General features: G+C 45.4%; 1 protein-coding gene across 2 annotated transcripts; it reads right to left on the bottom strand.

The window, feature by feature from the left end:
- Positions 1 to 5,967: 5,967 nt before the first annotated feature.
- On the bottom strand, positions 5,968 to 80,536 carry MED14 (mediator complex subunit 14). 2 transcript variants are annotated; one of them, XM_044286619.1, is made up of 31 exons: positions 80,202 to 80,536; positions 71,787 to 71,813; positions 68,571 to 68,676; positions 58,085 to 58,258; positions 57,730 to 57,859; positions 57,423 to 57,551; positions 53,305 to 53,412; positions 50,180 to 50,312; positions 46,944 to 47,094; positions 46,745 to 46,856; positions 44,612 to 44,737; positions 43,249 to 43,327; positions 41,577 to 41,736; positions 41,192 to 41,386; positions 39,848 to 39,982; positions 38,124 to 38,200; positions 36,923 to 37,083; positions 36,696 to 36,842; positions 35,301 to 35,392; positions 35,052 to 35,204; positions 32,009 to 32,278; positions 31,575 to 31,712; positions 31,205 to 31,313; positions 28,629 to 28,754; positions 25,533 to 25,715; positions 24,532 to 24,767; positions 23,585 to 23,764; positions 22,275 to 22,382; positions 19,811 to 19,936; positions 10,231 to 10,420; positions 5,968 to 6,615 (listed from the first exon to the last, which is right to left on the bottom strand). In XM_044286619.1, the coding sequence occupies exons 1-31, from the start codon at positions 80,384 to 80,386 to the stop codon at positions 6,542 to 6,544; spliced, it is 4,320 nt and encodes a 1,439-aa protein (XP_044142554.1). In that variant the 5' UTR covers positions 80,387 to 80,536; the 3' UTR covers positions 5,968 to 6,541. The 2 variants fall into 2 exon arrangements, with proteins under 2 accessions (XP_044142554.1, XP_044142555.1); XM_044286620.1 differs by lacking the exon at positions 25,533 to 25,715.
- Positions 80,537 to 126,935: the final 46,399 nt, after the last annotated feature.

Raw genomic sequence — 126,935 nt, 5'->3', positions numbered from 1 at the left:
TCAAGTCGAGGTTGACTGAAGGGCAGAAACATCCGGCCTGCAGTGTCCAGCAAAAGATGTCAGAAGATGCCCAGTAAGGGGCTGCACAGATTGCTGTTTCAGAACATGGCTGTCAGGGCATAATGGGAGTTGTACTAGTTTCACCACAGCTGAACAGTCACAGGTTGTAGTCCTGTGGTGGTCCAAGTGAATGGGGACAAGGTGGCGATACTGAAAACCTCCACTCTAAGGGTTAATGCACACATTCGGGATTTATGTGCGGGAAAACTGCGGTGTCCTCAAGGAAATCCGTGCGGTCAATCTGCATCAATTGGTGCAGATTTTACTCTGCCCATTGAAGTGAATGGAGAAAATCTGGTCAGGAAAAATGAAGTAAATGGACACCGCAGGTCAGAATCCGCACGGGGAAAAAAAAAAAATCTGCATCGTGTAAAATGAGAATTTCAAATTCTCATAGAATACAATGTACATAACTAGGGATGAGCGAATCGACTTTGGATGAAACTTCCGAAGTCGATTCGCATAAAACTTTGCTCTAATACTGTACGGAGCAGGAGCTCCGTACAGTATTAGAATGTATTGGCTCTGATGAGCCGAAGTTATTGCTTTGCGAAGTCTCGCGAGACTTTGCGCAATAACTTTGTAAATTAATTTGTACTGTAAAAAAAAACATTTCCCAAACTCTGATTCGGTTCCAAGGTACCACTTGGAAACGAACCTGAGTTCGGGAAATGTTTTTTTTACAGTACAAATTAATTTATTAAATTATTGCACGAATTCTCGCGAGACTTCGCAAAGCAATAACTTCAGCTCATTGGAGCCAATACATTCTAATACTGTACGGAGCTCCTGCTCCGTACAGTATTAGAGCGAAGGTTTATGCGAATTGACTTCGGATGTTTCATTCAAAGTCGATTCACTCATCCCTATACATAACCTACGGTACAGATTTTCTGCACGCAAATACGTGTGCATTTAGCCTAAAATGTAGTACAAATCAGCCTGCAACCCGAGGAATACATTAAGAGGCTGCAATGCTTGTATGAGTGCTACGGCCCCTGCTAAAAGGTGATCAGAAGGGGCTCAGATAGGGACCCCTACCAATCCAATTACTCACAGCCTTCCTAATGTTATATTACATTTTACAAAGGTGGATAACCCCTTTAGAGAGGACCTGTCACCTCTCCTGCCATGTCCGTTTTAGGCTAGGTCTACACAACGACATTTGTCGCGCGACAATTTTTTATAATGATAGTCTATGGTGTTGCACTGCAACATGCGACATAACAAAAAAATTTAGATGGATTTTTCTGCGACTGTTGCGTCGCAGTCACATGTTGCAGCGCGACACCATAGACTATCATTATAAAAATTGTACAAGTACAGCGAGGCACAGGTAAGCCCTTACCTGTGTCTGTGCCGGGAGCCGGTCTGAAAACAAATGCGGTCAGCGGGAGCAGGCAGTTCCAAGAACAGCTGCCGGGGGCCTTCATCGGGCTGTTCTCGGAACTGCCTGCTCCCGCTGACCGCATTTTTTTTCAGACCAGCTCGCGCACAGGTAATGGCTTACCTGTGCCTCGCTGGACTTGTGAGAAAAGATGGCAGCTCGCATGTGTTTGCGGGCGAACAATGCGAACTGGCCATCACTGATTACCAGCTGGGGTTGTGTCTCCATGCAGTCTGACACTGGAAGCCCTAATAGAATAATGTTAAATTGTGCAGGGACACCCCACCCAACTGGTAACACTCATCTGGACCTTCATTGCAAACTGCTAGTAGTAATTCATTGATGACGTTCAGCAGAAATAAAGAGAAATAGCACATAATAGATGCTCCAGAATTATTACATGGTTAATGCAAGTAGCTAGTAAAACTAGGAGAGGGGACAGTTAGCAACCAGTGAATATGAAATAAAGTTCTGCATATTATTCCCTTGCTCACGTTGCACCTCTCACTCTTGCTGTAAGGATCGCCCGTGCTGCCGATCGCCAATAGTGGTCTACATTGCAAAGGCACTGGCCGCGTGCCCGCTATTTGCAGATGGTGAGCCATTCACTTGGATGAGCCCACGATCTGCAAGATTCAGTCCGCACTGAAAAAAAATAGAACATGTTTTTTTTGCGGCACGGACTGAAATTCCATGGAAGCGCCCCATAGTGCGTCCACTCTGTAACTTGTGGATTGCAGACCCATTCAAGTGATATGGAGCGCACATTGCCGTTGCCCGTATATTGTGGACCCGCTATTTGCAGGCCGCAACACGGGCCGTACACATGTGCACGAGCCCTAATATAATGCATTGACTAACAGGAGTAATAAAATGCATCTCTCTCTAGTGTTTACAGGCTTTTTGAACATGGCGTCTTCCACAATTGCACAGAAACAAACTCATTACTACCAGATAAGGCCTCATGCTCAAGGCCGTTGCAGTTCGCAAAATACGGATACTGGCCGCATGCATCCTGCACTTTCCTTAAACCCTATTAGAGAAATGCCTATTCTTGTCCACAAAATGGATAGGACATGTGCTGTAAGCTGCAGAACAGTTGCATGGATGCAGACGTTCACAGATGACAATAGTGTGCTGTCCGTATGTTTCATAGCCCCATAGAAATAAATGGGTCCATGTGCAATCCGCCAATAATGTGGATCAGACGCAGACCCAAAATATGGGCGTGTGCATGAGACCAAAAGCAAATGAAGAAAAAGCAACAGGGGCACCTTCACACGAGCATGGACAACACTGATAACCACCCTCAAACACAGGACGTGCATGCTCTCGAGTCTGTTACACACGCTCCTTAAGTGTTCTTGTATGGCAGGACCACTTACTGTTATCTCACATATATAGTCTTATTATTATAGCCAAATTTACCACCCTAACGCCTCCCACAGTTTTTACACTACATAGACAGTAATATTCCAAAACGTGTGGACTGTTCAAGATTGGTGTGCTATTACTTTGTGGAACGTTTCTCCGAATGGTTCACGAAATATCTGCATTTTTGAGGCGAAATTGGCGGAATGTTCAAAACTAGAGTGGGAGCTGACAAAAGCTAGAGTGGGAGCTGAAAAATCACGACATGATTTCTAAACTGCCACCACTCCCTCATTTTCAAGCCCACCTACACAAATCTTACATCAAAATGTTCAGCTATCCCTGCTGCCACTAAAAATGTCCACGGCTAGGGCTACTTTCACACTCTCGTTTGGTGCGGATCTGTTTGGCTCCGCATATTCAGACGGTCACAAAAACACTGCAAGCTGTGTTTTAGTGACCGTCTAAAAAACGCAACGGAGACCAAACGCAGGCAAATTATCCTTATCCATTCAGAATGCATTGGGGCTGAACGGATCCGTTTTGGGCTGCTTGTGAGAGCCCTGAAACGGATCTCACAAGCGGACCCATAAACGCCAGTGTGAAAGTAGCCCAAGTCAGAGTCCTGATAGTTTTCACAATATGACCATTTGTTTGAAACTCCACTTTAGCAACCTCAAATTTGAAGGGAAATTTGTAAACTGCGACTGTGCCTTAATGTTGGTCTGCGTCTTGTGATTCTCACAATATAAAGCTCTTCACAGTAGGATTATAATTTTTAAACTACAACCGTTTGAAGATGGCAACTGCCAGTGAAGTGAGCAAGTTGGAGCAGTTTGTTTTTAACTGCTCTTCTCTGCCTTTGCTGTAGAGTGAGTTGCCATAGGAAACCGGGTGTGTGAGCAGCCAGTAGTGACAAAAGCCAGAGTGTGAGCTGAAAAATCAGGACATTCTAAACTGCCACCACTCCCTCATTTCCAAGCCCACCTACTCAAATTGGCTGCTAATGTTTTTATAAATGTATGTTTTAATGTAACTGTGAAGCACTTTGGGCAACAATTAAATGTGCTATATAAATAAAGTATGCATTTCTCACTCTTATCAAGCTTGCCATGTGCACTTTTTAAATTTGATCAATTGGTTAGTGTAATGTTTACTATCTTTACTCACTCCAAACACTCCACACAGTAAGGCTCCATTCACACGTCCTCAATTTCGTTCCGCATTTTGCCATTCATTTCTATGGGGCAGCGCGATAAGCTGTCCGGACACGGAATTGCGGATCCGCACTTCCGTTCCGCCAAAAAATAGAACATGTCCTATTCTTGTCCACAATTGCAGACAAGAACAGGCATATTCTATTAGTGCTGGCAATGTGCGGTCCGCAAAATATGGAACGCACATTGCCGCTGTCCGTGTTTTGCGGATGCGCAAAACACGTTGCGGATGTGTGAATGGAACTACTCTGCCCACTCCAACCTTTCCATAGGTACTCCAGCCACATGACAGTTTCTCTGCCAACTCCAGTTGTAGACTACTGGTAGAGGCAAGAAAACTTCACACAATTTCCCCAGAAATTGTAGCTTTTCTAGTTACTGTAGTGATTCTATCCTACATAAATCTACTCAACTGCATGGATCAGTCCTGCAGGTAGGTGGCAGGAGTACACTTATTTCTGATGACAAGGATTATCAGGTCCATATATGCCCCTTCATGCCAAATGAGAGGGTAACAAGGACTTACCCCTTTCAAGTATAACTCCTCTTATTTGTTACATTTGATACTTAAAAGTTATAAAAATTTCATATTCGTTTTTCCATTTACAAAGATATTTGACATTTTATATAAATTTGTACTTAAAGGAATTGTGTCAAGAAACAGTCTCCATTTTTCAAACCAGCACCTGGACCTGCTTACTTTTGCAGCACAGCCAGTGAGCTATTCAACGAAATCTATCTGTATAGCACCACCTGCTGTTTGTTCTTTACCTTATTTTATTGTCCATCTCACTGAGCTAATTGAACGCGCTCAGTTCAAATCTATGACTGCCACCAGCCATATATTCTGTGGCACTTACAGGGAGAGAGCTGCAGCAGAAAGAACACACCCGTGAGCTGCCGGCCTGGATCTAATCTATCAGAGATAGAATGTGAAGACCTCTGGATCCATGTGAGGTACAGGACTGGTTCTAGCTTTGTTAGAAAGGTCTTGTCATGTATTATGTGAGGTCTGATTTTAATTTCACCAATCATGGCATAACCCCTTCAAAAGGGTTTTCTAGTCCTTTTATATTGATGGCCAATATCTGGTTGTCAAGGGTCAGACATCCCACAACCCTGCTGATCAGCTGTTTCAGGGTAGCTCTGTTACTGCAGCACTATTTCCATTGACTTCAATGGGAGCAGCACTGGACTTAAGTGGCTCTGTCCACTACACGATGCAAGAAGCCGGAGCCAAACAGCTGATCGGCGAAGTGCAGGGTGTTGGACAGCGTGCGGTTGCACTATCAATAATAGTTGGAAAACCCCTTTATGTCCTGAGGAGTGAAGCTGCAATGGTCTGACCCCAAAACTAATTTTAGAGAAGAGCTGGGAATGTGTTTGATAGAGAAGAAAATGCACTCACCTATTCAACACCATCCCATTCCAGCAATTCTATGACGGAGTGCCTTTAGAGGCATTTCGTTATTCAGTCCGTCATAACCGAACTCTATGGCCTGCATAACGGATCCGTCCGGTTTATGTTATTCAGTAGAGGACTCCAGCATAACGTAAACCGGACGGATCCATTATACAGGCCATAGACTTCTATTATAACGGAATGAATAACGGAATGCCTCCAAAGGCATTCCGTTATGAATTCCATCATAGAATTGCGTTATGGTCCGTGGTAACGAAATCCATAACGCAATTCACCTTTTACCACCAAACGAAGCGTAAACGAATTTCTAAATATGAAATTCGCTCATCTCTACATATCGCTATTAGGAGTAGTAAAGTCACATCAATCTCCCAAGCTACCTTGCACTTTTGTTTTCCCCATAGGGAAATATGCATCAGGGCACTAGTTGCGGTCGCTATTTTACATCAACTTGATGATGGTGGTTTTTTTATTTAAGAATATGGGTCACAATATATTCAGACTTTTCTTTCTCCTAGTTTATTAAATATTGCTTTTTTGAGGACATGTTCTTAACACGTCCAGATGCTTCTGTATTAGGATATTAAGCAGTCATATTAAAATACGGTTTCATTATAAAGTCTGTCACAGTTTTACAGTATTCAAAATGACAAATCATTCTTTAAAAAAAAAATCTGTTACACCAAAAAAAAAAAAAAAAAAAAAAACATTTACAGAGAAAAAAAAAAAAAGTTTGGCATTTTCATTTTTCTTTCGGTATAAAACAGAATATTAAACGTGTTCCTGGAAGGTGGAAATTCAGCTTTCATCATAACTTGCAATGAGTTATAGTAAAACACTATACAACAGCAATATACAAAAAAGTTACTATTTTTGATCAATTATATATAATTTCTGGTCAAGTGCATCTTTGAAAAATATCTGCCAGCTTTTGTGTCAATGTTCATACAGACAAAAATATCAAATGGTAAATTGTCCCTTGTCCAATCCATATTTTCATCTCAACAAAAAAAAAAAAAAAAAAATGAAAAAAAAATATATATAAAAAAAATAATATTAATCCATGCGACTTGTAAATAGTGTTCAAGGTCGTCCACCAGGTGGCAGTGTAAGGTTAGCCATAAGATCACGCACTGCAGCAAATATCGTACATTCCCCTGTGGGCAGAGAAGGGCAGAGTATTAACAAGTTGCATGATGACATTATCCAAGTACTTCGTATTTTTACACAGAGGTGGCGGAGGAGCCCAGAACACTACTTAAGGGAGCCAAAACAGAGCGGATGAGTACGATTTTTTTAAAGGTACAACCTGCTGCTACAGACAGTTAGAAATGTCCCAAAGATGGACAACCCCTTTAACATACCCATATACAGTCTAAAGATGATCATAACAGATGATGTAAACCAAAACTATTGGTCCTCAGGTGAAAATTAACAGCAAATCATAGTTAGCCTACAGTTGATAGACCATCATCATTTGGAAAGAAGTCGGCTATGTTTTTGTCCAATAGTCCTTCCTGAATTAACATTCCCACAACATATCCAGAAAAACTGAAGATCCATTTCTCCAGTATGATTAACCCCTTCCCACACCCTGAGGGAACCGTGTAAATGTGTACCGTTTCTTAAGGGACATCAACGCAGTTACACGATGTCGCTTCTAACTGCCAATGTCACCGCAGACAGAGTTTTATTAGATAAGCTGTGTCTGAAAGGGGAGACTGCCCAGCAACCAGCACCCGACCAGTCATAGGGGTTTCCTGATCAGCGAGTCTGCATGGACTTACCAATTACTCAGAAAACCCAGCTAAAAAGCAGTTTTGTTTCTGATCTTTTGAGATCTGGTCAGTAAGGCCTCGTTCACATCTCCATTTGTGGATCCTCTAGGTCAGTGATAGTGAACCTTTTAGTGACCGAGTGCCCAAACTGCAACTTAAAGCCAACTTATGTATCGCAAAGTGCCAACACGGCAATTTAACCTTAATACTACAGTCCAATATAGTATATGTTCCATGTACTTTATCATTTAGCTAAAATAGCCTGCCTGCATTCAGTGCGCTGCCTGTGCCGTTCATAGTGCGCCCTGCGCTGATGAATTGCAGGCAAAGTCTAAGGCATATTGGCACACCATAGACTTTTTCCAAGAAGCGGGTGCCCACAGAGAGGGCTCTGAGTGCCGCCTCTGGCACCCGTGCCATAGGTTCGCCACCACTGCTCTAGGTCAATGTTAGACCCCCATTAACTGCAATGGGGTCCGGTGGTGATCCGGCATTAATACCGGGTTTTGGCCAAAAATAAGCTGCTACATGCAATGGTTTTATTTTGGCCTAAACTCAGCATTTTTGCCGGAAATCATCCGGACCCCATCGCTGTCAATGTGGATCTGGCAGTGAAGTAGAGGATCAGCAACATCTGTGTCGGATCCACAAACACAGATGTGAACGAGCCCTGAAGTGGATAGATCAGAGCCTGTACTATTGTGCTGCTGCCGCAGTCCCTTGATTGGGGGTGTTCACCCCATTTCCCACTTCCATTGTATAAGGGAGTTTATTTTTATTAAATCATTTAACACTATGAAAAAACTGATTAGATCGGTGTCTGCAGGAGGGGTATAGCTGAGAGGAGGAGCCAACACTTTTTTGCTTAGTGTCACCTCCTAGTGGCAGCAGCTATACCCATGGTCTTCTGTGTCCCCCAATGATACGAGCAAGAAACATAAGAAAAAACATAAAAGTGTTGTATTACTCTAATCGTACTGACCCGTAGAATGAAGTTAATACGTAACTTTTACCACATAGGGACAACCACAATTTTAATTTTTTTCTCAGAACAACCCCACTTTATTTCCAAGTTACCGCTACATTGCATGCAATATTAAATGGTGCAGAAAAGAAAGTACAGCTTGTTATTGGTGGTTTTATATTCTAAAGTACAGCTTGTCTTGCAAAAAGACAAGCCCTCCTATGGCTATGAGAATGGAAACAAAATGGCTCCTGGACGTCAGTGAGTAAAAACAAATGACAAAACGGAAAAACGAGATTTTTGTATAACTTACCAGTAAAATCTCTTTCTCGCTCTTTCCTTGGGGGACACAGAAGACCTTGGTATAGCTCATCTCCATAGGAGGCGTGACACTAAGTGAAGACTGTTAAGCCCCTCCTCCACAGCTATACCCTCAGCCTGGAGAGAGAGGCTGCCAGTTGCGTGTCCAAGCAGTGAGAAAAGGCAAAGTCCAACAAGGAACCAACAAGCCAACTACCCAACGGGTAACAAAAACTCGGAAACCGTACAGAGAAAAAAAAAACAATGAATGGGTGGGTGCTGTGTCCCCCAAGGAAAGAGCGAGAAAGAGATTTTACTGGTAAGTTATACAAAAATCTCGTTTTCTCGCCCAGTTTCCTTGGGGGACACAGAAGACCTTGGGACGTTCAAAAGCAGTCCAAAAGGGGGAGGGACCACAGCACCAAGGTGAAGCACCCGAAAGGCATCAATGAACCGCCGCCTGCAAACCCAGGCGGGGCAGGCAACATCTGCCAAAGTCAGAGTATGCACACTGTAGAACTCGTCAAGGCGTGCAAGGTAGACCTGTGGCCGCCTTGCCCAAATGCATGGCCGAAGCCCAATGCCTCCGGCCCAGGAGGCACCGACCGCTCTGGTGAAATGAACGGTGACACCAAGACAGAATCCTGCCCTTGGTGCGGAAACCTCAGCAATAGCCAACCTGAGCAAGCGGAGGAAAACCACCCTGGAGTCCGTCAACCCTATGCACAGACCTCCTGGAAACCCAAGAGGCCGAACGTCTACGAGTCGGAGATCTCCAAGTTAAAAAAAAAAAAAAAAAAAAAAAAAAAAGGAGAAAACAGCCCTGCAGTAGCAGGGAGTGTCTTGCCTCCTTGGACACTAAGCAAAAACTGGCAGTCTCTCTCTCCAGGCTGAGGGTATAGCTGTGGAGGAGGGGCTTAACAGTCTTCACTTAGTGTCACGCCTCCTATGGAGATGAGCTATACCCAAGGTCTTCTGTGTCCCCCAAGGAAACTGGGCGAGAAATTGCTGTGTCAGGAAAGGGTTAAAAGGTTTCCCAGGAGGCTAGGGCTAGGCCATCAATTGTAATCCATGGGGATCCCACAACGGTGAGTGCTACACCATCCCCACAACATACAAAGCACTGTGCAGTACATTGCATAGTGGCTGTGCTTGATATTGCAGCCCAATTAAATGGGACTAGGCTGCAAATAAGCCATATGACCATATGTGATGTCAGTGGCCGAGGGAGAGGGTATAGTGCTCATAGAACCACTGCAGTCTCTTCAAACAGCTGATCGTCTAAAGTGCCAGAAGTTGAACCCCCCACCGATCAGATAACCATGACCCATCTTAAGAATCCTCAGATTGGCGGGGGTTCGACACCTCAGCTGATTTTGGAGTTCAAGTGAATGGGAGCAGAGATGCCGTACATTGGGACAGCCACTGCACAGTGGATGGTGTCTTCTACAACCTAGCTTGGTGCTGAAGTTTTAAAATGGCTTAGTCCAAAAGGGTATGATTAGTCAGCTTGAACAACTGTCATGGCCATCATGGATAACATTTACAAGGCATAACTAGATAAATATCTTCCCAAATGAATGTTCCCGTCAACTATCAATCTAATTCTATGGCCACCTTTAGGCTTTTGATCCATTGGGGAAATGCCGATTTAGAAAACTATTCATAATCTAAAGAACAACCAAAATCATAAATCCTTAATTATAAAAATGCATTAACATATGACCAACCTGGACGTGGTTGATTCATCTCCGCAAACCTCTTCAGAATGTTGCTGACCATCAGAGGAGCTGTCACTGAGGAGTTCTGCTGACGAGGGATGTCAGCTTGCTGAGTTGTTCCTGATGCCATGTCATAGATGATTGGAACAATAATACTAACTGGATCTGGTGGAACAGGCGTCTTTTGAGTTAACTGAAGCTGCAAACAAGAAAAACGATAGAGATTGTCACAATACAAAAATCAGTATCTTTTGCAAAGCATGCATTACCATTAGAAAATTTGCTAATAGACAATTAAAGGAAATTAAGAAACAGAAACGTTGAAAATATAGTGCAATGAAACAAGCAAATATGGGCAGCCCCTGTTAGGGTCCATTCACACGTCTGCAAATGGGTCCGCATCCGTTCCGCAATATCGGGAACGGGTGCGGACCCATTCATTCTCTATGGGGCCAGAAGAGATGCGGAGCGCACACTATGTGCTCTCCGCATCCGCATAACCGGAGCGCGTCTCGGCCACTTCCAGGCCACCTCTCCCCAAAAAAAAAAAAATAATAGAACATGTCCTATTCTTGTCCGCAATTGTGGACAAGAATAAGCAGTTTGATGGGGGGTGCCGGCCGGGTGTATTGCGAATCTGCAATACACTACGGACGTGTGAATGGACCCTTAATGTTCTAAAACAGGGATGTCAAACTCGTGGCCCTCCAGCTGTTGCAAAACTACAACTCCCATCATGCCTGGGCATACTACAGCTATCAGGGAATGATGGGAGTTGTAGTTTTGCAACATCTGGAGGGCCATGAGTTTGACATCCATGTTCTAAAATAACAAAAAGAAGAGATACAATGTGGAGAGTAGAAAGAAGGCGGCACACATCAATGCTGGTAAAAAAAAAAAATCCTTTATTCGTCCGATTAAAACATCAGGGCATGAGCATACAGTAGCGGTGTACACAGGAAGGATTTTAATCTGACGAATAAAGGATTTTTTTTTTTTTTACCAGCATTGGTGAGTGCCGCCTTCTCTCTACTCTCCACGTTGTATTGTCATTGGCATCTATTTTTGGGCTGTGCACCACGTATATTTGCTTGGAAAAGGGGACAGGGATTAGAGGACCCAGTGCATTCATTTGACACACGGCAATGCCGCCCTCTCTTGCTTTTTTACACTACTATAGCCGACAAAAGAAGAAATAATCTCCCCTTTTCTTCCAGCAATCAGCTCCAGTCCTCCCCACCACTGGCTTCATCTTCCTGGCGGGTGCAGTGGTGACATTCTTTGGGCACTGGTCACCATGCAGCCAACGACTGACGTACTGCTGAGGCCAGTGATTGGCTGCATGGTGAACAGTCACCACTGCAGCTATGAAGATATTAGCAGTGGGGAGGACCAGAGCTAAGCGTTGGAATAAGCAGTGGAGAAAGAGAGATGCAGTAAGAGGGAGACTGGGTGACCGGCAAGGTACTGAAGTACTCGCCTACAGGCAGTGCTACTAAAGTGGAAACCCACAATGAAGACCCGTCTACCGAAGGATAAAATCTGCAATGCGAGAAAAAGAAAAATTAAAAAGAAAAAGCATCAATAGAGCAGGTCATGTCTGCCTCTGATGGACGCTAGACTAGTGGAGAGAGTATAGCCCACTTGGGCAGACCCAACAATTCTTTTGTTCTAGAGGCAGCTGGGCATATACCCATGGTGCTGTGTCCTCCAATACACAGTCATTAATGATCTTTGACATCCCCTTTAAAGCAAAAATTATATAAAAAAGTCAATCCAGTTCCATACACTGAACATTTTGTTTGTAATCTGGGTGTAAAGTTTGGCTCTGTTCACACGTGTGTTACTTATATATTGTTGCTCTTTTAAGGCCAAAATAGCATACAATGCTGCACTACCATAAAAGTAAAGTAACAATGAAACTTTATGAACACGTTAGGGGGAAAAAAAAAAAAAATGGCTGAATTTGCCATGAATCCTGTAAAACTAGAAGTCATTACATTAGAATGATCAGAGTTTCTGCACACTAATATTGCACTTCCAAGATTACATTTTAGTATATTTTTCTTTTACAGGAAACTTGTCACGTTGGACATGGTGTCTAAGCTCTGGGTATTAAAGGGAACCTGTCACCATGAAAATGCACATTAATCTGCAGGCATCCTGTTGTAGAACAGGAGGGGGATGAGCAAATAAGGAGATTTTTGTATAACTTACCAGTTAAATCTCTTTCTCGCTCTTCCTTGGGGGACACAGACCTTGGGTATAGCTCAGCTCCCTAGGAGGCGTGACACTAAGTAAAACTGTTAAGCCCCTCCTCCATCAGCTATACCCTCAGCCTGGAGATAGAGGCTACCAGTTGCGTGTCCAAGTAGTGAAAGGAAAACAACCAATAACAGGAACAACCAGCCAGCAACCCAACGGGGCGCCAAACCATAACCCTGTAACCAAACACAGAAGGGCGGGTGCTGTGTCCCCCAAGGAAGAGCGAGAAAGAGATTTAACTGGTAAGTTATACAAAAATCTCCTTTTCTCGCCCATTTTCCTTGGGGGACACAGACCTTGGGACGTTCAAGAGCAGTCCAGGAAGGGAGGGACCACAACCCAAGGCGGAACACCACCAGAGCATCAGGAAACCGCTGCCTGCAAAACCAGGCGGCCCAAAGCAGCATCTGCTGATGCATGCGTATGCACTCTATAGAACTTTGTGAAAGTGTGCAGAGAGGACCAAGTGGCTGCCTTGCACAACTGTTCAGCCGAGGCCCGATGCCTCTGCACCCAGGAAGCACCGACTGCTCTGGTGGAATGAGCAGTGATGCCGAAAGGCGGAGCTCTGCCCTTGGCTCGATAAGCCTCAGACACCGCCAGTTTAATGAAACGGGCAATAGCCACCTTGGAGACCGCCAAACCCTTGCGCGAACCCTCCGGAACCAAAAACAGGGAGTCCGTGCGCCGAAAGGATCCGGTGACCTCCAAGTAAATCCTCAACGCCCTGACCACATCCAGACGGTGCAGTTCCCGTTCTCTGGGGTGGGAAGGAGAGGGACAGAGCGACGGAAGGACGATGTCCTCATTGATGTGAAAGGCGGAAACCACCTTTGGCAGGAAGGTCGGGACAGGCCGAAGCACAACCTTATCCTGGTGGAAGACCAGGAAAGGGTCGGAGCAAGAAAGAGCCGCTAACTCCGACACCCGTCGGAGAGACGTGATGGCCACAAGAAAGATGACCTTGCAGGACAGAAGACGAAGGGAGACTTCCCGTAAAGGCTCGAAGGGGGCGGATTGGAGCGCCGAGAGCACCACATTCAGGTCCCAGGAAGGAACTGGAGGGCGGTACGGCGGAACAGAGTGAGCCACCCCTTGTAAGAAGGTCTTAATGGGCCCTAGAGGGGCCAGGGGACGCTGGAGAAGAATAGACAGCGCCGAAATCTGTCCCTTCAGAGAACTGAGGCCCAGCCCCAGGTCCAGACCCGACTGGAGGAAGGACAGGAGTGTGGGAAGGGAGAATCGGAGAGGAGGGATGCTCCGGGACTCACAGAACCCCAGATAGGACCTCCAAACCCGATAGTAGATCCTAGAGGATACGGGCTTACGAGCACGGATCATGGTGCGGATTACGTCCGCGGAGAAACCCCGTCGCGTTAAGACGGCGGTCTCAATAGCCACGCCGTCAAACGTAGCGAGCCTAAATGCTCGTGGAAGATCGGTCCCTGAGAGAGAAGGTCTTCCCTGGAGGGCAGTGGCCACGGTGCGTCTGCCAACAGCAACATTAGGTCGGCGTACCAAGACCGGCGGGGCCAATCCGGGGCGATTAAAATCGCGGGAACGCCTTCTGCCGCGATCCTCCGAAGAACCCGTGGCAGGAGGGGAAAAGGAGGAAAGACGTACAGAAGGGAGAATTCGCGCCACGGAAGGACGAGCGCGTCGGCGCCGTAAGCCTTCGGGTCCCGTGCCCTGGCCAGGTATAGGGGGACCTTGTGGTTGAATTTGGAAGCCATGAGGTCCACGTCGGGGCGATCCCAGCAAAGACAAAGGGCTTCGAACACCTCTGGGTGCAGGGACCATTCTCCCGGGTCGATGGTGGACCGGCTGATGAAATCCGCCGCCCAGTTGTCCACCCCCGGAATGTAAATCGCGGATAAGGCCGGCACGTGCGTCTCCGCCCAGAGGAGAATGAGGGTCACCTCTTGCATCGCTGCAAGTGCCTCCCTGATGGTTTATGTATGCCACAGCCGTGGCATTGTCCGATTGGATCCGAACAGGGTGGCCCTTCAGTAGATGGGTCCAGTGTCTGAGGGACAGAAGAATCGCCCTCAGTTCCAGAATATTGATTGGAAGTCTGGACTCCGATAGAGACCAAACGCCCTGGACGGACCGGGGAGGGAAACCCCCCCCCCCCCACCCCCGTAAGCTGGCATCGGTGGTAATCACCAGCCAGTTCAGTGGGAGGAAGGACTTCCCCCTTAGAGGGATATGCAACCACCAGCTGAGGGAAGCCCGAGCCAGGGGAGGCAGAAGAAAGGTCCTGTCCAGACTCCCCGGTGATTTGTCCCAGGCCGACAGAATTGCCCTCTGAAAGGTGCGGGATCGGAATTGTGCGAACGGCACCACTTCGAAACAGGCAACCATCTTTCCCAACAACCGCATGCTGGCTCTGAGGGAAGGGCGGTGATGACGGAGGAGACTGTGAACCGACTCGCGAGGGGCCAGACGCTTGTCCGACGGGAGGCGGACCTCCGCCAACTCTGTATCCAGGAGCATCCCCAGGAAGATCAGCCGTCTGGAGGGGATAAGGGAAGACTTGGGGTGGTTGATAACCCAACCGAACCGCGTCAGGGTCTCCAGGGTGAGTTACACACTGCCAGATGCCTGAGAAAAGGAGGGTGCCTTGACCAGGATGTCGTCCAAGTACGGGAGAAGAAAAACACTTCTTGAACGTAGAAGGGCCAAGACAGGGGCCAGGACGTTGGTGAACACCCGAGGAGCCGTCGCCAGACCAAAGGGAAGGGCGACGAATTGGAAGTGATCGTCCCCCACCGCGAAGCGCAGGAAGCGGTGATGACACGGAGCAACCGGAACGTGGAGGTATGCATCCTGAATATCGATCGAAACCATGAAATCCCCTCTTTCCAGGGAGGCCACTGCGGACCTGAGAGACTCCATCCGGAATCTCTGCAGTCGGAGAAAACGGTTCAGGCGTTTTAGGTCCAAGATCGGTCGCACTGAGCCTTCCTTCTTGGGAACCACAAAGAGGTTCGAGTAGAACCCCCTGAACCTTTCCGTCGGAGGCACGGGGGCGACGACACCCTTGTCCATTAGAGAGCGAATGGCCGCGAAGAAGGCGGCCGCTCGTACGGGATCCCGCGGAGGACGGGATCGGAAGAAACGGTCTGGCGGAATGGACGCAAATTCGATCTTGTATCCGCAAGATACAATCTCGAGCGCCCATGCGTCTGAGATGTGGGCCCGCCATACGTTCCTGAACAGGAGAAGGCGGCCCCCCACCCGGGTGGGTGGGGGCGCACCTTCAGGCAGAGGGCTGCTGGCATGTGGGAGCCCGTGCAGGCTGGGACTTGCGCCAGGTAGGTTGCGTCCGAAAAAACGGCTTCTTGCGTCTCTCCAGGGCTGGGCCAGAGGAAGAAGAACTGGCCGCGGGTCTAGACCCGGTGGTCTTGCGAAAGGACCGAAACCGGGACGAACCAGCGCGACCACGGGGGGCGCCCTTTGGCCTGGACTGGGGGAGGTGAGTACTCTTCCCACCCGTGGCCTCTGATATAAGTTCGTCCAGACGGGTCCCGAACAGGCGGGAACCCGTAAATGGTAGGCCGGCCAAAGAGCGTTTGGAAGCGGCGTCCGCCGCCCAAACCTTCAGCCAGAGTTCCCTCCTGACAGAAACTGCCAGGGCAGAGGAACGGGCAATGAGGGCACCCGCATCAAGGGAGGCCTCACAGATGAATTTTCCGGCCTGAACAATTAGTTGGGCTAAGGAACGGAGGTCCTGAACAGGGACGTCCGACCCTAACTCCCGTTCCAGTTGCAAACCCCATTCAGAGACCGCTTTACCAACCCAGGCGGAGGCAAAGACCGGTCTAAGGGCCGAACCAGAGGCAGTAAATATGGCCTTGGAGAGGGATTCCGTACGACGGTCCTCAACAGACTGGAGGGAAGATCCGTCCTGTACCGGAATAGTAGTGCTTTTGGACAGGCGAGCCACGGGAGGATCAACCTTAGGCGGGGATGTCCACATGGTCACAGAATCCGCTGGAAAGGGATAGCAAATGTCCAGCTTTTTGGGTGTAATAAAGCGGACGTTAGGCCGGGTCCAAGCCTTGGATACCACAGAAGAAAAATCAGCGTGTATGGGAAAAACCTTGGAGGCCTGTCTGGGGCGGAGAAAGGACACGCCGGCCTGTTCGGAGCTGGGGGGGTCATCGTGTATCTGAAAGGTATCACGGATGCTAGCGATAAGATGCCCCACCGCGGACGCCAATTTGGACGGAAGCTCTGAATCCATGTCCACTTCCGAATCCGCCAGTTCACCCTCAGAAAGCGTATCCCTTTGAGAGGATAGACTTGACTGAGCTCGTACGCATGGCGGAGAGAGCGAAGCATCTGGAGAAGATGTGCGCTCAACCCTTGAACGTTTGAGTATGCCGGGCCCTGGAAGATTCGCTGGGAGGCAGGGAACCAGTGGGGGCGGCAGAAACGGTAGTCCCAGCGGGTGCGACAGGGATTGTGGCAGCCTGCGGGAGAGGCGGTCTATCCACGAGACGGCCCACTACGTGTGTAAGGATTTCCACTGCCTGAGACAGAGACCTAGCCCAGTCAGGGGGTTCAGAGGCACCGGGGGTCGCAGCGGGAAGCGGGCCCTGCACCGGGGCCTGACATGCAAGGCAATGCGGCTCAGATTGCCCACGCGGAAAAAGTTCCTTACAGGCGGTACAGGCATGGTACCATGGTTTGGGGGCACCCGTGGGATCTGACATGCTGAAAGGTGGTTGTACTCTAATATAGAGACCACAAAGGGTTATAGCAGCTATGACCAGGAGGGTTAGGAGAGGGTTAACTGTCCTACCAGTGCCACAGAAGAACGTCAGGAGTAGAGATGGAGCAGATCAGCAGCAGCAGAGAGCAGCAACAGCAGTGAGCCAGCAGATAGCGCCCACAGAAGCCGAGCGATGTACACAGGAGTTTAGAGTCCCCCACCGTGTCTCAGCTTCCTGTCAGGAGTGAGGAAGCGCGGGAAATCTCAGCAGAATCGCGGGGAAACAAGCTCCGCCCCCTCCAGCGCTTGCTCCGCCCCCAACATGGCGCGCGCGTAAGCCACGCCCCCTGCTGCCGAAAATGCTCTCAGGGCTAAGAAGAAGCCAGATGCCAGAAAATAAAGGGCCCGCAGGCCCCTAGAGTGCGGCGATTTGCCCAGGTGGGTGACCTTCTGCCACCAAGTCCCCTGCTCCGCCGAGAAACGAGCTCCGCCGCGATCTGCCCATGTCGGGCATAAGCCCCGCCCCCCGATCGGAACGGAGCGGGCGGCGGCGGGAAGGGAGAGAGGGAGAGAGAATGCCGGGCTGAAGAAAGCAGCGTGGGGGGAACGGCGTGGAGGAAGGCGGCCCCCCTGCTGAGGATAACCTGAGGGGAGCTGGCGCTGCAAATAGGGACGGGGTATGGGCTGGAATAGCCATCTCACCGAACGACGTCTTCACCCTCAGTTCCTTCCAGCAGGGTCGCCCCTTCAGCCACTGGCACCGCAGTGGCAGGAAGCTGGGAGAGGGGCTTTGCGTGCGGGCGACCCCCTAGCTGGCGGGATGTAGGGGAGCCATTGCTGCCCAGATCCTCCTATTGCTTCTGTGGGGGAGGCAGCAGTGCAGATAAGTTGGCACTGGCGCAGCTCAACCCCGGGAGAGCAGAGAGGTCCATGCGTCTCTGGTATCCCTAGGAAAAAGTAAATATCAAAAGTAGAAAAATAAAATATCAAGGGGAAAACAGCCCTGCAGTAGCAGGGAGTGTCTTGCCTCCTTGGACACTAAGCTAAAACTGGTAGCCTCTATCTCCAGGCTGAGGGTATAGCTGATGGAGGAGGGGCTTAACAGTTTTACTTAGTGTCACGCCTCCTAGGGAGCTGAGCTATACCAAGGTCTGTGTCCCCCAAGGAAAATGGGCGAGAAAGATAGTTTTGTGGGAATGGATTCTATATATTCTGGGCTTTGAAGTCAGGGAGGCGTTACCTCTATGGTTGTGTATACAGTGGTAGCTGTCAATCACTGATAGGACCGCCTCCATGACTTCAAAGCCCAGAATGAATATATAGAATCCATTCCCACAAAACTATATATCTGCTCATCTCCTCCTGTTCTATAACATGATGCCTGCAGATTAATGCACATTTTCATGGTGATAGGTTCCCTTTAATAGCCAGAGGTTATAGCAGCCTTTCAATGACATGGTAAAATCTAGGGATCGACCGATATAGATTTTTTTAGAGCAGATACCGATAATCTGAACTTTCAGGCTGATAGCCGATAATTTATACCGATATTCTGTGAATTTTTATTCACAAAAAATAAAATAAAATACTACACAAATGCTGCTGAAAATGAATATGTTAATTGTTAACGTGTAGTTTTTTTTGTAAATCTTTCTTTTTCATTTATACTTAATATTTATGTGTTTGTTTTGTTTTCTTTTACTATTAGCCCCCTTAGGGACTAAAACCCTTGTCCTATTTACCCTGATAGGTCTATCAGGGTGAATAGGACCTCACACTGTCCCTGCTGCTCTGTGCTTCGTGCACACAGCAGCAAGGGAGCCGACTATGGCAGCCAGGGCATTAGCTGCCATGGTAACCGATCGGAGCCCCAGGCTTACACTGCTGGGGCTCTGATCACAACTGCCACTGAGGAGGAGGAGAGGAGATCCTGTGGCCACTGCCACCAATGATTAATACTGGGGGGCTTGGGTGGGGGGGCGCACTGCGCCACCAATGTATTCAATACTGGGGTTGGGGGGGGGGGGGGGGGGGGCGCACTGCGCCACCAATGAAGATAACTCTCTCATTCATTCATATACAGGAGGCGGGAGGTGGCTGCAGAATCACATAGCCGGCTCCCGACCTCTATGCGCAGTAGCTGCGATCCGCTGCAGTTACCAACTACTTGTCATAGAGGTCAGGAGCCGGCTATGTGATTCTGCAGCCAGCTCCCGCCTCCTGTATATGAATAAATGAGTGTTCTCTTCATTGGTGGCGCAGTGGCCATAGCCCCGGCCCCTCCCCTTGACCCCTGTCCTTTCAATGGCGGCAGCAGCACAGGGGGGAGGGGAGACACTGCTTCCTTCTCCCCTATGCTGCTGTGGGAACACAGAGAGCGCTGTCACCAGCGCGATCCTTGTTCCCCATACGTTATCTGTATATAGGCAAAATAGATGCCGATACCGATAACGGTCAAAATCCTGAATATTTGCCGATAATATCTGTAAAACCGATAATCTGTCGATCCCTAGTAAAATCGTTGGGCATCAGGCCTGATAGGAATTTTATTTTTTCTCCACATGTAGACACTGATATTCACCTTTACAATTTAGCAATACTTACAAAGAAGAGCATTTTAGATTTCAGGACAACTGCCGGAGTCCCTGGAGGAGCAATTGGTGGAGCACTTGGAGGGATGGTCAAACAGAACTGCACATTCCACTTCAGTTGTGTGGCTTGATCTGGAAACTTTTGGTTTGAGAGGCAGGTGTTAGTGTCCAAAGAACCAATTATCAAAATAATAGACTAAAAACACTAATCTCTTATATTATAAAAATGAGTTTCTGTCTGTCTGTTTTTTATGCGCGACCAAACGACTGGACAGATCTTCACCAAATTTGGCACACAGGTACATCACGTGTCCAGGAAGGTTTTAGACTGGGTCTCAGCTCTCTAGGACGTACCGTTCCTGAGATCTTCCCAAAAAATGACCTGCATTAGCCAATAGAAGCCAGCAAGCCTTTTTCACTGAAATTAGAACTGCCGTACACATGGTCACATGTCCCTTATTAGGTCCTACTCCAGGTTGCCATAACAACTGATGACAGGTTTTAGCAGTTCGCAGTTCCTTAAATATTCAGTCATATGACGTCACACCTACACTGCTACATGTATGGGGGGCAGGGGCCACTATTAGACAGGCACTGTGGAGAACACTGTTAAGGGGGTGGTCAATGATAAAGGGGCAGGTACTGAGGAGGTCACTGTTAAAGGGGTGGCCACTATGAAGATCACTGTTAAAGGGGTGGTCAATGATAAAGGGGCGGGAACTGTGGAGGTCACTGTTAAAGGGGCAGGTACTGTAGGGGTTACTGTTAAAGGGGGATACTGTTGATATCTTTTTACGACAAATGGAAACATGAAATGAAATATACCCAGGCGAAGCCGGGTCCTTCTGCTAGTATATTAAATAAAATTTAAAATATATATATATATATATATATATATATATATATATATTTATTTTTTAAACGGTCGTACAATGGTTAAAGGGTCACAGAGTTTCGTTAAAACTTTTGATATGTCAAAGACATATCAAAAGTTTTGATCATGGGGGTCTGAGTGCCAAGACCCTGTACTGATCGCTAGAATGAAGAGAGAAGTGTGTACATATCGAGCCGTCTCCTCGCTGCAGAGACAGCCTCCTGCAGCAAGTGCCTGATATGCGAGCATTTCTCTCTCCTCAGTCTAGTGATCAATAGGTGCCCTCAGTGCTCAGACCACCCAATCAAAATTTTTGAAATGTCTCTACGATATAGAATTTTTACTCACCAACCCTATCATTTTGGCCCAAAATTCTTTTTGCCAACTAATATGTGGTAGAAAGTTAACATGATGAACCAGACTCATCATCCAGCACCAGTCACTGTGATAAGTATGCGGCATCTTTAGACTGTACCCATTAGCATTAATAAATCTGACTCAATGTATTTTAGTTATTTCTAAAAGGGGTTCACTGCACATAAGGTATCCAATTACAAAATCTCTTCACTTAAAGAGAGGGGTTGGGAACTTCAGAAGAACATTTCTGAAATGGCAGAATGAACCCAAAATCTAATTTTTATGTCACCTGAACTCAGTTATGAGGTCCCCTGACTGCCCATCTGTGGTGCCCTCACATAACGCTGCGCTAGCACTGGACAGCAAATAATCTAGAAAAGGATGCAGTGGCTTTGTACTGCAAAGTAAGCGGTAAACATACTGCTTACCAGAGATGCGGTGGCCGTGGTGCTGCAATGTTTATGTAGGCCACGGATGTGCAGTCAGGAGACTTTCTAGCATGAGTTCACGTGACAAAAGCATGCTGTGCATTTATTCTGCCACAGGATGCACTGTATGGCCATTTCAGAAAACCCGTTTAGATAGAAAATTATCTACCTAAGATTTGCTCATGAAAAAAACTTATGGCCAGAAATAAAAACACTGACTTATAGTTAGTACTTGAAATTTAGGGCTAAAAAGTGTTATGTATAAAAATGAATTAAATTGGTAGTTTTAAGGGGAACTTGTCACCACAATTCTGGACTATTTTCTGGAGTAACACATAAGTAGTACTGCAGATAAGGAATCCAGATTGACATCTTCCTACTGCTCCCCATTCCCCACTATCAGCTGCGATGAAAAACAGTCTGGACTGCTGAGGTGTGCCAACATAATGGAGAGTCCTCCTGTGCGCACGCACAGCAGTCCTAACAATGTATTTTACTGCAGCTTTAAACTATGACCGTAGGGAATAGAGGACAGTAGGAAAATAAATGTACAGCACTAATGTATTATTGCAGATAATAGATTGTAGAGACAGATAAAAGATGATCATGGCCACCTCACACCCGCCAAGTCTCTCAATGAGATGTCAGGTAACACTGTCCAACTCAGTTGCAATACAGCCCATGGACTAGAGGGGCACTGTTTCTAAAAACCCTTTTAGAGAACAGTCTACTATGAAGGCATGTGGAAAAAAATCCCAAACCAGTCAAAAAATATTTTTTGCTTGTCCATGGAACACAGGATAATATTAGATTCTTACCAGCTCAAGCTTCATTATGTGTACACAGTCTCTGAGTATGTGTGCTGGCGCTCCTAATAACTTTGTAAAAGCAATTAGCGTGTTTGCTTTAAATGGTGGACCCGCAACCTAAAGTAGGTAAAACAGAGCTTCAGATTATGCATTTTAAGGTTTAACTTAAACACCACACAGGGATACAAATAAAGTGGAGAAAAAGTTGTGGAACCATTTTCAGGCATTAGTATGCGGTGGGAAGCCCAGTGTACACTAGAAAACCTAAGATAACCTCATAGCTTTGTACTGTTTACCTTATGTCTAGCCATTTGGGGATTAATATTGGACCCAAAAGTGGGTCCACAGATTTGGAGTCTCAGTAGCTATAGATATTAAGGCAGCAGAATCCCTGGTATCTCTGCACGTGCCAGGCGCGTCCCATTGCTGTGCAGAATTAAAGGCACCCAGGTAGCATTGTGCAACCTATGGACGTGGAGGATGACAGGTGAGTAGGTTTACTCCACTGATACCACGGCAGCCAGGGACCTTCATTAAGACAGTTGGGGACAGTATATGTTTGTGTGCAGAATACATGACAGTATATGGCATTTTGAGAAATGCCATGGGAAATTAGCCAACCACTTTAAAGTCAAAGCTGCCACGCCAAACTATGTGGGGAAAAAAGGTTAGCGGAGAAATTCAAAGATTGTCAAACATCCCATGATGAAAATAAATTGATGTAAGTACCCATAACAGGAAAAGGTGACACAGCGATGGGACCCAGGCATACAAGGGAAAGCCTAAAGATCCAAGGTGGTGCCAGTCTTTCATAGGCCCAAGTGGTAATCAGATCGCTGGCAGAGATGCGGCCTTCAGCTGTAGGTAATTTAGGTTAAACTGATAGAAAGCTATAGTTTAATTAGCCATAAAAAGAATCCATCAAAATGATGTGTAGAGCAGATTTGACGGCAAAGTTCAACTAGAGATTCCTTATATCATGCAGACATATAATGCCGCTGATTAGGTAATTTGTTAAAGGAGACTGGGTATAAAATTCTTCAGTCACCAATCACAGCCACCTTTGCCAATTTTAACTTGAAATTTTCAATCCAGTAGAAGGCTTGGATTATGTGCATTTGCTCCCTAGATTATTAGCATCCGACAGTCACCGAACAAAATACGGCTTGTATTGGGAGGAGCAGGATTTTCTAAGAAAATCCCATAGTTTTATCTCATGACTCAGGCCTTATACTATACACATATCAGCCACGTCAGATTTTTGTGTATGTGTATCTGGTGCTAAGATCATCACTTTGGAAAGTACCATACACACGTACCCTGGTCTCAAAGAATTTTTCAAGGACCTGCAGTTCTTCTGACTTCCACTGCACAGCATTTTCAGGTGTCACTTTCAGCTGCAAAGTCTGGTTCGTGGTGGGGTTAAGAGCCACTCGACACTTCAGAACATCTGTCTTGAACATAATGACTCCGGGCTCATTGGAGTTTATGAGTTGCAACTGGAAGGAATAAAATACTTACAGCAAGAACACAGTAAGACGACACATAACACACAAGACATAACATCTCATATTCCTTGATCATGTGAAGGCCTTGTTTACTCAAAGACAAATATATGTTTATGCTTTACATTATAAAAAATTATATATATATATATATATATATATATATATATATATATATATATATACACACGTTTTTTTTTACTTGATTCTGCAGGATACTAGAACATGGTGCGCTGCATTTTTGGATCTTCATTTTTTCTGACATATACGTCATATGAACACAACACATGATGTGAACCCACCTTTATATATAGTTGATAGTATGATGAGAACTTTTTTTTTTTTTAAATAAAGGTTCTCATACTATCAACTATATCTAAGGGTGGGTTCACATCATGTTTTATGCGTTCATATAACGTATATGTCAGAAAAAATAAAGATACAAAAACGCAGCGCACCATGTTCTAGTATCCAGCAGAGTTCGGTAAGAAAAACGTATACTTTTTTTACAATGGTATAAAAATGTAAAAGTGTGTCTGTGTGTGTTATATATATATATATATATATATATATATATATATTTATATTTATATTTTTTTACAATGGAACTCTATGGTGAAAGGATGCCACTGTATGGCATCAGACCAAGGCCTCCGTTTAATGTATCCTTTTTTTCATACGTTAAACGGATGGGAAAAACGTGATGCGAACCCAGCCTAACAAGTAATAACTGGACCAGATATGTATGACTGAATACTTACAGTCTCCTGCTGGATTATCCTTTGAAGATGCCGCCTCATGTTTACAGAGCCGAGAAACCTCTCAAGAGGAGAACACAGGTAGCTTCCCGTCAGCGCTGATGATAACCCCGGGGTCGGAGATGGTAGTAGAAGTACGTGCAAGGCACTGTGAGTGAGGATTGTAGGTATGGATGCAGCCCAAGGACGCTGAGGTAGCTTACGAGGTGGAGGCATATTGGTTGGCAGAGACTGCGAGCCTAAAAAAAAAAAAATTTGTTTTTTTATTTAGCAGCTTTTTGTTTAAGGTGCTGGCAAAATGTGGCATTAATTAGATTTTTTTTGATTCGATGAAAGAAAGCATGAGTAAAGATAAGATTACCTGTCCCAGTGTCATGTGCTGAAACCAGGTTATATGTCAAATACTGAAGAGAAAAAACTAAGCTCACTCAATGATATACATTTTAAAGGAACACTCTGGACACCATTATATGCCTAGTGCAATTAACTAAGGGGCAGAACATGATGCAAGGACTGGCCTATGTCCTTTAAATCCCCGTTTCAGACATTGCCCCCTCAAGACTCGTCAGTAAGCATTTTTAGAGAAAACGATGCCCAGGATGCTTCTTTAAAGGTCTGTTGCCTGGTGGCATTCAGCATGTTAGCATATGCATGACACCAGTCAACTAAATAGGTACTACACAATGTGGTGATATGGTGGACACAGGTCAACACAGCAAACCACACCGCAGCTTGATGTCACAGGCAAGACGAACTGGAGAAATTCTTTTTGCATGACAGGATGGGCTGAAATGATTTCAGTCATTGTCGAATTTCCATTTCATCTGTGATTTTACCCGACATTTTATGGTGTAATGTAATACATAACTGGTCAGCTGTTAATGTCCTAACATCTGCTGAAAAATCAAAATGCAAAGTAAAGGTGTACAGCGGTGCGGAAGAAAAATCTCTAGAGCGATGAACTAGAATCACTAAATGAGAGCATGATTGGAACCACAACGTACTTGTTCCAGCTCGAGGGGAGTGAGACACATCAGGGACAGGAGAGTGCAGAGATGGATTTGCTGGTGACATTCCAGGCATGCGAGCTGCTGGAGAAGGACCAGGCACTTGAGGAGACCCTGGCCAATTCCCTGCACGCTGGCTGGGTGACATCATGGTGTACGGAGAACTAGGGTCTAATGTACCTGTGCAGGTTGCAAAAGGAGATTTTGTCACATTGCCTCCTCTTCCACTACAGATTTGAAGGGATATTATATGCTGATAAAACTGGAATCTTGGAAACAATATAGGTCTTCAGATTTATTTTATATCAATATAACAAAGTTACAACTCAGGGTTGCGTTCACGTTGCGTTTTGCAGTGCACATCTGATTGCAGGGAATTCCCGACATATACCTGTGTATGCCCAAAGGCTCACGTTATGAAGGGAAGAAAAAAAAAAAATATATATATATATTGTATAACAGAATAAACTGAAAGGCATGAATGTTGGGTAAGTGTGTGTGTGTGGGGGGGGGGGGGGGGTGTCTATGGATATGACGTTTATGGCGATTCATACACCAAATACACACTGCTAACCCAATGTGAACGCACCCTAAGACTACAGAGGTTTCCTTTATAAGTAAAAGCTTCCACAGAATGAGGCTAAAGACGAAAAAAAGGATTAAAAAGGGAACGTGGTAATTGTAGACAATTTCTGCCACGGATTTGCATTTTGCACTGCAGCGGATCTGCACACTGGGGCTAAACCTTGGGTGGCTACCTGCTACAGTGTCCATGTGGAAACAGTCTCAATCCCATTGAAACTAATAGGAAGCAGAATACATATGGTTTAGGTCGCCGAATAGGCCCTAAAACCGGTACTGGAGAGTGTGTTTTGGTGCTGTGAGAATATTTCTGTTTGACGAAATAAAGTCAGATTAGAGGTTAAGTATTGTAACAAAGCATAAAGTATAGACTATGAACACGGTGTCATTATATGAAGTCTGCTAATATCATATAATCTAAAATTAAAGTTGTGGACACAGAACAGAATATACAGTTTAAGACTCACTCTGCACTGAAAGCACAGAGCAAGCAAAGACATCAGACAAAATAATAACCAACCTATGGTCTACCATGTTCTTTCTCTACAAGACACAGTAAAGAACGGGACACAATTAGTGTTGAGCGAACTTGTGTTTTAAGTTCGGCATCTAAAGTTCGGGTTATAGAAGAATTGCATTATGGATTCCGCTACCACAGACCATAACGGAATTTAGAATCCATAACGCGATTCTTAGATAACCCGAACTTTAGACGCCGAACTTAAAACACAAGTTCGCTCAACACTAGACACAATAAATGGCCATTGAAATAGCCTAAAATACAGAATAGGAAAGAAAGAAGGCTGGAAAGTGAGGTGGGAATACCCCTTTAAATATGACAATGCACAGACCCTGTACAACAGAGCGCACACTTACAGACCCATCCGTGTGCGCCGTATAAGACCATATTTTCCCCACTAGAAGAACTGCTTCTGGGGGGGGAATACCCCTGTAATACAATATGTGATGCTGCAGACTATACACATTTTCACATATTTCTATCAAATGTGAGGGAAAAAAAACTTTGTATAAAATCAGGCATGCAAAGATGTATAGTAAACAGCTCACACTTTGTGGATTATGTGCAGTTTTTCATGCAGAAAAAACACAGCATATTACGGTACCAGCAAGGCGAATGAGAGTTGCCACATCTCGTGTACACTTTGCACATTTTTTTTACGTGCGCAAATTGACCTAACGTGCGGTTTTTAAATCCGTAGCATGTAAATTGTTTCTGTGGATTTTTTGTGCGGATTTCACTCATTGCAATGCAATGGGTGAGATCTGGAACGAATCTGCAAGGGACACATAAGGATTTGGTTCAGAAATCCATAGAAATCTGCACAAAAATCCAAGCAGAAAATCTGTTTGTAAACCTGCACAGTCACCGGAAAGAAAATATCCAGTGGCCAACAAGTTCCCTAGATTCGGGCGAGTGCTATACAGGGGACATGGGAAACTGCAGTCACTGAAATCTTTCATCTCTGCAAGAATATTGCAGCCAAATAATTCTAATAATTTTCCAACACATTTGGGTGTAGTTTCATTGTAAAGGGATGGTGCAATAAGACTCTCTTGCTAGCTATAAATGGTCCTTTACATCCCCTTTAAAATAGTCTAAAGAAAACGAAAAGCCAACATGAATTTGGCTTACAATATTTACATATCCTACCATTCACATAGCTACAAATAGGTAAGGTAACTGGCTCTGACCACTGCCTAATATAATTAAAGGGGTTCTCCAGTTGTTTTTTAAGTGATGACTTTTGCTCGGGATACACCATCACTAGCTGATCGGCAGGGGTCCGACACCCTGCACCCCACCGACCAGCCGGTCTGTGTAGCTCCGTTGGGGGAAATTACAATTGGAATAAAACAGCACCATCATCAATGAAGCAGCGGGAGATTGCTGCTAGAGCACTGCTCTCATTGAAGTCAATGGGAGCAGCGATGTAGTAGCGAGCACCCACCACTACAATGTCGATCTTGCTGTGGAGCTCTGGCGGTAACTTTTGTTAACAGAGCGACAGAGACCAGATAATAGTCAATGGGTGTCAGATCCCTGACAATCAGCTAGTGATGGTCTACCCTGAGGATAGTCCATGACTGGAAAAAAAAAACCTGGTCAACCCCTTGAAATAATTGCTGGATCTCAATAGTTCCTATTGCTTTAGCAATAATCTTCGCACTTTAGCTAATTATGTATGACAGTTTTTAGTGGTCAATGGAGCATTAGCAGAAAAATATGGTGATATAATTTAAGGTGAACATACACATTAGACTAATCATGGACACCTGCTGATTTTGGTGGGAACGGCTAGCTACGTGTGAAATACACGACTATCATCCCAGGGAAGAAAAGATTGGCCAAGCAGAATTTAACAGTGTCTGGCGTGGCCTACTACCCTTTCACCATTGAATACACATCTACATCCAGCCTAACCAAGTGTGAAGGTGTATGGGGAATTCAAGAAAGTTCTCCAAAATAGAAGTTCCATAAAACATACTCACCATGAGGACTTGCAAAATTAGGTGTTGGAACCATTGTAATTCCAAGGGAGGAAGGAGACTGTGTGGGACCAAACGATGCAGGAGAAGGTGCTCTAAGTGCTCCACTAGGAGAACTTTGCAGGTTTCCTAATGAGGAAAGATAGGGGGGGGAGGGGGGATTGAATGCTGAAAGTAAGCATTTAGCACAAACTCTCAAAACCTTCCTGGGTTGAGAAAAGGTTCTCAAGGACAAAGTAGTAATAAATTCATTCAGATGAGCACACATTTAGCAGCACTTGAAACTCTGCAGACATATCCTCACTATATGTATGGCTTCCCCATTCAGTAAATGCCTGTAGGTGTTATTAGCAGGTGAAATGCATTCGGAAAGTCTTCAGACCATTTCACATTTTGTTATCTTGTGGCCTTGTAATATAATAAAATAAAAACTCAAGATTTCCTTTATCAATCTGCACTGTCCCTATACTGAGAAAATTCAAACAGAATTTTAGAAATGTTTGCTCATTTATTTAAAAAAGTATTCAGACCCTTTGCTATGGCACGCAGTTTAGCTCTGGGGGCTCCCATTTCTCATCACCTTTGGGATTTTTCTACACCTTGACTGGAGTCCACCTATGGTATATTGAGTTGATTGAGCATGATTTGGAAAGACTCACCCCTGTCTATATAAGGACCCATAGCTGACAAAGCATATCAGAGCAAAAACCAAGCCATGAGTAGGAAAGACCTGCCTGTAGAGCTCAGATACAGGAACGTATGGAGGCACAGATATGGGAAAGGGGACTGAAAGTTCCCAACAGCAAAGTGGCCTCCATAAGGCTGGGTTCACACCTGAGCGTTTTACAGCGCGTTCCTACGCGCTGTAAAACGCTCAACAAGGAGAAACCAATGATTCCCTATGGGAATGGTTCACACTTGGGCGTTTTACAGCGCGTACGATCGCGCTGTAAAACGCCCGACGCTCCAAAAAGTACATGAGCGACTTTTGGGGCGTTTGTGGCCATAGGACACTGTAGTGAATCACACAAACGCGCGTCAAACGCGCGTTTACTATTACAAAAACGCGCATAAAAATGCGCGTCAAAAACGCGCGTAAAACGCGCGTTTGCGCAACGCTCAAGTGTGAACCCAGCCTAATTGTTAAACTGAAAAACTTTGGAACAACCAGGACCCTTCCTAGATCTGGCTTCCCCACCAAATTAGAAACATAGAATATGTTTACCTGCTCCACTGCAGATAAGAACCATTTAGCCCATCTAGTATGCCCAATATACTGAATACTATGAATAGCCCTTGGCCCTATCTTATATGAAGGATGGCCTCATGCCTATCCCATGCATGCTTAAACTCCTTCAGTGTATTTGCAGCTACCACTTCTGCAGGAAGGCTATTCCATGCAATAGAAACCTAATCGGGGAAGAAGGGCCTTGTTAAGAGGGGTGATCAATAATCCTATGGGAGAAACTTCCATTAGATCAACTCTTACTGTGCACCCCACCAATCTGGGCTTTATGGCAGATATAAAGCACTCAGACTGTGAGAAACAAGATTCTCTGGTCTTAAAGGGAGTCTGTCAGCACATTTACCCCTTTTTAACAGTTCCCATAGCGCTGTAGCCGCCAACACAGATGATTAAAACGGTACCTTTATATGCTTTTGTGGACTTGTAAAACTGCCAAAAACGAACTTTGATGCATATGTAAATGAGGGCTCGCAAGTGCCCAGGGTGGCGTCCACCGCGTTGGTGCCCAGGCAGCTCTGCCTCTTCGGCTCTTATCCCCGCCCAGCCTCTTCCTCTGTCTGACCATCTGTTTTCTCTCCCCCTCAGCGAGATCCCGCGCCTGCGCGATGACTTCCTTGGCCGGGGCATGCACACTGCGATGCCCATTGCTGGCACGGCATCGCAGTAGCTTATGCGCATGCGCCGGCTAACAGCGCGAAAACTGCAGAAAGGAGGCTGTTAGCCGGCGCATGCGCATAAGCTACTGCGATGCCGTGCCAGCAATGGGCATCGCAGTGCGCATGCCCCGGCCAAGGAAGTCATCGTGCCGGCGCGGGATCTCGCTGAGGGGGAGAGAAAACAGATAAGCGGACAGAGGAAGAGGCTGGGCGGGGATAAGAGCCGAAGAGGCAGAGCTGCCTGGGCACCAACGCGGTGGACGCCGCCCTGGGCACTTGCGAGCCCTCATTTACATATGCAAAGTTTGTTTTTGGCAGTTTTACAAGTCCACAAAAGCATATAAAGGTACCGTTTTAATCATCTGTGTTGCGGCTACAGCGCTATGGGAACTGTTAAAAAGGGGTAAATGTGCTGACAGACTCCCTTTAAGAAATGAAGATTAAATTTTTTGTCCTCAATTCTAAGTGTCATGTTTGGAGGAAACCAGGCATTGTCCAATACCATGGTGATGGCCTCATCATACTGTGTTTTTCAGAGGCTGGGACAGGGAGACTGGTCAGAGTTGAGGGAAAGCTGAATGGAGCAAAGTACAGCATTAATCTTTATGAAAACCTGCTACATGTGCCTGAGAGGCTGTAAAGAATTTACTTACTTACAGAAATGAATGGAAGCTCACCTGGTGACTGAGAATGCATCATTACTGGGGAAGGAGTAACAGTGTTATGGTATGAAGACGGTGGAGAAGTGAGAGGATAAGCGCCTGATGTCCCAGACTGCTTCGCAAACTGCCAAATTGAAATACAGAAAGCGGATTTAAAAATTCTCTCCTTTATCATCTGTATACAGAGAACTGTTTATGGCCATGTTCACATGTATTTGTTGCACAAGTAAGGAAGCGAAATTTGCTACAGAATTCTGCAACGAGCAGTACAAGCGAATGTGGTTTAAACAAACTCCTGTTAGAAATCCATTGTGGCTGGAGAATTTGACGAGATGCAACATACTTGCGCACCAGTGTTTTTTTTATTTTTATTTAAGGACATTACCTGCTGTGCCTGAGGCTGAAACTGGGATAATAAAGAGTCCATCATATCACCCCCAATAGGTGATGGCGGATTGTCATCTTCATTGACCGATCGCCGCCTTGCATCCTGATTGCTGTCCACAAACATATTTAAGAAAGTCTGAATGGTAAAAAAGGGGGAATCTTATTACTTTTACATGACAATAAATATACTCAAAAATAAAAAAAAAGGCTAAAAAGGATTATTGAAGTTTTGAGGGTTTTGTTTTCCATTTGGAAATAAGTTATTTGCAGGGATAATACAAGAGCAAAGCAAACAGGAATATGCTGCATCTCTTTCTTATGTACAGGCACTCCTTCAGATTACAATGCCTCTCTTGGAAAAACAAGCACATAACAGCTAGATAACTGCAGAACAGAAAAAGAGTCACCCAATAAAATACAGATTGCACACACCTTCAGTCCTGGTGCAGGATAAAAACCTTCAACAATTTTGCTGTTGTCAAAGAGACTGTAGGCTCCGTCACGTATTGCCACTACTCCCCTGCTTCTGCAGTAGATGTCTATACAATACATGTTTCTGAAGGCCAACCGAATGTGGGTAGGAGATTGGGGAAGTATAGAAAAGCACTGGTATGCAGTATTTATCCGCTGGGTGAGTCCCAGCATTGGCACTGTTGGAAGCTTGTTGATGGCATTTAAAGGAGCTTGAGTATCAAATAATACCTTACGAGGAAAACAAAGGAAATGGGTCAAACTGCTGATATCCCGTATGAGAAGAACATAAATCGCAATACTGCCCCAAAATCAGCCCCACCAGGATAATTTCATGCTACAAACTTTAACACTTGGGGAAAATATACACCCATATTTAAAAACAGGGCTATTACACGGCTACATCGTCCAGTAATTTTGGACTTAAAGGGGTTATCCAAGAGTAAGTCTCTCCTGCCCCCCACCACAATGCCCAGACTAATGATACTGAGAATGCTTACAAAGTATGCTCAGTATCGTGGGTCCAGGCATTGGGGGAGAGGAGGATATTCAGTCTTGGATAACCCTTTAATGAACTGTGCATACAACTCCATTGGGGACAGCAAGCAATGATGATGTCTATAAAGTGCTGTGGAGTATGTCAGTGCTATATTAATAACATACAGGCTATTTTATCTTATCTCCTTTTGGAAGCTGTTAGTTCCCCTTCCTGCCTTCAGGTCTGCTGTAAATCGTTAAAAAACCTCCTCAGTCACAAAAAAAAAAATATGAACCTTGTGTAAAAGTTTTCAAATGAAGGGTGGGATCTGTGGCAAATTTGCATCAAATCCGCACCAAAAACTGCAATTTGAAATTCAGGTCTCTGGTCCAGTTTGGCTGCAGAAACGCACACAGAAATTCATGCGGCTCTTCTGCACGTACACCCTACCCATGAGCAGGTAACCCTTAAGGTCCTTTTACATAGATTGATATATCAGGTCATTATTGGGAACGAACTGGGAACAAACAAAACATTCCCAATAATTGCATGATCGTCAGTGGAGGTGAGATTTGCATTTACATGCAGCAATCGCCGCCGCTGAATGGGGACAAGTGATCAATACAGCAATTGCTTGTCCCCATACGGAATCATTATTGCTGGGCAGTGAATGGCTGTTTAGACAGCAGGATCTGCTGCATAGAAACAATGACTCTCAGTGACAGCAGAACGACAGGTGCTTGCTTGTTCATTGGATGATCGCTGGCACCTTTTACACAGGACAAGTATCGGGCAAAAGTGTTTCTACAAATGATCATACATGATAACTGGCCCGATTATCGGTCCATGTAAAAGTACCTTTAGGAGTGGATTTGTTATGGATATGTAGGCAGCTTGCCCTAAACTCTGCACAATTTTTCCACCACAAGCAAATGTAATAGGGTTTTGCTCATTCATCAGGTGAAAGCATCGTTGATGCAGCCCAGAAGAAATAAGTCTCAGGACTCTCTCATACCCATAACAGAGGAAATGATTGCAGCATGTAAATGCAGCCCTCATTGCCTCATTGGATCTTTTAGGGGCCTTAAAGAGGACCTTTCACCAGATATTAATTGAGATAAGTACCTGTACTTGTGGGGTACCTCCCGCTGATGCTGCCACCTTGCCTGTTTTGTTAAAATAGCGCTTCTACGCCACGCTGTGCCCCCGGTATTTTCCCCGTTCAGGTGCAATGGGGAGGAGACGCAGTCTCTCTCTGTGGGCGTCTCCTTCTCCCCTAGCTGTAGCACTGTCCAATCACAAAGCGTCAAAGCCAGGAAGAAAAAAACCTCCCTGGCTGTGACGCTCTTCACTGCGATTGGACAGCGCTACAGCTAGGGGAGAAGGAGACGCCCACGGAGAAAGACTGCGTCTCATCCCCATTGCTCCGATGATCAGTATTTGCATACTGAGCGGGGAAAATACCGGGGGCACAGCGCGGCGTAGGAGCCATTTAAAAAAAAAAAAACACAGGCAAAGAGGCAGCATCAGCGGGAGGTACCCCGCAAGTACAGGAACTTATCTCAATTAATACAATCCGGTAAACGGTCCTCTTTAAAGAGGTTATCAATTAATACCAATGACCTATCCTCGGATAGATAAATATCAGATCGGCGGGGTCCGACACCCGGGATTCCCACCGGTCAGCCATTGATAGAGGCCGGGAGCCCGTGACCGCCGTGGCCTCTTCCCAGGCCATGTGACCGATGCTGACCCCCATTCAAGTCAATGGGCTGTGCTGCAATACCAAGCACAGCCGCTATACAATGTAAGGTGCTGTGCTTGGTAATGGCCCAGGAGGCCACCGCACTCACTGGAGCTCTGGTCCAAGTCCCAGCACCCCCTACGATGTGCTATTTATGACCTATCCTGTGGATAGGTCATAAATATAATTTCCTTTAAGTATGGCCTCAGGCACACGACCATTTTTCAGGTCTGCATCTGAGCCGCAGTTTTGGAGGCTCGGATGCAGACCCATTTACTTCAATGGGGCCGCAAAAGATGCGGACAGCACTCAGTGTGCTGTCCGCATCCGTTGCACCATTCCGCGGCCTCGCAAAAATATAGCATGTCCTAATATTGTCAGTTTTGCGGACAAGAATAGGCATTTCTATAATGGGCTGCCCGTTTTGTTAATTGCGGAAGGCACACGAGCGGCTTCTGTTTTTTGCGGACCTCAAAAAACGGAACGGCCATGTGCATGAGGCCTATGCGTGTTTATTTTGTAGGAGCAAAGTGGAAGAGAGTGTGTGTGTGGGGGGGGGGGGGGGGGGGGAATGGAGACATCGGCTTACATCAGAGCAGAAAGAACAGCTCTTACATTACACACTAAGAATAAGCCCCGGGGTGTGAGGGTGCCATAGGATTACACCCCTCTCTAGTCCAAAGACCTTTAGCTTTTTGCTTTTCTAATTGCCCACTGGTTTCAAACAACTTTTCTTGAATCTAATAAACCACCAGAAAGAATATAAAATAACACTTATATACCTGTAACAACTGCACCACATTTGGTACTTTGTTGAACATTTCCTGCAGCTGGTGAAGGATGATATTATGACAGTTACTGCAACCTGAATTAGGTCCAGTCGTCCCAAGTGATATATGAAATTTATGGTGAACAGAATTCCACTGAATACTTATCTGCAATGTGGATGAAAACAAATTATAGCTCAAAAAATGTAAACGAAGCATTAGGCATGTAAAATGTGATTTGTAATTAAGTGCTTTTTCACATACCGAGCTTCCCTTTGTTTGCCCGTAACACAAGATAAGTTTGCGATAATTGTATAATCTGACTTCACAGAAATGATTTAAGTGGGGTGGTATGTCTTTAAGAGGAAAAAAAGAAAGAAAAAAAATTACGTTTACAGTAAGGTTAGGTATTAATAAAAGACGATAGCCTATCCTTAGGATAGTACATCCACATCCAACAATCCTTATGCACAGCGGAGTTCCATTACCCCGCACACGTGCAGTAAATCACTGTGTATGATCAGTTACTTTTATTCAGATCCAACTTCAATAATTACTTAATGCATGATTTCATAAAGAAAATGTTTAACCCCCAGAGTCCATACGATCTGTCATAAATATCTTGATAGAGGAATCGCCTGTGTTATCATGCATTTCCAAACTGCTAAGCTGTTGGACGTCAGCCAAGTGCACATTTGGAAATACATGATAACGGAGGCGGTTCCTCAATTAAGATAATTATGACATAGTGTAGACTCAGGTTTCAACATTTTCTATATGAAATGATGGATTAAAGGGAGTTTGTCACCTACTCTGAGCGTTGTGGACCGCTCAGATAGCGTTATAGAACGTTTGCAACCCCCATTAAAATAGTACTTCTCGTGTCTGTCCCACATGGAGAGCCTGAAATAAGGAGTTTATAAAGTTATGCAAATTAGCTGTCACAAGTGCCCAGAGGTGGAGTTAAGGTTGTAAGTGCCCAGGCCCCTCAGCTATATGCCCAGATAATCGCTCCCCTTGCAGTCTTTTGGCTGGCCCCCCTGCCCGCAAGCGCACTGACCACTATGGCAGAGGCACTGATCTTAACAGCACTTGAACGACATCTCCAGGACGGAGGACGAAGCAGGAGAGGAGAGCGGTCTGACATGGGAGCGGTTTTCTGGGCACATAGCTGAGGGGCCTGGGCACTTACAACCGTAACTCCACCTCTGGGCACCTGTGACAGCTAATTTGCACAATTTTATAAACTCCTTATTTCAGGATCTTTATGTGGGACAGACACAAGATAGGTACTATTTTAATGGGGGGGGGGGGGGGAACATTCTATAAAGTGGTCTAGAACGCTCAGAGTAGGTGACAGACTCCCTTTTAGTAATATTTTAGTTGGATCTGAATAAAAATAACTGAATAGTTACTTAGTGTGTCCTGATCATACACAGTGATATTCTGTGTGATAGGTCAATAATATTAGTTCAGTGGGGCAATGTCTCCCTGCACCATCCCCAATTGGCTGTTTAAAAAGGCCCCTTTAAACAGCTGATCGGTGGGGGTGCTGAGAGTTAAACCCCCATTAATCGAATACTCATGCCAATCAATTTTTAAAACTTAGATAACCCCCATTAAGGATTGTTAAAAACAGTATTAAGAAGCAGAGATTACCTTGTAAACACCGTGAAAATTCTAATACACACTCATATAATTTTGCAATGCTATTCCAGTCATTTAGGAACATTTCTACCACTTTGCGTCCGCCTACTGGTTCAGAAAGCGGATTTTCATACGTCAGGTACACGTGTCGTGTTGGACCTACAAGTGAAAATGTCGGTTTATGATTTCTGAATTTTGACTCTGTAACTATCTACAAATACTGCAAAGATTACACCTACCTTGCTCCCTAGAAGAAGCATTGGTCAGAGGGCAGCTTGCAAATACCAGCTCTGCTACCCATGTGCGATTATTCCTGCCTTGCAAACGGAAAGTGCAATCAAGAAGTGACTGTTCTAGTGCCTTCTGTGTTTCCTCACAAATTCCTTTACAAGGAGGAATTCTTAAATTAAAAGGAGAAAATGCACAATGAATCAGCCCTACAGGGTTAAATAATTGCAAAGAAAACACTATTTAAAAAGAACTTGGACAAGCTCGAATATGATTTTGGGTTGAGGAGTCCACATTTGAGATTTTTAGTTTCAATATTCATTAGCCCCTGAAAGGATCTGCATATATGATCCTTTCTGGATGCGCAGGGCTCCAGATGGCGATCAAAATGGTTGCCAATGCGACTTTGTAGGCTTGTCGCCATTTGCGCCTAGACCCTCCGCTGCTCTGCTGCTTTCACACACGAGACAGACATAGCACACGCTGCTGTCAGCGCGTGCCATGTTCTCCTCAGCAGCACAGGGGAGAAGGAGGCAGTCCCTCCCCCCTGTACCGCTGCTGCCACCAATGGACTGATAGGAGGGGAGGGGCTGTGGCCACTGCACCACCAATGAATATCGTTTATGCCTGAATACAAACGCAGGCTGCTGGTGCCGGCCATATCCCATACCCGGCCTCTATGACTACGCGCTGCGATCCGCCGCTATTAACCCATTAATTGCGGCGGATCGCAGCGCGCAGTCATAGAGGCTGGGTGCCGGGTATGGGATATAGGCCGGCACCCGCCGCCTGAGTTTGTATTCAGGCATAAACAATATTAATTGGTGGCGCAGTGCACTGCCGCTTGTTCAGATCATATACCCTTAATACTGAAATGAATAGCCTAGCTATTTGTCGTTATTGTCACAATTTGTTTAGGTACTGTTCACATAATGTTAATGTATATTAAACAGATTCCTCTGATGGAGGTCATACAGTGTCATTGGTCACCCATGGGATTCTATTGTAAAAAGAGCTTTCTCAGTGTACATGCCAAATGTATACATTAGATACATGATGTGAACATAGCCTTACATGTACCTATAACAATTACCCACTTCAGGTATATTTATTATATATCACAGGCAATTGATTTTGTTCTTAATTCCATACATTCAGATTAGATCTTCTTTAACACATAAAACAAGTATTGCAGAAAAATACTGCATTTACCTTAGTATTCTAATAGCATGGCTGAAACCATCCCCTTCTATCTGGACACCCTGATGGGGAATGTCCATGTTGGACAACTAAAAAAAAACACATGGAAAATAAAAATTACGATCAGACAAAAATAAAAATAGTGTTCCGATACAAAAACCTTGAACCACCTTAGCATTGCATATAGTCATAGACTGTCACTAGGCTATGCTAACAGGCATTTCTAGGAGTGAGGGAGGGGTCCCGCAGCAAACGAATTTACTGATTGGGCAGAGAACTCATGAAGGGCTCATTGAAAAGAGAAAAGAACTCATTCAAAGAGAAAAATGTGCAACTGCGATCAAAGACTCAGTCCTTAGCTGTATGACTAGTGCAGGAAGGGGAGGCTAAACACAATCAGCACATCACATACAGTATTCTGTCAGAGGTAGGAGAGAATGCTGAAGACCTGGGAGTTGTGAAACCCAATGGACCCCAGGTATTAAAGGGGTTATCTAGTTTTATAACATTTTCCTGCCCCTGTCGGCATGTTCTTTTTTCAGTTTTCAGCATTATTTCACCTGAGCAGAATATTTAAAAGCAGAACTTCCTGTTTTCATCAGCCTCCTGCTGGGTATTCAATCCAAAACAAGCATGCTTTGCTCTGTAATGTTTCTCCAGGCTTGCTGCACTTGCCACACTGTGCTCTCTGCAGTAGTCTTGACCCCTACACCTCCCCTCTCAATGTTAACATTACAGAGAAATGCATGCTTGGGGTTTGGCTGGGAAAACCCAGCAGGAAACTGATGACAACAGTGGGTTGTGCATGTAAACATCCTGCCAAGATGCAGTGATGGTCAGTTCGCATTGTTCGCCTGCGAACATATGCGGGCTGCCATTTTTTTTCACAACTCAAGCCCTTACCTGTGCGCGAGACGGTCTGAAAACAAGTGCGGCCAGCGGGAGCAGGCAGTTCCGAGAACAGCCCGATGAAGGCCCCCGGTGGCTGTTCTCGGAACTGCCTGGTCCCACTGACCGGCTCGCGCACAGGCAAGGGCTTACCTGTGCCTCGCCATGCCTGGTCCCACTGACCGCACTTGTTTTCAGACCGGCTCGCGCACAGGCAAGGGCTTACCTGTGCCTCGCCAGACTTGTGAAAAAAAGATGGCAGCCCGCATATGTTCACGGGCGAACAATGCGAACTGGCCATCACTGATGGTGAGCACATGGAAAAGAAAGTGCTGATGTAAAAAAAAACGGTATATGGAGCAAAACTTTGATGTGTTTGGTGTCCTGTGGGCAAAAAAAAAACATGCAAAGTGAAACCAGACCACAGTGGATTGGCCAGCGATAGAGAAGTAATCATTACTTTCCTGGCAGATCCAGTGCTGCAGTCACTTACGCGACATGATCGCTGCTGCCAGGTAAACAGATTCTAAATAGGAGCGGCATCTGCTAGGTAAGTAATGATCAACTCTTTATTCTTGATTCTCTGTTATCTGGTTACTTTCTGAAACCAGACAACCCCTTTAATCCCTCCACTAGACAAAATCATCAGGGAAGCAAATACTGATCTTTCGCTACCTTAGACTACTGTGGAAGTAAGAAATATTCCCTCGACTACCTTGGGAAGCAGGCACTATACTCATATGTCCCAACATTTCCAGGCCAAATCACAGGACACCCCCAAAGAGCACATAAAGGTCCCTCTTAATGAAATGTATACAATGCATCAACAAAGGATTATTAACACTCACTTCTGTTCGAAGTCCAATAAACGGCATGTTCGAGTCACACATGGCGACAAAGTGAGAAAGCACTTTATTAAAGGCACATATTTCTCCTGTCCGCTTTGGCTTCTTTAATTCTGGGGAACCCTGATCACCAGAGAGCTGGAAGAAATTAATTTCATTTAGTGATTAAATAGATAAAATAACTAACATAACTGGTGAAGTGGTTTACATGCAAGTGAATTGTACGGCTTGAATGCTATCATTATCTTTCTATAAGACTCTTGCCATGTTGGTCACAACCGCCCCAAAAATTTAGAGAGTGCTCGGAAACCGTGTAAAGTAAAGGAAAAAGGGCACTTTTCAAAGCAGCTCCACTACACGCCAGACTGAAAGAGATGACATCCTGTTGGCAGTCACATTGAATGAGGACGCTAACACTTCTAGTCCTTCGTGGATAGAAACCTCTGTGCTGGAACGGAGGAGCTTTGAAAAGGTGATTTTTTTTTTCCCCTGCTGTTTTACACAGTTTTTTAGAAGCTCACTTTTTTTCTTTTCTGGGAGGTGGATGATCAGTCTACCCCTTTAAGGGTCAGTTTGTCAGCAGTTCTTACCCCTCAAAACTGCTGACAGCACTTGATCTGTTTTAACTAGTTGACATGTCAACTAACTATGCAGATTGTCATACTAGTCGAACAAGTGTCTGCTAGGTGTTCCCCGTGTGTCCTGCGCTCTCTGCAGTAAATTGCTCCCGCAATCCCTCCCTCCCTCTGGTTTTCAGTGATAGCTGTAGTGGTCTCCTGGATGGATGCTACCATTTATGTGCAGAGGAACGGGTGGACTGCAGGAAGCACTAGACATTTTGAATCCTCTAGGTGTTTGTTCCAAGGGCACAAGATGGATTAAAGCTTTTTCTGTTCTATGCAACTGGCATGACAATCAACATAAATATGTTTTAATATGATCACACATCATCTACATAGCAATGTCAGCAGTTTTAGGCCTCATGCACACGGCCGTTGTTTGGTTCGCATCCGAGCTGCAGTTTTTGCGGCTCGGATGCGGTCCCATTCACTTCAATGGGGCCGGAAAAGATGTGGACAGCACTCCATGTGCTGTCCGCATCCGTTGCACCGTTTCGGGGCCCCACCAAAAAAAACATATAAACTGTCCTATTCTTGTCCGTTTTGCGGACAAAAATAGTCAGTTATATCAATTGTGCTCCGTGCCGTTCCGCAAATTGTGGAATGCACATGGACGACATCCGTGTTTTGCGTATCCGCAATTTGCGGACCGCAAAATACACAACGGTCGTGTGCATGTAGCCTTAAGGGGTCAAAAAAGACGGAAGACTTCCTTGAAAATACTTACTTTGCGTTTGCAGCCAGCTTTCCCATGCTTTCGCCATGTTCCATCAAAAGACAGCACGTCAACATTTGTCTTGAATCGCTGTAGCAAAAGAGCAGTTGGGGGGTTATCTTCCCCTTCTGTGTGACTGACCGACAAGAAGTGGTAGCTGTACTCCAGCTCTGTTGGGTTGCTAGGAACCTCAAGCATCTCCACTACCTAAAACACACACAGAGAAAAGATCAGAGACAAAAGATTTTTTTATAAAATAAAAAAAAAAGCATTTTCTGTTTTATCATCCAATGTATGGGGTTGTACCATGCATGATAACCTAATTTAGGTATTTCCCTATTGAAGTGTGACGTGAACTAAAATAAAAAAAAGAATAAAGATGGAGAACAATACTTACTATGTAGTACTGTGGAAGACGTGTAAGCTTGATGAAGAGCTTGTGTTTGGAAAGATTGCTAATAGGATGGTTGGCATAGTTTGTCAAATGCAAAGACTCGCTGCACAGAGTGGGTAGATGCTTTACCGAATGCCTACAACGCTGCTGTCCGAGCCAGAATCTGTAGAGAACATATCACCATGTAAACAATTACTGCATATAAGAATGTCAGGAGCTGAGCTTCTATAATAAAAGCGGGTGTAAGAACCACTGGAATCGACAAAGGTTAATTAGAGAAAATTGCATTGAAGGGTTTGTTCACATCTGTGTTGGAATCGCCACCAAAAATTCCGGACAAAAAAGACTTAGGCCTCTTTCACACTACAGTATGTTGCATTCAGTGTTTTGCGTTCCGTTTTTCACGGATCCGTTGTTCCGTTTTTTGCTTCCGTTGTGGTTCCGTTTCCGTTCCGTTGTTCCGTTCCGTTTTTCCGTATGGCAAATACAGTATACAGTAATTTCATATTAAAAATTGGGCTGGGCATAACATTTTCAATTGATGGTTCCGCAAAAAACGGAACGGATACGGAAGACATACGGATGCATTTCCGTATGTGTTCCGTTTTTTTTGCGGCCCCATTGACTTGAATGGAGCCACGGACTGTGATTCTCGGCCAAATATAGGACATGTTCTATCTTTTCAACGGAACGGAAAAACGGAAATACGGAAACGGAATGCATACGGAACACATTCCGTTTTTTTGCGGAACCATTGAAATGAATGGTTCCGTATACGGACCGTATACGGAACGCAAAAAACGGACCGTATACGGAACGCAAAAAACTGTAGTGTGAAAGAGGCCTTATCCTGAAAGGAAACTGAACAGACTCTTGTAGTCAATGGAGTCAATGGCTCAGCTCGGATCAGTTATGTGCTGAATCTGTTAAGTGTTCTTGCATAGCAAGACCACTTAATGTTATCTCACATATATATATAGTCTTATTATTATAGCCAAATTTGCCACCCTAATTCCTCCCACAGTTTTTACACTACATAGACAAAAAATTACCAAAACGTGCAGATTGTTCCCGATCGGATTGCTATTACTTTGTGGAACGTTTCGCCTTATGGTTCACGGAATATTGTGGTCCTTGTGGCGAAAGTTGTCCCATAGGAATGAATGGCAACGCTAGAGTGGGAGCTGGCAAAAGCTGAAAAATCAGGACATGATTTCTAAACTGCCACCACTCCCTCATTTTCAGGCCCACCTACACAAATCTTATATCAAAACGTTCAGCTATCCCTGCTGCCACTAAAAATGTCCATGGCTAAGCAATCCAAGTTTTTCCCATTGACTTTGACAGGGAAAATTTTCAAATTGCTCCCAGTCGCACAGATTTGAAACTAGTCACCAAACGTGGGTCACTTAGTCATGGGGTCCGACCCTTAGGTGCACCCACCCCGACCCTTAGGTGCAACCTTTCCACAGTTACTCTAGCCAATTCAACCACACAACAGTTACTCAAGCCACTCCACCCAGTTACTCCGCTCACTCCAGTTGTAAGCTACTGGTGGAGGCAAGAACACTTCACACAATTTCCCCAGAAATTGTAGCTTTTCTAGTTTACGTTGTTTTGCTCTTATAAGTGATAAATTATAGATCTAGTTCTCTTAAATATCAATTACACTTACTTTAGCTGCTGAAGCCAAGGGATTATTTTTTTCATGTCATCATTGATGGCTTTCTCAATATCATCTAATGCGGTTTGATCTAAAATTAAAATTCACTTATTAATATAACTGATGAAAACAACCACTAAACATGAACATAGGCACATACATGAAGGATACAGGGACACGTTAGAGCTCAGATCACAGGACATGGCGACAGAACCAGCCATTAAAGAAATCCCAGTCGTTAAAACAATGCATTATTTAACTAGTTCTGATGCACTATTCCAGAGTTTGTTGGTATGCAAATGAACCTATCTGTGCATATGCAAAGAGGGGTGGCACTAAGTCCCTGGAGCACTAGATCTTCACCACCCTAAGGGTCCATTCACACGTCTGCAATACGTCAATCCGGCACCCCCATAGAACTGCCTATTCTAGTCCGCAATTGCGGACAAAAATAGAATAAGTTTATTTTTTTCCGGAACCACGGACCGGAAGATCGGGTGTGCGCTCCGGAAATGCAGATGCGGACAGCACACTGCGTGCTGTCCGCATTCATTCCATAGAGAATTAATGGGTCCGCACCCGTTCTGCAATTTGCGGACCGGATGCGGACCCATTCTACGGACGTGTGAATGGACCCTAAAACTTCGGCCACTCCCACCTTACCGTTGACTGGCATAGCCTTGGTTGGCCCTGTTAACTCAGAACTGTGTCGTAGTGTCCTATATCGGCACGTACGCACATCAGCTGAGTAATGAACAAGTGCCGATACAGGAAAGCACAGAGCAGGCATAGGGTTACAGGAGAAATGCCTGGCTCTGTCAAATAATGGGAGGGTGGGAGTGGCTGTGGGTTCAAGGCAGTGAAGATCTGGTGCTCAGAGCCCCCTCCTAAGCTAATTTGCATACTTGCAGAATTAGTTATAACTGTGGAATGGCACAATAGAAAGATTAATAAAACATCATTTTAACGAGCAGGATCAACCCTACCAGTCATTATGTCAGATTTCAAATGGGCTTTAAATACTGCAGCGTGTCCAACATGCCCAAGGAAACTAGAACTCTTATTCTCTGGCATCCTTGCCATTTATTAAACAGTTGCCATCTCAAATGAATTGTTACTATGCAGCCAGTACAAGGGAATATTGTGACCATCAGCAACTTACCACCTTTTTCAGCTAATTGTTACAGTTTGCAAAAGTGGATGGCCATGAAGTTCCTTTTTTTTAGGGGTTGCCCTGTTGTGACAATCCCTTTAATAGGTTGATTTTACAGATGGGTAAAAGTGGTAGGTACATTACTTCAGATATTCATATGTGTTTTATGTCCTTTCAGACTCTATACATGTATTACACAAAAAAAGCCCACACAATTCTTACCAAATCCATAAAGCATGAGCTGAAACATTCCTGAATGAAGATCTACGAACACATGAAGACACTCTGACCGCCCACAGGGCTCTAGAATGGGGACAACCAGGGTTGGAAGGGCCGTTTCCACAAATGCTGTAATGAAAGAAGAAATCTTAAATCATCAAGTATGAAATGAAAATATATCATGTACAAATACGACTTCAATTCCCAAAAAGTTGGGGCGCTGTGTAAAATGTAAATGAAAGAAGAATGCAATGATTTGCAAATCTAATAGAGCCATATTTTATTCACAATAGATCATAAAAAACACAGAGATAATAGTATATTTTATGGGATACGTTTTATATAAGTAGTAGTTTCTATAATAATTTAACCTTTAATAACTCTGGGCCTATTACGTCTAGTTAAAGGGTTTGTAAAGTGCTAGAATATAAACAACCTGTCCTCAGGATAGGACATCTATATCAGATCAGTAGTCTGAAGACGGCGTGACACTTGAGAGCGCTGCATCCTGTTCACTGTTTAACGGCATACTGTCCAGCTTGTAGCTGCAGTGCAACTACAACTGCTTATCCCGTTAAGGCCTCTTTCCCACGGGCGTGTGCTGCCTGTTGCCGTATTGCGGACCGCATTCTCGGATCCGCAATACAGGGGTGCCGTTCCGTGGGCATTCCGCATCACGGATGCGGACCCATTCACTTAAATGCGAATGGTGCAGAACGGAATGGTGCAGAACGGAACCCTACGGAGTGCTTCCGTAGGGTTTCGTCCCGTACTTCCGTTCCGCAAAAATATAGAACATGTCCTATGTTTCTGTGGAACAGCCGGATCGCGGACCCATTCTAGTGATTGGGTCTGCGATCCGCTGCAGCTGCCCCTCGGACTGTGCTCGTGCATTGCGGCCCGCATTTTGCGGGCCGCAGCATGACCACGGGGCACACACGCCCGTGTGAAAGAGGCCTAACTTGAATGGGACGAACAGTTGTAGTTAACACTGTGACGCCTCTACAAGTTAGACAGCGTGCAGTTAAACAGTGAAGAGGACACAGAGCTCGCATGAACCCAAGAACCTCTTGAAACAGCTGATAAAACTTGGACCCGTCCGATACATTGATGACCTATCCTGAGGTTAGGTCATCAATATACTAGCACTGCACAACCCCCTTTAAAGGAGTAGTGTGATAAAACATTCTACATGCAACTGGATCTGAATACTTTTGTAGTTGCTTGTAATTAAAAATTTAGTATAGCCAGTGAGCTATTCAATAAAATGTTTATGTATAGCGCCACCTGCTGTTCTTTTCATTATTTTTTTGTCCGTCAAACTGAGCTGGTTGCATGTGCTCAGTTTAAATCTTCAACTGCCACCAGCCATATGTTCTGTAAGAAGCTGTGACAGTTACAGGGAGAGAGCTGCAGCAGAAAGGACACACCCCCTAAACTGCCAGGCTGAAGAAAATCTAGCAGAGCAACTGGAGCAATCAATGTAGCGCTCTTCTGGACCCATGTGAGGTACAGAGCTGGTTCTAGCTTTGTTAGAAACGTATTGTCATGTGCTATATAATGTCTGATTTTCATTTTGTACATCAATCTTGGCATAACCCCTTTAAGTTTGTATTAGGGTACATTCACATGACCGTGTGTAATCGTTTTGCGGTCCGCAAATAACGGAACTGTGTGTCCGTAATTTGTTTCCGCATCAGTTCTGTGTGTCTACATTGAGCAATAGTATCAGAATATTTTGCACCAAGGTCAGGGACTTCAATTACATGGAAACAGATTCGCTAAAAACTTATGACATACGGAATGTTTTCCGTACGTCTTCCGCAATTTGCAGATCCATTGACTTAAATGGGGCTGCGGACCGATCTGTGCGTACAATAGTAGTACAAGCTTCATATTTTTGCAGACGAGAAATGCGTAAACACGGATGCGGACAACATACTGAATGTTGTCCATACATTTTATTCACCCATACGAATGAATGGATCTGCATCTATTCCACAAAATGCGGATCGGACGCGGATAAAATTATACGGTCATGTGAATGCACCCTTAAACAGATATTATTCAGAAAAAGAAAAAAAAAAAAAGCAGTAAAAACAAACATCGAATGCAAAAAATAAAATAAAAAATTACAGTTGTCCTTTGGGTTGAAATTCTTTAAAACCGCTTTTAACTCCTGTAACTTCTGATGTGACCGAGCATGTACACTGTCGATTAGCAGTTTTTCTATTGACAAATGGTCAATCTGAAAAACATGAAAATTTAGATATACACATACACACACACATGGAAAAAAAACTATAAGGAAATGTGTTCCTGAGAACCAACTTACTCGCATAGCTCTTTCTATTAATTTAGAGTCACAGGTCGGAAGAGGAGGCTCGTGGGAAATTTGCAATGGTTTTGAGCCATCGGTCTCGTCTATCTTTATGGTGACCTTGTGAACAGAAGCTGTACCTGTTTTTCTCCCCAGTACCTGTTGGCTGTAACAAAAAAATAAAAAGATACGCAAAAAAAGCTAATTTGAAATAAGTTACTGACATGTAAAGAATACATTTGTTAGGCTACTTTCACACTAGCGTTCGTCGGTCCGCTCGTGAGCTCCGTTTGAAGGAGCTCACGAGCGGACCCGAACGCCTCCATCCAGCCCTGATGCAGTCTGAATGGAGCGGATCCGCTCAGACTGCATCAGTCTGGCGGCGTTCAGCCTCCGCTCCGCTCGCCTCCGCACGGACAGGCGGACAGCTGAACGCTGCTTGCAGCGTTCGGGTGTCCGCCTGGCCGTGCGGAGGCGTGCGGATCCGTTCAGACTTACAATGTAAGTCAATGGGAACGGATCCGCTTGAAGATGTCACCATATGGCTCAATCTTCAAGCGGATCCGTCCCCCATTGACTTTACATTGAAAGTCTGAACGGATCCGCGCAGGCTACTTGCGCACTTGCGAAATTTTTTAAAGTTATTAATGCAGACGGATCCGTACTGAACGGAGCCTCCGTCTGCATTAATATGATCGGATCCGTTCAGAACGGATCCGATCAAGCGCAAGTGTGAAAGTAGCCTTAATATGCCTTATATAGTAATACACGAGCGTGAAAGGGTTGAACTGGACAGAACAGTAGTGGGGACAGGAGATTAAACCAGTGCTGCTAGATGGGGTCTTTTAGAGCAATGAATATACTTCAAGAGCACATCCATATAACGTGCGAGGATACGGCAGATGTTCGCTTGTATATAGTGATAGGTTGGTATTTTAATTGTTGTTTACTACATTAACATGGTTGTCCAAGATTAGAAGGATGTCCAATTTTTTAATCCAGAGGTGGTGCCACTCTGTGCTATGATTTATTTAGGTATTGTAAAAGGCTTCTCTCGCCAGTTTCATAGCATTAGCACATGCTGACCGTAGACCTGGGCACTGGTCAGCAGAATTGATCTATCTTGGTCACCTCCCATTCTAGGGTCGTTTCCATTACTCCTAGAGGCTCCGTTCCCCCTACACTTTGACAGGGCGAGGCCACACCATCGTGCCTGGCCCTGACTTCTCTTAAAGTGTCACACTGCTCTCTGCGCTTCAGTAACCAACACAGGCGTAGTACAGGGACGAGGTGCGCCGGCGGTCCTCATCTACACTGCCCTTGCGTCAGTTACTGAACCTCAGGGAGAGGTGCAATGAAGTTCACAGTGCCTGGGCCCTGTCAATCAAAGTGCAGGTGGTATGACAGCAGCAGGAAGAATGTAGCCCCTAGGAGTAACAGCTATGCCCCAGTTGCTCATTTTCATATTTTACAGCCTTTTTTTTACCCAAATGCAGCCACATATTGGGATGGGACCAAGACAGATCAATTCTGCTGACCAGCGCACAGATTAAGGTCAGCCTGTTCTAATGCTATGAAGCTGCTGACAGAAGCCCTTTAAGCATCTATGGACAAAAAGTAATTTCAAACCCATGGATAGACAGACATTGGACCTTTCCTGGATAAACGTATCTATTCCTGTGAGTGCTGTGTCTGCTTCATCTACGCCAAAGAGCACTACTGCCCCTTTTATGTGTAGGTTAGGCAAGTCTCAGAGAATCTGGTTTTCACGTGACATGTAAGTGAATGAGGTCAACAGCAGTAACCTGCATAACCGGGTGGCTGGGAGCAATGCTGTGCAGGGAAAATTAATAAGGGGACTCTGCGCTTCCTTTCCATCATTCTCAGGATCTGTGGGGTTCCCAAGAGTTTAAAGAGGCAGGGCTTGACAAATTTCCTTGGAATCTAGGAGCCAGCTAAAAAAGTTAGGAGCCAGGCGGAGCCGCGTCATAAAGGCCCTAGTAGGTGCCCCCATAGTGCTCTCCCCCCCCCCCCCACTTTTCCATAGAGCCCCCCAATAATGCTGTATACCATGTTACATATACCGCCGCTCCGTCCCCGGACCCTATTGACTATAATGGGGGCGGGGGTGAAGCTCCGGCGCAGCACGGCAGTTCGCGGTGAGAGGCCGCCGGACTAAAAAGTTGGACATGCAGTACTTTTAGTCTGGCGGCCTTTCGCCATGCACTGCCGTGCTGCGCCGGAGCTCCGCCCCCGTCCCTATTATAGTCAATGGGGACAGAGCTCTGCCCCGGCGAAACAGCGGAAGGACGGATCCGACAGGGTGAACAGCCGGCTGGATCCGTCCTGCCGCAAGTGTGAAAGTAGCCTTAGTTATATAGCTACTGAATGAGAGAGAAGAAGGGATGCCTTTAACATATACATCTCCTTGAGAAGCCAATTTTATCCTAAAGGGTTAATTCAAACTAATCTAAACTCTGTCCTGTCACTTCTCTTATCTCTCTGCTCCTGTCCCTTATTCTTATCACTGCTGCAACAAAAGCATCAGCATCAGTGTAAACTGTTCTAGAGTGGGACTGACTGTTCTTTTAACTCAAAGAATCAAATGAGTCTCTAACTAAGTCGGATCTTTAGATTCTTTTAACCTGAGACTCATTTGATTCTTTCTCAGACTCCCTGCACTTGTGTCAGTGACTCAGAGCTGCTAGTGCTTGCCTTGCCTCAGCTCTGATTGGTTGGTGGGAGGGGAGGGGAGGGGCTGGCAGAAGCAGCTTCCACTCTAGGATCAGATTACACTCCTCCCGAGTCCCTCCCCTCCCTGCTGCCAGAATCTCACTCTCTATGTGTGCTGTGATGGAGCTGTTTCAAGCGGTGCTGCGCATCCAATCAGAGTGCTCCGCTCTTAGCCAGGAAGAAGGAGCTCAAGTTCTCACAAGAGATTTACGGAGCCAGGGAGAAGATAACCGCGCCCAGGAGAACTTCAAGTCCACGCCTAGTATAACAAAGTCGCCTCAATAGCATATGAGGCGCCAAAAGACAAAATTGCCAAGACATCACTGGGGGACGCACTATAAGGTAGTATTAGATTCTAGATATCCAGGTGAAAGGTCCTCTTTAAAGTCACCAATCATACACTGATGGAAAATTCTTCCAATAAATCATGAGTTTATAAAATGGGAAACACTCTTTAATGACTGATAAGGAATCTGCAATGAATGTAAATGATAAGAAATCCTGCCGTAAATACGTACTTCCAGACAGCCAGAATGAGGCATTTCCCTGCCATGTATCTTTCAATCTGAACGAGATCTCCCCAGCGTTCCCTTATTAGCATTTGCGCTTGTGAATGGAGGACTTCCAGCTGGAGTGATAAGCAGAAAGAATCTACAAAGCAGGTATAAGGAAGCATAACATACGCAATGCACATACCATACACTGCAGGTACTGAAACCTTGTACATATTATACCATCGATGATATAAGTAAAAACTGTAGAACAGATCAAGCAATGGAAGAGTGTTCCAAAATAGATCAGGACAATAGAGTCGGACATGATGGCATCCTCTGGATAAGGCATCGATATCAGATCCGAGGGGGTCCGACTCCCGGGAATCCGGCTGATCAGCTGTTAGAAGAGGCTGGGCGCTTCGTGAGCATGGGACATCACCGTACATCGGGCATATGGTCTAGTACAGCTCAGCACCATCCAAGCAAGCACAGCCGCTATATAATGTATGGCACTGTGCTTAGAAAGCTGCCAGGCCGCCGCAGTGCTCACCAGAGTTCCGATGCGGGCAGTGGCTCCCTGAAACAGCTGATCGGCAAGGGTGCCGGTACTCCCGTCGATGTGATAATGATGGCCGATACTGAGGATAAGTCTTCATTATCTTCAACTGGATAAATCCTTTAACTTTTTTTTTTTTTGCAACCATGTTAACATCTATATTTAAAAAGCAATCAAAAAATCCTTCAGTTTTCTCACTGACCACTGGACCTAAAATTTGTTAAGACTTCCTGTATTTTGAAAGCAGCTACATGGGCCTTAGATCCAATAGACAGGAGGGGACATCACTGACTTATATGGGAGAGTTTTCTAGTCATGCTCTGTGACCTGTGCAGAGGTCAGGAGGGAGTAGATAAGCTGTGATATCACTTATTGTGAATAGTGGATCCTGTGTTATCGATGCAGATTGTAATTCTGTCTGTGACCATAATAATAGCAACTGAAAGGTTACCTGTAAAGAACAGGAAATCACAACCTAATAGGCCTGGTGGCCAGTTCGAAAGATGTAGGATTATATACAGTAACATGGAAAAAAAACACAAAAAATAAAAATTTCTTAAAAAATATGTTAACCCAAAAACATTTACTGAAGATACATTCCCTTTGAAAGTTTTCCAGTTTTATAAAGGGCTTAATCTTGGAGTAACACACTTTATGTGTCAATTTTTCACTATTTTAAGATCTGCTTGTGATCAGTTAACGAGAATACTCTCATTTACATTCATAGGCTGATAATCTGTACAGATCTAGAACTTTTCACGGCCACGATTACTATTTACTAGTGTGATGTGATCCAATCATAGAAATACAACCAAATCTATCATCTATCCAGGGGAAAGAAAATAATAAAAAAATAAAAATCTGAAGTTTTTTTTTTTTTTTACATTGCTTCAATAACTCACATACAAATTTCTGACTAAAGGTGCATTTACACGGACCAAGAATCAGCAGACTGTCGGGAAGGAAGCGTCGTTAAGTGGAGAAGAACACTGCATTTGCATGCAGCAAACTCCTGCAGACTATGGGAAGGAATGCGATCACTTGTCCTCATACAGATGCATTGTCTCTAGGCAGCAGACCGCCTTTTGGACATCACAATCTGCTGCCCAGAAACGATCATTTACATGCCTACACGAACAAACATTTCGCTCATTCATTGGGTGATCGGAGGCATATTTAGACGGGCAGATTGTCAGGAAGATTCGTTACCAATAATCTGCCTGTTTAAATACAATTTAAGGGTCCATCAAAGCTCACTAAACGAAGGGTCCTTTTACACAGGCAGATTTTTTCCCCCCAAAAAAAGGCGTGCTGATCAACAGTATAGCATGTCAACTGGGACCTGGTTAGTCCCATTTACATGGAGCAATAATCAGCAATGCATGTGATTGCTCGGGAACATACACTTCTCTTAATATCGGCATTTGTTCCTTTGTTGGGTTATCAGCAGTAAGTTTAGACAGGGCCATGACTGGGCTTGTAAAAGACCCAAAACAGTATCATATAGTAGGAGTGCAAATAATCCCTAACATTAATTTCCGTCTATTTATCATTACTTTATGCAAGCCAAAACTAGGAGTGGGGCAAAAGCAGAGAAGAAGTGTAAGGCCTCTTTCACACTTGCGTTGTCCGGATCCGGCGTGTACTCCACTTGCCGGAATTACACGCCGGATCCGGAAAAACGCAAGTGAACTGAAAGCATTTGAAGACGGATCCGTCTTCAAAATGCTTTCAGTGTTACTATGGCACCCAGGACGCTATCAAAGTCCTGGTTGCCATAGTAGGAGCGGGGGAGCGGTATACTTACCATCCGTGCGGCTCCCGGGGCACTCCAGAATGACGTCAGAGCGCCCCATGCGCATGGATGACGTGCCATGCGATCACGTCATCCATGTGCCTGGGGCGCCCTGACGTCACTCTGGAGCGCCCCGGGAGCCGCACGGACGGTAAGTATACCGCTCCCCCCTACACTTTACCATGGCTGCCGGGACTTTAGCGTCCCGGCAGCCATGGTAACCACTCTAAAAAAGCTAAACGTCGTATCCGGCAATGCGCCGAAACGACGTTTAGCTTAAGGCCGGATCCGGATCAATGCCTTTCAATGGGCATTCATTCCGGATCCGGCCTTGCGGCAAGTCTTCAGTTTTTTTGGCCGGAGCAAAAAGCGCAGCAAAAAGCGCAGCATGCTGCGCTATTTTCTCCGGCCAAAAAACGTTCCGTTCCGGAACTGAAGACATCCTGATGCATCCTGAATGGATTTCACTCCATTCAGAATGCATTAGGATAATCCTGATCCGACGATGGAACTCTATGCCGGAAGACCATAACGCAGGTGTGAAAGAGCCCTAACTCTTTCCAGTATACTTTTTCTCTGCTTCTGTTCTGCTGGTGATTTTGGCTTACAGGTAATGCAAAATATGCCTGTGTGAAAGTGTACAAAGTAGTACTGACGACGGGCCGGAAATTCGAATAAAGAGCCTCTTGGTGCAAGCATCATCTAAACTATTAGGGCAATAATTTTAATAAAAGTCACCTTGAACAGAATTCATTTCAAAAGAGTTCTAAGAAAACATACGTAAAAAGGAAAGGATACGCAAACATGTATACATATCCTGAAGAGGCTTCTCATCCGCAAAGAGCCTGGATTGAACTAACTGATGAATGAAATGTATTTGCATGGAATGAACTAGTGCACGACCATCTGGGGGGAAAAAATAAAAATTTTTAATAAAACACTGTTCACAATTAACATGCACAATAAATATATATAATAAAATGGCAGCACCAACCAAAAAAAAGAGAAGTGGGTGCTAGCTCAAGAGGGAAAAGCTTACCCAAAATGTATAATGGAAAGAGAGAGCAGCACTCCAAAGTTGCAGTAAAAAAAGTGATATTTTTATTCACCCATTGGTAACGCTAATCAATGGGCGAATAAAAATATCACTTTTTTACCGCAACTTTGGAGTTCTGCTCTATCTTTCCATTAGATATATCTCTCAGTTCTTAACTTACTGTTTAAATAAGTGTTTATGACCTCTTAGTAATTTACAAATAAGGTTTATTAGATGACTGGCACAAAGTGAAAGTACCAGTCACACACCTAGAAAAACAGTTAACTCTTTGTGACGGAACAGGCAATTTTTAATAAAGGCCAATTGAAAAACTAGATTTTTGTACTTACCGTAAAATCTGTTTCTCTTCCATTCATTGGGGGACCTTGGGTATAGCTGTTGCCAGATCCGGGAGGACAACGGCTTTCTAGCATAAATCATGGTCTGGACAACAGCATCCAAGAAACCCCGAGCCCTTAGTACAGCGGCTTCAACAGCCATGCCGTTAAATGTCTTAAATTCAGGTGGAAGACCGGTCCCTGCGACAAGAGGTCCTCCCAAAGGGGAAGACGCCAGGGTTTGTCGGCAAGGAGGGAGACTATGCATGTGTGCCATGCTCTGCATTGCCAGTCCGGGACCACAAGCATGACGGGCAGACCTTCGGACCTGATTTTTCAGAGAAGACGCGGAATGAGCGTAAGGAAACGTGAACTGCGTCCACAGGATCACAAGGGCGTCCGACACCCAAGCATCCTTGGACCTCGCCACGAAGGTCTCTACCTTGCGACCCGACCACTCACAGATCACGAGAAAGACCTGTGGATGCAGAGTCCATTCGCCGGGATAGAGTCTCTTTCGGCTGATAAAGTCGGCGATCCAGTTGTCGACGCCGGGTATATGAACTGCCGACAGAGCTGGGACATGGCTCTCCGCCCAGAAGAGGATGAGAGCTGCTTCCGACATGGCTGCGGGGCTCCAGGTGCCAACCTGGTGGTTTAAATATGCGACTGCCGTGGAGTTGTTGAACTGAACCCGAACTGGATACCCCCTGGAGACTGTCCGTCCAATGAACCAGAAAGAGAGACGAATCGCCTGCAATTCTAGGATATTGATTGGAAGTTGGCGTTCCTCGTGGGACCAGGAGCCCTGGACAGAGATTATCCAGAACTCCCCCCCCCAGCCCCGGAGACTGGCATCCGTTATTAACACTATCCAGCGGAGGGGAAGGACGGAGCAGCCCGACGTCAGCATTAGAGACATCAACCACCACCAATGGTCTCGGCGCGTCGGGGCAGGGAGACGGATGAGTCGATCCAGGGAGGCTGGGGAACGGTCCCAAATGGTCACAATGCACCGCTGAAGAGCACTGGTATGGAACTGAGCATAGGGCACTGCTTCAATGGGAAGAGGCTGAGGCCGCAACAAGGAGAGGATCTGACGACGGAGAATGGAGAGTTTGTCTGGGGGCAAGAATATCTTGGCTCGATCGGTGTCGAACAGCATGCCTAGAAACATCAGCTGCCGGGATGGATGAAGACATGACTGATAGGTTCAGAACCCATCCGAAGCATTCCAGGGTGTCCCGGACGATGCGCAGGCAGTCCACCGTTGCCTGGAATGACGGACCCTTGATCAGGATATCGTTCAAGTACGGAATCGCCACTATCCCCCTGGCATGAAGCAGAGCCATGACTGAGGCCAGAATCTTGGTAAAGACTCTGGGGGCTGTGTCAAGACTGAACGGGAGGGCCACAAACTGGTAATGAAAAGGTCCCACTGCGAACCGAAGATCTTTCTGGTGACTGACGCAGATGAGAACATGGGATGGAATGTACCCTCCTTCTTGGGGACTACAAAGAGATTGGAGTAGAATCCGCAAAAAAGGTCTTGAGGCGGAACCCAAACAATCACTCCCTGCTGTAGAATCGGGGACGGAGGTGGGGATCAGACCTCCAGTTTGTAACCCTTCAATATGACTTCTCACACCCAGGCATCCGAGACGTGAGCTAGCCAGACATCCTGGAACAGATGAAGATGACCTCCCACTTGACTTGGGGGCACCAGAGGCCACCCGTCATGCAGGAGGAGGACTTGGAGCCCTGCTGGTGAGGACACCAGGGAGGGTGAGGCTTGAAAGATGGTTTGCGCTTCTGCTCTGGGGAAGATTTGACGGCTGGCTGCTTCGGGCTGGAGGAACTCCGAAAAGGCCGAAAAAGAGGTCTGCGCGTTTTAGACCCGTTGAAGCGCGTCCTGCTCTGCGGCAAATGGGTGCTTTTACCCCCTGTAGATAATCTCATCCAGACGCTTGCCGAAAAGTCTACCTGCAAAGGGGAGGGCATGTTTAGAAGCGTTATCCGCCGCCCAGCAAGATAGTCACAAGGTATGGTGAATAGCCACCAAAAGGGATATAAGACGTCTAAACGTTTCGGTAAAGCAAAACGCCTGTCAGGGAAGTTCCATTCCTTGGAAAGGGAGGAATCAAACTCAGAGTGGTTGGGGAACACCTTTGGCGAGCGACCGGATTGCCTGAAGGAAAAACCAGAACTGGCAGATGAGGGCGCAAGGTCCTCAACCTGTAAGGCTTCTATAACCGCTGCGATGAGATTGTCCACCTTAGCGGACAGTTTGGAAGACTGGTCCTCTGGTGAGACAAAGTCAGCGTCTGACAACTTTTCCTCAGAACACGCCTCATCTAATGAGGACGCATCGGAGCGAGACTCCCTGGGAGGTGGGGTGGAGATGGATGAAATTGGGGGACGCAGACGCCCTTCGAGGAGAGGGTGGTCTGGCCCGTTTTGCAGGACGGCAGCAATAGGGAGCAGTAGAGGGGTTTCCCAGAGTCTGACTGGTCAGAGGGTGGCCACACAGTCAAACGCCCCAGCATGTCCACAATGGCCCTGTTGGACTGGGAAACGCCCTGCACCATCTTAGACAGAGAGCACGCCCACTCCGGCTCTACATTGACTGGGACAGGGTCAGAGCCACTGACTGGGACCGGATGGGAATTTTGAGCGACAAGAAGCACATGCAAAATGTCGCACGGAAGTGACCGTCGGCTTTGGGGCCTGGGTCTGGACATAGTGAGTACCTGTAGAAAGGAGGGAAAAGAGCTTACCCAGCCTGTGTTCCTTACTGCAGCCTGTTCGGAGAAAACCTGGTGCCAGGGTCCGCAGAGGTCCTCCTGAGCAGGAGATGGGAGGAGTCAGAGAAACCAGCGCGAAGAATTTGCTACAGGAAGCCAGATTAAGGATGGGGGGGAAGCAGGAAAAACTGATGCCCCACCCCCATTATGGAGTTGGTTGCCCGTGTTTTAGCTTAATCCCTGTAGGAAGAGTATAGCTGGAGGGACGAGCTCACACTTTTGTCCTTGGTGTCACCTCCTAGTGGCAACAGCTATACCCAAGGTCAAGCCTGTGTCCCCCAATGATACGGATGAGAAATATGATTTTTAAGCCAAAAATGTGTAAAATGCAATCATGAACAAAAATTGTCTCAGAAGGTATACAGAGCCTTTAAAGGGAACCTGTCACCGGGATTTTGGGTATAGAGCTGAGGACATGGGTTGCTAGATGGCCGCTAGCACATCCGCAATACCCAGTTTCCATAGCTCTGTGTGCTTTTATTGTGTAAAAACAACGATTTGATACATATGCAAATTAACCTGAGATGAGTCAGAGCTTGAAAATATGACTCTTCTCTGGTCACACAGGTAAGATATGACTCTTATGTTATCAAATCGGTTTTTATACACAATAAAAGCACACAGAGCTATGGGGACTGGATATTGCGGATGTGCTAGCGGCCATCTAGCAACCCATGTCCTCAGTTCTATACCCAAAATCTTGGTGACAGGTTCCCTTTAAGGAGTCCATAAAATTACCTCCAGTTTCTTTATCTTCAACCAGAATTTCCAGTTTGAGAAGTCTCCATGGAACATCAGGATCATCTCCCATTACTGTAAGGGTAGCTTCAAATTCTCCTTCTACACGAAACTTCACCCTTCCATTGGCTACAGAGAAATGGTTGACAAAAATGTGAGTCTACAGGAACAAAGTTAGAAAATGGATATAAAATATAGGTAAACCTATAACTAACATAATACATAAACTCCGTAATATGCTATTCAGAGACTGCTGTAATACTACTACCGGTATGCTTTGGGACAGAAGAAAAGCTTTCATCCATACCAACTGTAAGATTCGCCAGCTGCGGAGGGAGGTCTGTAGTAACCAGTCGATGCCTCAGAATCTGATTGAGTTGGTGAAGAGTTGATTGTTTTTCACTTTTGGTAATTGGATCAGGAGGGATAATTTTATCCTGTCAGTTAAGAGAGTGAACTAGTTAGCCAACAAGCCATGGTATCAATGCGGACCAGTATCTAGAAGACATTACAGAACATTAGCTAGGTAAAGCCTCATGCAGATGAGGCTTAACACTGTGAAAACTACTGCAATGAATTAGTTCATCCAAGATCACAATGCAGGTGGAAGGACATAAGGCTGGTTGTATTCTTTGTCACAGTTTTCTGGGATCTAAACATACCCTAATACACGTTGGCAGTCGTGGATAGGACCCTGTTGTAAGAACATCAATTGCATAAGGAATTGCAAAGCTAGGTAGACGAGCGTGCACCAGGGCATCTCTAGCCAATGATGCCAGTCTGTCAGCTGTGTCAACAAACAAGATGGTTTGCTGGTCGAGAAAGCTTGATATCATCTGCAAAAAAAAAAAAAGAAACATAAAAATTAAGAAATAAAGAGGGGTCAAAGTAAGGCCATATTCACAGGTTGTGGATTCTGGCCAATTCTGCAAGCATTTTCAGTGGCAATGCATGTAAGGCTTATAGCACACGAACGTGTGCACCCCGTGGCCGTATTGCGCACCGCATTTGCGGATCCACAATACACGGGCACCGTTCCGTGTGCATTCCATATCACGGATGCAGACCCATTCACTTCAATGGGTCCGCAAATCCGGAGATGCGGAACGGAAGCACAAAACGGGACCCGACGGAAGCACTACGGAGTGCTTTCGTGGGGTTTTGTCCCCTACTTCCGTTCCTCAAAAAGATGGAACATGTCCTATCTTTTTGCGGAACAGCCAGATCGCGGAGCGGACCCAAGTGAATGGGTCAGCAATCCGCTCCGGATGCCCCACGGTCGGTGTTTGACGGACGGATTCTCTATTTGTCATTGCAGAGGGACTGACGTTCGTGTGCAAGAGGCTTAAATGAGGTGTTCATGTCCTATTCACAGTCCAGAAACAATCTGTACAGAATGATGGCCACACCATGAATTTTAAAATCCAGTGCATGTTAATTATTGGTTCACAATGTGCACTGAAAAGCTAGAGCGAATCTGTGTAAAAATCCAAATACCAACCCATGGCAGCAATACAAGTTTTCGGTACAGATTTATGGTATGGATTGTACAGTACTTAAAATCTACGGCCCAAATCCTGACAGTTTGAACAGACATCAAGAGTAAACCGATGGATAATGAAATTTAGGGTCAGTTCACATGACATGATTTTCAAAACACGTGTAAAAAAATAAAATAAATCAGTGCTGAATACAAGCAAATTTTTACATCTCAAAATGATGTGTTTTTTAGGCAGATTATTATTTTTTATTTTTATTTTTATTTTTTAGACTCCACAGTTTGGCACTTTCTCGTATTAAAACAAGTAAAACTGTAGTCCCCCTTTTTTGGGGGGGAAAGTATTGAAAACTTTATTAAATTCTATAGTACTTTTGCCACAAGCGTTTTTGGCACGTTTTTTAAGCACGGAAAAACGCACATATGTGCACTACGCAAATGGTATGTTTTTTTCTGCTTCCTATTAATTTAAATAGGAAAACCAGCATTGATTAAGGAGTGGCTGTTTATAGAAGTCTCTTGACATGTTTTACAAGCAAAAAACATGCAAAAATCTGCCGTGTAAACTGACTCAGAGTCCAGTTGGGACTCGTGGTTCATTACAACGGTTACCCAATTAGGGCATTTATGGTACGTTCTCAGTATATGCCATAAATGTACAATAGGTGCAGTTCCCACCTCTGAGGCCACCTCATAACCTAAGAAAGGGACCCAATTGGGTGCCAATGAATGAAGAGGTGGCTGTGCAATCTTCCAAAACTAGCTGAGAAAGCATGCTCACCTATTTTTGAAAGTCCCGTAGGAGTGTATGGAGAGGGTCATGCGTGTGCAGCCACCTCACCATTCACTGCATCTTGCGATAGGGTTCTGTTCCCCAAGTGACATGTCACTGCTGAGACCAGACATTGGCTGCAGTGGTAAATGTAACCTCGTCCGTACTAGAAGTTTACAGAAAACTGACCTGGAGCTCAAACGGAGAGGCAGGGAGCAGGTAAGTATAATGTTTTCGATAGGGCAAACTGCTAGTGAAAGTTAAAAATGTCCAAAAGGCTAGACATGTACAATTTTTTTTTTCTTCTCATGGCAACCACTGATGTTTCTCCTGTGCCTGAAATTCTGGTCCTGCATTCAGTGGCAAAGTAGCATCTTCAGTGGCTTTCCTGCTGCCATCCTTCTCTCAGTGATGATGTAGTGATCCCATGCTTCTAAGTTCATAGAAACATAGCAATATCTCTCTCTAGACCAGTGGAGAAGGGGGGGGGGGGGCACTGCATTAATATAGTGCTATTTATTAGCACTGCATGCGACTATACAGAGGTGGAAGAAGGAGTCAAAAGCTGTCTGCAGTGCACTCCTAGGAAATGCTGGTGCTTAAAGGTCACATGTGAGGAGTTGCTGCACACACACAGACAGTGAAGAGATCAGAGCCGCACAGGGGTGAGTAAACTAAAAAATGGTGACAATTACACTGATGTGCAGTGTTTTTTGGAGTTGCTGTAGACATTATTTCAATTTGTGGGCTACCTCTTTAAAGTTAATTTGTTTGTTTTTTTAAATACACTAAATGGTTGTTAAAAGGGGTTCTCCGGGGATTAAGAAAATGAAAATAATTATAAATATATTCTCGAATACCTTTCATTATTTATAATGGCTCATTTTGTCTGGGGAGCAATCATCAGGGGAAACAAAATGTCCGCCGTCCCATTAGTTCACACAAAACCTGTCCTGATCACACATGAGGACAAGTTACTTTACAACATTGAGGTAAAGAGCTGCCTCCTCTCTACATCTCAGGGATTATAATCCTGAATACAGCTGATAAGATGAATCGTTGGGGAATTTAGTTCATGAAGAGACTGACAGGCTGTGGAAATGGAGACTGTAAACAAGTGCTGCTGCTCATTATCCACACCTCACCCTCCTCTCATGTAGAGTTGCTGCGATAACAAAATTTTGATTCGGTTTCGATACCATAAAAAAGTATTATGATACTCTATACCACGCGAAAAAAATAAAAACCCCAAAAAAGCCACGTGCATTCCGCATTAAAAAAAAAAAAGTTTTTTTTTTTTTTTCTGTTCCGGCATTCACCGCATAGATTTTTTGGATATTTTAATAGTTTGGACTTTTAGGACATGGCAATACGTGATATGTTTATTTATTGTTTATATATTTCATATGTAAAATTGGAAAAGGGGGCGATTTATACTTGGTGTTTTTTTTTTTTTGTACAGTCTATTTAGTAACTATTTCCCCCTTAGGGGCTAGAACCTGGGATATTTTAACCCCTTAAGGACCGAGGACGTACCGGTACGCCCTATTTCCCGAGTCCTTAAGGACCGAGGACGTACCGGTACGTCCTGACTTAAAATCTGAATTCCGGCGCCGCGGGGGTTAATCGAAACGGGATTTCGGCTGAAATCATTCAGCCGGCATCCCGTAAACGCAGGGGGGGGTCATTGGACCCCCCCGTATCGGCGATCGCAGAAAACCGCAGGTCAATTCAGACCTGCGGTTTTCTGCGTTTCCGGTCCATTCGGGTGTCCTGTGACCCGATGAACCGGAAAAAGACTGCGATCGGTGGCGTAATTTTACACCACCAATCGCAGTCCGAGGATTTGCAGAGGCGGAGCTGGCCCTGGTGCTGAACGCCGCTGTCCAGGGTGCTGATTGGTGCAGGGGAGAGAGGCGCGAGATTCAAACTTCCTGCGCTCCTCTCTCCCCTCCTCTTCCTGTCCAGCACCCTGACCGTGCAGCATCGTCCAGCACCAGCTCCTGTGTCCCCCTAAATCGGCATCCATCACCCTCCTGCACCCATCGCCACCCAGGTAGGTTAGGGTCAGTGAGGGAGAGGCACCTTTAGGCAGGGATAGAAGGGAAAAGTTAGAAAAAAAAAAAAAAAAAAAAAAAAGCACATTTATTCCAAACTTTTTTTTTTTCAACTTTCAGACCCCAGACCCCCCCTGCCACTTGCCCCCCCCCGCATCCCCCCCACCACCAGCCCCCCCCCCACCCACCAACCCCCTCCCCCCACCACCAGCCCCCCCCCCACCAGCCCCCTCCCCCCACCACCAGCCCCCCCCCCACCAACCCCCTCCCCCCACCACCAGCCCCCCCCCCCCACCAACCCCCTCCCCCCACCACCAGACCCTTCCCCCACCACCACTTTTTTTTTTTCTGCGTGCGCTGACTGGCCGGCACTTTTTAGCGTCCGTCCACTGTTAGCGCATCGCCCGCCCCACCACCCCACCGACCGCTGATCAGCGTTGAACCGCAGATCAGCAAGTTTGAACTTTTTTTTTTTTTTTTTTTCCTAACACTTTTTTTTGCCTGGACTTTTTAGTACGTGAACACCCGTGCCCCCACACACACGCACATAGAATAAAGGTTTACACGCACGCACATACACACGCACACACACACACCCATGGCCCGCCGGGTGTTCTCGGCCGAGGAGGCATATGCCCAGATTGCCTCCGACTCTGAGAGCCCCAGTGAGGATGAGGATGACCCCACGTTCCTTTTGTCATCCGCATCCTCCTCATCATCATCGGATGACGATGAGCCACCAAGGCAGCGGAGACGCCGCCAGGCGGAGCCAGGGGCCACACATGCTAGGGATCCTGTGGCCCACCCTAGTACGAGCCGCCCTGGGGTTCGTACTGGTTTCCCGGCCCACCAAATAAGTTCACCGGAGCCCCCTGCCGATGAACTTAGCTGGTGTCCCCCAGTGGACTTTGAGCCTGAGATTCCGGATTTCGCTGGCAATCCTGGAATCCAGATTCCCACAGTGGGGTTTACTGAAATAGACTTTTTTAGTTTTTTTTTTCAGTAACCCACTGGTGAATTTGATGGTGGAGCAGACGAATCTGTACGCCCAACAGTTCGTCGCTCAAAACCCAGGCTCAGTTTTGGCTAGACCCGGTGGCTGGACGCCGGTCAGTGCAGCCGAAATGAGGACATTTTGGGGCCTCGTGCTGCATATGGGTCTAGTCCAAAAACCCAGTGTCAGGCAATACTGGAGTGGGGACGTCCTGTACCAGACCCCACTGTACAGTATGGTCATGATACGTCACCGGTTTGAGGCCATCCGGAAATGTCTGCATTATTCCGATAATGCAGCATGTCCACCCCGAGGTGATCCTGCCTATGACCGGCTGTACAAGATACGGCCGGTCATCGATCACTTTGGGGCCACATTTCAGCAGGCCTACGTACCTGGAAGGGAGGTCGCGGTTGATGAGTCTCTCGTTGCGTTCAAGGGGAGACTCAGTTTCCGCCAATACATTCCCACAAAGCGGGCGAGGTATGGCGTGAAGCTATACAAAATTTGTGAGAGTACCTCAGGGTACACTTACAAATTTCGTGTGTACGAGGGGCAGATCCACCGCCAGATCCACGTTCGCTTGTGGGACCGTGCGGAAAAATCAACGCGGCCTCCCTGCCTACCCCCTCCAGGTACCTATCCCCAGGGGTGAGACCCGTGCACTTACCAGTGGAAACCTGTTGCTGGTCAGGTATAAGGACAAGAGGGATGTCCTTATGCTGTCCACAATCCACGGTAACAGCACCACCCCAGTCCCTGTGCGAGGTACCGCGGCAACGGTCCTCAAGCCCGATTGTATCGTCGACTACAATCGGTATATGGGAGGAGTTGATCTCTCTGATCAAGTCCTCACGCCATATAACGCCATGCGCAAAACCCGGGCATGGTACAAAAAAGTTGCGGTCTACATGGTGCAGGTTGCCATGTACAACTCTTTTGTACTATCCCGAAGCGCTGGCAGCACAGGGACATTCCTCCAATTCTATGAGGCAGTCCTCAAAGACCTGATCTTTTCGGACCGGGAAAGAGCAGGCCGGAGTACCTCGGGAACTGGAGGCGCCCGGATCGTCCCTGGCCAACACTTTCCAGGTGTGGTCCCCCATACTGGAAAGAAGGGACGAACCCAAAAAAAGTGCAGAGTGTGTCACAAGAGGGGGATACGGAAGGACACCACAACTCAATGTGACACGTGCCCCGATCATCCGGGCCTCTGCATTATCGATTGCTTCAGGGAGTATCACACTTCCATGGAGTACTAAATTTTTATAATCCCCAACAGTTCACTAGAGAACATAAAACACTATGGCTCTCAGACTTTGGAGACACGAAAACAATTTTTCTTTCCCCAAAAAATATTAGTTTTAGTGCAGGCATCCTCAAACTGCGGCCCTCCAGATGTTGTAAAACTATAACTCCCAGCATGCCCAGACAACCTACAGCCATCATCAGGGCATGGTGGGAATTGTAGTTTTACAACATCTGGAGGGCCGCAGTTTTAGGATGCCTGCTTAGTGTCTCCAAAGTCTGAGAGCCATACATATTGGGCATCGTCGCGTGCGTAAAAGTCGTCGCTATAAAAATAACTTTTTACCAAACGCCTCGGATGAACGGTGTTAAAAATATAAAATAAAAACGGTGCCAAAACACCTATTTTTGGGCAAAATTTAAATTTAAATCCATTTTGCCGGTAATAAAGCAAGGGTTAACAGCCAAACAAAACTAAACATTTATTGCCCCAATTATGTAGTTTGCAGAAACACCCCATATGTGGTCGTAAATGGCTATATAGCCGCACGGCAGGGCATAGAACGAAGGGAACTCCATACGGTTTCTGGAAGGCAGATTTTGATGGACAGTTTTTTTTTTTTACACCATGTCCCATTAGAAGCCCCCCCTGATGTAGCCTAGACTAGAAACTCCAAAAAAGTGACCCCATCTAAGAAACTACACCCCTCAAGGTATTCAAAAATTACTTTACAAACTATGTTAACCCTTTAGGTGTTCCACAAAACTAAATAGCGAATGTAGAAACAATTTTAGAATTAAATTTTTTTGTTACATTGCCTCAAAAAAGAGTAATATAGAGCAACCAAAAATCTAATTTACCCCAAAAATTGTCCCAAAACAACAACCACCTTATCCCGTAGTTTCCTAGATGGGGTCACTTTTATGGAGTTTCTACTCTAGGGGTGCATCAGGGGGCTTGAAAGGGTACATGGTGTAAATAAACCAGTCCAGCAAAATCTGCCTTCCAAAAACCGTATGGCGTTCCCCTTCTTCTATGTCCTGCCGTTTAGCCAAACAGTAGTTTACGACCACATTTGGGGTGTTTTTGCAAACTACAGAATCAGGGCAACCCATTTTGAGTTTTGTTTGGCAGTTAACCCTTGTTTTACTCCTGGAAAAAACTGATTATATTGGAAAATTTTCCAAAAAATAGAAATTTCTAAATTGTTTCTCCATCTGCCATTAACTCTTGTGGAACACCTAAAGGGTTAACAAAGTTTGTAAACCCAGTTTTGAATACCTTGAGGGGTGTACTTTCTTAGATGGAGTCACTTTTTTGAAATTTCTATTCTAGGGGTGCAACAGGGGGCTTCAAATGGGACATGGTATAAACAAAACCAGTCCTGCAAAATCTGCCTTCCAAAACCCATATGGTGTTCCCCTCCTTCTATGTGCTACCGTTCGGCCAAACAGTAGTTTACGACCACATATGGGGTGTTTTTGCAAACTACAGAATCAGGGCAACCCATTTTGAGTGTTGTTTGGCAGTTAACCCTTGTTTTACTCCTGGAAAAAATTGATTATATTGGAAAATTTTCCAAAAAATAGAAATTTCAAAATTGTTTCTCCATCTGCCATTAACTCTTGTGGAACACCTAAAGGGTTAACAAAGTTTGTAAACCCAGTTTTGAATACCTTGAGGGGTGTACTTTCTTAGATGGAGTCACTTTTTTGAAATTTCTATTCTAGGGGTGCAACAGGGGGCTTCAAATGGGACATGGTATAAACAAAACCAGTCCTGCAAAATCTGCCTTCCAAAACCCATATGGTGTTCCCCTCCTTCTATGTGCTACCGTTCGGCCAAACAGTAGTTTACAACCACATATGGGGTGTTTCTGCAAACTACAGAATCAGGGCAACCCATTTTGAGTGTTGTTTGGCAGTTAACCCTTGTTTTACTCCTGGAAAAAATTGATTATATTGGAAAATTTTCCAAAAAATAGAAATTTCAAAATTGTTTCTCCATCTGCCATCAACTCTTGTGGAAGACCTAAAGGGTTAATGAAGTTTGAAAAAACAGTTTTGAATACCTTGAGGGGTGTAGTTTCTAGAATGGGGTCATTTTTGGGAGGTTTCTATTATCTAAGCCTCACAATATGACTGCAAACCTGAACTGGTCCATAAAAAGTGGGATTTTGAAGATTTCTCAAAAATTTCAAAATTTGCTTCTAAACTTCTAAGGGTACTTTCACACTTGCGTTTTTATTTTCCGGCATAGAGTTCCGTCACAGGGGCTCTATACCGGAAAATAACTGATCAGTTTTATCCCCATGCATTCTGAATGGAGAGTGATCCGTTCAGTTTGCATCAGGATGTCTTCAGTTCAGTCGTTTTGACTGATCAGGCAAAAGAGAAAACCGTAGCATGCTACGGTTTTATCTCCGGCGAAAAAAACTGAAGACTTGCCTGAATGACGGATCCGGCATTTTTTTCCATAGGAATGTATTAGTGCCGGATCCGGCATTCAAAATACCGGAATGCCGGATCCGTCCTTCCGGTCTGCGCATGCGCAGACCTTTAAAAATGAAAAAAAAAAAAAAACGGATCCGTTTTGCCTGATGACACCGGAAAAACGGATCCGGTATTGCAATGCATTTTTCTGACTGATCAGGCATTTTTCTGACTGATCAGGATCCTGATCAGTCTGAAAAATGCCTGATCAGTCAGAAAAAATGACATCCGTTTGCATACATTTTGCCTGATCAGGCAGTCAGTTCAGGCAACGGAACTGCCTGCCGGAATTCAAACAACGCAAGTGTGAAAGTACCCTTAGGCTACTTTCACACTAGCGTTCGGCTAGCGTTCGATCGGATCCGTTCTGAACGGATCCGATCATAATAATGCAGACGGAGGCTCCGTTCAGTACGGATCCGTCTGCATTATTTTAGCAAAAAAAAGCTAAGTGTGAAAATAGCCTCGTACGGATCCGTCCAGACTTTCAATGTAAAGTCAATGGGGGACGGATCCGCTTGAAGATTGAGCCACATTGTGGCATCCTCAAACGGATCCGTCCCCATTGACTTACATTGAAAGTCTGGACGGATCCGCACGGATCCGCACGCCTCCGAACGGCCAGGCGGACACCCGAACGCTGCAAGCAGCGTTCAGCTGTCCGCCTGTCCGTGCGGAGGCGAGCGGAGCGGAGGCTGAACGCCACCAGACTGATGCAGTCTGAGCGGATCCGCCTCCATTCAGACTGCATCAGGGCTGGACGGCTGCGTTCGGGTCCGCTCGTGAGCTCCTTCAAACGGAGCTCACGAACGGAAACCCGAACGCTAGTGTGAAAGTAGCCTTAGCCTTGTAACATCCCCAAAAAATAAAATATCATTCCCAAAATGCTACAAACATGAAGTAGACATATGGGGAATGTAAAGTCATCACAATTTTTGGGGGTATTACTATGTATTACAGAAGTAGAGAAACTGAAACTTTGAAATTTGCTAATTTTTCAAAATTTTGGGTAAAAAATGTATTTTTTTATGCAAAAAAATTAACTTTTTTGACCCAATTTTAGCAGTGTCATGAAGTACAATATGTGACGAAAAAACAATCTCAGAACGGCCTGGGTAAGTCGAAGCGTTTTAAAGTTATGAGCACTTAAAGTGACACTGGTCAGATTTGCAAAAAATGGCCTGGTCCTTAAGGTGAAAATGAGCCTGGTCCTTAAGGGGTTAATCCCTTGTCCTATTCACCCTGATAGAGCTCTATTAGGGTGAATAGGACTTCACACTCTCCCTACTGCCCTGTGCATAGTACACACAGCAGCAGGGAGCTGACCATGGCAGCCAAGGCTTCAGTAGCGTCATGGTAACCGATCAGAGCCCCAGGATTACACTGCTGGGGCTCCGATCAGAAGCTGCCACTGCCACCAATGAGGGGGAGGGGACCCTGTGGCCACTGCCACCAATGATTTTAATAGTGGGGGGTTGAGGGGGGCGAGCGCACTGTGCCACCAATGATAATTAACCTTCAATACAGGAGGCTGGTACTGGCAGCAAATCAGCAGCAGTTAACCCCTCAGGTGCAGCACAGGGGGGAGGGAGAGACTGCTTCCTTCTCCCCTGTGGTGCTGAGGGAACATGAGCGTGCCGACAGCAGCGCAGCCCAGTATCGAAAAAATGGAAATCTCGGATACGAAACCGGGACAAAAGTATCAATTGGGTATCAAAATTTTGATACACGAAACCACCCTACTCTTATGTCTCACCTGTATTCAGGATCATGATTCCTGACAAGCAGAGCAGAGAGGAGGATGAGGCAGCACTATGGCTCATTGTGGTGAAGTAACTTGTCCTCCTGTGTGATTAGGACAGGTTTTGTGTGTACTGATGGGATAGCAGCCATTTTATTTCTCCTAATGATTGCTCCCTAGACACAACAAGCCATTCTAAGTAATGAAAAGGTATTTGTGAATATATTATAAAATAATATTTAAGTATTTTATTTTTATTTATTCCCGGAGAACCCCTTTAATGTGCACACAGTGTTTGTACCGAAATAGCTGTGGAAGCAGAATGTGAGCACTGGTAATACTCACCGCACATTTCTCCACTTTGCCAGCATTGTTTGCCCATTTCACCAGAGCTAGGAGCCTAACGAAGAGCTGACGTGTACGACTAGCAAACTGTACAATTTCAATTTTCCTATAATAACACAAAAAACAGTCTACATTATGGTTGTAATATGTTTTCATGCTGCTAACAGTAATTTTCTAAACACAAATAGTGAGAGCTCCAGAATTAAATCTCCCAAAGTCTAACAGGGTTTCAGATTTATTGTCCCCCGAGCAGGGCCAAAAGTAAGTATGGGAATGGCACACAGCTGCTAACAACACTTCAAGCACTGATTTAGCTGCACAGACCAGATCAACATCTCTTCCCATTTTTAGACCTCATGCACACGGCCGTTGGGCAGCCGCAATGTGGCCCACAAACGGCAGGTCGGCAATCCACGGCCGCTGGCCGAGTGCACCCCGCATTAACTTGAATGGGTCCGCAATTTCGGAGATGCGGAACGGAACACCGGAAGCACTACGGAGTGCTTCCGTGGTGTTTCTTTCCATGGTCCTGCACCGCAAGAAAATATGACATGTCATATTTTCTTGCGGTGCAGACATACCACGGACCCATTCAAGTTGAATGGGTCCGGCCTGCTGCTCGGATGTTGCCCATGCATTGGGGACCACAATTGCAGCAGAAATGGAGTACTCCTAAGGAGAATGGCCCTAACAGTTTCTTCAACCTAAACAGGACTACAAATCTTTACACAGAACAACAGCGTTTACATTTGTGGCTAAATAAAAACATTAACAATAAAATAAAGTTCTATAGAATGAATACTTTAACCCCTTCCAGACGTTAGACTTTTTGATTACTTTTTATTTAGCTTTTTGGGAATCAGGATATAGAAAAAGCAGCAATTGCTTCCATTGCTTTTTGGGTTTTGTTATTGAGGCGTACAACGAGCAGAAAAAAAATAACATGTTATCTTTATTTTGCCAGTATGACTACAGAGACACCAATTTTATATATTTTTTTTTTCAGTTTTGCTACTTTTTTACAATTAAAGCAATTTTTATTTATTTTTTTTAAAACATTTTTAAAGCCGTAATGACCCAAAAAAGTGGTTGTTCTGGCATAGCTTTTATTTATTTTTACGGCATTCACCTGATGTTATACTTTTATAGAGCTGATCATTGCGGATGCGGTGATACAAATCATTTTTTACACTTGAAACTACTTTTTTTTTTTTTTCATTTCTATAAAACACAGTTTACTTTAGTCTCAATAGGGTACTACAACTTTTGAGGGTCTGAGTGTTGTTTCAATGCAGTACAATAGGTGCTGTATGGTACTGCATTTCACACTGTCAGTTGCCTATAAGACCCAGGGGGCTTGACCTCATAGGTTTTATACATGGCAGGTTCGGAGGTCTTTGTAAGGATTCTGGCTGCCATGGCATCCACTGGCACCCCAGGATGCAATAAGTTGAGAGAGGGAGCCCCATCCCTCTGCAAACCCCTTATATGACATGGTCAGCATTGACTGCAGCATCTAAAGGCTTAGGGCTCATGCACATTCATTGTTCCGTATCCGAGTTTTTTTTGCTCCGATTTAAGTCCTCTTCCGTTCGTTATTCCACAAAACATATCCGTATGGTTTCCGTATGCGATCCATTTTTTGCGGGTCGGAAACAGAAACAGTAACTTATTAATCACCCAAAACATGAGCAATATGGGATGGGCATAGCATTTCTACAGTATGGATCCGCAAAATACGGATGAAATACAGATGACATACAGATGTGTTCTGTGTGCTTTCTGTATTTTTTGCCGACCCATTGACTTGAATGGAGCCTCGGACTGTGATTTGCGGACAATAATAGGACATGCACAACTTTTTTGCAGAACGGAAATGGAATGCACACAAAGTACCTTCCGTTGTTTTTGCGGACTTATTGGAGTGAATGGTTCCGCATACGGTCCACAAAAAATAAAAAATGGAACAGAAGCGGAAAGAAAATACATTCATGTGCATGAGCCCTTAGTCTGCAGGCATCTGAGTTTTCAGCGATGCTGGCAGACACAGCAGGGGCCCAGCCTTCAGTAACAGCCAGGCTCTTGTACTAACTGACTGAGTGAGCACAGCTCCTGTTCCCACTCAGAGCGCTGAATGAGGAAAGTCACTTCCTGCTGCACCATATATCTATGGCGCACATTGGAAAGGGGTTAATGAAGTGTGTTTTCAAATCAGGTTTCTTCAAGAGGTTGTTCACACCTGACCCCCAAGTTGGACCAGACCCAAGGTGTGAATCGTATGTCCTTGATCCCATCTGCTGCGTTCAAGGTCAATAGCTTCCCCCTGGCTGTGCAGGTCCCAGGTCTCCCCACATACAGTATGAAGTGGGTAATATGGCCACTGCAACCAATGGTTGTGACTTGTCACTCGCATTAGGTCACCGGGTGATGGGACATATGGGTAACACTTTACTGCGGCGGCCAGTCAGTCATTGGCTGCAGTGGCCACGTGACCCACATCAAAAGGGATGTCGACATTGGGGAAACCTGACACCTGTAGAGCCAGCGGGGGAGTGACTGAGCCGAAACACAGCAGCAGAGATCATGTAAGTATGATTACGACCATGGGTGGCCATTCTGGGGGGGTCTGCAGAAAATGTCTCCAAGGGGTGAACACCACCTATAAAAGGGTACAATATCATTTTCACAAACTCAGCTGAGCAATTTGCCCCTTCATTTATGTTTGGCTCTGCTCTCTGAACAAGTGAATTCCTAGAAAGTCTATTGACTCGAGTTATGCCCCTTTGCATTAGTGACTGGTTTAGGTCTGAGGACCTGTACTTTTGACATTTCACCATGAAATGTCAGAAGTTTGTAAAAATGCTAGGTACCCTTCAGACATGGTGAATTTGCTTCTAATTTAAAGGGTTTTCCGAAATTTTAATACTAATGACCTACCCTCAGGATAGGTCATCACCAGCTGATCGGTGGGTATCCAACACCCAGGACCCCCGCCGATCAGCTGTTTGTGAAGGCACTGGCACCAGAGTATAGATGATCATTATTAAAATCTCGGAAAAGCCTTTCAAGGCTAGTAAAGTTTTTAAAATCTCATTCACAAGTAGCGGAAAGAAATCTGCACATATTTCTGGGCGTGCTGCAAACTTGGAGGCACTCCTACTATATCCAAATTAGCTGCAGGTTTACTCCTTCCAGATGAAGTCTAAGAACTCTCACCTTTCCATGTCAGTCTTCCTTGGGAGCCTAAAAATGATAAGAAGCGAATAGTTATTAGGTTTCAAGAGGACACAACAAATGTTACAGTTCAGTAGATTGGCATCACATAACCTAGCAGCATAGAGATAAAAGTGCCCGTACCCCTTCCCTTCCATGGCTGAAGACATCTGTGCTGACTGCCTCAGACATGCTTGGACGAGCTGATGGGGGAGAGAAGACACCGGGGGTAGGCAACCTCCAGCATTCCAACTACATCTCCCAGCATGCATACTTACTCTGCTCTTCTCCAAACTACTATAGAAATGAATGGAGCATGCTGGGAATTGTAGTTGCTGATCCCTGTTCTAATGTGTATGGAGGCCTGTAGCCTTACACAGTAACAGACCAACTGCAGCAAAATAAACGGCCTAACGCACCCCCAACTATGCCTCTCATCCCACAATAAATCTTTAAATGACAGCGGCACTGGGCTCATGTTCTCTATGCAATAATGCGGCAATGATTCCGGGGTCTGCATGGCTTCCTGGGAAAACTGCCTCAAGATGCTACCCTCCATACTGGGATTACTTGCACTGCGGTATTGGGGGATTTGCAATCGACAGCATGTCAATTTATACAGCTGAGTTTTCCTGAGGACTTCACCGTTTCCAGTGGAAAGGGTGATGTCTTCTGGATTTTTCGCAACAAAAACGCTTGTATTACATGTGGAAACACAGCAAAAAACTCAGTGGATTTTCTGTTGGATCTTCGGTCACTTGTGAACCCAGCCTTAGGGCTCATGCACACAAGCCAGGCCTGTGCTGCGGATCACAAATTGCTATCTGCAATGCACGGGCACACACCATGTGCCCATCGTCTGCAGACGCGGACCCATTCAGTTGAGTGCACTACTTTTTTGCGGTGCAGGGCCATGGACAGAAAACCCATGGAAGTACTCCATAGTGCTTCCGATCCCTGCCTCCGTTCCGCACCGTATCATCAGGATTGTGGAGCCATTCAAGTGAACGTGTCTGCATCTGTGACACTGTGCGCACACAGCCGATGCCCACTGTTTGCGCGCCAACGGCCGGGTGCATGAGCCCTTAGCTTAACCCCACGCAGATTTGTTTGCTTGGAAAAACCGCAACATAATACGGTACCAGCAAAGTGAATGAGATTTGACAAATCTTATGTACACTTAGCTTTTTTTTCTTCTGTGTGGAAATGAACCCGTCGTGTGGATTTTTAAATCCGCAGCATGTCAATTGTTTGTGCAATTCCGCACCTTATGGAGAGTGATTTTTCCCACACCAAAACCACAATAAATAGCGCAGATTTAGGCTAGAGCTACACGGCGACATTTGTTGTGTGACGTTTCGTGCAATGTATTTCAATGGTCTCGCAATGTGACATGCTGCTGCTACTGCGATGAGACGTCTCCAAATAAATCCAACTTGTCAGGTCGCAGTAGCATGTCACGTTGCGAGACCATTGAAATACATTACATGAAACGTCATGCGACACCTTGTCATGTAGCCCTTAGGTGTGGTTGTGGTGGGGATATCTTGTGTGCAGGTATCCTAACAACCACTCTCCATAAGGTGCAGAATCCCCCAACAGTTGACATGCAGCGGATCTGAACATTGGAACAGCAGCCCAATTTCTGCAGAAATGACACAAAAAGTACATGAAATTTGTCAAATCAAAAGCGCACCCAAGAGCCCCCCTTGACTCACAGTGCCAGGCTCCTGCATTGTTATCCTGCTTGAACCATTCATTACAACACTGGCACATGCGCAGTAGAATTATTTACAGCTGGGATGTAGAGTTGAAACGCACATGCACCAACGAAGCAGGAAACAGCGCAGGCGCGAGATGACAATACAGTAGAGCTGCCCTGTCAATCACCTTTAATAATGACTTGTTGCTGTTTGTTATTTATTTGAAAGTGCTATTAATCCAAGGGGCTGTACATCGGGGGGGGGGGGGGGGGTCACACATACAGAACATAAAAATACACTAAACAAGAAACTGGTACAGAGGGGGGGGGGGCTGTCCACAAGAGCTAACAATCTACATGTTTCCACTTATTTCATTAGTGGGCACGTGCATCCATGGCAGCAGCTATGTGTAATGACACCATAAAAGGGCCCTTAGAATAGAAGAAGCAATGACCGATCAGTGAGGGCCTGACGGTTGGGGCCCACAGCGCTCAAACGTGTTTAAACGCACAGTGGTGGTAATTTATCTAACTGGTGTAAAGTAGAACTGGTGTAGTTGCCCATAGCAACCAATCAGATTTCACCTTACTTTTTCTAAAGGAGGTCTGAAAAATGAAAGATGGAATCTGATTTGTTATCAGCAACTAAGCCAGATTTCCTTTACATCAGTTTGATAAATCTACTGCAGTAACCCTCACAAATGTGCAGCTGCACTCGGTAATACAGAGAATGAGATGAGCTACGGGGCCCCTGGGAAGAGTGAAACTGGAAATGGGAAAACAAGTGGAAGTAAAAAGCATCTCGCTCAATCCCAGCCGCTGCACGGACACCTGGCACCAGGAAACGTGTCATGGAAAAGGTGATCGTGATTAAGAACTATACAGTTCGAAATGCATAGACCGATCTAGCGGTACTGTAATCATGGTACGTTCTTTATTAAAGGGGTTTTCTAGGATGTTGATACCGATGACCTGTCCTCAGGATAAGTCATCAGTATCTGATTGGTTGGGTCCAACACCAGGGACCCCGGCCGATCAGGTGCTTGAGAAGGCAGCAGCACTCCTGTGAGCACCACGGCCTTCTCATTGCTTACCAAGCACGGCGCTGTATGATGTATAGTGGCTGTGATAGGGACTGCGCTCAAATGAACTGACTGGAAACTGCCATCACAATACAGATGACACTGGTCAGTCATGTCTCTGATGTCCAGTCCTACACAGCAGCTATACACCTCAATACAGATGACACTAGTCAGTCATGTCACTGATGTCCAGTCCTACATAGCGGCTATACACCTCAATACAGATGACACTGGTCAGTCATATCACTGATGTCCAGTCCTACATAGCGGCTATACACCTCAATACAGATGACACTGGTCAGTCATGTCTAATGTCCAGTCCTACATAGCGGCTATACTCCTCAATACAGAGGACACTGGTCGGTCATGTCTCTGATGACCAGTCCTACACAGCAGCTATACACCTCAATACAGATGACACTGGTCAGTCATGTCTCTGATGACCAGTCCTACACAGCAGCTATACACCTCAATACAGATGACACTAGTCAGTCATGTCTCTGATGTCCAGTCCTACACAGGAGCTATACACCTCAATACAAATGACACTGGCCAGTCATGTCTCTGATGACCAGTCCTACACAGCAGCTATACACCTCAATACAGATGACACTGGTCAGTCATGTCTCTGATGACCAGTCCTACACAGCAGCTATACACCTCAATACAGATGACACTGGTCAGTCATGTCTCTGATGACCAGTCCTACACAGGAGCTATACACCTCAATAAAGATGACACTGGTCAGTCATGTCTCTGATGTCCAGTCCTACACAGCAGCTATACACCTCAATACAGATGACACTGGTCAGTCATGTCTCTGATGTCCAGTCCTACACAGCAGCTATACACCTCAATACAGATGACACTAGTCAGTCATGTCACTGATGTCCAGTCCTACATAGCGGCTATACACCTCAATACAGATGACACTGGTCAGTCATGTCACTGATGTCCAGTCCTACATAGCGGCTATACACCTCAATACAGATGACACTGGTCAGTCATGTCTAATGTCCAGTCCTACATAGCGGCTATACTCCTCAATACAGAGGACACTGGTCGGTCATGTCTCTGATGACCAGTCCTACACAGCAGCTATACACCTCAATACAGATGACACTGGTCAGTCATGTCTCTGATGACCAGTCCTACATAGCGGCTATACACCTCAATACAGATGACACTGGTCAGTCATGTCTCTGATGACCAGTCCTACACAGCAGCTATACACCTCAATACAGATGACACTAGTCAGTCATGTCTCTGATGTCCAGTCCTACACAGGAGCTATACACCTCAATACAAATGACACTGGCCAGTCATGTCTCTGATGACCAGTCCTACACAGCAGCTATACACCTCAATACAGATGACACTGGTCAGTCATGTCTCTGATGACCAGTCCTACACAGCAGCTATACACCTCAATACAGATGACACTGGTCAGTCATGTCTCTGATGACCAGTCCTACACAGGAGCTATACACCTCAATAAAGATGACACTGGTCAGTCATGTCTCTGATGTCCAGTCCTACACAGCAGCTATACACCTCAATACAGATGACACTGGTCAGTCATGTCTCTGATGTCCAGTCCTACACAGCAGCTATACACCTCAATACAGATGACACTAGTCAGTCATGTCACTGATGTCCAGTCCTACATAGCGGCTATACACCTCAATACAGATGACACTGGTCAGTCATGTCACTGATGTCCAGTCCTACATAGCGGCTATACACCTCAATACAGATGACACTGGTCAGTCATGTCTAATGTCCAGTCCTACATAGCGGCTATACTCCTCAATACAGAGGACACTGGTCGGTCATGTCTCTGATGACCAGTCCTACACAGCAGCTATACACCTCAATACAGATGACACTGGTCAGTCATGTCTCTGATGACCAGTCCTACATAGCGGCTATACACCTCAATACAGATGACACTGGTCAGTCATGTCTCTGATGACCAGTCCTACACAGCAGCTATACACCTCAATACAGATGACACTAGTCAGTCATGTCTCTGATGTCCAGTCCTACACAGGAGCTATACACCTCAATACAAATGACACTGGCCAGTCATGTCTCTGATGACCAGTCCTACACAGCAGCTATACACCTCAATACAGATGACACTGGTCAGTCATGTCTCTGATGACCAGTCCTACACAGCAGCTATACACCTCAATACAGATGACACTGGTCAGTCATGTCTCTGATGACCAGTCCTACACAGGAGCTATACACCTCAATAAAGATGACACTGGTCAGTCATGTCTCTGATGTCCAGTCCTACACAGCAGCTATACACCTCAATACAGATGACACTGGTCAGTCATGTCTCTGATGTCCAGTCCTACACAGCAGCTATACACCTCAATACAGATGACACTAGTCAGTCATGTCACTGATGTCCAGTCCTACATAGCGGCTATACACCTCAATACAGATGACACTGGTCAGTCATGTCACTGATGTCCAGTCCTACATAGCGGCTATACACCTCAATACAGATGACACTGGTCAGTCATGTCTAATGTCCAGTCCTACATAGCGGCTATACTCCTCAATACAGAGGACACTGGTCGGTCATGTCTCTGATGACCAGTCCTACACAGCAGCTATACACCTCAATACAGATGACACTGGTCAGTCATGTCTCTGATGACCAGTCCTACATAGCGGCTATACACCTCAATACAGATGACACTGGTCAGTCATGTCTCTGATGACCAGTCCTACACAGCAGCTATACACCTCAATACAGATGACACTAGTCAGTCATGTCTCTGATGTCCAGTCCTACACAGGAGCTATACACCTCAATACAAATGACACTGGCCAGTCATGTCTCTGATGACCAGTCCTACACAGCAGCTATACACCTCAATACAGATGACACTGGTCAGTCATGTCTCTGATGACCAGTCCTACACAGCAGCTATACACCTCAATACAGATGACACTGGTCAGTCATGTCTCTGATGTCCAGTCCTACACAGCAGCTATACACCTCAATACAGATGACACTGGTCAGTCATGTCTCTGATGTCCAGTCCTACACAGCAGCTATACACCTCAATACAGATGACACTGGCCAGTCATGTCTCTGATGACTAGTCCTACACAGGAGCTATACACCTCAATACAGATGACACTGGTCAGTCATGTCTCTGATGTCCAGTCCTACACAGCAGCTATACTCCTCAATACAGATGACACTGGTCAGTCATGTCTAATGTCCAGTCCTACATAGCGGCTATACACCTCAATACAGATGACACTGGTCAGTCATGTCTAATGTCCAGTCCTACATAGCGGCTATACACCTCAATACAGATGACACTGGTCAGTCATGTCTAATGTCCAGTCCTACATAGCGGCTATACTCCTCAATACAGAGGACACTGGTCGGTCATGTCTCTGATGACCAGTCCTACACAGCAGCTATACACCTCAATACAGATGACACTGGTCAGTCATGTCTAATGTCCAGTCCTACATAGCGGCTATACACCTCAATACAGATGACACTGGTCAGTCATGTCTCTGATGACCAGTCCTACACAGCAGCTATACACCTCAATACAGATGACACTTGTCAGTCATGTCTCTGATGACTAGTCCTACACAGGAGCTATACACCTCAATACAGATGACACTGGTCAGTCATGTCTCTGATGTCCAGTCCTACACAGCAGCTATACACCTCAATACAGATGACACTGGTCAGTCATGTCTAATGTCCAGTCCTACACAGGAGCTATACACCTCAATACAGATGACACTGGTCAGTCATGTCTAATGTCCAGTCCTACATAGCGGCTATACACCTCAATACAGATGACACTGGTCAGTCATGTCTAATGTCCAGTCCTACATAGCGGCTATACACCTCAATACAGATGACACTGGTCAGTCATGTCTAATGTCCAGTCCTACATAGCGGCTATACTCCTCAATACAGATGACACTGGTCAGTCATGTCTAATGTCCAGTCCTACATAGCGGCTATACACCTCAATACAGATGACACTGGTCAGTCATGTCTCTGATGACTAGTCCTACACAGGAGCTATACACCTCAATACAGATGACACTGGTCAGTCATGTCTCTGATGTCCAGTCCTACACAGCAGCTATACACCTCAATACAGATGACACTGGTCAGTCATGTCTCTGATGACCAGTCCTACATAGCGGCTATACACCTCAATACAGATGACACTGGTCAGTCATGTCTCTGATGTCGAGTCCTACATAGCGGCTATACACCTCAATACAGATGGAACTGGTCAGTCATGTCTCTGATGTCCAGTCCTACACAGCAGCTATACACCTCAATACAGATGGAGCTGGTCGGTCATGTCTCTGATGTCCAGTCCTACACAGCAGCTATACACCTCAATACAGATGACACTAGTCAGTCATGTCTCTGATGTCCAGTCCTACATGGCAGCTACACAGCCATAATATAGGCACCACATGGGGACATCAGGCTACCATGCCAATTGGCATCACAGGTGACAAACTTCATTTGTAAAGGTTTTCATTAGGGATAACGGATCCGTTATGCATGCCATAGACTTATATTATGATGGAATATATAACGGAATGCCTCCAGTCATGAAATTGCGTTATGGTCAGTGGTAATGGAATCCATAACGCAATTCAGCTTATACCAGAACACGAACATGGACCACCCAGGACCGTGTGAAAGCAGCCTTTGGAATCAAGAACACGACCGTATGTACTCTGCAGTCCGCAAACCATGGATCCGCATGATACAGCTACCAGCCATATGCATGCCGCATACTCTTGTCTGCAAAACAGGCACGTATAGGACACATTCTTTTTTTTGGTGGCCCGGACACGTGGATATATCAATGTAGTCTGGTGTCCACATCTTTTATGGCATCACTGAAAGGTATAGGTCCACATCCAAATTGTACAAAATGTGCATGAGGCCTCATACGTCATTTCTGTTAGCTGTGGGGACAAATGCAGAACAGGCTGCGGCTCGGACATACTGGACCTCCCCCATAATGCCTCATTCATACAGCCGTAATATAGGGGAATTACAGCTGTGTATCTGGCAGATCTGGACTCACAGCATCACTGGGATCTATGATCATTACACCTGTCATCCGTGGTAACACAGACATGCACGCACACTATGGCCGGCTGAACACGGCCTAATGCTGTGACGATGACAGCTCTTGCACTTAGATCATAGTGGTATGATGACTGTCTTTAGAGATCTTCGTGGGGGACACCACCAGACGGACAGATCTAACAAGAGATAAAAGTCTAATCTGACAGCACAGCATACTGGAAACTGCTTGCAGAACCCATCATGACGCAAGCATGGGGTCCAACCAGCAGAACGCAGGGTCAAAGCTTCCAGGTGATGGATATGATGGTGTCTATACAGAAAGTATCCAGCAGATCCCTGAGCTGTGACAGAAGACTGATTCAATGAAAGTACCTCCTGATCATCATCATCAGTCATACCATTATAAGCTGAGACTGGACTGGTGACTGATATACAGATGGGAGGGCTAAGCATCTACGTGTAATGTACAAGGGCTACCAATCCCCCCCAATGCCCTGAGAGCCACTTACAGGTCGGCCAGCACATTGATCTCCTGGTAAGTCCTCTGCAGCAAGAAGTCGATGAGGGTGCTGAGGCGGTAGCCATGGCTGGCGGAGCTTGCGGCCACCACAGCGCCCTGGGCAGGTGGCTGAGGAGCAGTGGTGGGACCCCCAGTCACCACCAGCTGACTGCTCTCCAGCTGTACAGGAGGCATTCTACCTGAGGCTCACACTCTATCGTTCATACAAGCCGTGGGTGCGGAGGATAGACATGGGACACCGGAACCGGCGACCCCCCTGCGTTCCTGCCCTGGAACACGGACTACAACAAATGTGTGAGAACCCCGGAGCCTACAGGCGGCCGCCTCCTTCACACACCGGAAGGGAATGCAGCAGCGGCGGCTGGGGGAAGGGGCTAAACCGGAAGAGGCTCCGTCACACAGCAAACAGCTGTGCGCCTGCGCAGTGCACGCACGTGGGAGGGGCTTGTGTTCCTGCTTGCGAATGCGTTCGTCGTCACGTCACGGAGTTCATACTGAGCCGTACCCGACCGCTCCAGTTCCAGAACGGTGCAAGCCCCCTAGTTGTAAAACCTCCAGCACTCCAGCTGTTCTGAAACTACAACTCCCACAATCCTCCTTTCACTTCTATGGGAGTTACAAGAACTGTAGTTACAAGTGTGCATGCTGGGAGTTGTAGTTTCACAGTAGTTGGAGTGTGGAAGGTTGCTGACCCCTGTGGTGGATTGCTGGTTACTGTAGTGATCAAACTGGCATTTGATATTAGAGTATATTCACGCGAAACTGAAATGCTGTGGATATTATGCACTGTTTCTGCTGGAAATCCGTAGTAAAAAGGAAAAAAAAAAAGTTATTTGTGGAAATGCAGAGTTGACGCAGATTTCAGTCAGTGCATTGCTAAGGCTATGTCCAGACCGGACTGAAATGCTAATCCGCATTTTTTGTGACTATGATCTTAAAGGGGTAATCCCATCTTAAACAATATGCCCCCATTGTCCCACCTTTCGGACCCGCACCTACAAAGAGAACGGAGCGGAGAAAGTTGAGGAGGGCACATGCGCAGCCGCCCTCCATTCATTTCTATGGAGCCGCCGATAATAGCCGAGGGCTGACTGCTATTTCTGTCGGCCCCATAGAAATGAATGGGAGCAGTGGCTGCGTATGCGCGGCGCACTCCTATTCACTTCAATGGTGGTGGACACACCCTGGGAAACCCGGGGTCCTCCAGCCACAACTCTCCCCAGCTCCGTTCTTGTAGGTGCGGGACCCGCACCTATCAGACAATGGGGGCATATCCTAGCAATATGCCCCCATTGTCTAAGATAGGATTTCCCCTTTAACCAACCCCTAAAATGCCCAGGCCCCTCATACTGGTTATACTTACCCTGCTCCCCCACATCGTTTCTGATGCCCGCACAGCCACCGCTGCATCTCCCTGTCGCGCGGATCGAAACATCTGGCGATGGGGGGAGCAGCCATTAGCAGGCCATGATGGGGATGAGCCTCCCTAGCATCACCCCCGATGCTAGGGAGGTTCGTCCCCATCGCAGTCTGCTATTGGCTGCTCCCCCCATCGCCAGATGTTTTAATCCGTGCGACAGGGAGATGCAGCGGTGGCTGTGCGGGCATCCGAAATGATGCAGGGTAAGTATAACCAGTATGAGGGGCCCGGGCATTTTCAGGGGCATTATAAGGGTTGGATAACCCCTTTAAGAAATATTGCCCACAAGCAGTGTAAAAAAATAAACAGTGTAAAATGTCTTTCAGCGCAAATTTGAAATCGACAACGTTAATTTATGGTGTGAATCTCTACTACGTATTTCACTTATTGCAATGGCGAGGGTGAAATCGCATGTAATTTGTGTGGACATAACCTAAAATGTGAAATCCACAACGAGAAGGATACATTTACAGGTTGCCAATTTAAAATCCACATTGCGTCTCAAGTTACGCAATTTTTATGCAGCATGTTGATGAGAAGTAAAACAGCATTGCTGACAAGAACATGGATTTCTGTAAGGCTTCTTCAGATGTATGGAACTCATTATCACATTTGAAGGCATCCTAATAAAAGCCCTTGTTTTCGCTTGCATCCGATCCGTATTTTATGCAGGTCAGATGTGGACCTATTTACTTCAATAGGGCCGCAAAAAGATGCGGACAGCACACAGTAAAAAAACAGAACATGTCCTATTCTTGTCTGTATTACGGACAGGGATAGGACAGTTCTGTAGAGGGTCCAGATGTTCCATTTTGCGGATGCGCAAATATGGCTACGGCTGTGTGCATGAGCCCTTAAGGCTGTCGCAGATGTTTGTGCGGCAAATCAACAGTATTGTACAGTACCAGCTAAGTGATTACGGTTTTAGGAATTGAAGCAGAAATTGACCAGTGGTGTGGATTTTTATATCTGCTGCGTGGCAATGCATAGCGTGAGATCTGCGCCAAATCCTCATTTTTGTGCTAAAATTTCAGTTGTACAATGTCAGTGAATGGGGATTTGACAAATTCCATTCACAGCGTAAGGCCTCATGCACACAACCACATTTTGTGTCCGAGCCTGAACCGTATTTTTTGTGGATCACACACAGGCCCATTCATTTCTATGGTTCTGCAAAAAAAAAACAGACAGCACATGGAAGTCATCTGTGTGCTGTGCGCCTCTGCGCAGCCGAGAACTTGTCCTATTCTATAAAGAAATTGCAGAACACGGATAGTAGCCCTTTTTTGTGGATCCATGGTTTGCAGACTTCAAAATGGATAGCGTTGTGTGCGGGAGGCCTAGTGGGAATGTACAACCCTATTCATTAATATTTTACCGCACTTTGTTGCCAAATGAATGATAACAGATTTTCAGATCTGCAGCTCGCCCGATCGGTTGCGGAGTGTCAGTATGGAGTTCATTCATTCCATGACATGTGAAATCTGTGGCTCAATTCACAACAAAATCTGCAACACAAATGGATTTTAATTGTCGGGTGGTAATAATTCAATTAAGAATTATTAATTATGGTCATAAAAATAATTAACCATAAAAAAATAAAATTTATAAAATTTGGCATAAATTCTTAAAATCATGACCTGGTGAATTGTAGACAACCTAATTGATACAATTCACATCTGAGTCCGACTATTTCCTCAGATAAAAAAGTTATTTTTGACGTGAGATGACGTTAATGATAAAACATGTAGTTCTGCATTATACAATAATACAAAGGTATTATAAAAATATGCAGATTTATTGGTTACAAGATTATAAACATATATAAGTAAATAAACACAATGATACATGCAAATGAATATATAAAGCATTACAAGCTTAACAATACACGTGAGTGGAAATAACTTGTCACATTATAACCAAGCTATTATTATGTTAGGATATCAAAGTAGGAACATAAGTTATATATATTACCTCTGTTCAGAGAAAACCTCATGATATCAGGACGGGCATGTCTAATCCTAGACATCAATATGGAATGCTAAATACATTCCGCCCCCCTCTAACCAACTACACATCACATGACTTCAGGCATGGGCAAATTCATTCAAGGATATAGCTTAGAAGAGATAACTGTATCCTTCCGCCCCATCCTGGACTATTTTCACACATATGACTTTGGTAAGACTATTAAGACAAATAACAGGGATCTAGGATCATTGCTAGATCATATCTTAAATGGGAAGGACTTGAAACAAGTCCACCACTCCACCACTTAGCTTGGCGAAGAATGTTCTATCAATATATATATATATATATATAAAAGCAAATCATTTTATACTTTGCTAGATTATGAGTCTTGATTCTTCTGCAGGTAGAATGAAGCTTTACAATATCCTAAGACTACATCTCAATATGGAGATGATCAATTAATTAATTTATTTATTTATTCGCCAATCTAGATTGTATAATTTCACCCACACTATCAAACTAGTCTTAATAAAATGAAATATCATTTTCTGTGTCTCTTACCAAGTCCTAGTAGAAATCTCACTTCTGCTCCTAGGAAAGCTGGGTGATCCATCATAGCGCATCTCACCATGGCTTTCATCCTGATAGACACCTCTAGAGAGCTCAACTTGTCTCCTTCTCCTCCTTTTCTTGTGTGTCCTCTCTCCCCCCTGTGTATGGTTTATGAACACAAACTTATCAGTTAGACACACCTTCCTAGTTTGGCACTTTCCAATCATTGTTGGATGGGTGTGACTATTGATAAGAAATATGACATCATAATCTTACCCAGAATGCACTTTTGCTACTGTTGTAATGTCACCTACTGATTGTCTTATGCTAAGGACTAAGGCTCATTAAATAAATACATGAATATTATATATTTGCTTCATTGATAAAAGCCTAATTGTATAGGTAATTATCACCAGCTGCATAGAGCTTATCTTTATCTCCTGTCATAAATTTAAAAGTAGATAAGGAGGATTCTTCTCAGACTGGTACATTCATGAGAAGAATAACACTAAAGAGCAGAAACCTTTGTATGACCTTACCTTGGCCTACTCAAGACATACAAAATTGTAACTATAGTCGAGCATGGCTCTTAAAGGCAATGCACATTCATCTTGACTAAAATAATTGGATATCAATGCATTTACCTATGAAAAGGTACAACAAATCCCCCCTTTTCAGCATATTCAATTTCGTTATTAGAAGGTTGAATAGGCTGAAATGCAATAAATGTTGTGCATTTTCATACGTATACAATATTATCTAATGACATTATGATCAAGATGTATGCTCATCTCATTGCCTTTAAGAATAAAATCAGCCTGAAACAAAGTTCTATTATGTGGCTGAGGAAGCCAAGATGAGTTCATGGCATGAGTTCATGGCAAGTTCAATTTATAAAAAAAATAATTGTGAACATAAACGGACATTGTGTTTAAAAGTTATTGCTAAAGATATGGGACCATCTGTAAGGAGTTGTCATGGAACCATGAACCAGACGTACAACAAGAGATAAGTGGAAAATAAGAAGGTTTTATTGAAGAGCAAGCCGTAAGCAAAGTCCGAACGGATGGCTAAACCGAAGCAGGGTCTTGCGGAGACAGAGGTCAGGAACCAGAAGGGTAGTCAGACGAAGCCAGGAACAGGAACCAACGGGGTAGTCAGACGAAGCCGGAATCAGGAACCAACGGGGTAGTCAGACGAAGCCGGAATCAGGAACCAACGGGGTAGTCAGACGAGGCCAGGATCAGGAACCAGAAGCAGCAGCAGTCTTGGAGGCATGTGAACACAGGAGGACCAAGCAAGGAACTGAAGCCACAGACCTCCTATATATATGAGCTGGGCATCCAGCTCCTCCCAGTGGGAAGGAGGAGCCGCAGGGTGGGAGGCTACAAGAAAACCCAGAAACCAAGATGGCCGCCAGCACATGTCAAACGAAGGGAACAGCAAGGAGGTAAGACCATGACAGTACCTCCCCCTCAAGGGCCCCTCCTCCGCGGAGTAAGGAACGGTTTCTGAGGGAAGCGTGCGTGGAAGGCTCGGAGCAAAGCAGGAGCATGGACATCTGCGGAGGGAACCCAGGAACGCTCCTCTGGACCATAACCACGCCAATGGACCAAAAACTGCACCCGGCCGCGGACCAGGCGTGAGTCCAGGATATTGCTCACCTCATACTCCTCACGATTGCCCACTTGGACCGGACGAGGCCGAGGAATCGAGGAAGTGAAACGATTACACACCAGTGGCTTCAACAGGGAGACATGAAACACGTTGGAGATCCGCATGCCAGGAGGAAGCGCAAGGGCATAGGCTACCGGGTTTACCCTGTGAAGCACTCGGAAGGGACCAACAAAGCGAGGCGCCAGCTTGGGAGTGGGCACTCGAAGGTTGAGGTTGCGGGTGGACAACCATACGCGGTCTCCGACCTGGTAGGAAGGAGCGGGCGCTCGTCTGCGATCAGCCTGGAGTTTCTGGCGCTGCGCAGAGACCTCAAGGGACCTCTGGATCTGTACCCAAGAAGCACGTAGGACGGAAAGGTGATCCTCCACAGCCGGAATATCCTGGGGAGAGAATACCTCCGGTAACACGGCAGGTTGGAACCCATAATTGGCCATGAAGGGAGACGTCCCAGAGGAAGAGTTCACCGCCGTGTTCCTGGCAAACTCAGCCCAAGGCAGGAGGTCAACCCAATTGTCTTGGTGATCGGAGACATAGCAACGAAGGAATTGCTCCAAGGCCTGATTGGATCGTTCTGCGGCCCCATTGGACTGAGGGTGGTAGGCCGAGGAGAAAGAGAGATGAATCCCCAACTGGGAGCAAAAGGCGCGCCAGAACCTGGACACAAACTGACTCCCCCGATCCGACACAATCTCCTTGGGCAAACCGTGCAACCGGAAGACCTCCCTGGCAAAAATCGAGGCCAACTCTTGTGCAGAGGGTAACTTCTTGAGAGGAACACAGTGGCACATTTTGGAAAACCGATCCACAATCATGAGAATGACCGTATGGCCTCGGGATGCAGGGAGGTCCACAATGAAATCCATCCCCAGGTGTGACCATGGACGCTCCCCGGTGGCTATGGGTTGCAAAAGGCCCAACGGAAGGTGCCGAGGGGACTTACTCTGGGCACAAACGGAGCATGCCGCTACATATGCAGCGATGTCGGAACGTAGAGAAGGCCACCAGAACAGACGTGAAACCGCCCAGGACAGCTGATTCTTTCCAGGGTGCCCCGCGGCCTTGGAGTTATGGTAGGTTCGCAACAACCGAGTGCGCAACTCCACAGGCACAAAACATCTGCCGTTGGGTCTCCCAGAGGGAGCACCAGATTGAGCCGCCAAAATCTGCTCACCCAGAGGAGAAGTCAGGCTGGTGCGAATAGCGGCCAGGATCTGATTCGGGGGTATGACCGTAGTCGGAATCGACTCCTCCCCGGACAGCTCGGAGTACTGCCGTGATAAGGCATCCGCTCTGATGTTCTTGGAGCCGGGTAGGTAGGAGACCACGTAATTAAAACGTGACAAGAACAGAGCCCATCTGGCCTGACGTGGTGTCAATCTCTTGGCCTCAGAGAGGTAGGTCAGATTCTTGTGGTCCGTCAGGATGAGAACCGGAACCACCGAGCCCTCGAGCAAGTGCCTCCATTCTTTAAGGGCCTGCACGATGGCCAATAACTCCCTGTCACCAATCTGATAGTTGCACTCCGCGGAAGACAGTTTCCGGGAGTAAAACCCACAAGGAAGCAGAGGACCCTCTGGTGTTCTACGCTGAGACAGGAGGGCGCCTACTCCCGTCTCAGACGCGTCCACCTCGAGGACAAAAGGCAACCCAGGGTTGGGATGCGACAGAATCGGAGCCGACACAAAGGCGGACTTTAGAGCCTCAAAAGCTCGGATAGCCTCGAGCGGCCAGACCTGAGGATTACTGCCCTTCCTGGTCAGATCCGTGAGAGGCTTGGCTAGCATGGAAAAGTCCCTGATGAACTTCCGATAATAATTGGCGAAGCCCAAAAAGCGCTGCAGGGCACGAAGCCCACTGGGCTGGGGCCACTGTAAGACAGCCGAAACCTTCTCAGGATCCATGGAGAACCCCTCAGCGGAAATGATGTAACCTAAGAAGGTTACCTGGGATCGGTGAAATTCGCATTTCTCAAGCTTACCGAACAGCTTGTTCTCTCGTAAGCGTTGCAACACTCGTCTGACATCCAGAATGTGGGCCTCCATGGATGCAGAATATACCAAGATGTCATCCAAATAGACCACCACACACTGCTGCAACAGGTCACGGAAAACATCGTTGATGAATTCCTGGAAGACTGCGGGCGCATTGCACAACCCAAAGGGCATAACCAAGGATTCATAATGACCGGTCCTGGTGTTAAACGCGGTCTTCCACTCATCGCCCGCCTTGATCCTTACCAGGTTATATGCCGCCCTCAGGTCGAGTTTGGTAAAGACCGTGGCCCCTTTGAGGCGATCGAACAGCTCGGAAATCAAGGGTATCGGGTAAGCGTTCTTGATCGTGATGCGATTGAGACCCCTGTAATCGATGCAAGGCCTCAACTCGCCGCCCTTCTTTTTCACAAAGAAAAATCCAGCCCCTGCCGGGGACGAGGATTTGCGAATGTGTCCGCGTGAAAGCGCCTCCCTCACGTACTCCTCCATGGCCTCATTCTCCGCTACCGACAGTGGATAGACTTTGCCACGAGGAGGAACGGCACCGGATTGTAACTCTATGGCACAATCGTATGGGCGGTGCGGAGGTAGGGCAACCGCGCGCACCTTATCGAATACATCCCGGTACTCTTCGTATTCAGGAGGCAACAGAGAGTCCGAGGAAGTACACAGCAACTTGACAGGCCCATGGATGCAACTAGCCCCACACTGCGGTGACCACGAGAGGATCTCGACCGATCTCCAATCGAAAGTCGGATTATGCTTCTGGAGCCAGGGGTACCCCAAGACCACTGAGTAGTGTGGAGACGAAATAACCTGGAGACAGACCGACTCTCTGTGAACGGCACCAATGGCTATCCCCACTGGAAGGGTCTCATGAGTCACGTGTGGCGGCAGAAGGGGTCTGCCGTCTATCGCCTCAAGAGCCAGTGGGGAACCTCGAGGCTGCAGAGGAATGGAATTGGCGGCAACGAACACTCTATCAATGAACAAACCACCAGCACCAGAGTCCACCAACGCCTGGGTCGTCACCGAGCCCCCGACCCAGGAGAGGACAACCGTGATCAGTGGTTTGTCAACACGGGAAACCGGGGACGAGGAGACTCCACCCAAGATCTGCCCCCGACAGGACCTCAGGTGCGAGCGTTCTCCCGGACGGTTCGGACATGCCAACCGAAAATGCCCACCGAGACCACAGTACATGCATCGGCCCTCGCGTCTCCGGAGTACCCTCTCCCCCTCAGACAGGCGAGCAAACCCCCGCTGCATGGGTTCACCCCCAGACAAGTCATCCCCAGGAGGCGTGGGAGGAGAGGGAGGCACGGGTGGGACAGCAAACGTAGGCGCCAATCTGTTAGGAGACCTCCGCAGGCTCTCCTTAAAGGAAGGTCTCTCCCTGAGTCTGGTGTCAATCAAAATCAGGAAAGAAATAAGAGACTCGAGCTCCACTGGTAGGTCCTTAGCTGCAACCTCATCCTTCAAGGCATCCGAGAGACCATGAGAGAAAGCAGCGACCAGAGCCTCATTATTCCAGCCCACCTCTGCTGCCAGGGTACGAAACTCAATGGCGTATTCAGCTACGGATCGTGAACCCTGTCTGATGGACATAAGGAGCTTCGCAGCAGAGGCAGCACGAGCCGGCACATCGAATACCTTCCGAAGAGAAGCAACAAAACCGGAAAACTCGGCAACCACCGGATTGTTGTTCTCCCATAAAGGGCTGGCCCAGGCCAAGGCCTTGTCCGAGAGCAGCGAGATCAAGAAGCCCACCCTTGATCTCTCAGTAGGAAAGGCATGTGGCAGCAACTCGAAGTAAATGCCCACCTGGTTAAGGAAACCTCGGCACTGAGTTGGCTCTCCCCCAAAGCGCTGTGGAAGGAGGGCAGAACCGGTCATACCCTGAAACACCACAGGCGCAGCAACAGGTGTCAGGGTAGACTCTGGCGCAACAACCGGAGCGGCAGTAGGAGCGGGCCCAGGAGCGACAACCGACCCATCGGCAACGGAAGCTAAATGAGCCGTGCGTTCAAGCAGGGTTTGCAACGCCACAGCGAACCGACCCAACAGGTGATCCTGCTGATCAAGTCTGGCAACCAGCGTAGGTAGCGAGGGTGGCCCTGTACCGTCAGAATTCATGGCTTGGTCCTAATGTCATGGAACCATGAACCAGACGTACAACAAGAGATAAGTGGAAAATAAGAAGGTTTTATTGAAGAGCAAGCCGTAAGCAAAGTCCGAACGGATGGCTAAACCGAAGCAGGGTCTTGCGGAGACAGAGGTCAGGAACCAGAAGGGTAGTCAGACGAAGCCAGGAACAGGAACCAACGGGGTAGTCAGACGAAGCCGGAATCAGGAACCAACGGGGTAGTCAGACGAAGCCGGAATCAGGAACCAACGGGGTAGTCAGACGAGGCCAGGATCAGGAACCAGAAGCAGCAGCAGTCTTGGAGGCATGTGAACACAGGAGGACCAAGCAAGGAACTGAAGCCACAGACCTCCTATATATATGAGCTGGGCATCCAGCTCCTCCCAGTGGGAAGGAGGAGCCGCAGGGTGGGAGGCTACAAGAAAACCCAGAAACCAAGATGGCCGCCAGCACATGTCAAACGAAGGGAACAGCAAGGAGGTAAGACCATGACAGGAGTAAGTCAACTCCCTAAAACATATATGTCTGGAGGGAACAAGGTTATTTGATAAGGTTTCATGTCCTTGAGGCACACCTGCTATATGAAGTTCAATTTATATATTCATAATTATATTATATATATCTCTGCATGGTATATTTAGTTTACAACATATGTTAATCAATAATTCATATAATGTATTATCTATGCGTAACAATGTATCGATTTATATATATATATATATATGTTATACCATGTATTTATCATTTAGAAGATATTGTAGAAGGTATAGAAACAAGTAAGTTTATGTTAATTGGGTTTTCTGAGAAGAGAAAATGTTATTTCAAAACAATAGTTATTCATGGATGTAGATAAGTGAAATGTACAAGTTCCGATGCCAAGCATCAAAGCCGCTATATAAAATTTTCATCAAGTCAACCTATATTTCAGAAAGATAGGAGAAGACAGTCAACTCCAACAAGTCCAGGATATAGGTAATTAAAAGTGTCAGGGAAAGACCTTCCACAATGATTTATTAAGAAAGGTCAACAAGGTCCTGAAAACATATTATTAGATATTTAATTTTAATGCTTAAAAGTTGTAATGTTCATTACAGTGCCATCTGGAGGCAGATGGACAATATTATATTATTTCATTATTTGTTCTTGACCATATTAGGAGTTATATGACATCATGGTGTTATTAGCATGCAAGTACACCCACCTTACCTGATTGGGAATCCCTAATCTAAAGGGGATGATTCTTAGATAAGGGGGGGAATAATTACTCGTGTGCGGGGTAGCAAGAGAACTAGAGTGAGAGGGAAAAAAAGATCCATATATCCATTGATCCATTCATTCAAAAAGAAAAACTTTATCAGAAGAAACTTGGATTATTCTTTTTGGATTACTAGGAAAGTTCTTCAGAACTGGTCCCATTTGAACTCTGTCTACCTTTGACCCGGTAACGTATATTTTGTTTACTACTCATGATATTAATAAGATATTTCTCTCGGTATATAGCCAAGAGTTCCCATACTGTGGGAATATATAGTCTTAGGTGCCTCCATAATGCTGATTATTCTCTTAGCAAAGATGCATATTGTTAATGGAAGAGCTGACATTATTTGAAAAGAGGACTAAACCCTTGGGAAGTTATTTTCCTTAGTCTGATTGCCGAGCTGAATATTTTATCATATTAATATCATATATTTTTGATTGGTCATAGGAAAACAGAGTCAAGGGATAACAATTATTTTCCTGTAAATCCGTTTTTATTGTTATAGCCTGTTTGATAACAGAAAATCCTAAGTTTCTCTTGGTATATGAGTCCGTTTGTTAAAAGTATGACACTGGTCGTCATAAATCATACTGCGCTGATCAGATAGGGGTGTGTTAACACCACCGCGTGGTACAATTTGGGTGTTACTTTATAACTTTATCATTTGTTTTGCAGTTGTATTGTTTTTATATATTCTTGGTTTTTATAATAAACGATTATATATTTTTGCACATGCAATTGTCCCTTTGTTTCACTGCTTGCACAAATCAAATTAAGATACTTGATAAAAGAACTTAGAGGTGTTTTTTTATGTCCGCCTGGAGGATAATATAATTTTTATATTTTTTTTATCCTCTCTTTTATATGAAGATTCTTTCATATAGAAGATATATGACATAATGTCGATTTTTTTATGTGCATTTACTTAAAGGGATTATTCCATAAATAGTGTAAAAAATGAAAATCATACATAATCTAGTACATGACAACCTCTAACAAAGCCAGAACCAGCCCTGAATCTAACATGGATCCAGAGATCTCCCCATTCATTGCTCCAATTGTTCTGCTTCATTTCAAGCTGCCAGCTTAGGGGGTGCATCCTTTCTGGGGCAGTTGAAGGATGGAACCGAGAATGTGCTTCCATCTCAGTGAGCAAGACATAGAAGTTAGGAAAAGATCAAACAGCAGGTGGCGCTATACAGTGAATAACTCAGTAGCTATAATACATTTTTAAGTACATGCAATTACAAAAGTATTCAGATCCAGGAGCTGGTTTGAAAACTGTAGAATATAGTTTGTGGGACAATCCATCTGTCGGAAGATCAGAAAAATAAACAGAAAAATGGCTAAAATAGAGAATATACCCTCCCGGTGGGAGGTGACTAAATGTGGTGCATTTTTATTGGTTACTGGGAAGCAATAGCAAGCATTCAATGGGTTAATCTTACACTTCTTTTTCATCAGATTTAACCCCTCTAAACCTAAACATATGCTCATGTCCAGACGAATGAGAAGAATCCTAAGCTGGCCTTATTAAACCTCACTGTGGCTCTATTTGCCCAAAAAACAGGTTTTTATAACCTGTCAATCACTTACTTAAGGTGCCCAAGGGGAGGTCCGTTAATACAGGGTGCCCGGCCGCACCCCTTGCCGTCCGGTGCCCAGCGCCGCCTTCTACAGCTCAGCGCCGCCTCCGCAATCCTAGTGCGCAGGCGCGGGATCTGGCAGAGGGACGGGGAGGATTGCAGAGGCGGTGCTGAGCTGTAGAAGGCGGCGCTGAAGACAGGGAAGGCGGCGCTGGGCACCGGACGGCGAGGGGTGCGGCCGGGCACCCTGTATTAACGGACCTCCCCTTGGGCACCTTAAGTAAGTGATTGACAGGTTATAAAAAACTGTTTTTGGGGCAAATAGAGCCACATTCAGGTTTAATAAGGCCAGCTTAGGATTCTTCTTATTAGTCTGGACATGAGCATATGTTTAGGTTAGAGGGGTTAAATCTGATGACAGCATCACTTTAAGAAATCATCTAACAGCGCAGCTCCGCATGCCCCCTCATTGACATGTACCTTGGGCTTTGGAATGCACTCCTTCCCCCCTCCCATCTTCAAGATAGTGGGAAAGCTGTGTGCGCCTGGTGGTACATCCAGGAAGCAGGATTTTTCTACTAAGCGGTGTCTGAGCAGTGTAACGCAAGTGTATAGAACAAGCAAGTATCCATACTGTTTGAATAGTCCATAACACTAGGGTGCAGAATCGCACAAACGATTGACACGCTGTAGATCTTAAAGTCCGCATAGCAGGTCAATTTCCATATGTAAAAAAATAAAAGTATAGTATACATGAAATTTGGCAAACCTCATTCCCTTTGCTGGTAGTGTAATACATTGTGGTTTTTCTACATGAAAATCCATGGGAAAAAATATAATCCGCATCGCGTGCAGTTACCCTAAGGGTGCTTGCACACGTTTAGGATTCATGTGTGGAGAATCCGCACTGAAATCCGCAGGTGATCGCAGGCAAATCCGTGTTGTCAATCCGCATCAATTGGTGCGGATTTTACTAAGTGAATGGAGAAAATCCGGTCAGGAAAAATAAAATAAATTGACATGCTGCTGATTTTAAAATCCGCACCGCAGGTCAAAATCCACCTGGAAAAAAAACGTCTTGTGCATTGAGAATTTCAAATTCTCATAGAATACAATGTACATGACCTACGGTGCGGATTTTCCGCACACAATCCTGATCGTGTGCATTTAGCCTAAAGGTAACATATCCGCAATTTAGTGGGGCATGTAGATCACGTGGAGTCTGCTCTATTAGATAATGTGTATTACTGTCTGTCCTAGGAGCTCTGCATCCAGTGCTTCTAGAGCAGGGATCAGCAACCTCCGGCACTCCAGCTGTTCAGAAACTACAACTCCCAGAATGCTTCATTCACTTCTGTGGGAGTTTGAAGAACAGCTGAGTGTGTTTGCATGTTGGCAGTTGTAGTTTCACAGCAGCTGGAGTGCCAAAGGTTGCTAACCCCTGTTCTAGAGGAGGGCTTCATACCCATACACATTAGTAATGCACACTGCATTATATGTCGCAGTGCACACACTCCACACTCCAGATCTTTCACCTATAGAGAACATTTGGCACATCATAAAGAGGAAGGTGCAATAAAGAAGGCCCAAGACGATTGAACAGTTAGAGGCCTGTATTAGACAAGAATGGGAGAGCATTCCTATTTCTAAACCTGAGAAACTGGTCTCCTCGGTCCCCAGACGTCTGTTGAGTGTTGTAAGAAGAAGGGGAGATGCCACACAGTGGTGAAAATGGCCTTGTCCCAACTTTTTGGGGATTTGTTGACACCATGAAATTCTGATTCAACATATTTTTCCCTTAAAATGGTACATTTTCTCAGTTTAAACTTTTGTTCCGTGATTTATGTTCTATTCTGAATAAAATATTAGAAGTTGGCACCTCCACATCATTGCATTCAGTTTTTATTCACGATTTGTATAGTGTCCCAACTTTTTTGGAATCCGGTTTGTATAAAATAAAAACAATCTGTAAGTTAAAACCAGATAGCGACACATATCCTTTTTTTTCTAATCTGTTTTTATTTTCTGATTGCAGATTTTTTTATTCTATTTCCTGAACATGATATGGAGGCAGCCATCTCTGAGCTGTTGTTAACAGCATTTAGATGCTTTACAGCAGCAGACACAATAGACTTGAGGGGACCTCATTAACATCTGTGGGAGAGTTTTCTATGCATCGTCTGTGACCCGTGCAGAGGTCAGGAGGGAGCAGATAAGCCGTGATATCACTTATTATGAACTGTGGATCCTGTGTTACGTATATTTAGGTGATATTGGTAAAGTGACCTGTACAGACCAAGAAGTGGCGCCTATTATGAGCCTTAGTGGCCAGTGCTAAAGTACAGGACTTTAGGATTTTTTTAAAATATAGATAGGGACATGGACAATTACAAATAACCTCACCAAAAATTATTTAAAAATAGGTTTAAAATGGTTATCCAATATCATAAACAGCCCCCCCACCATGTGCCGGACCCCTCACAGGGAATATACTTCCCCCGCTCTCTGCGCCGCTCCTGGTCCCCGCACCGCCACTGCTGCTTCTCCCTGTACACGGATGAAAAGATCAGTGTAAGGGGGAGGGAGCAGCCAATGTGTCAGTGTCAAGGTCCTTGTGCTCTGCTAAGGTGCCTGATAGTCACTTGTGGTCCTGGATTCTGCTACCCGTCTGATCCTTGACTCTCCTGTTGCTGATCCGGATTACCTGACCTGTACCTGTGCCGTTTGCTCTGACCTTTTGCCTGTCTGACTATGCCTCTGCCTCATCCTTCGGTCCTGAATTGTTGCTCCTGGTAGCGACTCTGCCTGCCTGACTATGCATGTACTTCTGGTACTTTTCCCTGGTACCTCCTGGTGCGCCTGGACCAGCTGCCTCATGTGCCTATCCTCCCCAAGAGGTAGCGACCTGGTGTTCCCCACGGGAAAGGCTAACCCCACCATCAGGGGTGCTGCGAAGATTCGAGGTGTTCACTTAGACAACGCCCTTGGAGGAGGTAGGACACGTGGCACAGTGGGTTCACACCCGCTGGTTCGTGACAACATCCATGTCTGTGGTGAGATCCATAACAAGATGGTCAGTGGTTCAACTATGAAGATGTCTGTGAAGGATCCATGTTTGGTCCATGTGTCAGTTTCTTGCCCTCTGTGTGTTATCCGTATTCTATGGACACTGCTAGACTAAAAATTACCGTAGTTTCCAGAACAGCTCCTACTAATGGTCCATGAAAACAACTGACAGAAGACGGATGCCATCTATGTTTCATAAGTGGTTATCATGGACCCATAGACTTCAATGAGTGTGTTTGGTCTGCATCACGGACCAAAATAGTGCATGCTTCTGTGATTTTTTTTTTTCACAGACCTGGGTCAATTCAAAATTACTATGAATGAACACTTTAAAAGTCAATGGGTACATGTGCTGTCTGTGGAGAGCACGGACAGCATGCGTCCATGATTCACTGACATGTGAATAAGGCCTTACGGAGATGTTTTCCCCTCAAAGCACTGAAAATACAGCAGCTCATGGAGATCAGTAGCACCTACTATAGTGCAGCAAACAGAATGTCATGCAGCAATGTAATAAACATCAGTGCAGGCTCAAATATTTGAAGGTATAATGCAGGCATCCTCAAACTGCGGCCCTCCAGCTGTTGGAAAACTACAACTCCCACAATGCCCTGCTGTAGGCTGATACCTGTAGGCTGTTCGGGCATGCTGGGAGTTGTAGTTTTGCAACAGCTGGAGGGCCGCAGTTTGAGGATGCCTGGTATAAGGGGATGGTCACAGGCATGTTATCACCGTGGATTTACATGCAGTAGCAGTCAAGTGGATGACATTTATAGAAATGTCATCCATACACGGGGAAAAATAACCTGACTCATATACTAACTTTTCAATCCACACTATGCCAAATTATGCTTCTGGTATCACCTGTGCAATGCAAAGGTTGAAAGCAGCAGAAGATCCACTGTGATCTCACCAGCAATGCCACCGCAAAAAACAGCCAATTTTTCCCTGTGGAGCTTATATGTGCTGGTCTCGTGATATTTGTGTTGCTGTTATCATTGCAAAAAAATACTGCGCTTATGCAAAATTTTTTGTTTTTCCTGAGATGCCACAAAAACTGCACATGTACTGGTAAGTATACTCGAGGTAGAGTTGCCACCTGGCCGATATCTCACTGGCCAATCCGGTAATTTAGTGCCCCTGCCGATACCAGTAATTTTTTTCCACCGGCAATAATAATTGCCAGTATTCCATTGAGAAGCGCACATTAGTACTGCCTTTAATACACTCCCCCTCCCCTCTTGTGTGAAGGAAGAAAAAAAAAAGAACTCACCTCCTCCATTTGATCGCGCTGAGGTGAGCACTCATCCTGTCCTGATCTTCCAGTCAGAAGCGAGTGTTCACTGCGGCGCGATCAAATGGAGAAGGTGAGTTTTTTTAATTTTTTGCACAGAGAAGGGAAGGGGGCACTAATGGGGGCATTACTATAACTAGTGGGCTCTAATGGGGGCACTATTAATTCTAGGGGAGCTAATGGGGGCATTATTAATTCTGTGGGGCACTAGTGGAGGCATTACTATTACTGGTGGGCTATAATGGGGGCACTAATAATTCTAGGAGAGCTAATGGGGGCATTATTAATTCTGTGGGGCACTAGTGGAGGCATTGCTATTACTGGTGGGCTATAATGGGGGCACTAATAATTCTAGGAGAGCTAATGGGGGCATTATTAATTCTGTAGGGCACTAGTGGAGGCATTACTATTACTGGTGGGCTATAATGGGGGCACTAATAATTCTAGGAGCGCTAATGGGGGCATTATTAATTCTGTAGGGCACGAGTAGAGTCATTACTATTACGGGGGGCACCAATGGAAGCATTATTAATTCTGAGGGGCACTAATGGAGGCATATATATTACTGGGGGTGGCTTAACTTGGTCGGTATTTTTTGTTGGGAAAGGTGGCAACCCTGACTCTAGGGCAAGTCTATGCTATTATCTTCTAGCTAATAAATAACCCTTACATGCAATATATATAGGTTTATACTACAATCTGTCTACTTCATAAATGATCAGTCACTGTAAACCCCAAACTACCTCTTAACCCCCAAACCAATCGGTCATAGAGTTTGTATGAAGATTGCCTCTTGCTGCCCTGTACAAACTCGTTATGATATAGAAATTGGTGAGTCTGGCAATTGATGAGGGTCCCAGTGGTCCGAAGCCCTTTGATCTTACATTTATCGCATCCATATTTCGAGGTCAAATACCCTATTTAGGGGTGCTGTCACGCGGGTATTTTTTTGGGCTTGTAAAATAAAAAAAATACAATAAACGTTGCTGTTTTTTAAGGGTGTCATTTGTGTAGTCATACAACATTTTTCTTCTCTTTCTTTCCCCTATAAAGTGGTCTGTGGGAAAACGCCAGAAAAAAACTCCTCACCCAGACCATGCTGCAATTCCCCAGAAATACCATTGGCTAAAAAAAAGTGCACTACAAAAAAGAAAATCCTGTTTATCCTGCATTTCATATTTCCCATAGACGTCCATGCAGCATCTGGAGCTGACATATTTTGCCTAAGACCACCAAAAACTGCAAAGTTCTTCTGAAATCCAATTTGTGACACCAGCCTAAGGGCAATATAGCAAATATAGGGTTAAGCAAAAGCTATAACTAAAATAACACAGCTTCCTTCTTCTTAGCAAAAGACATAGGGGGCAATTTACCAAGGGTTGTGTAATCATTTGCAACTTTTTGGCAGTTGATGCCTAGGGCCTACGCAACCCAACATTTTTAACATTATTTACACTGTTATAGTACTTTATAGATGTTTTCTGTAGACAGTAACTACAATTTACAAAAACTTTTCATATGTCATAGTAACATATCAAAAGTTTTGATTAGTGGGGTGTGAGTGCTCAGACCCCTGCCAGGGGGTGTTAAGGCAGCCATACACATTGGGCGAATATGTATTCAGTGGCTAGATAAGAGAAAAAGGATCAGACAAAAATATTAATTTCACCCAATACTTCTCTGCCCCAACTTTATCTGTCGGGGGAGATCAGGGGCTCCTCACTCACATTAAACTGGGATGAACCTGCCATTTTCAGTGAGTTCAGCAGACCATACACTAATGTATATGGGAGCCTTTAGAAACATTAAGGGCTCATGCACACGACAGTATGGCTTTTTCAGTGTTTTGCGGTCCTTTTTTTACAGATCCGTTGTTCCGTTTTTTATTTCCGTTGTGTTTCCGTTTCCCCGTATACCATATGCAGTATACAGTAATTACATAGAAAAAAATTGGTCTGGGCATAACATTTTTAATAGATAGTTCAGCAAAAACGGAACAGATACGGAAGACATACGGATCCATTTCCTTATGTGTTCCGTTTTTTGGGCGGAGCCATTGACTTGAATGGAGCCAAGCACCATGATTTGCGGACAAAAATAGGACATGTTCTATCTTTTCACGGTACGGAAATACTGAAAACGGAATGCACACGGAGACACTTCAGTTTTTTTTTACTGAACCATTGAAATGAATGTTTCAGTATATGTACCGCATACTCGACTTAAAAAAACAGCCAGTATACTGAACGCAAAATACTGCCGTGTGCATGAGCCCTAAGGGTGGGTTCATATCACGTTTTTCCCATTTAACATATACAAAAAACGTATACATCAAACAGATGCCTCAGACTGATGCCATACAGTGGCATCCGTTCACCGTGGAGTTCCAATGTAAAAAAAAAGTATACTTTTTTTTTACTATTGCACCCACCTGAAGCGCTGCTTCTCCTCGCTGCTGAAGACAGAAACAATGATGGCTTCTATAAGGCAGTCTTAAGCCTCATGCAGACGTCCGTGGAACACGGTCCGCGAGATACCGGACTGGCATTGCAGGAGCGCACGGCGTCATTGATTGCTATGATGCCGTGCGCTCCTGCAATGCCAGTCCGGTATCTCACGGACCGTGTTCCACGGACGTTTGCATGAGGCTTTAAGCAGCGAGGAGAGACAGCGCTCAGGTGAGTGCTTCTAACTCATTTCAGCAATCAGTGGGGGTCTCAAAATTCAGACTCCCACCGTTCAGAACCTTTGGTATGTTATGACATACTGTATGACATGTTTTGTAAAGTCTACTCTTTAAACACATTGTAATCCTGGAACCACTAGAGGTCAGTACACGTTCTTAGTTACTTATTAAGGAGCTTTCACATATGCAGTTTTTGAAGCCAAAATTAGTGGATTAAGTAAAAAATGAAGTCATTTTTTTGGCTTCAAAAACTGCATCTAAACAGCATATGTGAAAGCACTCTTACTGGGTTCTCATTTAGGTTTTTTGTGTTTCAGTATTTTTGGCACTTTTTTTGCACAAGCATTTTTAGTGTTTTTTTTTTTGCCATTTGTAGATGTTAAAAGTGCCCCTGTACTTTGAAAAACCTTTTGATATGTCAACGCTGGGGTTCTTAGTGCTGAGTCTCCCACTGATCACTAGAACAAGGAGAGAGAACCGTTCATATAGTCTGCCCTCTCGACTCACTACAGGAGACCCACTGATTAAAACCTTTGATATATTGCTATGACATGTAGTGTAGGTACACACTGAAACACAAGCATTTTCTGTTTGTTTGTTTTTTTGTGCTAGTAAGGTTTTTTCAATTTGGCAATTTGGGGGTGTCTGGAATTTTTTAAAACACAACTTGTTGAAGTATTGCATTGTATTATTTTTTTTAGATGTTTTTCCATCTCCTTCTCAATAGGAAAAAAGGCAGAAAAAAATGCATTTTACACCTGTTAACACTAACCCCTTAAGGACCCATGACATACATGTACGTCATCTCTGGACGTGACTTAAGGACCAGAGAAGTACAAGTACGTCATGGTGATCGGGCGGGTGCAGGAGCTGCGCCCGCCCGATCAGCGGCAGGGGCCCGGCAGTCACTGATAGCCGGACCCCTGCTGTATGCGCCGGCATCGGTGAAATCACCGATGCAGGCGCATTAACCCCTGCATGGCTGCGGTCAGCGCTGACACCGGCACGTGGGGGCTTCAGACATGTGTGGGATGTCCATCAGGTCCCCGCGCTGCTGTGACAGCGACCCGATGGCAGGGAAGGCAGCCCGATACCTTCCTTGGGCATCGTGGCTGCCTTCCAGGAGAGCCTTCACAGGCAAGCAGGCTGTAAGTGTATTACAGTTTGTAATACACTTACAGCCAATGCATTACAATACAGAAGTATTGTAATGCATTGTAAAGGGGATCAGACCCCCAAACCTAGAGGGTTAACAAAGTTAGTAAAATCAGTTTTAAATACCTTGAGGAGTGTAGTTTCTAAAATGGGGTCATTTTTGAGTGGTTTCTATTATGTAAGCCTCACAAAGTGACTTCAGACCTGAACTGGTCCTTTAAATATGAGTTTTGGAAATTTTCTGAAAAATTTCAAGATTTGCTTCTAAACTTCTAAGCCTTCTAACGTCCCCAAAAAATAAAAATAAATGATCCAAACATGAAGTAGACATATGGGGAATATAAAGTAATTACTATTTTTGGAGTTATTACTATCTATTATAAAAGTAGAGAAATAGAAATTTGGAAATTTGCAAAATTTTGGGGAAATTTGGTATTTTTTTAATAAATAAAATAAATACATTTTGACTCAATTTTAACACTGTCATGAAGTACAATATGTGACGAGAAAACAATCTTATGGCCTGGATAAATAAAGGTGTTTTAAAGTTATTACCACATAAAGTGACACATGTCAGATTTGCTAAAAATGGCCTGGTCCTTAAGGTGAAAAATGCCAGGGTCCTTAAGGGGCTAAACTTAAAAAAAAAAAAAATGCAGGGCTACAGGTAGTCACATCTTTTAAATACCTGGGAATTCAGGTGTCAGCCAGGACCCAGGACTTTGGGGAGTTGAATCTTGTCCCTTTGCTGGATAATATCAGATGCAAGGTACAGGCCTGGACCCGATTGCCCCTCACTCTAGTCGGCCGCACAAATCTATTAAAAATGATTCTCATACCCCAGCTTCTCTATGTATTACATAATGCCCCGATTTGGATACCACTCCAATTTTTCTATAAAATAAATGCGATCTTTAGGGATCTCATCTGGAAGAGGGGAATCCCGCGTATAAAACTCACAATGCCGCATAGGCTGAAAATGCAGGGGGGACTAACAGTACCGGATCCAAGGATATATTATTTGGCGGCCCAACTACAACACCTTAGGGGATGGGGATATAGGTATAAGGTCAACACGACTGGATGGATTATACGGCATCTCCTCAATGACAAATGCATAATGTCAGCCCTGGAGGATTGAACTTTCTATAGACGGGGTAGTCAATATCAGCTATTGGGCACCATAAATGGAGTAAAGTGGAAGGCTGGAGAACTGGCTGGAATTACAGGGTATACAGAACATACCCCAATATAGCCTAACCGTATGTATCGGGAACTAGATAAGGTGTCAAATGGGCAAGCATGGGAGGTATATGGGCTCAGACGTTATACCCAACTATTTGCTAATGGTACTCTCAAGGCATTTACTCAGCTACAACAGGAATTTAGCCTAACTAAGACATTCTTTTATTTGCCATACAGTCCCTAGAGAAACAGGCTGCTATAACACCTGCGGCGAAACACACCATCATAGACCTCACTGCCACTCTTGGAGACACTAGTGGTGTAATCTCACTCCATTATAGAAGTCCTATAGAAATGCAATATAAGAAACATCCCATGCAGCTATATGAGAAATGGAAGCTAGATGTTGCAGACTTGACCGAGCAGATGTGGGAGGAAGTATTACAGGATTTCCCTGAGGTGGCAGTAAGTGAGGTAGTGAGGCTCGCAGGGTCTCTCAATTATATTTGCTCCATAGAGTATATAGAACCCTGGTAGTGATGAAGAAAATGGGATAACGAGAAGATGACTTGTGTCCGAGATGTGGGGTGACAAATGCTGATTTAATACACCTCGTGTGGAACTGTCCATGGCTAAAGACGCTACTGGACAGACGTTGTGGGAGCATTGACCAAAGTGTTCCGCATAAAATTAGATCCGTCAGCACTGATATGTATTATGGGTGGTGTGAAAACACTGCCCGTGGCACCAGGGAGGAAAGTAGCTATTATACGTATTCTATACAAGGCAAGGAAACTTATTGCATACTATTGGATTACTTCAAACCCCCCAAAGATGCAGGAACTTGTAGATAAGGTCCATAATTTGATACAAGTGGAGATATTCGTATACCAGAAGAGAGGCACTATTAAATATTTTGAGGAGATATGGAACTCATGGATGACACATTACAATATTGCTTAACACCCTTTCGGTTTAATAGGGCAATCGGTAACAGGAGACATGTCTGCAGGGTGGGGAGGTTAAGGAGTGAGAATCTGACAGGGCCTGTAGTCTAGAGATGATGGGGTTTGTAGTAGAAATGTCGATCAAAGGCGGCAGCTAGGCAGGATTGGATGAGAGATAGGGGATGTCTGCTAGCCGAAAATAGTACACGATGAGTGCGTGGGAATGTGATGAGAGTCTAATTGTGTGTGATACCATTGAACAGCAGAAGACACGATCGAAGAACCACATGGAGTCAGGAGATAAGGGTTCTCCATTAAAGTTCATATCTTAACAGAAATGTTACTATCTCCATGTTGCAGACCTGCAGTGGGGGGGGGGGGGGGCGGTCAGGGTGGTGGAGGTTGGGATAGGGGCCTGATTGCGATTGCTTGTATTTCATTGTTTATCAAGAGAAATGCTTAATAAAAATTATCTGATTTAAAAATAAAAAACACCATAAAAATGCAGTCTTATGTCAAAAATGCATGTGGTTTATGTAGCATTTTTCGATGGTAAAAAAAGCCACTGCAAATTTACTTTCATATTTTAGTGGCCTAATAGATAGTCAGTTGTTTGATTCCTTGGGTAACATCTACTTTATGTGTAACAAAATACGAGGGAATAGTTTCAAGGGACATTTACTAGTGTCAACAATAACTGATAGTTTATGCAGAAACGTGCCGCTGAGGAGAGATCGATAAACTGGAGGTGCAGACATAGACTAGGTGAGGGCAATAACAAAGGTCAGACGAATCTGGGGTATGGAATTGTGAAGTAATCAGTCGTGTAGTCATACAACGCAGGGTCAGGTAACAAAGGTCAGACAGAAAGGTATACAGTACCATATATTTAGAAGCATAGTCAGACATGCAAGAGACAAAGCAGGTTAGGCCAAGATAGGTCATATGCAGTAGATCACTATTATAAATATATAAATACAATTCACAAGCCAAAACAGGGCAAATGGCAGTATAAAGACCCTTAAAACATGAGCTCTTGATCAGCTAGGCTGAAGCATGCACAGGAACGCTGCAAGGAGGAGAAGGACACCTTGCTAGAACATGCAAAATAACTGTGGAGCCCCAGTTATGGGTCTTCCAACACAGTAAAAGCCAGATATCCCTCATGTTCTAGCAAATATTGCTAGAACATGAGGGGTTAGTAAAAGGAATCTGTCATCAGGTTTATGTTTCCCTATCTATTTAAGGGTAGCATAAACTACTGTAGTTTCAGAGACCCTGAGCAAAATGTTGGACCATTTAAGTTTTTTTTTGTGCAGTACTAGAGTTCCCTTCATGATGTGCTGGTTCCCTGCCGCTGATTGACAGCTTTCTCCCTATATTCAGTATAGGAAGAAAGCTGTCAATCACCCACAGGAGAGCATGAGGAGCCCACCACTCATGAATACCAATCATGTCAGTGTCACAAACCAGCGGGTGTAAACCCACGGTGCCACGCTTCTTACCTCCTCTAAGGGCGTTGTCTAAGTGAACCCTTCGTTCTTCACAGTACCCCTGATGGTTGGGATAGGCTTTCCCGAGAGAAACAGCAGGTCGCTACCTCCTGAGGAGGATTGGCACAAAAGGCAGCTGGTCCAGGCGGACCAGGAGATACCAGAGGTACAGACATAGTCAGCAGGCCGAGTCATAACCAGGAGCAACACTGCAGGACCGAAGGATAAGGCAGAGGCAAAGTCAAACAAGCAATAGGTCAGGGCAGGCAGCACCGGTACAGGTCAGGCAGTCCGGTTCAGCAACAGGAGAGTCAAGGCTAGCAGGCAGGGATCAAACAGCGGAGTCCAGGAACACAAGCACGGGTCAGTTACACAGAAACAAGTTTTGTAGGGAGAGAAACCATTGGGTGACCCGGGCATTTCTGTCCTTGACCTGGCTCATTCACTTGAGAGGGGAGTGGTCAGTCACCAGGTGGAATTTTCTCCCCAATAAATAATAGTGGATAGATTCTAGTGCCCACTTGATAGCCAGTTACTCTCTCTCCACTATACTATACCAGGTCTCGGCTTGGGGGAGCTTACGGCTGAGGAAGACAACGGGATGCTCCTCCCCTTTGACTTCCTGAGAAGGTAGAGCACAAAGGACTACTTTGGAGGCATTGGTCTGTACTATAAACTCTCTTTTGAAGTCGGAAGTCACCAAAACCGGGGACCCGCACAGGGCACACTTCAAAGCGGAGAAAGCCTCTTCCGCCCGATCATCCCAGCGAACCATCACTGACTTGTGTCCCTTCAAGAGTCCTGTCAAGGGCGCAGCTAGAGTAGCTAAATGGGGAACAAACCTCATGTAATAGCCCACCATTCCCAGGAATTACTTTATTTGCCTAGTGGTGACAGGTCGGGGCCAATTCCGTATTGCCTCTTTTTTGTTCACTTGGTGTTTGATGACTGCGCACCCAAAGACATACCCCAGGTACTTAGTCTCTTCTAACCCTATCGCAAATTTTTGGGGGTTAGCAGTTAGGCCAGCTTTCTGAAGGGAGTCCACTACAGCCTGCACCTTGGGTAGGTGACTTTCCCAGTCGTCCAGGTAATCCGAAGCGTACCGACGATGTGGATGAAGCACAATGTCCATTAGTCACTGAAGAGTGGCGGGGGGGCGCCATGCAGAACAAACGGTAAAACCTTGTATTGATACAGCCCCTCAGGCATGATGAAGGCAGTTTTCTTTTTGGCAGCCTCCGTTAAGGGCACCTGCCAGTACCCTTTTGTGAGGTCCAAAACACAAAAATAGCGGGCTTGTCCTAACCTCTTGATGAGCTCATCCACCCGAGGCATGCATCGAATTTGGAAACCTCGTTACTAGGGATGAGCGAACTCGAACTGTATAGTTCGGGTTCGTACCGAATTTTGGGGTGTCCGTGACACGGACCCAAACCCGGACATTTTCGTAAAAGTCCGGGTCCGGGTTCGGTGTTCGTCGCTTTCTTGGCGCTTTTGTGACGCTTTCTTGGCGCTTTTTGAAAGGCTGCAAAGCAGCCAATCAACAAGCGTCATACTACTTGCCCCAAGAGGCCGTCACAGCCATGCCTACTATTGCCAAGTGCATTTAACCCTCAATGGTGTGGTTGTTTTTTGGCTAAAGCCTACATCAGGGTGAAGCTGTCACACCAAGTGCATTTAACCAGCAATAGTCTGTTTATTTTTTGGCCATATACTACATCAGGGGCAAGCTGCGCCCGTCACCAAGTGCATTTAACCCTCAGTAGTGTGGTTCGTCAAGCTGTGACACCAAGTGCATTTAACCAGCAATAGTCTGTTCATTTTTTGGCCATATACTACATCAGGGGCAAGCTGCGCCCGTCACCAAGTGCATTTAACCCTCAGTAGTGTGGTTGGTCAAGCTATCACACCAAGTGCATTTAACCAGCAATAGTCTGTTCATTTTTTGGCCATATACTAAATCAGGGGCAAGCTGCGCCCGTCACCAAGTGCATTTAACCAGCAATAGTCTGTTCATTTTTTGGCCATATACTACATCAAGGGCAAGCTGCGCCCGTCACCAAGTGCATTTAACCCTCAGTAGTGTGGTTGGTCAAGCTATCACACCAAGTGCATTTAACCAGCAATAGTCTGTTCATTTTTTGGCCATATACTAAATCAGGGGCAAGCTGCGCCCGTCACCAAGTGCATTTAACCAGCAATAGTCTGTTCATTTTTTGGCCATATACTACATCAGGGGCAAGCTGCGCCCGTCACCAAGTGCATTTAACCCTCAGTAGTGTGGTTGGTCAAGCTATCACACCAAGTGCATTTAACCAGCAATAGTCTGTTCATTTTTTGGCCATATACTAAATCAGGGGCAAGCTGCGCCCGTCACCAAGTGCATTTAACCAGCAATAGTCTGTTCATTTTTTGGCCATATACTACATCAGGGGCAAGCTGCGCCCGTCACCAAGTGCATTTAACCAGCAATAGTGTGGTTATTTTTTGGCTATATCCCAGTCTAATTCTGTCACTAAATCCATACCGGTCACCCAGCGCCTAAATACTAGGCCTCAAATTTATATCCCGCTAAATCTCTCGTTACCGCTGTCCTGTTGTGGCTGGGAAAGTTATTTAGTGTACGTCAAAGCACATTTTTTGTTCTGGGTTGAAATACAATTCCCAATTTAGCAATTTCATAATTTAGTGGTTTCTGCTATATCAGAGCTATTTGAAATCTATCCCTAAAAGGGTATATAATATTCAAGGTGCACATAGGGTCATTCAGAATAACTTCACACACACGCTACTGTGCATTTCCAAGTCTAATTCTGTCGCTAAATCCATACCGGTCACCCAGCGCCTAAATACTAGGCCTCAAATTTATATCCCGCTAAATCTCTCGTTACCGCTGTACTGTTGTGGCTGGGAAAGTTATTTAGTGTCCGTCAAAGCACATTTTTTGTTCTGGGTTGAAGTACAATTCCCAATTTAGCAATTTCATAATTTAGTGGTTCCTGCTATATCAGAGCTATTTGAAATCTATCCCTAAAAGGGTATATAATATTCAAGGTGCACATAGGGTCATTCAGAATAACTTCACACACACGCTACTGTGCATTTCCAAGTCTAATTCTGTCACTAAATCCATACCGATCACCCAGCGCCTAAATACTAGGCCTCAAATTTATATCCCGCTAAATCTCTCGTTACCGCTGTCCTGTTGTGGCTGGGAAAGTTATTTAGTGTCCGTCAAAGCACATTTTTTGTTCTGGGTTGAAATACAATTCCCAATTTAGCAATTTCATAATTTAGTGGTTTCTGCTATATCAGAGCTATTTGAAATCTATCCCTAAAAGGGTATATAATATTCAAGGTGCACATAGGGTCATTCAGAATAACTTCACACACACGCTACTGTGCATTTCCAAGTCTAATTCTGTCGCTAAATCCATACCGGTCACCCAGCGCCTAAATACTAGGCCTCAAATTTATATCCCGCTAAATCTCTCGTTACCGCTGTCCTGTTGTGGCTGGGAAAGTTATTTAGTGTCCGTCAAAGCACATTTTTTGTTCTGGGTTGAAGTACAATTCCCAATTTAGCAATTTCATAATTTAGTGGTTCCTGCTATATCAGAGCTATTTGAAATCTATCCCTAAAAGGGTATATAATATTCAAGGTGCACATAGGGTCATTCAGAATAACTTCACACACACGCTACTGTGCATTTCCAAGTCTAATTCTGTCGCTAAATCCATACCGGTCACCCAGCGCCTAAATACTAGGCCTCAAATTTATATCCCGCTAAATCTCTCGTTACCGCTGTCCTGTTGTGGCTGGGAAAGTTATTTAGTGTCCGTCAAAGCACATTTTTTGTTCTGGGTTGAAGTACAATTCCCAATTTAGCAATTTCATAATTTAGTGGTTCCTGCTATATCAGAGCTATTTGAAATCTATCCCTAAAAGGGTATATAATATTCAAGGTGCACATAGGGTCATTCAGAATAACTTCACACACACGCTACTGTGCATTTCCAAGTCTAATTCTGTCGCTAAATCCATACCGGTCACCCAGCGCCTAAATACTAGGCCTCAAATTTATATCCCGCTAAATCTCTCGTTACCGCTGTCCTGTTGTGGCTGGGAAAGTTATTTAGTGTCCGTCAAAGCACATTTTTTGTTCTGGGTTGAAGTACAATTCCCAATTTAGCAATTTCATAATTTAGTGGTTCCTGCTATATCAGAGCTATTTGAAATCTATCCCTAAAAGGGTATATAATATTCAAGGTGCACATAGGGTCATTCAGAATAACTTCACACACACGCTACTGTGCATTTCCAAGTCTAATTCTGTCGCTAAATCCATACCGGTCACCCAGCGCCTAAATACTAGGCCTCAAATTTATATCCCGCTAAATCTCTCGTTACCGCTGTACTGTTGTGGCTGGGAAAGTTATTTAGTGTCCGTCAAAGCACATTTTTTGTTCTGGGTTGAAGTACAATTCCCAATTTAGCAATTTCATAATTTAGTGGTTTCTGCTATATCAGAGCTATTTGAAATCTATCCCTAAAAGGGTATATAATATTCAAGGTGCACATAGGGTCATTCAGAATAACTTCACACACACGCTACTGTGCATTTCCAAGTCTAATTCTGTCGCTAAATCCATACCGGTCACCCAGCGCCTAAATACTAGGCCTCAAATTTATATCCCGCTAAATCTCTCGTTACCGCTGTCCTGTTGTGGCTGGGAAAGTTATTTAGTGTCCGTCAAAGCACATTTTTTGTTCTGGGTTGAAATACAATTCCCAATTTAGCAATTTCATAATTTAGTGGTTTCTGCTATATCAGAGCTATTTGAAATCTATCCCTAAAAGGGTATATAATATTCAAGGTGCACATAGGGTCATTCAGAATAACTTCACACACACGCTACTGTGCATTTCCAAGTCTAATTCTGTCGCAAAATCCATACCGGTCACCCAGCGCCTAAATACTAGGCCTCAAATTTATATCCCGCTAAATCTCTCGTTACCGCTGTCCTGTTGTGGCTGGGAAAGTTATTTAGTGTCCGTCAAAGCACATTTTTTGTTCTGGGTTGAAGTACAATTCCCAATTTAGCAATTTCATAATTTAGTGGTTCCTGCTATATCAGAGCTATTTGAAATCTATCCCTAAAAGGGTATATAATATTCAAGGTGCACATAGGGTCATTCAGAATAACTTCACACACACGCTACTGTGCATTTCCAAGTCTAATTCTGTCGCTAAATACATACCGGTCACCCAGCGCCTAAATACTAGGCCTCAAATTTATATCCCGCTAAATCTCTCGTTACCGCTGTCCTGTTGTGGCTGGGAAAGTTATTTAGTGTCCGTCAAAGCACATTTTTTGTTCTGGGTTGAAGTACAATTCCCAATTTAGCAATTTCATAATTTAGTGGTTCCTGCTATATCAGAGCTATTTGAAATCTATCCCTAAAAGGGTATATAATATTCAAGGTGCACATAGGGTCATTCAGAATAACTTCACACACACGCTACTGTGCATTTCCAAGTCTAATTCTGTCGCTAAATCCATACCGGTCACCCAGCGCCTAAATACTAGGCCTCAAATTTATATCCCGCTAAATCTCTCGTTACCGCTGTACTGTTGTGGCTGGGAAAGTTATTTAGTGTCCGTCAAAGCACATTTTTTGTTCTGGGTTGAAGTACAATTCCCAATTTAGCAATTTCATAATTTAGTGGTTCCTGCTATATCAGAGCTATTTGAAATCTATCCCTAAAAGGGTATATAATATTCAAGGTGCACATAGGGTCATTCAGAATAACTTCACACACACGCTACTGTGCATTTCCAAGTCTAATTCTGTCGCTAAATCCATACCGGTCACCCAGCGCCTAAATACTAGGCCTCAAATTTATATCCCGCTAAATCTCTCGTTACCGCTGTCCTGTTGTGGCTGGGAAAGTTATTTAGTGTCCGTCAAAGCACATTTTTTGTTCTGGGTTGAAGTACAATTCCCAATTTAGCAATTTCATAATTTAGTGGTTCCTGCTATATCAGAGCTATTTGAAATCTATCCCTAAAAGGGTATATAATATTCAAGGTGCACATAGGGTCATTCAGAATAACTTCACACACACGCTACTGTACATTTCCAAGTCTAATTCTGTCGCTAAATCCATACCGGTCACCCAGCGCCTAAATACTAGGCCTCAAATTTATATCCCGCTAAATCTCTCGTTACCGCTGTCCTGTTGTGGCTGGGAAAGTTATTTAGTGTCCGTCAAAGCACATTTTTTGTTCTGGGTTGAAGTACAATTCCCAATTTAGCAATTTCATAATTTAGTGGTTCCTGCTATATCAGAGCTATTTGAAATCTATCCCTAAAAGGGTATATAATATTCAAGGTGCACATAGGGTCATTCAGAATAACTTCACACACACGCTACTGTGCATTTCCAAGTCTAATTCTGTTAGTAAATCCATACCGGTCACCCAGCGCCTAAATACTAGGCCTCAAATTTATATCCCGCTAAATCTCTCGTTACCGCTGTCCTGTTGTGGCTGGGAAAGTTATTTAGTGTCCGTCAAAGCACATTTTTTGTTCTGGGTTGAAGTACAATTCCCAATTTAGCAATTTCATAATTTAGTGGTTCCTGCTATATCAGAGCTATTTGAAATCTATCCCTAAAAGGGTATATAATATTCAAGGTGCACATAGGGTCATTCAGAATAACTTCACACACACGCTACTGTGCATTTCCAAGTCTAATTCTGTCGCTAAATCCATACCGGTCACCCAGCGCCTAAATACTAGGCCTCAAATTTATATCCCGCTAAATCTCTCGTTACCGCTGTCCTGTTGTGGCTGGGAAAGTTATTTAGTGTCCGTCAAAGCACATTTTTTGTTCTGGGTTGAAGTACAATTCCCAATTTAGCAATTTCATAATTTAGTGGTTCCTGCTATATCAGAGCTATTTGAAATCTATCCCTAAAAGGGTATATAATATTCAAGGTGCACATAGGGTCATTCAGAATAACTTCACACACACGCTACTGTGCATTTCCAAGTCTAATTCTGTCGCTAAATCCATACCGGTCACCCAGCGCCTAAATACTAGGCCTCAAATTTATATCCCGCTAAATCTCTCGTTACCGCTGTACTGTTGTGGCTGGGAAAGTTATTTAGTGTCCGTCAAAGCACATTTTTTGTTCTGGGTTGAAGTACAATTCCCAATTTAGCAATTTCATAATTTAGTGGTTCCTGCTATATCAGAGCTATTTGAAATCTATCCCTAAAAGGGTATATAATATTCAAGGTGCACATAGGGTCATTCAGAATAACTTCACACACACGCTACTGTGCATTTCCAAGTCTAATTCTGTCGCTAAATCCATACCGGTCACCCAGCGCCTAAATACTAGGCCTCAAATTTATATCCCGCTAAATCTCTCGTTACCGCTGTCCTGTTGTGGCTGGGAAAGTTATTTAGTGTCCGTCAAAGCACATTTTTTGTTCTGGGTTGAAGTACAATTCCCAATTTAGCAATTTCATAATTTAGTGGTTCCTGCTATATCAGAGCTATTTGAAATCTATCCCTAAAAGGGTATATAATATTCAAGGTGCACATAGGGTCATTCAGAATAACTTCACACACACGCTACTGTACATTTCCAAGTCTAATTCTGTCGCTAAATCCATACCGGTCACCCAGCGCCTAAATACTAGGCCTCAAATTTATATCCCGCTAAATCTCTCGTTACCGCTGTCCTGTTGTGGCTGGGAAAGTTATTTAGTGTCCGTCAAAGCACATTTTTTGTTCTGGGTTGAAGTACAATTCCCAATTTAGCAATTTCATAATTTAGTGGTTCCTGCTATATCAGAGCTATTTGAAATCTATCCCTAAAAGGGTATATAATATTCAAGGTGCACATAGGGTCATTCAGAATAACTTCACACACACGCTACTGTGCATTTCCAAGTCTAATTCTGTTAGTAAATCCATACCGGTCACCCAGCGCCTAAATACTAGGCCTCAAATTTATATCCCGCTGAATTTGAATACAATACATTGGGCCAAATAATATTTTTGTTGTTGTGGTGAACCATAACAATGAGAAAAACATCTAGTAAGGGACGCGGACGTGGACATGGTCGTGGTGGTGTTAGTGGACCCTCTGGTGCTGGGAGAGGACGTGGCCGTTCTGCCACATCCACACGTCCTAGTGTACCAACTACCTCAGGTCCCAGTAGCCGCCAGAATTTACAGCGATATATGGTGGGGCCCAATGCCGTTCTAAGGATGGTAAGGCCTGAGCAGGTACAGGCATTAGTCAATTGGGTGGCCGACAGTGGATCCAGCACGTTCACATTATCTCCCACCCAGTCTTCTGCAGAAAGCGCACAGATGGCGCCTGAAAACCAACCCCATCAGTCTGTCACATCACCCCCATGCATACCAGGGAAACTGTCTCAGCCTCAAGTTATGCAGCAGTCTCTTATGCTGTTTGAAGACTCCGCTGGCAGGGTTTCCCAAGGGCATCCACCTAGCCCTTCCCCAGCGGTGAAAGATATAGAATGCACTGACGCACAACCACTTATGTTTCCTGATGATGAGGACATGGGAATACCACCTCAGCATGTCTCTGATGATGACGAAACACAGGTGCCAACTGCTGCGTCTTTCTGCAGTGTGCAGACTGAACAGGAGGTCAGGGATCAAGACTGGGTGGAAGACGATGCAGGGGATGATGAGGTCCTAGACCCCACATGGAATGAAGGTCGTGCCACTGACTTTCACAGTTCGGAGGAAGAGGCAGTGGTGAGACCGAGCCAACAGCGTAGCAAAAGAGGGAGCAGTGGGCAAAAGCAGAACACCCGCCGCCAAGAGACTCCGCCTGCTACTGCCCGCCGCCATCTGGGACCGAGCACCCCAAAGGCAGCTTCAAGGAGTTCCCTGGCATGGCACTTCTTCAAACAATGTACTGACGACAAGACCCGAGTGGTTTGCACGCTGTGCCATCAGAGCCTTAAGCGAGGCATTAACGTTCTGAACCTGAGCACAACCTGCATGACCAGGCACCTGCATGCAAAGCATGAACTGCAGTGGAGTAAACACCTTGAAACCAAGGAAGTCACTCAGGCTCCCCCTGCTACCTCTTCTGCTGCTGCCGCCTCGGCCTCTTCTGCTGCTGCCGCTTCGGCCTCTTCCTCCGCCTCTGGAGGAACGTTGGCACCTGCCGCCCAGCAAACAGGGGATGTACCACCAACACCACCACCACCACCTCCGTCACCAAGCGTCTCAACCATGTCACACGGCAGCGGTCAGCTCTCCATCTCACAAACATTTGAGAGAAAGCGTAAATTCCCACCTAGCCACCCTCGATCCCTGGCCCTGAATGCCAGCATTTCTAAACTACTGGCCTATGAAATGCTCAGCACAGCCCGGGGTAAACGTCAGCAGGCCATTCTGAAACTCATATGTTTGGGGGACAGGCCCCACACCGCACAGGAGTTGTGGCAGGGTATAGAACAACAGACCGACGAGTGGTTGCTGCCGGTGAGCCTCAAGCCCGGCCTGGTGGTGTGCGATAATGGGCGAAATCTCGTTGCAGCTCTGGGACTAGCCAATTTGACGCACATCCCTTGCTTGGCGCATGTGCTGAATTTGGTGGTGCAGAAGTTCATTCACAACTACCCCGACATGTCAGAGCTGCTGCATAAAGTGCGGGCCGTCTGTTCGCGCTTCCGGCGTTCACATCCTGCTGCTGCTCGCCTGTCTGCGCTACAGCGTAACTTCGGCCTTCCCGCTCACCGCCTCATATGCGACGTGCCCACCAGGTGGAACTCCACCTTGCACATGCTGGACAGACTGTGCGAGCAGCAGCAGGCCATAGTGGAGTTTCAGCTGCAGCACGCACGGGTCAGTCGCACTACAGAACAGCACCACTTCACCACCAATGACTGGGCCTCCATGCGAGACCTGTGTGCCCTGTTGCGCTGTTTCGAGTACTCCACCAACATGGCCAGTGGCGATGACGCCGTTATCAGCGTTACAATACCACTTCTATGTCTCCTTGAGAAAACACTTAGGGCGATGATGGAAGAGGAGGTGGCCCAGGAGGAGGAGGAGGAGGAGGAGGAAGAGGGGTCATTTTTAGCACTTTCAGGCCAGTCTCTTCGAAGTGACTCAGAGGGAGGTTTTTGGCAACAGCAGAGGCCAGGTACAAATGTGGCCAGCCAGGGCCCACTACTGGAGGACGAGGAGGACGAGGATGAGGAGGAGGTGGAGGAGGATGAGGATGAAGCATGGTCACAGCGGGGTGGCACCCAACGCAGCTCGGGTCCATCACTGGTGCGTGGCTGGGGGGAAAGGCAGGACGATGACGATACGCCTCCCACAGAGGACAGCTTGTCCTTACCCCTGGGCAGCCTGGCACACATGAGCGACTACATGCTGCAGTGCCTGCGCAACGACAGCAGAGTTGCCCACATTTTAACCTGTGCGGACTACTGGGTTGCCACCCTGCTGGATCCACACTACAAAGACAATGTGCCCACCTTACTTCCTGCACTGGAGCGTGATAGGAAGATGCGCGAGTACAAGCGCACGTTGGTAGACGCGCTACTGAGAGCATTCCCAAATGTCACAGGGGAACAAGTGGAAGCCCAAGGCCAAGGCAGAGGAGGAGCAAGAGGTCGCCAAGGCAGCTGTGTCAATGCCAGCTCCTTTGAGGGCAGGGTTAGCATGGCAGAGATGTGGAAAACTTTTGTCAACACGCCACAGCTAACTGCACCACCACCTGATACGCAACGTGTTAGCAGGAGGCAACATTTCACTAACATGGTGGAACAGTACGTGTGCACACCCCTCCACGTACTGACTGATGGTTCGGCCCCATTCAACTTCTGGGTCTCTAAATTGTCCACGTGGCCAGAGCTAGCCTTTTATGCCTTGGAGGTGCTGGCCTGCCCGGCGGCCAGCGTTTTGTCTGAACGTGTATTCAGCACGGCAGTGGGCGTCATTACAGACAAACGCAGCCGCCTGTCTACAGCCAATGTGGACAAGCTGACGTTCATAAAAATGAACCAGGCATGGATCCCACAGGATCTGTCCGTCCCTTGTCCAGATTAGACATTAACTACCTCCCCTTAACCATATATTATTGGACTCCAGGGCACTTCCTCATTCAATCCTATTTTTATTTTCATTTTACCATTATATTGCGAGGCTACCCAAAGTTGAATGAACCTCTCCTGTGTCTGGGTGCCGGGGCCTAAATATATGCCAATGGACTGTTCCAATGTTGGGTGACGTGAAGCCTGATTCTCTGCTATGACATGCAGAATGATTCTCTGCTGACATGAAGCCAGATTGTCTGTTACGGGACCTCTCTCCTCTGCCTGTGTGCTGGGCCTAAATATATGCCAATGGACTGTTGCAGTGGTGGCTGACGTGAAGCCTCATTCTCTGCTATGACATGCAGACTGATTCTCTGCTGACATGAAGCCAGATTCTCTGTTACGGGACCTCCCTCCTCTGCCTGGGTGCTGGGCCTAAATTTATGACAATGGACTGTTGCAGTGGTGGCTGACGTGAAGCCTGATTCTCTGCTATGACATGCAGACTGATTCTCTGCTGACATGAAGCCAGATTGTCTGTTACGGGACCTCTCTCCTCTGCCTGGGTGCTGGGCCTAAATATATGCCAATGGACTGTTGCAGTGGTGGCTGACGTGAAGCCTCATTCTCTGCTATGACATGCAGACTGATTCTCTGCTGACATGAAGACAGATTCTCTGTTACGGGACCTCCCTCCTCTGCCTGGGTGCTGGGCCTAAATATATGCCAATGGACTGTTGCAGTGGTGGCTGACGTGAAGCCTCATTCTCTGCTATGACATGCAGACTGATTCTCTGCTGACATGAAGCCAGATTCTCTGTTACGGGACCTCCCTCCTCTGCCTGGGTGCTGGGCCTAAATATATGCCAATGGACTGTTGCAGTGGTGGCTGACGTGAAGCCTCATTCTCTGCTATGACATGCAGACTAATTCTCTGCTGACATGAAGACAGATTCTCTGTTACGGGACCTCTCTCCTCTGCCTGTGTGTGTGCTGGGCCTAAATATATGCCAATGGACTGTTGCAGTGGTGGCTGACGTGAAGCCTCATTCTCTGCTATGACATGCAGACTGATTCTCTGCTGACATGAAGCCAGATTCTCTGTTACGGGACCTCTCTCCTCTGCCTGTGTGTGTGCTGGGCCTAAATATATGCCAATGGACTGTTGCAGTGGTGGCTGACGTGAAGCCTCATTCTCTGCTATGACATGCAGACTAATTCTCTGCTGACATGAAGACAGATTCTCTGTTACGGGACCTCTCTCCTCTGCCTGTGTGTGTGCTGGGCCTAAATATATGCCAATGGACTGTTGCAGTGGTGGCTGACGTGAAGCCTCATTCTCTGCTATGACATGCAGACTGATTCTCTGCTGACATGAAGCCAGATTCTCTGTTACAGGACCTCCCTCCTCTGCCTGGGTGCTGGGCCTAAATTTATGACAATGGACTGTTGCAGTGGTGGCTGACGTGAAGCCTGATTCTCTGCTATGACATGCAGACTGATTCTCTGCTGACATGAAGCCAGATTGTCTGTTACGGGACCTCTCTCCTCTGCCTGGGTGCTGGGCCTAAATATATGCCAATGGACTGTTGCAGTGGTGGCTGACGTGAAGCCTCATTCTCTGCTATGACATGCAGACTGATTCTCTGCTGACATGAAGACAGATTCTCTGTTACGGGACCTCCCTCCTCTGCCTGGGTGCTGGGCCTAAATATATGCCAATGGACTGTTGCAGTGGTGGCTGACGTGAAGCCTCATTCTCTGCTATGACATGCAGACTGATTCTCTGCTGACATGAAGCCAGATTCTCTGTTACGGGACCTCCCTCCTCTGCCTGGGTGCTGGGCCTAAATATATGCCAATGGACTGTTGCAGTGGTGGCTGACGTGAAGCCTCATTCTCTGCTATGACATGCAGACTAATTCTCTGCTGACATGAAGACAGATTCTCTGTTACGGGACCTCTCTCCTCTGCCTGTGTGTGTGCTGGGCCTAAATATATGCCAATGGACTGTTGCAGTGGTGGCTGACGTGAAGCCTCATTCTCTGCTATGACATGCAGACTGATTCTCTGCTGACATGAAGCCAGATTCTCTGTTACGGGACCTCCCTCCTCTGCCTGGGTGCTGGGCCTAAATATATGCCAATGGACTGTTGCAGTGGTGGCTGACGTGAAGCCTCATTCTCTGCTATGACATGCAGACTGATTCTCTGCTGACATGAAGACAGATTCTCTGTTACGGGACCTCCCTCCTCTGCCTGGGTGCTGGGCCTAAATATATGCCAATGGACTGTTGCAGTGGTGGCTGACGTGAAGCCTCATTCTCTGCTATGACATGCAGACTAATTCTCTGCTGACATGAAGCCAGATTCTCTGTTACGGGACCTCTCTCCTCTGCCTGGGTGCTGGGCCTAAATTTATGAAAATGGACTCTTACAGTGGTGGGTGACGTGAAGCCAGATTCTCTGCTATGGGACCTCTCTCCAATTGATTTTGGTTAATTTTTATTTATTTAATTTTTATTTTAATTCATTTCCCTATCCACATTTGTTTGCAGGGGATTTACCTACATGTTGCTGCCTTTTGCAGCCCTCTAGCTCTTTCCTAGGCTGTTTTACAGCCTCTTTAGTGCCGAAAAGTTCGGGTCCCCATTGACTTCAATGGGGTTCGGGTTCGGGACGAAGTTCGGATCGGGTTCGGATCCCGAACCCGAACATTTCCGGGATGTTCGGCCGAACTTCTCGAACCCGAACATCCAGGTGTTCGCTCAACTCTACTCGTTACGTTTTCGAAAGTCATTACAAAATCGAAACGACTGCCCCACTCACTTTTTGACTCCTCAATGACATCTAGCTGCAACATTAGCTGCACCTCCTTCGATATGGCTTGTCGCCGAGCCTCGGGCACCCGGTATGGTTATATTCAGACTTTTGCCTGATGCTCAGTGAAAATGTCATGCTGGATTATGGAAGTGCGTCCAGGGAGGTGTTCTGACCAACAAACTCCCTGGCCTCCTGAGTCTGTTTAGAGGAGAGGCTGTCAGCAATTTTTACTGTGGCAGCCGCCTCTCTTGCATAAGACAGAGGGGCCGGTACCTCTTCTCCTAGAAAACCCGACCGCGAGCTGTCTTCTGTACAGGTTTCCCTATCTTTCCACGGTTTGAGTAAATTCACATGGTAAACCTGCTCTGGCTTTTGCCCCCCTGGCTGGTGTACCTTGTAGTTTATATCTCCAATTTTCTTGAGTACCTCATAGGGTCTCTGTCACCTAGCCAGGAACTTACTGTCCTCGGTCGGCACCAGAACGATCACCCGAGTTAAAGATCCGGACCCGAGTCTGCTGATTATAGACCCGACTCTGGGCTCGCTGAGCTGCCTCCATATGCTCCATAACAAGATGCAACACTGTCTCTATCTGATCTTGCATCTGGGTAACATACTCAATGACACTTTTATGTGGAGTCGGTTGTTGTTCCCACGCCTCTTTGGTCACGTCCAAGAGACCGTGAGGGTGTCTGCCATATAGCATATCAAAGAGCAAGAACCCAGAAGAGGCCTGGGGTACCTCTCACACTGCGAACATGAGATAGGGCAGAAGGAAGTCCCAGTACTTCCCATCTTTAGACACTACATTTTCAACATATTTTTTCATGTTTGGTTAAACCGCTCTACCAGACCGCCCATTTGCGGATGGTGAACGGACGACTATAGTTTTATTTGCAGCAACTTACATAGTTCCTTCATCACCTTGGACATAAAAGGGGTCACTTGGTCGGTCAGAACCCCTTTAGGTACAGTATTTTTCGCCCCATAAGATGCACTTTTTCTCCCCCCAAAATGGGGGAGAAACAGTGCAAGCCACAGATCCCCCCCGTAACAGTGTCCGTCACAGATCCCCCCCATAACAGTGTCCGTCACCCACAGATCCACCCATAACAGTGTCCGTCATCCACAGATGCCCCCTATAACAGTGTCCGTCATCCACAGATCCCCCAATAACAGTGTCCATCATCCACAGATCCCCCCATAACAGTGTCTGTCATCCACAGATCCCCCCATAACAGTGTCCGTCATCCACAGATCCCCCCATAACAGTGTCCGTCATCCACAGATCCCCCCATAACAGTGTCCGTCGTCCACAGATCCCCCCATAACAGTGTCCGTCATCCACAGATCCCCCCATAACAGTGTCTGTCATCCACAGATCCCCCCATAACAGTGTCCGTCATCCACAGATCCCCCCCATAACAGTGTCCGTCATCCACAGATCCCCCCATAACAGTGTCCGTCATCCACAGATCCCCCCATAACAGTGTCCGTCATACACAGATCCCCCCATAACAGTGTCCGTCATACACAGATCCCCCCATAACAGTGTCCGTCATCCACAGATCCCCCCATAACAGTGTCAGTCATCCACAGATCCCCAGTAATAGTGCCATCCACAGATCCCCAGTAATAGTGCCATCCACAGACCACCATTAGTTCCAAACCCACCAAACACACAGCACACCTTTTAGTTTAAAATATTTTTTTTATTATTTTCCTCCCCAAAAACCTAGGTGCGTCTTATGGGCCGGTGCGTCTTATATGGCGAAAAATACGGTAGTACTACTCGGGAAAACATCTCCATTACCTCCTTAGCTATAAGTTTGGCCAAGGTATGTTTTAGTGGCACTGCCTCCGGGTGCCCAGTGGCGTAGTCTACAATGACTAAAATATGTTGATGCCCTCTGGCGGACTTCGGTATTAGGCCTATGAGGTCTATAGCTATTCGGTCAAACAGTACTTCGATAATTGGGAGAGGTACTAGGGGACTACGGAATTGTGGCTGGGGGCTAGTTATCTGGCAGTTCGGGCAAGACTTACAAAACTCTTCCACTTCTTTGAATATGCTGGGCCAGTAAAACCGCTGTAACATAGTAACATAGTAACATAGTACATAAGGCCGAAAAAAGACATTTGTCCATCCAGTTCGGCCTGTCATCCTGCAAGTTGATCCAGAGGAAGGCAAAAAAAAACCTTTGAGGTAGAAGCCAATTTTCCTCACTTTAGGGGAATAAAAATTCCTTCCCGACTCCAATCAGGCAATCAGAATAACTCCCTGGATCAACTCCTGAGTTTTCTGCAGCCCCAGGTGACCCCCGAGAACGTGTTGGTGGGCTAGATCTAACACAAGCTTGCGATAAGCCTTGGGGACCACCAACTCTTCAATAGGCTCACCCCGTAGTTGGTTTACCCGATACAACATATCTTGATGAAACACAAAATGGGGAAACCCTGACTCTGCCCCAGGTTGTTGTGGTTAAAAAAGCCTTCACAGTTCTGGAACATCCTATGGACAGATGAGACCAAGATCAACTTGTACCAGAGTGATGGCAAGAGAAGAGTATGGAGAAGGAAAGGAACTGCTCATGATCCTAAGCATACCACCATAGTGTCATGGCGTGGGCATGTATGGCTGCCAATGGAACTGGTTCTCTTGTATTTATTGATGATGTGACTGCTGACAAAAGCAGCAGGATGAATTATGAAGTGTTTCAGGCAATATGTATTCAGCCAAATGCTTCAGAACTCTTTGGACGGCGCTTCACATTGCAGATGAACAATGACCCAAAGTATACTGCAAAAGCAACCAAATAGTTTTTTAAGGGAAAGAAGTGGAATGTTATGCAATGGCCAAGTCAATCACCTGACCTGAATCCAATTGAGCATGCATTTCACTTTCTGAAGGCAAAACTGAAGGGAAAATGCCCCAACAACAAGTAGGAACTGAAGACAGTTGCAAAGGATTTGCAACAAAGTATTAAAAAGTGAAAGTTTGATTTATGATTATTATTATGTCCCATTACTTTTGGTCCCTTAACAAGTGGGAGGCACATATGCAAACTGTTGTAATTCCTACACCGTTCACCTGATGGATGTAAATACCCTCAAATTAAAGCCGACAGTCTGCAGTTAAATCACATCTTGTTCTTTTCATTTCAAATCCATTGTGGTGGTGTATAGAGCCAAAAATGTTACAATTATGTCGATGTCCCAATATTTATGAACCTGACTGTAGATAGCGGAGGATCTGGGTTTGCTGGAAAGAGGTGCACAGTCCAAATTTCAACTTTGTAAGTAAAACTGCAAACATAAAATTACATAGCAGTATTTTTGATCTTTTTTTTGTTGTTAAAAATCCACTACTGTGTTAAAGGGGTTTTACTGGATTTAGCTATTGATGACTTTTCCTCAGGATAGGTTAGCAATATCAGATCAGTGTGGGTCCAACAGTCAGCCTCACAACTGATCACCTGTTTTGGGAAGCCACCAACACTGGAAACTATATAGTAGGTGAGGGTTCTGCACTATATAGTACTGGGGTACTGCAGTTCAGCTCCTATTCAAGTGAATGGGATCTGAGGTGCAGTACGCCGGCGCCTGAAACTACACAGTAGACGGAGGCTTCCATCCACTGTATATTTTCTGGCACTGCCAACAACTGATCAGTGGCAGTCTGACACCCTGCTATTCCACTGATCAGCAGCTTCGGGCAGTCAAGAATAGGTCACCAATATCTAAGTGCCGGAAAACCCCTTCAAAGGGGTTTTCCCATCTCAGACAATGGGGGCATATCGCTAGTTTAACACAATCCCGCATAGTTTTACTTCTCCATTTTAATAATATTCATCTGCTGTATTTCCTTTTCCTTGAGATGAGGTTGGAAAACTTTATCTAATGAATTCAGAGGCATGAGAGAAATTGGAGAGCAGACAATTTATATTGGCATATTGCTGCTTAATGGGAACTAAAATCAGCAGGAAGCCTGAAGCATTTGCTGTGACTCAGGCTGCTATACAAAGCCTCTTTGGCGGTTTTGAAAAACCTTGAAATATGAAAAAGATTTAGCCTGCAGGAAGGTTGCATGAGTGGGTGCATTCTGAAAGACATGGAGCTGTAAAAAAAAGTCCTATAAAAATCTAGTAACCTGTCAGTGTAATTTCCCATAAATTACACCCAACCTTTCCATCATCTATTGATTTTATAATTTGCGGACTGGCAGTGTGGCTAAGTGCCTTATAGTCTTAGGAATTTTTAAATGAGACACATGTAATTGCTAAAAAAAAAAAGTAAGCCAAGGAATGTCACTGCTTTACACCCTTTGTTAAACTGGTCAAAAATGCTAAAATGTTATAATGTTAATACAAACAACCTACTGTAGCTCACCAGTGGGTCACAGCTGCAGACAGCAATGTATACTGGTGGGACTAGGGACTTTATTACATAATTAGGACTTAGCACCAGGCCCAAAACTATATCACTTAGGCCTCATGCACACGGCCGTGCCGTTTTTTGCGGTCCGCAAAAAATGGAAGCCGCCCGTGTTGCCTTCCGCAATTTGCTGAACGGAAGGGGCGCCGGCAATATAAATGCCTATTCTTGTCCGCAAAGCGCGGACAAGAATAGGACATGTTATATTTTTTTAGCGGGGCCGCGGAACGGAGCCACGGATGCGGACAGAACACGGAGTGCTGTCCGCATCTTTTGCGGCCCCATTGAAGTGAATGGGTCCGCATCTGAGCCGCCAAAACGGCGGCTCGGATGCGGACCCAAACAACGGTAGTGTGCATGAGGCCTTAGTCATATCTCAAATACACATTTTACCTTTTAAGATTTGGTTTGGCTCAAAGGGGTTGTGCCATCTGGACATTTAGGCTAGGTCTACACGACTACATTTGCCGCGCAACATTTTGTTGCACCAATGTCGCGCAACTATTTTTATAATGGCAGTCTATGGTGTCGCACTGCAACATGCTGCGACTGTGAGAAAACAGTCGCAGTCGCAGCATGTTGCAGTGCGACACCATAGACTGCCATTATAAAAATTGTTGCGTGACATTGGTGCAACAAAATGTCGGGCGACAAATGTTGCAGTGTAGTTGTGCCCTATTTGTCGCGCGACTTATCGTTGTGTCGACCTAGCCTTATGGCAAAGGTCTCTCCTCTTGAATCCGCTTCTATTGCAAGAATGGGGGGCTCTGCCATGAACGATGAACATAGACTGTCATCCCTGCGTTCACCACCAGTGCTCGTTTATTTTTGGAAGTTCCCATAGCAGTGAATGGAGAACCGCTTGCTCTCCATTCACAGTGGGGCCTCATCTTAAACTATTGGACATTCATGGTATATCTTATCAATATGACATCAACAGAATATTCCATATCGGAATACTCTTTAACACCAAAAAGTGGTTCACAGCCTTAGGCTTTATGCACACGACCGTGCCGTTTTTTGCGGTCCGTTTTTTGCACAAAACGGATCCGCAAAAAATATGGATGACATCCGTGTGCATTCTGTATTTTGCGGAACGGAACAGCTGGCCCCTAATAGAACAGTTCTATCCTTGTCCGTAATGCAGACAAGAATAGGACATGTTTAGTTTTTTGCGGAACCGAAATGGAATGAACACGGAGTACCTTCTGTTTATTTGAGGACCCATTGAAATTAATGGTTCCGTTATGGTCCGCAAAAAAAACTGAAACGGAAAGAAAATACGTTCATGTGCAAGAGGCCTTAGGGTGTCTGCACACAATGCAGATTATGCGCAGTTTGTCTTTGCGGATTTTGTACGGAAAAAATGCAGCGTATTTCAGTACCAGCAAAGTGTATGAGATTAGTCAAATCTCATGTACACTTGGCTTTTTTATTTTTTTAGGCACGGAAATTGATCTACAGCATGTCAATTGTTGTTGCATTTTTCTGCGGAAAGTCTGCTTCAAATACCATATAAAAACCGCACAAAATGTGATAAATTGTCTGCACACAAATCTGCACCATGTGCAGCCATCCTTTAAAGGGATTTTCTGAGATGTTGATATTGATGATCTATCTACAGGACAGGTAATCAATGTCAGATCAGTAGGGGTCTGACACCTGGAACCCCTTCCAATCATCTGTTTCAGGAGGCAGTGGTTCTCTGGTGAGTGCTGCGGCCTCCTCGCAGCTTACCAAGCACAGCGCCGTCCATTGGATAGCTGCTGTGCTTGGTATTGCAGCTCAGCCACATTCACTTGAAGGATAGGTCATCAATATCTTGGAAAACCCCTTTAACCTCTTTTGGACACGGGGCGTACCTGTACGTCCTGTGTATTTCCGATCACCGCCGCAGGGCGGGCGGTGATCAGAACAAGGTGCCTGCTTAAATCATTGAGCAGGCACCTTGGGTCAATGCGCGGGGGGGTCCCGTGGTCAATTCAGACCTGCGGTTTGCGGCTTTTACATATTGTGGCGGGCGGCGGTGCCATCGGGTCCCCATGCGGCTGTAGAGGGGACCCGATGGCATGGAAGGCAGCGCAAAGCCTTCCTTAGGCATCGCGCTGCCTTCCGGTGACGAGCCTGTGAGATCCAGCCCCCTGGATCTCACAGGCAGGAATCTGTATGAGTAATACACACTGTGTTACTTATACAGCCAATGCTTAGACCCCCAAAAGTTGAAGTCCCAAAGGGACAAAAAATAAAGTGGAAAAAAAGTTAAAAAAAATAAAAGTTTCCCCCCCAAAATTTAAAGTTTCAAGTAAAAATAAACAAAAACATCCTTTTCCCCATATAAAGTAAAAGAAAAAATTGGTAAAAATTAGGGGAAAAAAAAGGTATCGCCGCGTCTGTATCGAGCAGTACAACAGCAAGCGATCAAAAAAAACGTATGCCCACCAAAATAGTACCAATCTAACCGTCACCTCATCCCACAATAAATGAGCCCCTACCTAAGACAATCGCCCAAAAAATAAAAAACTATGGCTCAGAATATGGAGACACTAAAACATCATTTGTTTTGTTTTAAAAAAGCTGTTATTGTGTAAAACTTACATCAATTTTAAAAAAGTATACATATTAGGTATCGCCGCGTCCATAATAACTTGTTCATTAAAAATTTCACATGACCTAACCCCTCAGGTGAACACCGTAAAAAAAAGTGTAAATTTTTTTGTCACCTTACATCACAAAAAGTGTCATAGCAAGTGATCAAAAGGTCATACACACCCCAAAATAGTGCCAATCAAACCGTCATCTCATCCCGCAAAAATGATACCCTACCCAAGATAATTGCCAAAAAACTATGGCTCTCAGACTATGGAGACACTAAAATCTAATAAATCCCAGCAGGTGTATCGATTTTCTCAATGCTTTATTAATCCTTATTGAGCCATATAACAGGACGCGTTTAGGCCCGTCCAGCCTTCCTCAACTGCATGTTAACAACTGTTAGTACCTAGTATTTATAGGTCTAGTCACATGACCCTGTCAATCAAATCAAACAGGAAATAATATCATATAAAAAATAGTATTGAGAAGGCGAATCCCACTAATTGTGAAATTTAAAAACCCACCAGTTATATGTAATAGACGCAATCCCAGTTTGAGGGATCATCTCGTTCACTCAGATATTGGCACTATGGAGAAGGCCCCATTGCAGAGTACACTCACCAATCAGAAGGGAGGCACGTTCCCTTGTCTCCACTGTATGCAATGCAGTAATGTGCAGAAGGGTCAGTATTTTCAACATCCTCGGACAGGGAAATCTTATAGAATCAAAGGTTATTATACCTGTGAAACAACTAATGTTATATACTTAATAAAGTGCCCTTGCGGCATGCTGTATATAGGGGAGACAATGCAGAAAGTGAAAGATCGGATTAACAAACAAATCGACAATTAGGAATAAGAATCTCCTATTCCCTATACCGTTTCACTTCCATGATCACAATCATTCCACAGCACAATTGAAATACCAAGTTAATGAGCGTGTACATCTACAACGGAGAGGAGGGGATTTGAAAAAGTTATTACTCAAAAGGGAGGCCTTCTGGATACATACCCTTGACACTTTACACCCTAAGGGTCTCAATAGGGATTATGAAGTGATGTTTTTTTAATATGACATTTTATATGTTTCCTTGCAGACTACTACGGCGCGACCATGATGGGAGGATATTTTTCATTGTAATATTCGAAAGGGTACTTTTTTGTTGTAATATTCGCAAGGGTATTATTTAAAAACAATTTAGATACTATTTTTGATATGATGTCATTTCCTGTTTGAATTGATTGGCAGGGTCATGTGACTAGACCTATAAATACTGTGTACTAACAGTTATTAACATGCAGTTGAGGAAGGCTGCACGGGCCGAAACA

The sequence above is a fragment of the Bufo gargarizans genome, chromosome 3, assembly GCF_014858855.1.
Source record: "Bufo gargarizans isolate SCDJY-AF-19 chromosome 3, ASM1485885v1, whole genome shotgun sequence".
Classification (NCBI taxonomy): domain Eukaryota; kingdom Metazoa; phylum Chordata; class Amphibia; order Anura; family Bufonidae; genus Bufo; species Bufo gargarizans.
The sequence above is the reverse complement of the archived record's forward strand: the minus strand, read 5'-3'. Positions and strand labels throughout refer to the sequence as shown.

Excerpts from the sequence above, each read along its gene's own strand:
- MED14 (XM_044286619.1), bottom strand. The coding sequence starts at position 80,386 with ATGCCTCCTGTACAGCTGGAGAGCAGTCAGCTGGTGGTGACTGGGGGT. Across the intron at positions 36,843-36,922 it reads TGCTTCTTCTAGGGAGCAAG|GTCCAACACGACACGTGTAC; the intron begins GTAGGTGTAATC and ends TTTCACTTGTAG. Across the intron at positions 31,314-31,574 it reads TTCAGCCTCAGGCACAGCAG|TTTGCGAAGCAGTCTGGGAC; the intron begins GTAATGTCCTTA and ends TCAATTTGGCAG.